The sequence below is a fragment of the Melospiza georgiana genome, chromosome 7 (genome assembly GCF_028018845.1).
Source record: "Melospiza georgiana isolate bMelGeo1 chromosome 7, bMelGeo1.pri, whole genome shotgun sequence".
Classification (NCBI taxonomy): domain Eukaryota; kingdom Metazoa; phylum Chordata; class Aves; order Passeriformes; family Passerellidae; genus Melospiza; species Melospiza georgiana.
Window position 1 is genome coordinate 15,580,564 of NC_080436.1, and position 121,896 is coordinate 15,702,459.

The 121,896-nt window shown below is 48.6% G+C and overlaps 1 protein-coding gene across 4 annotated transcripts; it reads right to left on the reverse strand.

The window, feature by feature from the left end:
- Positions 1–21,818: 21,818 nt before the first annotated feature.
- NRP2 (neuropilin 2) lies at positions 21,819–110,415 on the reverse strand. Of its 4 annotated transcripts, none has more exons than XM_058027654.1 (17): positions 110,210–110,415; positions 98,520–98,697; positions 81,873–82,054; positions 77,433–77,663; positions 76,744–76,899; positions 74,728–74,897; positions 73,539–73,694; positions 65,040–65,184; positions 64,397–64,746; positions 63,146–63,290; positions 59,367–59,483; positions 56,666–56,818; positions 46,946–47,208; positions 44,749–44,845; positions 42,309–42,329; positions 25,898–25,966; positions 21,819–25,206 (listed from the first exon to the last, which is right to left on the reverse strand). In XM_058027654.1, exons 1-17 carry the CDS (start codon positions 110,280–110,282, stop codon positions 24,953–24,955), a joined length of 2,760 nt encoding a protein of 919 aa, XP_057883637.1. In that variant the 5' UTR covers positions 110,283–110,415; the 3' UTR covers positions 21,819–24,952. The 4 variants fall into 4 exon arrangements, with proteins under 4 accessions (XP_057883637.1, XP_057883636.1, XP_057883639.1 ...); XM_058027653.1 differs by having other exon boundaries at positions 21,819–25,257; XM_058027656.1 differs by lacking the exons at positions 21,819–25,206; positions 25,898–25,966 and adding an exon at positions 33,387–36,280.
- Between the last annotated feature and the right edge of the window lie 11,481 nt (positions 110,416–121,896).

Here is a 121,896-nt window from a genome sequence, read left to right on the forward strand (position 1 = left end):
GGGCGGATCCACCTCTCTCTCATTTGGAGTATGAGCTTTGAACACCACCTGGACACTAGGTTTGGGCAGCAGCTTCTCTCACCCCATGCCCCATGTGCTCTCAGGACTCCACAGGAACACCAAATACTGCAACCTTTGGGCAAAAGTAAAGCTAGAAGTGACTATCTAACTGTCTTTCTTTGGTAGGAGGGATGTGTTAATTCCCTATGGAGAATGGGATGCAAAAGCTCAGACCTTGTGTCTTCTGGAGCACATCAGTGTCTGAAAATGTCACCTAGGCCTTGAATCTGTCTGCATCCCTTCTCTAAGTTTACAGAGAAAATAAAATCTAAAAAGTCTAGGGGACTATACATGAACAACCAGCAGATTATAAATAACTTACTCATAAAAGCAACCTGTGAACATTTCCGTGAGAGTTTTAGTGAGAAATCTTTGAGAGAAAGAGCCAGAGAGAAGAGCGATTTAGAAAGCCTGTAACTGGTATCAGTGCTGGCTTTATGTCACTCAAGCACTGGGGTTTAGAAAGAAGGAGAAGATGCAAACATTCCTCATCCCACTGAACTCCTTGGCTAAACTCTGACCCTGGGATGTGCTTGCCCTGCAGCAGGTACAGCAGCCATCGGGGGTGATGTTATCACACCTCGCAACAGCAGCCCCGGTGCCAGCTCTGCCCGAAGGCCCAGGGGATGCAGTGTTGCATCATGTGCGTGTGCCTGGGGTGATGTTTGTGGATAGTCCTTTAGGAGCCATTCCTTCTGGGGCCGCCTGTGCGGGGACAGCCCCTTGCCACCGCAAAGCACTCTGCGCAGCCAGCTCCCTGCTCATTCGGCACTATGGGCTCTCTTCTCCTGTCATTACGGGCTCATCTTAGAGAGTAACCCCCCGAAACATCTGCTGGCGCTGGTCTCCTCTGCACGGACACGGGCCCTGCGGGCAGCCGAGCGGCGGCGGGGGCTCTGGGCAAGGGCTGGCAGCTCCCGGGGGCAGCGGCGTCCCCGGCAGCGCGGGCTCTACAGACGGGCCCGGCCCGGCCCTGCCGGCCCCGCTAGATGGAGCTCGGGGCTCACGCACCGAACGGGCTCCGCGCTGGGCCCGCCGTGCCAGCCCCAGAGCCCTCGGGGCCCCGCCGGTGGCAGCCCCAGAGCCCGAGGGGCCCGGCTGTGCCAGCCCCAGAGCCCGCCGTGCCCCGCCGATGCCGGCCCCAGAGCCCGAGGGGCCCGGCCGTGCCAGCCCCAGAGCCCGAGGGGCCCCGCCGGTGGCAGCCCCAGAGCCCGAGGGGCCCGGCCGTGCCAGCCCCAGAGCCCGAGGGGCCCCGCCGGTGGCAGCCCCAGAGCCCGAGGGGCCCCGCCGGTGGCAGCCCCAGAGCCCGAGGGGCCCGGCCGATGCCGGCCCCAGAGGCCGCCGGGACCCCCAGCCCCGCGGCCCGGCCGGAGCCGGGGCTGCGCCCCGCGCTCTCCGGCTGAGGCCGGACAGTCCCTGCGCTGGCGAGCTGGAAATGCCAGTGTGGGGCTCGGGGGAGGCAGCCATGGAGGCGTGGGCAGAAGACGGGTGTTGGGACAGCAGGGGGAAGGATGCAGCGCTGAAGGTCAGCGTGACAAATGTCATGCTCGCTGTCAGGCACCGCCACGCGCCTTTGAAGCGCTGTGGCAGTGATGGCTTTAAGCAGAGATGCGTCGGCGCAGGGAAAGGTGGCCTGGCAGGCACTGAGCTCCTGATGTGCAGATGTAGGAGAGAAGAAAAAAGCTTTGCTGAAATGCTTGCTTTTTGAATGGATAATTTAGTCAGTGACACTAGGTTCTTCCAATTATTTCTTTCCATGGGTACTTCCTATTTATTAATTTACTTCATATAAATCCATCAAGCAGTTGCCACACAGCAAGTAAAAAAAAGCACCCCAGAGTTTTGCTGGGAAGGCATAAAAGTAATCGAAGAGGTTAATTACCACCGTTAATTAATTGCTTAACAGATTTGGCTGTGCACAGCATCTCGCGGTGCCCTCGGGAAGCCAGGGCCATGTGGCTGGGGTGATGGCAGCAGCAGGGGCACCAGGCAGGGTGCCATCGGCAGGGCACTCGTGGAGGGATGGTGGTCGGTAGCAGCGTATCCCGTCTGGGACAAGGAGGCTTTGTGGAAGCCTCAGGACACCAAGGGTGTGTCCATCAGCATATTTTCTTACCTTCCAGAGTGATTTGCTTAATCAGCTTTGGCTTCCTGCTCAATTAAGCAGCTCCTTTGGTGGGGCAATGGGAATTGGAGCGGTTGCCAGGGGTTGCCTTAGGAGAGAAGAAGGTTCAGAGGTTGGAAATCTCTTTCTGAAGGGAGCTATGAAGGAAGTTTAAAGTAATTTAGCATAACAAAGGAAAGGTTAAGAGGTGACTGGATCATCATCTCTAAGTACTTATTTAGAAATAAGCCTTCTGGGAGCAGAGTGCCTTTAATTTGGAGGACAAAAGCATAACAATATACAATGCCTGAAAGATGAAGACAGATGAAAACGGGGTGTCTCACTTGTTAATGCTTAAGATTCCCTACTAATGTATTTGGAAGGATGGAAGAATTTCCATCTTCCAGTATCTTCAAATCCAGACTGAAGATCTCTCCAAGAGACAAGCCTGGGGTCAGACAGAAATTATGGGCTTGTGTTTCTGTGGCCTGTGTCTTGCAGGAGTTCACATGAAATGATTTTATCTGATCCTTAGCCTTCAGATCTATACATCTCCCTGCAATAACTAACACTGCCACAATGTCCTAATTCCATCTGGTTGTTTGCAGATGACCATAACGTGGCACATTTTGTGTCTGCCTTTCCCCAGTGTGGTTCTGATGGACATCCAGGCCCTCTGTGCCACTGCAGACTGCAAAGCCCCCTGTGAGCCCCCTTTCCCTGAAATGAATTTCAGTGATGCAGCATTTTGCTGTGCTGGTTTTCTGTCCAGGGATGGCTGAAAACTTGTTGCTGCACAGTCTGGTTAAAACATGTTTTGTTGTCCAGGCTCTGCTGTCTTCTGAGGACTACTGAGGTATGCAGTATCCCATCATCTGCAGAGGCTGTATGACTTTATTTCTGCTGAGCTCTGGCTACTCTGAAAAGTGACTGTCACTGAAATAGTGGGAACAAATACCTGCTTTTACAGAAAATGTTACAGTTGGGGAGGAGGAGCCCTCTTCCCCTGGAAAAGTTCAGGTTTCTGCTGCTTAAGTCTGAATTTGCCTGATGAGGACATGAAAAAGCTCTTGGCTTCCAAATCCACCTGATTTAAGACAGCTGGCTGCATGGTTTGAATTTCTTCTCCTCGGAGTCCTTGAGTTGCTCAGCTGAGCGTTGTGTTAATGCTGGGCTTTGCATTTGCTATTGCTCCCTGAGCAGCTATGCTCTGCTGCCCAACCGTGCGGTAGTTCCTCGGCTGATGTAAATCAGTTTAGCTCCACTGCCTTTGCACTCTGCCACACAGCCCAGCCTACAGCGTCTCCCACAGCCTGGCACCCAAGGCAGCCACCGCAGCAACCTCACTTGCCTTGCCCCCTGGGGCCGTGCAAAGCAAGGTGAGGTTTAGCTGGAGCTCCAGTTAAAGCCCAGTTGGCTGAGGCAGAATTTCAGTGAAGCGGTGCTGTTGTAATCTTGGTCCCACTCTTTGGAATGAGGGGGTGCAGTGCTGCTCTCTGTGAGCCCCCCACCCAGTGCTGTGAGCAATACAAAGGAAGGCAGCGTCCCTGCACTAGGACCTTGACTTCAGCAGGCTTCCTGGTGGATTCAAACTTCCAGCATGACTCAGGGTATTGCAGTGAATCTTTAAGATAACATCTTTTGCTTGCCAACATGTAGGCTGGCTGCCAAAGGTGGGGGAGGAGATCTGTTATGAGTCTTTTGTATGTGCTCATAGTAAATAGATACATGCCAAATTGATTACACTTGCCTTTCTATTTCTCCACTAGGAATTGGAGGAAAGGAAGAAGTAGTCCCCTGTGGTCTGCCCCAAACCGCTGCCTCACACACTTGCTTTCTCAGGTGCCTGTAGCTGCCCACTGCTGCTGCTGCAGCCAGCACACACCCCAGAAACAATGACACTGGGATCCAGATTTTGCAGCATGGGCTGAGATCCCTGACCTGCTGGGCAGGATGCTCTCCCACTCCATGTTGGGATGCTCTCCCACTCCCCAGCGTGCTGCCAGGTAAGAGTGTGCTGGTGTCCCTGGTGACAGGTGAGGGGAACCAGGACTCAGCAAGGCCAAGTGACACAGGGTGCTGCCGGCTGGGGTCCGAGCTGCCCTTGGCAGGGACACCCTACCTGGCTCAGCCCCCATTCTGCAGAGCTGAGCAGCATGCTGGGCCAGCTCAGCCTCACCTCGTGCCCTTGGTCCTTGCCTACTTGCAAAACCCCAGGACAGCATCAGTTTTTGATCTAGCCTCTCACTGCCAAACCATTAATTTTTCTAGTTTAAATGCTTAATACAATGGCCCTGTTTTGAAGTCTGCCAGCTGAGCTGCCTCTGAGCTGCTTAGGACTATCATTTCCAACTGTTCCCTGGCAAGATGATTTCTCAAATGATTTAAAAAAAATAATCAAAGTTCTAAGCAAATCTGTGGCTGCCTATATCTCTGGGAGCAGGGAAGATTAGCTCAGAGGCCATCAGGTGCTCTCTGAAATGGAAGTCTTCTCCTGCAGATGACACAGCTCCTGGCGGTGGAAAGACCAGCCACTAATGTGGCTCTTGCTGAGATTTCTGGCACCAGTGTTTTGTGGCTGAGTGAAAAGAGCAGCCTAAAACCACCTGATTTGGGCTGCTATCCTAAATCAGCTGTGGGTTCTCTTCACACATACCATCCAGCTGTGCTGATGCATTGGCAGGCTGACCTGGTGAGGAGAGATCTATAGTGTGAGTGGTTTTACTTAAATGCTTCTCTATTCCTATTAGCTCTTCCTAGACTTCAATATTAGTCCTTCACCCTTCCCTAGCACAGCTGGCAGAGGAGGCAGCAACACAAACTTTTGCTTCCATGGCAGAGACCAGCTAAGACAGAGAGCACATTTGGAGACTTCTCTGTGGCATACCAGTGAGGTTCTACTTGTGTACTGCAGCTGAAGCTCTGTTTCCATCATCTCTAGGAAAAGTTGATTAGGTCCAGTGGATTGCTGACTTCTTTTATGAAGAAGCTGTAAAAAGTTTTTTTCTTCTGCTAGTGCTGTTCTCCAGGGAGTTGTTGGCAGAGAGAGAGAGGCGAGTGTCTCAGCAATAATACATTTCAAAGTTATTATGCCAGCAGAAAAGAAACACAAGGGTTTGAACTTGGTAATATATATTTTTTTATGACAGGACAGAACTCTGAAGGGGCCCTCCTGCTGTGCAGACCTCCCTGGGTTTGCAGGGCTCCTGGCTGGCTGCGCTGCAGGGTGACAGCGGCTGCAACTGGAATCCCATTTCAGGCCGAATCCTGGGGGAGGTTTCTGCCACTGAGCTGGCTCACACGCTGGCTGGGGAAGATGGGGATTTGGATGGAACTTGTCTGTCCCTTGGGCATGTCCCTTCTTCTGGCTGTGGACAGACAGGAGCCCTCCTACCTACACCCACCAGTCATGGTGGCACATTCAGGTAGTGTGCAGTGCCACCGAGCCCAAACCTTTGTGCTGCTGTGCTAATGGTAGTGCTTTCACATAGGAAATGAGTGTTTTGTCATCTGAGACCTCTTCTTCTTGTAATGATTAACCTTTTGCTAATGATTTGATATAATATTGGGCGGCATTGAGTGCTGCGATATTGATGTTTAATGTGTTCCAAAGCAAGGGCTCAGGAAGCAATAAAGATTTACTGCAGCTAATGTGTGAGGGCTGGGTTCTCCCTGGGCCCTGCGCTCACTGATGGCCTGATATGTTTGCCGTGGTGTGGCAGCATCGTCTAACAGAAGCTGAATTTCTGGCTAATAATTTAATGAAGGCTTTGCTGTATTTCCAATTACTGGAAAAAGCCATGATTCTATTCTGATATGTGTTATAAAATCAGCCCTTTGTACTGGAAGGAGCCAGGGGAGAGCACCTCATTTCTCCCTTTTGGCTCTGATCAGTCCTACAACAAAGCCTGCCTGCCCCATAACAACATATTGGGCCATACAGAGGTGCTGCCCATGAGTCTGGGAGGCAGCTCCTAAATGGAGGAGAGTAGCAGAGGCAGAGCACCTAACTGGGGCACCCACCCAGCCCCAGGACCCTCCATGCCCCACACATGGCTGAGATAGATGGAGCTGGCACAGGCTGACACCACAAATAAGATGGCGTGGGAGGAAAACTTGGAAGGACAAATTACTGTGAGTATTGATTCCCCTGACTGCTTGCAGAGGGATTTCATTTAGCAACACTGCCAATGACATTATGTGCAGCATCTTGTCCATGGCTGGTTCAGTGGCATTAAGAGAATTACTTTGGCCTAATGAATAGGAATAGAAATATTTCAACCTTCTCCCTGGAAAGTAATGGTGGATCATCAAGTGTGCAGCCAAGTTCAGGTCTAGTCACTTGCCAAGTGAATGCAAATGACAGGTTGTTTTACTTAATGGATGCCATGGTGTGTTGGCCAAAACTGTTGTCTCTTTTCTTTGTAGATTGGTTTTCCCCCTTCTCTTCTAAATCAGACTTTGTCTCTGCTCCTGATTGGCTTTTTCTTTTTTCCAAGCAGAAGACATTTTTGCTGACTCTTGCACTGAAATCTGTCTGTAGATTGCACCAAAACTCCTCTATCAGCTGTATTTTATGCTGTGCTAAGGGAAGAGGCAGAAGCTGGTGTGCTGGTAGTGGTCACTGCCAGCCTACAGTGGGCCACAACTCCCCGTCTCCTTTCAGCTCAGAACCAGTAAGATGCTCCAATGTCACTGCTGCTGTCCCATCACTGGGACCACGGGGACATTGTGGAGTCCCACACTGTGGCATTGGGCCATTTGCTGGCATGGTGGCCTGGGAGCAGCTGGGCTGGGGGGCTGTTGGGTTTGTGCTGAGCACTTGCTCGTGCAGTGCTCCAGCACCTCTGCTGCCGGCTGCCATTCAGCCACTGCCCCACAGCCACTCCCTTCCAAGGCCTTCCTCCTCTGGCATGGCTCGTGGAAATGCTCCTGGCCTCAGCTGCTGTTGTTGGCAAGAGGTTTGCAGGGGTTAAAGTAGCTGTGAACGGCCAGCCTCTCATCTGCTGCAGGCTCACTCAGCCCAAGAGCGAGGTGGTTGCTCTGGGCTGCAGGGTCTGGGTGGTGCTAAAGCACAGCTGCATTCCCAGCACAGAGTCCAACCAAGGCCAGGGATCTGCAGATGGGGAGTCCCATTCCATCAGGGCCTGGATTTAGTCCTACACATACAGTGACTTTTTGAATAGGATGTGCCTCACCACAGCTCAGAAATTAGATCAGCATGAGACAAAATATCATCACAAACTAATATTTTCAGATGGGACGTAGTGTTTTGCTTCACACAACAGTGAGGATTTGCAATGGCCAAGGTGTACCTACCGTGTAGGCACACAGTTTGTGGTGATTGGGAGTGGGGCTGTGCCCTCATCCCCAATGTGCTACAGCTGTGAGCAGCAGGTGAACAGCATTGAAGGTAATGAGCCATGGAGTGCCCAGGTGCACTGACCAATCACCAAAGGGAACAGAGGGCACACACAATGCATCAATATGAGGGTATAAAAGATTGGGCTAAAGAACAAGAAGGGCAAACACTTGCAGCCTTCTGAAGTGGTATGATATTGCTCTCTATGGGAAGATGCCTGAAGCCTTCTGATGGGGTATGGTGTTACTCTGTATGGGCAAATGCTTAAAGCCTTCTGAAATTGTATGGTGATACTCAGTGTATTGTGGCAGTCTCAATTGTGACATATGCTGTGACAGGTGGGCTTTTCACCTCTTCTTTTGTAAAAAAAAAAACCAAAACAACAAAAAACCAGAAAGGTGTTTGTGAAGTAAACGCTGACATTTCAGCTACAGACTAGTCACCTTTCAAGCGAAATGGCTGTTACTGCTCACTGGCAGTTAATCCTTGCATGGATATTTTTGTTTAAAGAGCTGGAGGGAGGTGGGGTTTTTACTTATTTGTTCAGAATCAGGGTTCTATCCTAATTAATTTTTTAGTTGACAGGTTTCTGCTTTGTTTCTCCAAGTGTTTTGATGTATGAGCAGAGATGTCGCACGGGATGTGTGTTTGCAAAAGAGGCTGATGGGAAAGATCAAAACTGATTTGTTTTGTTTGCAGAGAAAGAGGCTCCAGGTCTGTGAAACAGAGCAGGGAGTGTCTGAAGGCCTTAGACACCAGCATTTTCAAGCTGAAAACGTGGCTGTAAGCTGGTGACCAAAGCCCTGCTGACCTTGCAGAAGCCACAATTTTGTGTCAGATGTCTGCCACATCCTGCTGCCCCCTCCCAACCTGCTCTGGACAAAGTAACTCAGCACAGACTTGGGGATGAGCCCAAGGGCTTCTCCATCTCCAAGACTGAGCACAGCAGGGGCTGCTGAGCAATTTAGGAATGATCTGGGCTGGGAGAAATGCTAAACAGGTCTCTGACCGTTTGCAAATAAGCTGCAAAATCGTGCTCACAATAGGGCTGCAGAGCTGCCTTTTGGCTGGAACCATGCCTGGAAAATGTATTTCCCAAGTGGGGACTTCAGCCATTACAAATCCCTGACTGATGTGGTCGAGGAACATGGCAAACACATGACCCATTACCATGATCCGCCAGGCTGCATCCTGCTAATGCGCTTGTTTAACCCTCTGCAGCACTACCCAGGAGCTTCTGCCTCTGAGTGTCTCCAGTGTCAGCCCTTCCTGGTGCAGACCCCCATCCCCACAGGCACAGATGGGAGCTCCCTGGAGGAGAGCTGGCCTGGCTGCTGGGAAAGCAGAGTGGAGAGCATGGGAACAGGCAGGGAGCTGGCTGCACTGCTCCCACGGAGCCTGGGAGTGAGCGCTTGCTGTGAGGGCTCATCAGGGCAGTGGTTTCAATGCTGGGTAGGGTGGGATGGGGATTGTCACCTCTTTCCTGGTGCCTGACTTCTGAAAACTCAGTCTCCCTGGTGCTCTTTCTTCTTCCTGGTTTGCTTGCAGCCTTTGTCCTTCATGGCAAGCTGTTGCCAGGGTGGATGGCTGCACTGTGGGGTCTATGATGGGATGGATGGAGGTAGGATGGTTGTCCTATTTGGGCTCCATAGCCAAACCATAAAGCATAGCTTTATGGGCATGGTGTCATGCATTTGGGGATCCGTAAGGGCATGGGCACTATGTGAGGAGCTCCCTGTCCCACCCTGAGTTTTGCTAAGCATGTTCACCTACACAGGCAGACAGTGAGCTGCCATTGTCCTTCACAAGCCGTTCTAACTTGTCTCTAGCAGGGCTCCAGGAGCACAGTTTGCCTGGAATGATTGTCATCCACAGCAGCATTGTGGCTGGGCCTGAAGTTGGAGCCAGCTGAGGTGCTTGGCTAAGATGCACAGATGTGGAGCTGAGTGCTGTCACCTTTCCAAGGAGCTGTGGCACTGTGTCCTGATGTTGGCATAGGCGGGCATTATGCTTGGTGAATTCAGAGGATGTTTTTATACAGTGGTGGTTGGGAAGGACTGAAGAGGGTTTCTTCATCTTTTTAAACAATAGGTAATGGCAAAATCCATCCCCTGCCTCTTAAAGACAACTCCTTTTCCTGATGGGTAGATAGATATAATGAGATTCTCAAACTCGTAAATCTGCTCTGACTTTATTGCCTGCATCTCTTGGAGATGATGTGAAGAGAACTTCATACAGAGAGGACTCTTTAAAGGTTACAAAGGGAACCAGCAGTCTTCAGAAAATCTTCATCTAGAGAAAACAGCCAAGAAAATCAATGTAGAAGAAAGCACTTGAGCTGGATGACTAGGTGTCAGGGATGAATGCAAGTGACACTGGCAATGGGGCACCTTGTTGTGAAAGCAATCGGAAGCTAGTCCCCCATACGGGGCAGCTCTGGTACAGGAGCCAGCCTGTGGCTGCTGTGCCCAGCCCCCAGCCCAGCAAGCGGCTGGCCAGCACCCTACCCTCACACCTGACACCCCTGTGCTGACAAGGGGGGCACGAGTGGGGCTGAGTGGAAATGTGTTGTGGCTTTGTTATTTGTGCTCTGGTGAACGTTGCCCCCATTTCAGCCTCTGCTCTGAGGCACTGATGAGAGGCGTCCCTGTCACTTAGACCCTTCTCCAGGCTGCTGGGTCTGCCACAGTGGACAGCCCCATGGGTGGGGTGATGGCACACCATGGCCTCACACATCCCAATGCTGCTCCACCTTCCCTCTGGGCTCTCACAGGGTCACCCATGGGGCCAGGGATGTGGGAAGGGGAAGGGAAAGGCATGCAGGAAATGGCCATAGATATTAACTGCATGGTTAAATTGCTTGGTAGATCAGTGGGCATCTGATCAGCACCCAGGAGAGCTGGGGGCAGCTCTGTGTTTTTGAGGAGCCCTGGTTGAAGGACTGGCAAAACCCTGGAAAGATTCCAGTAGCTCCTATGCAGGTTGGCTATTTCTCAGCTGGGACAGCTTGCTCAGCGTGGCCATGGCCAAGAGAGTGGAAGGAAAATGGGATGTCCCAGCCTGTGCCTTGCCCCAGGACCAGCAGTCAGGGAGGTGTGATTGCCAGGCAGGGCACTGCAAATAGTGAGAATGGGCTGGAGATGGTACCAGATGGTGCAGCCTGCTCCCAGAGCACAAGCTGTCTTGCAAGGTCATGTCTGTAGTGTGGTGCAATGATGTCCTCATGATGTCGTAATGCAAGCTGGCAGCTACTTTAGTGGTAGAGAGTTAGACTTAAACCTTCCTCCTCCCCTTGCAAGGGGCAAATTGTGTTTGCTGGTTTTCCTGCTCCAGGTAGCCTCTGCTCCTGCACCCTTGCTGAGACAGGAAAGCAATCCCAAAAGCAGAGCTGCAAGTGGGGAGAGAGCAGATGACATCTTTAAGCTGCGATCATTGAAGAATATTAACGGCTCTTGGGCTTTCTGACTGCCAAAAAGTGATGCTTGAGCAATGTGGCGCCAGGAATCCTGAAGTCACTTTTGTAGCCTTGGAAAATGCAGCTGCTTTGGGATTTCAGCCCAAGACGGCTGTTATTATCCACTGTGCAGAATGAAGCTTCTGTTGGGAGCTTTTACAAAGGCCATCAGTCTTCCCAAATAGTGGTTGTTTTTATCACCTGGCAGTAATGACACTCTCTAGTCCCTTTAATATCTGAGTGTGCTCCCAAAGTGAGACCAGGAAGCTCATTTAGGGCTCGCCCCCTCCAAGGGAAACAGCTTACAATTTTCTGCCAGGTAGCCCTGCCCGTGAGAACGGGCACGACTCACCTAATAAAAACCTTGCTGACAGACACGACCTCCTGGAGGTTTATCTGAGTCGTTTGTTGGGGAGCACAGCAACATATATCAGGGCTGAAATAGGTGCCAAGCAGCAATCCTAATGCACGCCGTGGCTGCTGTAATTGATTCGCAGGCAGGACAAATACCCGGTGGAGAGCGCGAGGGGCCCTGCCTGCTCTCCCAGCTAAAATGTTATAACGCTGTGTGAAATCGTATTGCTGAAGCCTGTGGCTAAAATCCATCTTGTGGGCTGGCTGGCTGGCTGTAAAGCTGCATCATCCAAAATATCCCCATCCCTGCATGCACTGGCTGGGGCACTTGGGCTCCAGTTCAGAAGGAAACATATTAAAAAATGGATCAAAAGTTATGACTGTTGCCAATAATGTGTGTGCAGCATTGCGTGTGCGTTGGCTTCCATTTTTTGCCTATGCTGTTTTATTGTTCCTTCAGGTAAATGTTGAATGAGAAAAGGCTTAAAACTTGAGGAAGCCACTTGAAACCATGGAGAGTTGTGAATTTCAGCCATGGCTAATGTTGATGGGGAAGGCTTGGTGTGGTAGTGGCTCTAGGAACATCACAAATTCCTCACACTAGGAAACAGCCTTAAATTTTGTTGGTTGTCTGGCATCTACTATGTACATGTGGGGCCAGCTGTGGTACTGCCTTCCCATTGCTCAGCTGGGGAACTTGGTGGGAGGTGTCCCCGGAGGGGTGTGAAATGTCACTGGACACCCCTAGGCAGTCTCCCCATAAATATAGGCTGGCTGGGGGAGCAGGCAGCAGAGACAAGCTGCCATCTCCTGCAAGCTGCCTAATTTCATCAGCTGCACTGGGCTGCCTCACCACACATCCCCCCAGCATGGGATCAGGAAGAATTAGAGATTTGATCCTTAGGAAGGGCTGGGGGAATGTCTTACAGTGCGAAACTGGAGGAGCTCAGCTTGTTTAGCTTATTAAAAAGAAGATTAAGAGGTGACTTAATTGTGCTGTGTGAGGTACCTTCATGGGGAGAGAAAGGCAGGTATTAAAAGGCTGTTTAATCTAGAGGAGAAAGGCATCACACAAGCCCACACCTGGAAGCTGAAGACAGACAAATTCAAATTGTGAATCAAACAGACCTTTTAAAAAGGGAATGTTAATAAAGATTAAACTACCCAGGAAAGCTGTGCATTCCTTTGCCTTTGATATATTTGGATGCAGACAGGACACGTTTCTGCCCCACACACTCGAGCCAAGCAGGAGTTACCAGGCTTGGTAAGGAGTAATTGAATGCCAGACCCAGCCCTGCATCAGGGAAGGTCAGGTGAGATGATCTAATGGTCCCTGCTGGCCATCAGTGCTCCCATGCCTGCAGGCTGTGATTTGTGTGCTTGTGTCCAGGCAGCTGGCAGGGACACGGCTCTACCAAGAAAAATCAGTGGAGAAACACGAGGAACGTGGCACTGTGTCAGAAGGGACAAGAAGACAAGTGAAGACTGATGTGTATGTGCAGAGTTAGAATACTAGAAAGGAAAGGCTTTTAGCCAGAAAAAGGCTTTTCATGAAAAAAAACCACCATATTATTTCTGGACAGTAGCAGGCATGTAAATTTTTTGTGCTTAGCTACCCCTAATTTTCCTCACAATTCATTCAAAATAAAACCACCCCTCAAGCTTTATGTTGACCAAGAAATCAAGGATTTGATATGAAAGCCTCATTTGGGGCAAGACAAAGACAAGTCATATTCCAATTTTATGTAAGTACACGAAATGATGTACAGTGAAACAATACCTGAAAATCTCAGAGAGGCCCAGGGGTGGCTCAGGAACCACTGCTCGCTTGGCAGTGCTGGAATATGTTGTGAATTAATTTTTGTCTTTATTTTTATGAGCCTCAGGGCTGGCAGTTGAGTATGGATGCAGAAAGGAGCTGCTGTGGACTATCCCTCATAATTTTTAATAATATTGGGATTCAGAAGAATCCTGCTTATCTCCTGCTCTGTGCCCTGAGTCCCTGTGCTGGCCCTGGGGATGGCCTGCCCAGAAAGGATTCTGAGATGCAGCACAGAAGTGTGGAAGGATGCACTGAGTCTCAGCTGCTCCCAGGCTGAGTGATGGGCTCCTGCAGCAAAGGATGGAGCCCAAGAGAGGATCTTGCTGAGAAGTTGTTGTTCAAGGTGCTTTTCATAATATTTAAAAAATGTGTTTGCTTCCTCTTGCAAATGTTCAAACATCTTTAAAGTGTCTGTGGTGCCAAGCTGCTTCTCGCCCTGTTTGAAGAGAAATAAGCTTTCTTTAAAGAAAGGGAGCCACAAAAAGCGCAGCGAGCCCAAAGTTAACAGTGAGCAGACCGAAACTAAATTAACACCAGCAAGATTTCAGCTGCCCCTCCGAAATATTGTGTCTCACGGCAAAGGGCCTGCGAAAAGATGGGAGAACAGATTGCTTTAGCGCATCTTCTTGGTGTCTCTGCGGCACAGATGAAGCTCAGGCTGGGTCCCCTTCCCCTTGCCAAGCCTGCAGTGGGGACTCACAGCCCCCAAAAGTGGACATTGGGAGGCGCAGGCTCCGCAGTGCCATGAACACCCATGGGTCCAGCACCACGAGGGGATGTGACTCGGGACACTGCAGTCAGAGAGTTCAGAGAAGCATCACCTGCAAAACCAGAGTGTGAGCCCAAAAAAGAAGCAGTGGAGAGAAGGCAAGGGACAGGGAAGGAGAGCCTGGCCCTTCTCCACCGCCATAAATTGGAGGAGAGAGAATGGGAGCATTGGTTGTTGGCCATAGTGTCACAGCTCCGTGTGGATTACATTGGCCAGCTTCAGTGATGAAAATAGGCAGCCAGCAGTGAGTTCCTCTTTGTAACAGAAAATAGTCAAAACAGCTTGAAAACTATTCATAATGAGAGCTCTGAGAACAGCCAATGCTACACACACAGAGTGAATACTGTCATTAAGCACTCTTTGGATGACAGTCCCAGCAGTTCATTATCCCCCATCACTGCTTGGGGAGGGTGGTGGAGGAGAGAGAGGGGTGAGCTTTTTTTTAAATGATCCTTTTTTTTCTTTTTTCTAAATTAATCTCCACTGTAAAGCAGAGCACCAAAGGAGCAGTACAAAGGCAGCATCCTGCCTTGCCAGTGACCTCTGAGGCTGGAGCGTGGGGCTCTTGCAAAAGCCAGTGCTACTGAAACACAATCCCAGCCTTGATTTTATTTAATTTGCTAATGGATTGTATTTATCTTTCTTTTTCTTTCTTTTTTTTCTTTTTTTCCTTTTTTTCTTTCTTTTTTTTTTTTTTTTAAGATACAATTTCTGGTAGTATCTTCTTCCTCTGAAAGTGCAAACAAAAGTTTACTCTTAAGAGCCTAGCTAACATTTCTGACTCAGATATTAGGCAGTGTGTCCAGGAGATGTGAGCTCCAGCCTCACCACCCATTCACCATGAATGATGCAGCAGCTGCTGGAAGCCTCCTTCCCCATGTGAGGATATTCACCTGCAGGCTGTGACTTCTTTGTGTGGATGCAGGTGGGTGTCCTGGGCTGTGTCTGTGGAGCCCCTCCACGTGGGGACTGTGGGGCAGGGGGGCAGCCAGGAGGAACAGGTCTCCCTGCCCTTGTCCTGCAGTGGGCCACATCCTGTGGTTCCCTGTGTTTAGGGAAGAGGTGCAGGATGCCAGGCTGGGTACAGGCAAAGGACTGGCAGTGCCGTCCATGTTTGCAGGCCAAGCCAAAGTGTGTCCCCCTGGGATAAATGGGGATGCCAGCTGGAGGTGGTTTATAATTAGTTTATAATTGGCAGCTTGTTTGAATAAGAAGTGTTTGTTTCTGTCACGATAGTGTCATAATGCACATTGGGTCTCCTAACCAGAGGTTTTTAGGATGTGAATATCCCTGTATGCCCAGAGGAGAACTCTGTGCCCTTGCCTGGTCAGAAGAGCCCAGTACCCTATTACTGCCATCCAAATTCATCAGGGCATCCTTTGGCATCAGGAGGAACGCTTGTTAAAACTTGTGCTAATATTTCCCCAAACTGCAAAGTCACCTGGGAAGCTGTGATGAGTCACTGTGGCTGTGTGTGGCTCCCTGCACTTCATCAGCATTATCTTTCCTTCATCTCCAGTATCTGAGGAAAGCATCAAATCTTATTCCCAAGTCAGAATCTCTTCAATTCCAGCAACATTGCTGTGCTCACAACCTTGTCATCATCCTGAGGCTGATAACCTCAGGCAGAGGTGTTAATTTTTTAAGTCATTGAGCAATGTCCTGTTTGTGATACTGGATATCCAGAAATGCAAGATACAGCAGCCCTTCCCATCCTCCCAATCACCCACCAAACCCTCCACCATTCCAGCCAGCTTCACTGTCCTCCTTAGCCCTTGAAATAGATCCTGATTTAGAGCTGCTCAGCTGCAGGTCCCATTACAGCCCCCTGCTCATGTGCTGAGGTCTGGCATCATTGCATGGCAGGGACTGCAGATCACTCTTGGAATTGTTTTATCCCACTGCTGTTCCCAGGCGTGGCACTGTTCTGTTTTAATGAGCTTTGGCCATGGCACTGTCAGCAGAGCCCTGGCTGTTTGAAGATGGCCCCTGGGGATAATTAATCCAGTGTGTGCCCAGAGCCCCGTGCCTGCCTGTGGCCCCGGCTGGGGCAATGCCAGCAGCGTGGATGGGCTGTGGCTGACATGTGAAACTGCCTTAAAGGGGCCTCTTACCCATCTCTTCCTCTGAAATTGAGGCTAACATTGTTTCTAAGCTCAGGGTCTAACTTCTTCCTTTGGAAAAAAGAAAAAAAAAATATTTTTGAAAAACAATTCCAAGTGAGACTCTGTGACTCACTCCTTAATGCTACTAGGCCCAGATTAGGATTCTCATTGCTGATACCTGTATCTACACCTGGCCTCCACAGAGCTGATGAGGACAAGGGTGGGGCTCCTCATCCCAGGGAAGTGGGCTAATGTGCTTTGCACCATCCCCTTCCCTGAATCCCCAAGGCACACAGCTCCATGGAGAAGGGTTAACTGTGCAGCTGCCTTTGCCTTTGGCCACTTCAGCATGTTTCCTCCATGTTTGTCCATCCCTTTGGAGTGTGCTGCTGCTGCAGCTGGAAGGAACTGCTTGAATGGCACTGAGTACTTGTGTATTTGAAGTAGAGCAAAGCAAGAGTTACTGAGATGGCTTTCGCTTTCCAGGAAGAAAGCCAGAACTGGAACTGGCTTTTTCTTCCCCCTTCTTTCCTCTAAACCACAACAAACAGAAGTTTTTAACTGCTTCAGCAGGTAATCACTGCCTGTGCGGGTGCAGGGAGGGACGTGGGGAGCACAGGGATGGGTGCCACATCTCCTTGGCTGGAACTGTGTGTGTCACCCATAGGGAGGGAGTGCCAGGCCTGGTTTTCTATGTGTTTGCAGAATGTCTCCTCATCCAACAAAATAAATAAATGGATAAATAAGAATTGCCGGGCGAGATGTGGTGGCAGGGTGCCAGTCCCAGCACAGCCAATTCATTTTCAGTTCTCATTAATTTGGACTGACCTTTGCTCACATTTCCACCATGAGCACGTTCAAAACAAGGCAGACATTTAACTCTGTTTTGGGCAACGCTACTCTAATGTGGCTTTTTTTTGCATAGCTCTCTCTTTTATGGTAAGCAAATGTACTGCCAACTTTTCTCTTGCTATGTACACCAGCGAAGGGAACCAGATGCTTTGTGTTTTCCTCCGAAATGTATCTGAATGTTGTTTTTTGTTTAGTGTTTCGGAGGGAGGGCTGGCTTACAGACAGCATTGCATAAATCCAGTCCTCAGTGCACACTGTTTCCCAACTTACAGCGGGTCCTGGCTGCGGCTCCTGGCTGGGTTTGCGGTCTCTCCTCACACAGTGTGGCAGCAGCCCCTGAGGCGCTGAGGGGCTGATTCCCAGCTGTGCCACTCTCAGTGGGGCACGGCTGCCTCGGGGGGAGACCCCCGGGAGGGGTCCCCAGTGAGGTGTGGTGAAGGGTGTGGGGCCGGGCAGGCTCATCCCGCTGCCTGGCTTCTTGCACAATAGACCTTCCACAGCCTGGCCCGTGCAATGGCCGTGGCTCTTGAGATCAGCCTGGAGGCACATGCCAGGGGAAAACATCTCCAGTTCAGGAATGGGATTTGCTGCTTGTGGGGGGCAGGATGTGGGGATTGGCCTGGTGAGTGCTGCTCTGCCTCTGGAAATGGAGGGGTTTCACTCCCGGAGACGCTGGGGCCGCATGGGGCTGCCTGTGCCCACCCCTCTTTGCCGGGGGGCTCAGAGCTGCTGGTCTGGTGGTGGGGCTGCTCCTCCTCCTCCTGTCCGAGCAGACCTGAGCTGTTGAAGCCATCCCAAGAAATTCTTGCTGTGCAAGAAAATCATGCAGTATTGGGCAAGATTGTCAAAAATACCTATGCCACCAGGGCACTTCTGACCATTTTAAATAATTTCTCTCCTCTACCTCCCTCAGTACTTCTGCTGCTATTTTTATAATCACTCTTCTGCTTTCAACTCCTTATCTTCTTTAGCTTTCCTTCTCCTTTTCACACTTTTTGCCCTAAAATCTTTTCATCACCTTTTTTTTTTTTTTTTTTTTTGGGTCTGATTGGGCTTTATTTCTTCTCCTCCACCAGATTTATGTGACTTGTCAAGTCCAGCAGCCGTTTGTCTCTGCCTGATGACAGACTTGTGTCCCACCCCCCTCCGAAATCAGATTCATGGCTGTTCTTTAAGGCCCTTTAATATTTTAATGCTTTGACTATAAATTCCATTTTCTCTAAGCTTCAATCCTGGTGCGGGCCTTCCCGCGGAGGCTGGGGCGCCCCCCCGCTCCCGCCGTGATTTGCGGTGTGTCACAGGCGGCGTTTGCCGGGGCTTTGCGCCGCGCACGGCAGAGGGGGCCAGGGGAGGCGAGCGGAGCAGGAATTCGCTTTTCCTTAAGCTCAAACGATTCTTCAAACCTTGACAGGAATTGACTTTTTTTTTTTTTCTTTCAAGACATGATTTGTTGTGGGCTTGTTGTGCTTTTTATTAAAATGCTCTCGTGGAGTGCTTAGAAAGGTTGGCTTTGCACAGCCTCAGCTTCCTTCTTTAATAAATGCAGCCTCGGCTTAGAGTTTTTCCCTCTGATGTGTCAGCTGGGGGACTCACTCTCCATCTCAAATGCACCCAGACTGCTTAAATCATCCTTATTTCTCTCAGAGGGAAGAGAGACTTTTGCTCTCCAAAACTTTTCACACTCTAAGTTAATGAAACTTCTCTGCTGAAAGGGATGGATGTGACACTGTGCTGAGGATTTCATGGCCGAGTGCTGGATTATTGCTGTGGTGTGAAAGGCTCCCCAGCCTTGGTAAGCACATTGAATGTCTTCTTAAAATATGAGGTTGAAATGCATTTGGCAACAGCTGTGTTGCTCAACACAGCCCATCACCGAGGTGTCCTGCGCCTCTGCTGAAGGCACTCTGCTTCCAGGGCTGCACAGAGAGCTGGGCTGGGAGCCAGGACCCAGCTACTCTGTATAAACCCCAGAGACCAGGAGGGCAAAAACAGCGCTAGAAATTTGGGCAGTTTTTGTAGAGAAATCAAGTCTGTTATTAAGCATGAGATTGGCAGCTGATCCAAAGGGTGACAAAGCAGCCCTGCACTGCGCCAGGAGGGATCTGATAGGAAATTATCAGCAACATCTGGGACAGCTATTTCCTCCAGGTTTGTAAACATTTAACCAAGGAAATGTTAGCGGAATCTATTGCAGCAAACAGTCGTGAGCCACCAGCATGGGCTGGCTCACCCTGCAGCCCTCCAGCCACTGCTGCAGCACAGGGAAGCAGAGCTGTATTTCTTCCCTTGATTTTTGGCACCCGGGCCGAGGCGGGGGCAGAGCTGCTGAGTGTTTAATGCAGTGCTTTCCATTTTGGATATTAGTAGTGCAGCTGAGTTATGACACAGGAGCGGGGAGAGGAGTCATTCCCTCTCAACACATTCAGGATTAGTTATTTTCCCATTAAACTGCTTTAGACACGGTGAGTTTGTTGCCTCAAATGGGTCACTGCATGTAACAGGAGTTGATAGGAAAGCCTAGTCCTACCTGATCAGTGTGAGCAACAACACAGACCTATTGAATTCAATGCAAATTTTGCTACAGATGCATACAGAACAAAACTCAGTGTCACCCTCTGTATTTACACCACAGGGCTCTGCTGAGCAGCCACAGTAAGGCTGAAAGGACACAGCAGGGACACAGCAGGGACGCAGCAGGGACGCAGCAGTGGTGGCACTTGGTGCAGTCAGGTTCCCAGTGCTCAGCTCACCAGGAGTCAGCACCTGGGGGTTTACCAATACTTCTCATGGCCAGGTGGGTTTGTTCATTTGGGGTGTAAAGGGGGAAGAAGTGAACTATTATTTCAGTGCAGCTATTGAACAGAGCCATCCAGCTTTCATGGGAAGAGGCCATTGGGAGCTTCCCAATAGAGAGAATGTGCCTTTATGGGTGTTTGTCATCAGGGTTCAGGGGGCCTGGAAATTATGGAGGCAATGGACAGGCTCCCTGTGGTCCCTTCAGGAAGGAGGTGAAGCTCCAGTCAGCCTGCCAAAGTCATTGTCCACAGCAAAGCTGGCACCAGGTTTTGCTCAGTCCTGTTGGATGGCTGGTGATAGACAGAGGCATTCTTCAGTGAGACAGAAGAGAGTGAGGCAACGGGAGGCTCTACTTGCACCTGCCTGCAATTAATTAATTACGAATCCACTCATTAGCTCAGCCCCATGGCTCCCCTTACTGCCAAGCCCCCAGCTGTCCAGAGAGCAAGTCATTATTTGAAAAGATTTCCCATTAAATCCAAAAGAAAAGGAATATTTGAAAGAAGAAGGGGCAAGAGAAACAGCAAGGGTGCACACACGATTGCAATCAGCTGTAGAGGATGTGCAGGAGTGCCTGGATCCCCATCTTGGAGCAGCCCAAGAATGATGAAATAGATTTCATTAGCCTGAATCAGCCCCTGATTACTCTTGTGCCATGTGAAACACCCCCCATGGCACCCCACAGTCTGGCCTCTGCTTGCAGTGGGTACCTTTGTGTGCATGGCAAATGCACCAGGGCACTCCAGGTCCCACCCCATCCTGCCAGCTCCACAGCAGCCCCATCCACGTGCAATACCAGCTTGTGCGGAAAAAAAAAACGCCAGAAGATTTAAATTTCCTGAAGTGGGTACCTGGCTCCCTTGGTGCCCAGGCAGCAGCTTCAGCCCAGCTCACAGGCATTTAACCCCAGCCAGAGCACACATCTGCTTTGTGGGCCGTGTTTCTATTACCTGCTCTCTGCTGCCTGCGTTAGCTCCCCCTCACTGCAGTGATTTACAGGCGGTGTTACGGCAGGACAGCTCTGACACTGATTGAGTCGCTTATCTGCCGTCTCCGTCCTGCTCCCTGACAGCCTCTCCCCCAGGTATCAATCTGCACATCAGTTCTTTATTCCTAGGTGAGAGGAGAGCTGTCAAGGTTACAGCTACACTGTCATCTTCATCTAAGCTGCCAGCCACCCTTCATCGCTTAAAGACCCTCTTTAACACAAACGCTTTGGGAGGGGGTCACCGTCTTTGAGATGGCAGCAAAATTTCATTTGCTCTCAAGGTGCTCAGAGCTTGATGGATTGGCTCTCATTTGTCAGGGTGCCCATAAATAAACAAGAGTTTCCAAGCTGTAGGTACAGCCCCACAGCTTCTCCTTTCTGCAGCCCTGCAGTGGCTCCTGGCTGCCTGCTACAGGGTACCAGGACCCCTGTGAGACAAGATGAGACACGAGGTTCCCCTGGCCTGGGCTGCCACCAGGGCAGTGTGACAGAGCAGAGGGAGGGTGGAGAAGACAAGTATGTGGAGCCAGGCTTGGCACTGGGGTTTGCCAGGAGTTCCCACTGTCTTTGTGATGAACAGGGCTGAACTGCAGAACACCACCCCATCCCAGTCACTGCCCACTTTGGCAGGTTCATAGAATCAGGACAGGGACACGCTGGGATACCAGCACCTGTACCCTGAGATGGACAAACTGTGACAGGCTGGCCCCTACCAGTGCACTTTAGTTCTAAATAATTTTTCTAAATGAATTTTAGCCTAAAACTGCACTGGTGAGAGTGATCCTCTCTGGGATCACTGGCAGCATTAGGCCATGGTACAGGGTGACAGGAAAGGACCTGCATCCACTTTGGGGTTTTCTCTCAGATGCTGCTTTTGGTCCAGAGCAGCTTCCAGCCATCCCCAGCTCTGATAGGAGATGCTCTGTGTGTGCCCTGGATCTATGTTAAAACTGCATGTCACCTTGGTGTGCCACTCAGCCTGGGGTAATCCAAAGGGACAAGCTGTGCACAGCAAAGGAGAGCAGTGGGCATGGCCCTGCGTGCCTCAAGTTGCACCTCATTCTGCTGGGGCTTCTGCTACCCACAGCCCTCTTCAGTTTGGTTTCCTTGTTGCTGCTCTTTCATGAATAAAAAAGCCACTGAAACATAATCTCTACCATAATGTTTATTAAATAGTAATTTTAAAAGGTTTTTATACAAATCATATAAACACAGTTTTATTTTTTGTTTTGTTTTGTTTGTTTGTTACACCGAAGAATCACAGTAAAAGCTCTTTAAGTCCGTAAGTCCTGGCTCAGCCAGTAAATGGTCAAATACCTTGAACTGCAAACCTTGGAGAATTTCCATTTCTGCATATAATTTCTTAATGGTTTAATTCCCATGCTCACCTCCAGCACCTTCCCACAAAATGAAGTCACCCAGAACTACAGCCCGCCCATTAGCAACATGTCCTGCCATGGGAAGCGCGTGGAGGCAACAGCCCATTTAAGCAAAGGCATTAATGCCGATTTTCTTTTCCTTTTCTGAAGTTCACAGAGGGAATCGCAATCAGCAAACCTAATCTATTTGCAGAGGAGGATGCAATGAATTGAATGCACCAATGACCTTTCCCCCCCTCCCTGTTGAAGTTACAATCAAACACAGTTTTCCATAGAACAGTAAAGCACCCGGCAGAGGTAAGTGAGGTATTGGCTGTGCAGCATGATCGGCCTTCTCTCGCCTGGCGAGCTCACACGTGGGCCCTGCCCCAGCTGCCAGGGGCCAGCGGGACACACGGGCTGGGCCCGTGCCACCTTAGTGCCAAGGTCAGCAGTACTCCCCTGCCCCAGATCAAGAGATACATTAACACGAGTCAGTCCCACGGAATAAGTCACATACACGATACATACAGAGAATTCACGTGCGTGTGCAAACACACTATTTCTGAATATATCTATATATGAACTCTTCTCTCTGTACGCCTACTAGACACCATAACATCACCTTTTTAATTATATATTTTCACCTATTGTTTGCCTAAGTTGGCTTTTCTACTGTATGGTCCTTTTCCATTCATCCTTCCCCTCTCTGGTGATTTGAAGGGAATGAAATCATTGAGCAGCAGCAATCCAGCTTTTAAATGGTCTGGTACATTTCCTCTCACTGCCTCTGTTTCTTTTGTACAGTAAAATAACACCCCTGTGGAATTTGTCTGTGAAAAAGGCCAAAGGGAATAAGGTGATTCGAAAGGAGAATCAGAGACACATTTACTGCTGTTTTTGTCGGGTGCTCAGTGTGAATTAGAGAAATGGAGGCTTTGTGTGCACATCTCTGCGTGCGTACACCGACCGCGGAGGTGCTGGTGACGCAGCTGCTCTCTCTGCTCCCCCAGCACATGTGCACCTTTCTCACAGCAGAGAAGGGGTTTTTTCCCTAAAATCTTATTGTCTGAGGGAGCTCTTCATGAAACAGCAGTCAAATGTTCCTATTCCCACAGTGCCAAGGAGCAGCTGTGGCACTGCCCATGTGTCCATGCTCATCTCCTCTCCAGATGTTGCTCGTGTCCCCAAACACCTGGGCTCCTGCACGATGTGTTTGTGAGCCTGGGCAAACTGAGCTTCACAGCACATCACATCTTTGTCAATAGCAGTTGGCGAGGAAAATGATGCCATCCCCACCCCAAACTACTTGACAGGTAAAATGTAAAAACCAGGACATGCCAGGTATTACCAAAGAGCCCCTGGAAAAGCATACCCAGTATGACAGAAAGGTTTCTAATTTATCTATGTGCAAGCTGATAGAGGTGATCCACCTATACTGAACTGGAAATGAAGGCATTGCTTTGGGGTTCAGCATTTCAACTCTTTTTTTTTTTCCATTCAGTTATTTTCATAACACTCCTGTCCCACAGCAGAGTGGTAAGTGGAGAGGTACCAGCTGCCACACAATGTAGCCAGACCATTTGAAAGTAGAAGGACCAGATTTCTGCTGGGCTCTAACCAGCAGAGAGTGGTGAAGAAGAGCATTCTGTGGGGAAGGATGAAGGCCTCACTTGCTATTTGCTACAGCACTGATCATCAGCTGGAGGAAAAATACTTCTAAGGCACTTGTTCAAAGTAAAAAAAACAAACAGCTCACAGATAGAACTTGGGGGTTTTGCTACTGATCAGGAGCAGCACAGCTTTGCTCCAAAGGGGATGTGGTGGCAGCTGTTTGGTCCAGCAGTGCTGGTGGCACCAGCTCACACCGCCCAGCTCCAGGGACAAGGGGAGCATCAGGAGGGTGAGGGGGTGCCAGTGGGCACCATGGCCAGGCTCCCCAGGGCTGTGGGCATGGCTCCAGCCTCCTTCCCTGTTCATTTTCCCTTCCTGGCACTTTGGAGAGGCCTCAGGACTGTACCTTAAGTCAAACCCCAAGTGAAGCCCCCTTCCCAAAGCCATTGCCTAAGCGCCACCAACCCGACAGGCTCTATCTTTCCTTTGCTGCAATTTTCTCATTATAGCAAAAATTAAATGGCAGGCTCAAGAGGGGTGGGAGATTCAAATAAAGGCCTTCCTGATGAAGGCCTCTGCTGTTGCAATCAAAGATATGGATTTAATAAATGGCTCTTATTCACAAATCACTTTAAGGCTCTTCAGCTTTTCTCAAAGAGGTGCTTCTACACATAGGGTTTCCCTTCTATTTTCTTTCTTAATGATTTCAGAAAGTGCTGTTGTTACTGTTGACAGTAAAGCCAGTATCCCACCTTTCCCCTGCTACCAGGAGAAGGAAAGTTGAAGGTAACAACACGCTTCCATTTTCAGGACCGCAAACTGCAGCTTCCTGTTCTTAGTGTGAAGTGCACAAATCCCTACAATGATATCTGGACGGAGACTAAAATGGACAGGGGCTCCGTGTGTGTGTGTGTGTGTGTGTTATTTCTAAAGAAATCCCTCAGCCTTCTCAGCAACTTACCAGAGAAAGGAGGTGGGAAATAACAATCAACATTTAGTTTCTCACATCCAAAAGGTAAACCAGGCTCCCTTACCACATCCCAGCCATTCACATCAGCAGAAAATGAAGATGAACCAACAAACAAGGGGCTCAGTCCCTCTCGCCTGGCACAGTCTGGTTTGCAGGAAAGCCACTCGGTCCTGGTGGAGTGTGACCCGGCAGCAAGAGCTGGTGGCAGGAGCAGTGCCCCTCCTCACTCCTGCTCCCCTCATTCCCTGTTATGGCATTCAGTTCCCATAGAAAACAGCAAAAAAGTACCCCCCTGCCAGCCCACCTCACCAGGCACAATGCCAAGGGTGATCCCCAGGCACCCATCAGGCCTCCGAGCAGCACTTCTGGTGGTTCATCTTCACCTTGTGCTTGATGCCGTCGTACAGTTCGAAGTTGTAGTTCTCCAGCGTGGTGGAGCTCCGCGAGGACAGCCCGGCGTACGAGCACGTGCAGTAGAGCAGCAGACCCGCGCAGATGGCCCCAAGGAGGACACCCAGGGAGCTCATGGCTATGATGGTCACCAGGATGGGATCCAGGGTGTATAGCCAGCTTTTCTCTTTGTCCAGCTTCCCGGTTCCTGGAGAGTTAGTAGAGAACAGTGTGTCGTTCCTATCCGATCCAAAGTAATCTGCAGTGGAACGGGCACTTATTATCCAGGGATCACTTTTTACTCCCCCCTCACCTTTTCACATTTCTTACTTGGAGTTGTGACGGCTTTACAAGAGTTAAAGTATATATAGGGGACTATCTCAGCAGGATTCACTAACCCAGGTCTAGAAATCATGTGAAACACCAAACTGCCAAGAAAGTTAGGCACCCTGATTCACTTTTAGACATCAGACTATTGACATAGTGTGCAAGCATTCTAACCCACCGAAACTCTGGCCCTTCCAGTGCCACTAGGTTCAAAACTATGGAATCAATCTGTCACAGGTCTCAGACTTAATTTTCTTCATTTACAAGTCAAAATGCCATGCAAGCAGCAATTAATGCTTAAAAGATCAGTTTCACTTGTCCTAACACAAAAACAATACATTGACTTCGCAAGGTTGCTGGCTGTTGGAAAACAGGAAAAGAAAACCAATGCCTTTGAATGCTAAGCCATCACTTCAATGTTTGTTCTCAAGTGTGTTTTCTAGCTCCTAACAGCACTAAAGTTGAGATTTGTGAGTAATCTGAGCATCTGATACTGAAATACAAGCTGTCACAGCTGAATTGTCCACGTGTGTATGGACAATGTCCATGTCCATGTCCATTTGCATACCAACCTAGATCGTCGTTGTCTTCAAAGTCTTGCTCAGAGCTTGGGAAGTCATCCTCCATTCTCGGGAAATTCACTAGAACAACAAAATGGGAAGCACTGTCTGTTAAAAGAGGCCTTCTGGCAGCATCATTGTCACTGGTTGCTGGACTGTGAGACCAGCCAGAAGAAAGTAATTGTTAAACTACTACAAGGCTCTTCCTTGTGAAAGGAAGAGGAACTCATTATCTTCCCTTGGCCAAAGTCAATGAAGACTCTTGCACACTTGAGAGAAGAGGATCTTCACACTATGTCACATTTCATAACCACCAGATCACCAGCTTTTAAGAAGAAAAGAGAGTGAGCAAAAAGCAAAGAAATCAGACACCTTGAATAGCACTAAAATATTGTCATTGGTGCCGCCAATGGTGAATAATGGCCATAATTCACTATTAACATGCTCATGGGTATTACCCTTACACCTTTGAGTAGGATCTTAGTGCCTGTCATTACTTGCCACTAATGCTGGATCCATTTAGCACACACTCTACTTTTCATATTTTCCCATATGTCTGACTGGATATAGACCTTCAATGACCCAGTTCCTCTTTGGGTTTCAGTTAAAGTCACAGTAATTTGAGGAATTTATGTGTCTTCATCATATGTTTTAATACAAAAGCTGATTGAAATGGAGAGAGAGGCAAATGACCATATCTAGGCCCTTATGTTAACATTTCCCTGATCCAAATTCCTTTTAGTGGTGACATCTCTTTCTATTGTTCAGCACAGACCAGGGACTAGAAACCAAATGCACATATTATAATCTGAGCAGAAGTAAGTTATTTTCCTGTGCAGTCTTCCTATCATTTTCTCTGCGTACAGTTACCATGGCTCTTTTCCACTTTTCCAAAAGAAAATGTCTTTTCATTTCAATCTGTGAAGAGTTTTCAAAGCTGACTGTAACTTGGGGTACTCAACTGAGAAGGTGTCTTGAAGTGATCAGGAATGCAAAAAATCAGGGACTAGAAAGCGATAGAAGTCACACCTTGGAAGTAGTTGTGATTGGAACCAAGATTACTTTATGCCTTGTGCCAAAATGGCAAGAAGAGTTTAAAGAGGTTACTTACAAACAACCAAAACTAAAGACTGTAACTTGTACCTAAAAAGCCACATGCAAAGAAATTATTCAAAACCTTATAAAAGAACATTTCTGCATATTTGCATGGATGTTTAGGACTTGAAAAGGCCTCCTGAATTGTCAAATACACTTTTTTGCTATCCCAGACAACTGTGTCAGGCAATGCATGCCAGGGACATTTCAAGGTTCGCTTCTAGAGTGGGTCTCTGCTGAAATCCACGCTGCCCCAACACCAGCTGACCTCTGCTGGAATAATGACACCTTCTCATTCCTCAGGCAGAATTGTATCTGCACCCAGAGGATGAAGGGATTTCTTTGAATTTGCAAGTGAACCTGGCAACAGGAAGGCTCAGAGCCCAACGCCTGCCCCTCCTGCCGACGAGCTCTGCATCGAGTGAGTCAGTTAAGCTGACTCAAGGCTGCTGGTACCTTGTCGGAGAAACACAGGTGCACACTGCCTTCTGTAAATCCTCACTTTAGCGGTGAGGTCACATGATTTCTCAACAGTTCTCGAACTGACAGGCCCAGATGGCAACATCTTAGGGCTGGGAGAACTGCCTGAGGGCCTCTTGCAAACATTTAGATCCAAACATGTGGAAAAATAACTTGCAAAGCATTTCACACGTGGAGATGTCTGAGCTGCTAGTCACCCATTGGAAGACAAGCAGTGAGATTTGCCATCCATGTCACCCACACAACCCTACAGAAACTGAATGTTGCTCAAAACTGTATGAGCAGAGGTCAAAATTAGATGACAGTCTGCCCGAGGAGTCCATGTGTGGAGAAAGGCTCTTGGAAGTCATTTGACATTCCATATTGTAGCTGCTCTAAATTTTGTGTGAGAACAAGCTAGCAATTTGATCCTTTTGTAATTTCCCAGGGTAGTCTTGAGGGAAAAGCCAGAAATAAAAAAGTATTGGTTAATCAACACTTTCAAAAGAACACCAGTTCTTCCAGCCTGAAAGGAAGGAGCACTGGGAAAACTTGAAAAGAGAGAACATTTATACAAAAAGCCCAGCCTAGAATCTGTTTACTCTTCTAGTGATTTGCTCAATTCCCCATGCTAATACAACTCTTAAGTCCTGCTTAAATGATATCTTCCTACTTGCCTATTTTCCTTCCTCCTCAGGCCCTCACTTTTCTGTTCCCCACATGCCATTTCATTGCTATTTGATTGTATGTTATCATGCAGGGCTCTACACCCTCCGGAAAGCTTTGGAAAAATGTAATTCAACGTTTCTTTTTCCATACTGGGGCTTCTCGAGTCATTAACTGAATCAGCTCAGGCTGTGTAGGTGTCTGTGGGAATTGAAGCTGGTGGTCTCAGTTCAGTTCCTAGTGCAGATGAGTTAGAATCTAGCCTGTCACAGAATCTAGCCTGCTGTTTGTCATCAGTTAGGCTCCTCTGGGACAAGTCCCAGCAATACATTCACAAGTGGAGCAGGCCACAGAAGGCAACTCCCTTAGAAAGTCGTCCCCAGAAAAGCCCTGCAAGCTGGTGGGCAGAATGGGAGAAACATACATCACTCTGTGTTGTGGAAAGCTGCTTCCTTAAAGGGCAGATTTCAGACACAGCTTACCTTGCATTTTAAAAGGCAAAAAGTATTCTGGAGAAAGGTAGACAAGAAAGTTAAGGGGAAACTGTAATTAAATATGAGGAATGATTTCTCCTGAGTGAAAGGCCATTTTTAAAGCCCGTGTGCCAAATGATAGCTGTGAGCACCTAGCCAATCCTGGCCAAAAGATGATATTAGCAATGATTTTGGAAACAGCCAGATGCCAAGAAAGGCTGTTATCTGTTGGATCTGAGAGCACTGCCAGCTAAAAGGCTAATTTATGGGAGCTGGAAAGAGAAAGATAAAATTCTAATCAGACAAGGGCTGATTTAATACCATGTTTGTATGAACTCACATGGAGGGAGAGCAGGAGAGAATTTGTATTTCCAGAGATTAAAGAGTTTCAGTGTACATCTGTTTTAAAATAGTAGCAGAGGTGGGAGGGATTGTGCCAGGGAGGATGAGAGGGGCAGGAGAGCAGACAAGGCTCTCTGGTGTCCCACACAGACACACTCATGCCCCTTGCAGGAAAGCTCTCCAAACCTGCCCAAGGCAGCTCACCTCTCCAGAGCTGAGCTCAGCTGTCTCATGGCCTGGCACGTGCTTCCCACCACCACGGTGCTCAATGCCAGCCTTCCTGCATGGCCTTACCAGCAGCACCCCCACCTCTGGCACAGACCCCCACACCAAGCCAAGAACTATTGCTTTGGAGAGAACACCCAGCCCTGATTGCTGGAACCTGGACACATTCTTCCAAGGCAAATGACAACTGTCAAGAAAAAAATTGCTGTTTCTTTCCAGCCTGACTTTGTCTGGTTTATGTCCAGGCACCAGGTGCTGCCTCCTGCCAGGTCTCTGAGGGGAGCTCAATCACCCTGGGCAGAGCTCTATCACCTGGCATCTCTCTCTACACACAGGCATTTGCAGATTATCTGTGGTGTCTCTTGGAGTCTTTCTGGCTGAAAAATGAGCCTCTCGGCAGGAGTGCCTTTCCCAAACAATATATCAAACTTGCAGTAATTTCCAGCTCTTTTTATTGCCGGCCTACAGCCACTCTGGCACAGGATAGCCTGACCCGGAGAGCACCCAGGATGCATTCCCACCATCCCTGTGCTCCTGCTCCCCACTTCCTGCAGGGGTCCACAAGCTCTGGGGCTGAAAGCCGTGCACCAGGCGATGGGTGCTTTATGTGCTCTGCTCCTTACAGTCTTTCATTCCCAGTAATATCTGTGGCCGTGCCTGCTGGGACAGAAAAAGCAGAGTGTGTAGGAGGAAGAAAAACGAATTGCTGGTTTTGGGGAAATAGGCAGCACATGGTTGTTTCCCCACTGTGGAAAGGACTCGAGGGCAGCCAGCTACATGCTCACCCCTCTCTCGGGCTGCTACAACATCCCTCTTGGCCAGTGCTGTCCTGCCCAGTGAAGGGAGCGTAGGAGGTACACTGCTGCTCTGCTGCCAAACAAGTGCCCGTGAGGGTCTGAAACATGAATTACAGCCAAAGCTAGGAAAACGGGGTCAGAAATTGACATTTCCCAGTCTTGGCATAACGAGACAGAGCCTCGGCTCTGCTCTCATCCTTGCTTTTCTCTCTTTGCTCATTCCCAGTCCTTTTCTCTCCACAGCAGTAGTGTGACTCCAACACACATCACTTTGTTTTGACACGGCGGAGCAGCCGCCGTGGCCTCGCCTTGACACCGCTCTGCTTGGCGCGGCGCTGCTCCTCTGGCTGGGAGCCCCGGGCTGGGGGTGGCACCTCCCACCCGCGGCACATGGAGGGGCACTGCTCACAGCAGCAGCAGCAGCAGCACGGGCTTCAAGAAGAAACACTCCCTCTGAATCCCCCACTGCTCTATTTCCAGCTGAAAATCCACCTCACTTCTCTCTTTCCCACTCCTCCAGAAACACAGGACCACTTTAGTTTACAGAAGGGATAAATCCCTGCCAAATTTCAAATTAAAACAGTGCTTTGGCTACAGTTGAGCATTAAAGAAAGCAAACAAGCTGCCACTCCCTGGCCTGGCCTCCCTCTGCAGTGCAGGAACTGCTGGACCTTATTCTCAGATTGCCTTGGGGCTGCTCTGGTGATGGCCAACTGTGCACACCTCAGACCACCACAAAATCATAGTCAAACTAGGGGGCATGGATGACCTCTTGCAATCCTTGAGCTTCCCATATGAAGATAAGGTGGGAAAGTATGGCTGGGCAGCTGAAGACCCCCCACCAAAAGCACTTGGAGACATGGAGCCAGGTTGGGTGTTTGGTGTGGAGGTGGCCCATGAGCAGGCAGCTATTTCCAGCCCTGGTGCTGCCCCTCCGTTTGTGGCACCTGGCCCTGCTGCACGCACCCAAAATGAGTTCCCTGCCAACCCTCCCTGCAGCAGACACATCCCCCGTTGCAGCCTGACCCCTTCTCCAGCCCTGCTTTTGCACCTCCCCTCAGCAGCGGCATGGGGCCAAGGAAACAGTGGTGGTGGCGTGTGTGTATGGTGTGACTGTGGCATTACACAGTGTAATCCTCTCCCTCTCCCCCTCTCAGCTCTGGAGAGCCCAAGTAAGGAGCTGCCATGCAGGTTCTGCGCTCTGCGCTACCCCAAACCAAGCATCTCCTCGGCGAAGGGCGGCACTGGGCCCTGCTGCCAGGGAGCTGGGGGAGAAGCTGGCAGCCCTGTGGCATCCTGGTATGTTTATCACCCTGCCCGTTGTTGCTGTTTGTTTTTACAGTGCAGTGGCTAACAACACGATGCCTCAAACTGGCAGTCACGCCTGCAGTCTCTGCTGAGAGCCGCCAAAGCCTCTGATGGAGGAGCTGTGGCGGAAAGCCAAGCGGCTGTCCAAGCTCGCCTCGGGGCCTCGCCTGCTGTCTGCACGCCCCACTCTGCCCCTGACACGGGCTAAGTGGGGGCTGGCCCTGGTAAAGTCAGCAGGTTTTCACAGGGTTTCTAGAGGGACAAAAATCCAAACACAGCCCCATGTACAGCCTGGTTTCTACCTTGTTCCCTTGCACGTGGCAGCAGAGGCGTTTCCACCAGGCCAGGAAAAGCCAACCTCGCCCCCACAGCCTGGGGACAAGCAGCTCTGGGGACCCTGTGCCACGTGCCATCCTGCAGGTGCCTGCCCTGGCAGGAGGCTGACCCGACTGTGTGGCTGGTGACTGAGCTCTGCAGCCTGCTCCTGCCCGATCAGCCGTCTCAGGCACGCTGACATTGCCAAGGCACAGCACCGCCTTTCCCACGGCACCCTTTGCTTTGCCAGGTCAGTGCTCCCTCTCTCACATCCCCCTTAGGCACTGGCTGTGCCCCAGTGCTTACAGAGAGCGCTCATGCACCCCCTTCTGCTCCTTCAGTACAACACCAACTGCAGAGATAAGATATAAAGATTGACGCCATCACAGCACATACCACCAGGGAGCCATGCCCAAAGCCTCCTGTGACATACAGGACACAATGCTGTCCCCTGAAAAACAGAGCCCCCACTGCTCCCCCAAAAAGTTTTCCTTTTTTTTTAAGTAGACACTTAAATGCCTGAAGTTACTGGCAGAAGAGTTTGCATCAAAATCACACTAAACTGTATTTATTTCCTTAAACAAAGCATGCTAATTTTAGCTGCTTTCTTCCCTAGGATGTGCTGCAGCCTGAGCAGCACCCAACTCTCCGGCCAATCTGTCTGTGGCGCACGTACGGAATAATTAATCCTGAACGATTTCTCCCTTTTCGTCTGTTTACTTAACAGAATTTTTTTCTTCCTTGTTGGGAAGCCATCAGTCAGTCTCTCCCTCCCTGTTTTTCACATGTGCATATTTGTTTTGAATTTTGCTTGAACAGTCGCTGAAGTGTACAAAATGCAAATTACAAGTGTAATTTGCTTTGCTGTACAATTACAGGGAAAAAAAGCCCTCTCCCAAAAAAGCAGCATGGGTACTCAGCTTTGCTTGTGTTTGAATAGCCAGTGTGAGGGATCACATATGAATTATTTTTTTGTTGATGGCCTGAATTCCTAGTAAAGTCAGGAAGTTTCGTTGCAAAGCTGAGCTTTATGCCAGGGTAAAGAATATGAGAGAAGGAAAATAAAGAGGGAAGCAAAAAACCTCTCAAACTTGCAGCAAAATATATTTCACATGAAATATGATGCTGCTGACTCTGCTGAAGGGGTAAAGGGTGCACATAGGGAAGATGGGAAGCAGAACTGCTGCAGCAGAGGTCCCTGTAACAAGTTGGGAGGACTCAGGTGGAGGGAAAGCAGGGACCTACACCTGTCCAAACACTCGTGTACAGGTCCCCTGCACAGTCTGACACGTAGAAACAGGGACTGCACAGAAGAGGAAAGGAAAGCATTGCTGCTTTCATTATTAATTTTGCTAATGGCTTGCCCATTTTTTGCTGAGCTCAGGGAGAGAGCATGTGGCTCAGCTGAGCTGGCAGCCAGGCCAGCCCCAGGGGCCCTGCAAAGTCGGATGTCCTGTCTCCAGGGGCCCCAGCTGGAGAAATTCTGTATAATCACACTGAGCAATTTAGCACTTAGGCAACGCTGGTGAAATCCCCAAACAATCCCAAGAGTCAGTCCAGCCTCCCGAAACTCCCATAAGGCCTGGTACAAATGTAATGGATCTAAAAGCTGCTATTAATGGCCCGATCCTGAGTGCAGCGAGGCAGGGAGCCCATAGCATCTGGGCTGCTGGGAGCTGGGTCTGCACGCAGCAGCAACTGGAGCTCCACTCGGCTAAAAGGAATAGCCCTGATGCTCCAAAGAGTTTTGGAACTCTGCTTTGCTTCAACCCACAGCATTCTCATTAGCAAAGAAAGAAGAAGAAAGAAAAACCCCAGATATTTGTATAAAAATATCATCATTTTATTACATTCCACACAATACATCTTCAAAGAATTTCAAATTTCCACAAGATATTTTTCACACACAGGCAACTGGGCAATGCTGGGGATGTCAGGGCTCAAGGAGCAGGGGAGAACTGGAAGTAAAAATCTCGAAGTGACCTTCTGTTTTGTCTTTGGTGATTTTGGTTTAAAAGACAGGGCGCCACATTCTCCTCTCTGACACACCAATGTACACTTGCTAAGTCTGTGGGGGTGAACCTGGTCAAAGTGAAATCATCTGAACTAGGGAGACTGAGCTGACTTTGGAAACGGGACAATATCATCTGCTGACATGGCTTGGGCTGACCTGAAAGTAAGCACATGCCAGTATTTCACATCTGTTTTAATTTGCAGCTGACCAAGGGGGATAGGAATCCACATCCCAAACCAGATGCACTGTGACACCAGTGCTGTGTGATGAGGAGGCTCACGCTGAAAGCACCCTTACCCTGGAGCCCCTCTCCAGGGACCTTTCAATGGCACTGCCTTCCAGGTGGCAGGAGCTCCCTGGGTCTGTTCTGGCCCTGTGGGACAGGCATGTCCCTGCTGCTCTCCAAAACCTTGTGGGAGCCAGGCCCAGGTGCCATGAGCACCCACCATGCCTAAAGTGCTCACCATGGCACATCACCCTGGGCTTTTCTGCATTCCTTGCTTCAGCCACTTGCTGCTGCAGCTGAGAGGATCCCACTGAAATCTGCTGTGAAACCAGCACGGGGAACTGAAACTGGCTGCACAAAATTAAGGCAAGGATGGGGATAGAGTGACATCCCCATTGACAGAGATCCCCTTGGGATAGGGCTGTGCTGCAACAGGGGCCAATACCACTTCAGCACAGTTTGTATTTTTACTTTTTTTCCCAGACCAAAAGGCAGCTCAAGACTGCAGGGAAGTTAACAGAGCTGCTCATCTTGATTCATTTTATGCAATATTAATAGGAAAAGGAGGGATGGGCACTAGCAAGTTTAGAAGGGGGGAGGGAATCTGATCAGTCATCACAGATGGACACAAACAAGATGGAGAACCTTGCTCACTGGAGGTACTTTTTTTTTGCCTGCAAACAGATTAGGGTTAAAAATTCAAACCACTTTTGCATGTCATCATTCAGTAATTTATATAAGGCATTTCCACTACAATACACTGGGCCATTCAACAGTCAGAGGCGTGTGGAGGCTCCTCCTTGCCTCCCCAGTTAAAGCAGCAGCAATAGCTGGGCCCCCCAGGTGCACTGGCTGGGCTTGGCTTGCTAGATGTTACTGGTGCTCTAAGAAGCAGAACATTAGCAAACGCAAAACTGACATTCTAGAAAGTCAACGGGCAATTTTTATGATTCAGCAGCTACGGATTGGGCAGAAGGAAAAAAACCAAACCCAGAAAAGGGAACTGTACTTCTCCCTTGAACATTTCTAGAAGAAAGACAAGGAGGAGCCTTCTCCCCCTTCCCTGTGTAAAAGCAAAACCATCAGCACCCAAAGTGAGGATACTTATTAAATAAATAAACCTTCAGTTCTCAAGAAACTACAGTATTTAGCATCCACTAAGACCTGCTGAAGTCTACGTGTTACCCTAAGGCTGGCTTTAACAGATACAAACAAAACATTCATTATGAGCTTCTCTGATATAAGGCAACTTTAAATAGATTCACTTGCAGGTGGGGGAAGAGGAGGGCTTCCCCTCCCGCTTCCAAACAATGGCTGTGTTTTCATGTTGGCTGCAGAAAGAATAAAATGGAGAGATCTCTTGCTTTTTGAATGTCTATGGACCTCTCTGGATTCTTCTAGCCACCTGAGGCGGACATTCCTACTGTCCAGCCTGGCCTTTCCTCAATTTGCACCCAAGACATTAACACTATCAAACAAGAAACCCAGCCAAAGCTAGATAAGGCAACAAAAAAGCATTGCTCTCTTCCCCAGGTAAACAAATCAGGGCATTCACCATAAACACGTCCCAGACCTTCCAGAGAGGAGGTGGGAAGGAGGGAAAATTAACAACAACAAAAACAAAAATAAAAGCATTCCCTGTGCAAGTAGAAGCAACAACAAGCAAATTAAAAAGGGGCTGTTTCTAAATATACATTCAGTCAGTCAGACACACACAGTCCCATGCACACTCACACACGCAGGTTTAGCACATGCACACGAGCCTCACACACAAGCTCCCAGGCTCACCATCAGGTTCCCTTGCAGGTTGCCTACGGGGAGGAGAAAAAAATCCCAGAACCCAAAGAAGCTGACCAACAACAAAAAGAACAACTCCCCAAACAAACACAACAAAACAAAACAAACCCCCACCTGACACCCCAAGTATCTTTGAAAAGTAACAGAAAGGGAACGTTCACTTTTGAAGTGAAGGGGCGGTGTGTCTCTTCTGGCGATCCAAGATGCAGCATTAGTTTAGAGTTTGTAAAAGATCTGGGGAGGGTTGGGGGACGGAGAAGGGATGGAGATATCTAAGAGTTCACACGTATGCTAGGTAAGGAAAAAAGTGCAAAACTGAGGCAACGTATTTGAAGTCTTAGTTTCTGTCTGTCTGTCTGTTTTATGTTTTGTTTGCTTTCTCGTTCCTGTTCGGCTCTCAGCAGCGCAAGTTGGGGTCTTGCTCTAGTTTTATGGTTAGGGTGGGCTCCACGGCCACAGGGGCCCCGTTGGCATAGTGGGAGGTTTTGTAGGTGATGGAGTGATCACTCTTCTTGGCCGCATAGCGGAACCGGTGGTAGTGGAGCACAAGGGCCAGCGCGACGGAGACCAGCACCACAACAGCACCTCCGGCGGCAATAACGTAATACCAGTAGGCTGGGATGGGCTGCACTGACACCGTGTCCACTGTGGGCTCGGTCCCTGGCAGGAGGGTTGCCCCTGGGGAGGAGACACAGAACAGGGTTGCTAGGTGGGAGGCATGCAGACGCACAAAAAGAAACACACATGCTTTCAAGAGTACAGCACGGAGCAACACGAGGTCCCACAGCCGCCTCCAGATACAGGGCGTGCTCCTAGGGGAGGGCACAGCCTGGCATTTGCTGAGCCCACATTTCCAAGGGCCTTTCCCTTCCCTTTTAATTAATCAGGCTGCCTGGAACGCAATACAAATTCCATATGGACTATTATTACTGTTAATTTTGGCATCAATGAATGTTTTTTTCCCCTTCTTTATTTTGGCCATCTCCAGATCAGCCACCTGGTTTTGTCTCCACATGGCAGATGTTGTCAAGCAGTGACAAAACACATCATGTTCGTAATTGGAAGTAAAGCATAATCTCAGATGGCCAAGGAAGTTACCACAGGAGATTGGGAAAGAGATTACAAGGAGAAGGATTTGTCATTCTTACTGCAAAGACAGAGAAGAAGTTCTCTGTCTGAAAGTGCTCTGCACACAGGTCTAGTCTCACTAGGTACCCCATTCACAGACCTAAACAGATTACCTTACTATTTCTTGAAGCAGGAAGGGATGGTAATAATTATTGACAGGGCATGGGCTGCAAAATTCAACCCAATATTCAGACAAGAAACTCATGCTCTCTGCAGCTTCAGCAAGCCAGGACTATGGATTCATGCTGATACAGCACCACACCTCGGGAGGGCTGGAGAAGCATCTGGCTCCCCTGAACTCACGGGCAGGCAGTGCCCACACTCAGCCCAGCCACGGCCAGCCCTTCCTGCTCTTGCCGCTGTGGCGTGTTGCAGGGCAGGGCTGCCGGGCTGCTGTCCCTGGCTGGGTCACTCGGGGACATCCTGCCCTCATCTGTGGCTCAGGGGCCCACACAGCCCCACGGCAGCGCCCACGGCAGGACCGCTCCGCGCTGCTGCTGACGCTGCTGGCGGGGGCAGGAGCAGCAGTGCAGAGCTCTGCACCTCCCCGGCAGCGCTCCTGGGTGGGGGAGAGCTGCAAATAACTGGGGAGGGATGTATTTTTGCACCTCGTTTGTTTACTGGTTACTTCAAGGGGGCTGCAGTCCCCAGGGAAACTCTCAGGAGGGTTTGCTCTGCTGCTGGACACATTGAGCCCCCCTTCCCGTGCTCACCCTCTGCTCCTGCCCCTGGCTGGCTAGTGGGGGGCAGCCCCCTGGCTCGGTGCTGGCCTGCAGAACTTTGGGGGCTCCTGGGTTTGGGGTCAGCACATTGTTGAGCTCTGTGCTAACCAAACTCCAGCTTGGTTTCCTGAGCAGGCTTGGAGGACGCCAAGGGGAAAATACAAAACAGTGCAGGATGCGCTCAACTTTGCCAGCAGCAAGGGCATCTTGCAGCACAGCCTCTGCCCTCCCCTGCAAACACTACCTAACAGCAGAGTCACTGGCTGGAAATTTGGGGTGGTGACGGCTTTGCTGCTAGTGGCACAAGAGATGAGGCAAAATGATGGTTCCTCTGCCACGCACAAGGCTTTTCTCCTGTCCCCATTCCTCAAAAACTGGACACAGGGACTAAAATCAAGAATGGATAGTGCAGCCAGATGAATAGCTACAACAACAACAACAACAAAAAAAACCCACCTCAAAAGCTAGAAAAAACCACACAAGCAAGACAAATCCTGCTTTTATAGAGCAGGAGGCTGGGAACCACCCACATATTTGTCATTGTAGGCAAGGAACTCGGATGTCTCAGGAGAAGCCTCACTGCAGATATGCTGCTCTCAACCTGTCTCACCCCAGCTGCCCCTCACCATCAGGAGTGGGGGTGGCCCTGTCCCTCCTGCCCCCCAATAGTGCCTGCAGAAGGGGCATACAGGCTGGGCTGTGTGTTGAGGATGGCAAAGGTAGGGAGCAGACAGCCCTCTGACCTCCTTCCCTAACTCCATTGGCCATACTGGTTTGGGGAATGAAAGCAGCACATCCCTGTGCCTCTCCAGCAGCTGCTGCCCCTCACCTGTCTGCATGGGGGTGGCAGTGTGGGACATCCCATTGGGGCTGCTGCCAGCTCCCTGGGAGGCTGAGCACGTTCAGTGCTGCCTTGAGCCTCACTGATAACCCCCATTGTCTCTCTCCACAGATCCAGCTGGCTGAGCTGGCCCAGACCTGAACGTGACCCAGCACCATCCCCAATGGATCAGCAACACCTCTCCTGTGCCTGACAGCATGGGGGTGCTGGGCTGACCCCCAGGGAAACCCCCAGGGGCTGCTTGCTGCATAGAGGCCACTTGTGTTTACACTTGGTGACAGTCTCTGCTTACATAGCACCTTGTTTCAGTGAGAGATTTACAAACAAACAGCCTCTCACAGCACTGATATGCACCAGGTCCCATGGTGGGAGCTGGGATGGGGAGAGGGGCAGGTGTCAGGGGTGACAACAGCCCCTGAGTCTCAAGAGAGCGGGAGGAAGGCTTCCTCCTGATGGCTGTGCATTGCCCAGTGGAAGGCTGAGTGTGCAAAGGGTGGGTCTGGCCAGAGAGGAGCACGTGCCACAGTGCCCAGCCTGCAGCCCTTGCCCCTTCCCTCTGCATCTCTGCCTGCCTGGGGATGGAGGGAAGCAGTATGACGTACTGCAGATGGTCCTGCTTGTGGGAAAGATCCCTTGGGGAACTCAAGCTGGCTGCAGCTTCAGGACAGCCCCTGCTTGGCCCTGACCCACTCCAGATGTCCCAGCCAGGGCTTCAAGCATGAGGGTGGTGCAGAGCCCTTCCTCAACCCCCGTTTCCGCACCGCGTGGTCCTGCTGAGGAGATAGCAGAAGTCTGGAGAGTTCATTTAGCAACTGAAGTCATTAAGGAATCACACTCAGTTGTCTCTAAGCCCTAATGAAGCCAATTCCCAACATTAATGATTGTTCTTCCTTACATTGCCAGACACTAAATATAGCTGCCCATCCACTCAACACACAGAGCTGATGTTATCTGCTCTGTTTTTACTGGCTCTCCTGCTCTCTGGAAGTTTTCTGTTATATTAGTGGAAAAGTTCACTGCTCAGGGAGATGGAAAAAAAATCCATCTTCTTAACTTAATAATTTTTCCACTCCCCTTTGCCTTCTGCCACACACACACTTGCCCTTCCTCATTTATTCACTAGTGCTCTCATCTTAATAAAGAACTGCCTCCTGCTGTTGCTATCAAGTTTGTGGCTGTTGTGTTTATGGCACAGCTTGGAACACCAGTCAGTGGAAACCTGATTTAATCCCTAGAGGGTGGATATTTTATGTGGTTGTGCTGCTGGTCCTCACACCTCCAACCTGGCCAGGTACTGCCCCATTCTCTTTCCATTAGGGAACACTCTATAGGGACTAGTTTTGGAGTTTTGCACTGAGAATCAAAACCCAAAGAAGGAAAAGCAATAGTCATCTGGGAAAGAAAAGGGAGCAAATCCTTTCCAGAAAGCTGCCTGGAGGGCTGCCTGCCTTGCTCTGCCACTGCCGTGTCACAGCTCATATTCCTTCCTGAAGTCACTGACATTAACTGCTGTGGACAAGCAACACAGCTGGACTCTTCGTAGATGACACAGATGAAAGCAAGTATTACACTCATCTAATGTGAATGCCACAAAACCAGTGTCAGTCTCAACCCCATAACTGCTACCTGTCATTGCTCCAGGGAGATATCTCTATCTTGACTTTAGGATACCGGCAGGGAGAGAATCCACCAGTCCCAAAGGCAAATTCTCCCCGTGGTTTTTCTCCATGGTTTTTCTCCATGCATTATTTGGAATATATCTCTTATTTTTCACCTGGTATTTATCTAATTCCTTGCTTCCAGACACTTGTTTACCCTTTCTTTGAGGGTGGAACGCATCAATGCTCAAATGCAGTACAGTTGAAGCACACTTTCCTGGTCCTGTAAGATCCCAACCTAATGGGTGAAACATCTTCCACCTACACAAATTCTCTTATTATTTACTTTGTGATCCTGGAGCCTGTAAGGTGCATATTTTCAGCTTTGCTCCCAGGCCAGGAGAGGAAGGATTTGCTATTATTTTTAATGGCATCTAACTTTTTCAGCTCATCATGTAATTGCAGGAGTGGGGGCTATAGAACATCTCAGTAATTTTTCTCTCCAGCTCCATTTTCTTCTCCAGACAGGGACTTCTTTCCCTCATTTTACCCTCCCCTTCTGTTGGGCATGTCTGTCTCTCCCTCATTTTAATTATCATGTAATTGTCTCCAGTCTCCACTTCCCCATCTTTTCCCTCTGCACTTCACTTTTTCCCAGGTCAGTCCATCCCTCTGTGCCATCTATTCCTGCCTGTCATCCAGGGGAATATTTTCAACCTTTTGCTGCAATTGCTGCCCTGTTATGACCAATGCTAGGATGTCCTTGAGGGAGCCAGGAATGGGCAGAAGCTGTTGGAACAAGCTGGCAAGTTCCAGGGGGAAGGGGAGGTGTGTCTGTAACAGCATCTGCCTGTAGTGCTCAGGGACCTCACTGTTTCTCCCCAGCCAGTGTGCCCTGGGCAATACGATGGGGAAGCAGAGGCACTCAGGCAGCAGGGCAGGGGCAAAGGGGAAGACAAGCAATACGAATTAGCAGGACTTTAGGATAGATTTTAGAATAGAATGTGAGGACCCAGAGAGGGGTTCACACTCTAACAAGTCTCAAAAGACAAGGATGGTGTTTGCAAAATAGGTACCAGACCAGGCCTAGGAGAATACAGAGCAATGGTGGAAGTCATGAATGGTTGTGAGGCTTTAACTGCCACCTGAGAATATCACAGCAGCTTTTTAATAACACCACAAGCCTGAATATCAGATAAACAAGCCTATGAACAAGCAGAACTGAATTCCTAGTTGTTACAGTATGGGTGTGACTGTAAAACATGGTGTTAGACCCTGCACTTGTCCCTCACATTGGTGACACTCCACAGCCTGAATCCCCGGGGACAGACTCATGCATGTCCCTTCAGTCTCAGCGCCTACTTTGCCATCTCTCCCAATGCACACACCCAGGAGAGACAGCTCTGCCCACATGGAAATGCAGCTGCTTCTAGGATACAGTCCAGCCACATCTTCCAGTTCACCAGCACAGTACAGACATCATGTCCCAGTGAAAGCAAAGGGAACGTTGATTCAATTGACAAAACAACTCTCAAAATTAAGGGGAGCTCCAAGTTTGCTCTTCATCACAACACAACCCCCAGACATATTCCTGAAGAGGTAGGCAGGAAAACAAAATCCAAATTTAAAAAACATGTAAACCCCTCAGACTAAACTGATGACTGCAAAAGTAGATAGTTTTTCCCACCCCAGAGCAAGACAAACAGCACCCCCCCGAAAAGAGAGAGGCAGTTCCTCGGAGTTCCTCACCTTTTCTCCTACCCTGCAGGTTTGATCAGAGAAGTGTTGGTTTCTGTTCTCCAGGCTAGTATTAAGCTGTTAAATGTACCATTTTCACCTTGTTTTCCTTTTATTCACTGTCACCTTCAGAGCTTCTGACAGCAGTTTGCTCTCTCACTTATACCTCCCAACTCCCTTCCCCTTCCAAGCAGACTCACCCCACCCTCCTTTGCCAGCACTGAACATGCCACTGCCAGAGCATCTGTGAACTAGAGAACCACCTTCCCTCACAACAATGTGAATTACTGCCACCAGATTTCACTTTTAACTGGCTACTCTTTTTTTTTTTTTTCCATTTAAGTCAGTTGAAAACTACTCATTACTCTTCAGCCTTCCCAGGCTTAGCTGCTCTTCAGGAGCTAAGTGCTTCTCATGATGGCAGGTTTCCTAAAGCTACTCAGTCCCAAGACGGGGGACTTGCCTGCTTGCCTGTTTTCTGTCACCTAGCAGAAGTCAGAGGATGCCATCTCCTGCTGCTGTGGTGGGGGAGGTTTAGTACACACTTGCCATTTCAGTGCTCAGAACATTTGCTGTTTGTACAAGCACACACATTGCTTTCCTTCGATGTAAAAGCCCATGCCAGCAGAACAAAACCACCGAGAGGAGTGCAGTTTTACCTGGAAAGTAGGAGTTCTCACCTGGGAAAGCTGTGATGGGTTCTGCAGAGGAAAAACAAAAGCTCGTGTTAGAGAGGGGAGTATTACACACCAAGCCCCCAGTTCACATCCCCATTGATTTGCAGTGGCTGAGTGAAGCAGGCTCCCACAGGAGCCACTCGCTGGGAACAGCACAGGGAGCCAGCCAACCTCAGCCAGCACCATGAGAAACCTGGCCCCAGCTGGGGACCAAACAGACACAAAAAGCTTTGACTCAAACACACTTGAGAGGAAAATATGTCTGAGATTGAGGGTCATTTGTATTCAGTCTGGCTGGCCTGAGTCATCCAATGACAAAGCCTCACCTGGCCCAGTGACGAAACCCTGAAACCCCCTAAATTTCCAAAAGTGGTTTTGGTTTCTGGCTCAGCTCTGGCACTGTTTCTCACACGGGAGCTGTGTGAATTCTGGGCAGTGATGCCCTGCTCCTCTCTATCTCACAGTCACAAGAAACAAAGGCAAGTGATAGTTTTCCTTCTTTCAAGATACTTTGAAGATGTAATCTATTACAAATTACTGGATCTGAAAAGCAATAATCGGTACTTACTACTGATTACTTTCTTGCAGAAGTAATAGACTTCTGATTATTTTTAGATTACTTCTGCATTATGCCTGTGAGTCACAGAAGCAGACTCTGGCTCTACTGAGTGCTATGAAATCATCATTTGGGTTCAAAATGCGAATGACACATTTGTCAAAGGAAAAAATTATTGTGACTTATTAGCATTCTTTCATGCTAAAAAGGGATCAGATTACTTCCAAGGATTATATCTGCAAAAACAGTAGCCTGTGCTGGAGTCAGCTATTCTCATGGCTCTGAAAGAAAGAGAGCAGCATGGTATTGCTACCATTTCATAATTATTTTGGTGAAACTGGAAATGACCCCTGAGTTGTGTTAAAGTTTGCAGTGGGAACCCTTTGCTGGAAATGATCTGAAACAATCCTTATGGGTCTTAAGATCCACATTCAACTTCCTAGACAGGGTAAAAATAATTATGTGTAGCAGTTAGGTGTGTTTTTTGGGCTGAAAATGCTTGAAGCGTCATAATTTATTAATGATTTTGTTTTTGAAATATTAAGCTTTAGGTTCATGAGGCCCAAGATACAATAAGACTGGAGCTAGGTGAATTGCTGAGTTCCAAAGAAGTTAAATAGGAAATACTATTAGTGTTAATCATGGGTCTTGCTTCTCTTTAATGCCATAGAAGGCAAGAGATTAAAACACCACTGTCAAGCCTTAAATACCGGGAATTTGATATCTGAAGTATTAGCTCCTTTCACAGATGGGAGACCAGCAGAGTTCAAAGCATCAAAGAAACGGGGACTGACGGTGCTTAAGAGCCTCTCTGGGGCACTCCTAGTCCTCTGTTTTATTATCAGTGCTGGTTTCTGCACCATCTTTACCCTCACCTGCCCGCATAGGGGGGCAAGCAATGTAAGCAGCTCTTCCCAAGCATGGTTTGTCTGGTGCTTCCTCCCCTGAGAAACACCCCTTGGGACAGAGTGTTTGTCCTGTTTGGGTTAGGAGGCACTAGGATCATCCCTTGGTGGGCTGAGGAGAGCAGCTTCACTGAATGGGGCCTTTCAAAGTCCAAAAGGGAGACAGGCTCTTCCCTGCTTTTTCCATTGCTTCAGGATGGGTCAGAGTTCCTAGCGAAACATGCTTCTCCCAGGACATGCACAAGAGCTGCTCTGGGCAGCTCTCAGCACAGATCCCACTATTTAGATATTGCTGGTCCCATGCTCAGCTGGGATACCTCTAAATACACACCCAAGCAGGATGTGGTGTGTACAGCCAGAGCCATCAGTGTGACTGCATGGATATGCCAGCTAGAGGAAAAGTGCAGGCAATGGCTCCACCTGCAAACTGCTGAAACACACTTTTTTGCTCCTTTTTTTCTCCCCCAAGTCCTTTCTGTTTTTACCTGGCTTTTGGCCTGGTTTGGGAAATGGTGAATTCTAGGGCAAAAATTCCTTTTGTTATTCTGCTAACATTGCTGTAAAACCTCTCTGCAGTTTTTTTTTTTTTTCTTATTAGAGAAGACTCCTTTTGAACTCGTTGGCCCCTCTAAGTGTGTAATACTGACTGACAGCAGGCTTCTTTTGTTCAGCACTTTCCTTTTAAATTTGGTGTATGTCCTTATCACACAGAATAGTCCTCAGTAACCCTCAGCTGCTCTTTCAGCTTTGCGTGGCAGAGACATGTGCTTCCTTCTCCTCACACCAACGCAGGCAGAGCCCTGTCCCCCAGAGGCCGAGTCGCCCTCCTTTCTTTCATGGGCAATCAAAGTCCCAGCGGAGATCCAGAAGCTGCTGCTAACTCGGCCAGGGGAGGTGTGTCCCGCTGACAGCGTGCAAGCCAAGGCTCTGCAGCCTGAGCTGCCCCCTCCCTGCCTGCCCCCGGGCGGGATGCAGCACGTACCCATGCAGTTCTCCAGCGGGATGTCGGTGCCCAGCCGGATGTCATCCAGGGCCAGCTCTCCCGAGTGGCCGTTGCGGATGAATCCCTCAAACACGATCTGTGGGAAATCACAACAGAAATGTCACTGCTAAGTTGGGCGCTTCCCAGCTTAGAGCCACCTACGGAGAGTGGCTGCCGCTCCCAGAGGAAAGGGTGGGAAATTGCTCCAGGCTTTCCCCACAGACCTGTGGATCACCTGACACTAGTCCTGCTTTCTTCCCCTGCCTCTGCCAGCCCTTTCCCAGGGAAAGCTGCTGTGCCTGGACAGGTTCAACAGAGACATCTTTGCCTGGCCTGGCAGCTCTTGGCTTGCAATTTGAATTTTCAGTTAAATGCCTCTCATAAGGAATAAAGACTCAGTGAACCCCCCTAGCCCTTGCACAGTGGCATAACTCTGAGTTACTGCAGCAGCAGCTTTGGCCCATGGTATTAACTGAGCTATGATCACAAAAAGGAAGGGAAGGACACAAAATGCACAGCTACATTAACTGTAAAGTGCTGTTCCCATCAACATTACATAAGAAGTATTGAAATGTCAGAGGAGAAGGGTCAGCTTATTCCTACTTAATCACAGGCAAAATATATTTACAAAAATAAGTAGAGTCGTTAGCTCTAAGAACTGCTGAGTGGAGACACTTGCAATATTTACATAATGACGCCATTATACACATGCTGGTATATTCACGTTTAGCACAAAAAGTAGTCAGCCAGTGCCCATCATTCTTATCTGTAGGCATATTGTGTTTTCTGGTATTTTATTAAAAAGCCAAACCCATACAAACAAACTAGTCAGACAGCTCCAGTGCAAAGCTTTAGCTTTATATCCCCCTGCCTACTCTGAAGGCATTGGAATAGGCTGCCAAGTGAAGTGCTGGAATCACCATCCCTGGAAGTGTTCAGAAGGCATGTGGATGTGGCACTTGTGGATATAGTTTAGTGCTGCACATGATGATGCTGGGTTTAATGATTGGACTTGATGATCCTGGTGGCCTTTTCCAACCCTAGTGATACTAGGATTCCAAGGGTCCAAATGATTTCCTAGGGCTACGTACTTCACAAACCTCCTCTCCGAATATTAGGTGACCTCTTTCATCTAAGGTGCCTGGGATCCATGCCTGCCTTCAAGGACACCTCCCTGAAGGGCTGGGTATCTGACTGCACAGGCGATGGAATGTCTGGGCTGTGGGTCCCAAGCTCGGGCCATCAACCCATGCGGGAGGCAGCAGTTTGGAGGGGTCAGTGGCCAGACAGCAGCAGCTCCCTGGGTCAGGCTCAGGGCTGGGAGCTGGCTGGAGCAAGGCTCCCCACCAGGGTGGTCTCTAAATTGCTGCCTCAAGCCTGGGAGTCCGTATTTCCTCTGCCTTGGAGGGTGCTGGACGCTGTGCTGATGCTCATTAACAAGTGACAAGAGTAGCACTGTCTCCCTGGCAAATGGCACGCTGCCCGGAAGGGACAACCGTGCCAAAGACACTCCTGGAAGCAGCAGCCTCTCCATGGAAGGCTGGTACAGCTGTGCCAGAGGGGCTCAGGTGGCCGTGGCAAAGCAGCACAGCTCCCTTCCTCCCTCCAGCTCATCCCTTCTCTTCCACTGATCTCTGAGAGTGGGACAGGGCCATGATCTTACAGCCCAGCACTGAGCCCTCTCTTCTAGGCTAAAGCATCAGAGAAGAGGATTTGCAAATGAGCCTGCATTCCCTCTTCCTTCTCCTATGTCAACACTTGCAGCTGAGGCTGGAGAATGGCTGTTTGCTGCCCACCCTTAAGAGCTGACTGTGTTCCCTCCCAGCTTCCCACTTCTCCTGGCTGCTGCATTTGCTCCCTGGAGCTGCACATCTGCCTCTGGTCAGACTATCTGATGACCTTCACTTGGAGGGGGAAGAAATGCACAAAACAAAATAAAGAAAAAAAAGAAAAAGGGAGAATATTTGGGAGATCTGAGGAATATGAAAGGCAACAGGCTGAACAAAGGCCCAAGTCTGTGCAGAAGACAGGCACTCTCAGAATAACAAACAGTGTAGCTTAGTTACTATGGTAACTTGAGAAACACAATGAAAACAGCCACATTTCCCAGTGATGAATGGGCCTGGGCTCTGAAACACTGAGATCAAGATGCTGGAGAAGTCTACCTAGTTCAGCACACCTTCTGCAAACATCTTACCCGGTACTCCATGTCGTAGCTTGGCAAAATGATGCGGCCTTCCCTCCACTCCTCCCCTTGGTCCTCCGTGATGACCCACAGTGCCTTGTGCTCCTGGCTGGCTTCCCGCCAGACCCGCAGCATCACCCCATTGCTGCCCCAAGCCTGGTACTGGAAAACCATGCAGACAGCACTCTGGGGCAAATAGATGGTGGGGCTGATGAGCCGGGCTCGCTGGCCTTCCCGCCTTCCGCTGCTTTGCAGTTGCAGGTAATTCTTGACATCTGTTCAGAGAGAAAAACACCATTCTATTGTTTTCTGCAGCCACTGGCAACGAGTGTCTCACCTACTGCCAAGTGGCTTTGGCAGTGCTGCACGGCAGTGCAGCCCCATGCCTGCAAAAGTGGGGTCTCACCCAGCACCTTTTGTGTGCTCATGCAGCTGAGCCACTGCTGTACCCTGTGCAGCCCAGGCAGGGCATCGAGTTGCACACTCCCTCACCAGGCACCACCCTCTCCCTGGGTAGGAGACCAACAACAGAAAGTGTTTAAGAAAACGACTGACATAATTAGAAGAAGTTAAAAAGCTGGAGCAAGTTATTGTCCATGATAATTGCATTGGCAGGGGGTATGTGTGTTTATTCTACTGGGAGCTTCCTCAGTGAACAAGCCTGAGGTGGGTTTTTCTAAATGCCAGTGCTGGAAACTCGTTTTGAGGATAAGCACAACAAAATGAAACTCTGGCTCTCAGTTTTTCTGTAATGCAGCAAAACAGCCTCTAAAGCACAGCACAGAGGAAGGACATGGACCCAATGCGTGAAGTGTGCATAGGTGACAACTGGGTGGTTGCAAACTTGAAGGTAGCTGAAATACATACAACAGAGGATTCACTTGCTCTGATATTACATTTAAAGTGTGCCACATTTTTTGTCAGTCCTCAGGGAGGAGAGATTTGATACACTTGATATCCCAGGAGAAGTTCAAGGCTGAGGCTGGAACTGGAGATATTTGATCTGAATACCAATAGCAGCAAAAGCACATGGATACAAATCCCGAGGCACATCTGACTTTAGCTGGAATCAGTGGTTTCCAGCCCTCTCTGATGAAAAGCCTCCTCAAGGAGTTTCCCATTTGCAGCTTGGATGTCTGAAGTCCCTTAGCACAGACTGAAAGCCCGGTGTGTAGCTGAAGTGATCTTTACCTGTCTCTCCATCATGACCAATGTCAGGATGGAATCCCTTGGGTCGCTCCAGCTGCAGAGCAAGGTGAGGTGACCCAGACATCTATTGCTAGATTTTGCATTTTGCTCAAAAGAGGGACGTGCACACTTTCTTTTGCTACACAGTGGGCAAGTGCCACTGGTGCTTCATGCCAGCGTATGCCAGCCCAGGCACAAGATGATTATCTCTGCCCCAGAACTATACTGAAGGGTTTGTTAGCTCCTTCCCCCACATCTTAGCCTGCTGTGCCTGATGGGCCAAGCTCTGAGCAGCAGCTTGGCCCTGCCTCCCCTGCTCCCCGTGTGGCTTCAGTGCCCACAGCAGTGGCAAGAGCAGTGTCTGTACTCAGAATGTTTGCAGGGTGTGCTCAAAACACCTCCAAAACTTTAACCAGAGAGACCTGAACTTGGAATCCATGGAAAGATAGGTCCCAACAGAAAACAGCAGCTGACATCACTGCTGCTCAGCAGTCAGGTGACATCACAGCCCAAGGGAGATCTATCAACAGTGCTGGCCCTGCTGCAAGACTGTCAGTGCCAGAGAGCAGAAACCAACCACTGTGAGCTAGGCAGCCTTCTAAAATAAATTTAGGACAAGATAACAGGAATATTTGCCATCATTCTTCTCCTACCATGTGTGATCAAAGTACTTCAAAAGCATATCCACTCCTATGAACTTTCACTGATTTTGCTGTATGAAGGACAAATCTGTTCCCAACTGGCCACATAAAGAAACAGCAACATTTTAGCAAAATTTTTCAGCACCTGTGAAATGTCCCTGTGCCACTTGGCACTTTATGCCAACAAACAGTAGCAGAAAAAAAGGATGAAAGAGTGTTTGCCCACTCCTGCTTGAGTGAATCACTTGAAAAAGTACCATGCCGTTTTCTAATGGAGGAGTGTTCTTGTGATTTACCTCAGAGTGCTAGTAGTGGAGGAGGAGATGTGGGAGATAAACAAGTGGAGGAATTAAAAAAAAAGAACAAGCTGTACTCCATGCCTAAGGAGTGATAAGGCATAATAAGTCATCAAGGTCTCCTGAATTAAAAACCTCTTTTTGTAATTCACTACAAGCCTCTTCAAATAAAAAAAGCAGCAACAAGAAAAGAACAGCAGCAACAAACAAGGGAGCAAATCAGACTGCAGTCATACACTTATCTCACAGCTGAAATGGTCTCACAGGCAAATCTTAAATAAAAGCACTAGCCAGGTTCAAGAATGATCAAATCCATATCCTCAAAGTTCAGGACCAACCTTTGGTGCCAGTACCTAAGCAGCCTGACTGAGTGCAGGGTTTTGAGTCATCCTTGGATCTGCCCATAGCCCACAGCTGACTAGAGGGGACTGACTATTCTAATTGTGCAGCTGGACACCTCCCATTATCCTCACCCCAAAAGCCAGTGGTATCCAGTGTGGCTACCTTGCCACTTCAGCAGAAGAGCCTGTGTGCCTGAGTCACATCCCTCCTGCCAGGACTGACACTGACCTTCTGTTTGCTCCCATTCCTATCAAACTCTCAAACTGCAGCCAAAACTAATGCTCCCTTCAGCAACACAGGATCTTTCAGAGACTCGGGAACCCTCCATCTCCTGTGCTCCCTGCCCAACTCTTGCTGGGGCCCAGAGATCTCTCCAGGACCTACTGTCAGTCTCAAGGAGGCTCAGTCCTTGGGTGGTGATTCCAGTTGCTCCCCTGCAAATAGCAGTGCGTTTGGGCACCGTGCACTCTTTCTCCTGGTACCAGTACCAGTTTCTGGGTGGAAAGCCAAGTGCAGGCAGGCATGACTTTCTATGTCATTTGAAGATGAAATGGCTGGATCACTCTAATGGCTAGTTGGACCTTTGGAAAAGCCCTACAAATTTGCTGAGACTGACTGAATAAGGGCATTGTGGAGGTAATTGTTGGAAGAGCAAGTGGAAGCCTGGTGGTTCCAGTAGTCACTCTGTTTGATACAGTAAATGGAAGCCTTTGGCACAGAAAGCATCTGAAAGGCTGATTGCCCCTGTTAAAACACTTGAAGGGAGCTTTGCAATGATGAGCTGATCAATTCTTCCAGGATCAGAAATAATGCATTTTAATCTCTTTCCCAGAACTTTGCTTTGCAGTCTCTGTTCCTAACATGATAGCTACATCCTCCACAGAACTGGCACTGCTAGTTCAAAGCACCAGCTCAAAAAAGGCAGGAAAACCCACTCAGGCATTTTACCTGTTTTGCAACTGATGCTATGGAATAAATCTCATGGACAATTTATGGGATCATCTGGATGTAAGGGAGCCAGTAATGTGAACATGAAACCACCCCAGCCAGATGATGGCAGAGCCCCTCCTGTGTGCATGGCAGTGAGTCCTGGATAAATCACCAGCTGGGCTCTGCAAACCAACCATCTGGGCAATGTGGTTTTCTCTTGGCACACCTGCCCCCTCCTGCTAGGAAGCCATCTGAGAGGACATTAGGGGCAATGGGGGATGAAGCCTCACAGTTTGGGTCAGACTGCAAGCACAAGCCACAGCAGCACCCCCTCTGCAAGGTCAGGCTGCCTTGTGCTTGGGTCTTGCACATCTCACACCCTCTCTCAAGGAAAGCACCTTCCCTCACGGATCTCAGCAGCACATCTGGAGGTGTTCCAGCAAAACATGTCGGGCAGCATGTACACAAGCAATTATTGAGATTTCAGACTCCCTCTGCATTTGCCTCTCACTGGATATTGTTGAGTTACAGCTGCTGCTCCTGTGGAGGAACCACATGAAGTGCCCTCACTCACATCCCTCCAAAGGTCGCTGCACTCTCCTTTGCTGCACGGTGTGCTTTAGCTCGCCCAGCTGCAGCTACCTCTTGTCTGTCAAATCCCAGAGGTGACCACACTGCTGTGGGCACTGTCTGCACAGCCCCAAACGCCACCCCAACCACACTGTGTCATGGCCAAGTGGACATCCCAGTGAGGCATGATCCTGCTGTTCTTCTGGGGCATGTGAGGTGGAAGCTGCATCAGCTCTTGCCACTCCTGGGGAGCAGATCAGCTCAGATGCTCTCATGACTGCAGGGTGGTCTGGTAGCAAGGGAATGGCAGCTGCATGAATATGCAGATTGAAATTGGATAGTTATCACATTTTAAAAATTTTTGGCAAATCATGCAAATTCACCTCAAAAGGCTGCCACTATAATTTCATGACAGGCCTCTCCTCAATGACAGACTTTCATTTAGGATGGGAAGTCAATCCTCCATAAAACTAATATTTATATTAACTAGATCACTGCATCTACTGGAAAATCCCCTCAATTTTGATTATGTGTTAATTAGCCTGCCAAGTCCTTGCCATTTCAGTCTCTAAATCAGCCCATCAAAAGGCATAAAATCCCACAGTTACCCAGAACCAGGCTCTCAGCCTGCTCTCCGGAGCCCTTCTAATGGACCCCCCATTACATCCTCAATTAAGCCTCCTGCCCTCAACAGCACAGTGCAACTGTGAGCCCTGTCACCTTCCCCAGGGAGTGCAGGGAGGGCACGGTGTCCCTGACAAATCAAATCCCAATTAGAGCCTGACATTTATGCTACGTGAGCTGCCAGCCACCAAAACTTGTCCTTTGGCAGCGTGGTGGGCACCCTGCCTGCCCCTGCATGAAAGGTGTGCACAGCCCCACCAGCACAGCATCTGTGCCTGCACAGCTGCAGAGCTGAGCAGGCTGGGGCTGCACAAGTGCAGAGCTGAGCAGGCTGGGGCTGCACTGCACGGGCTGCACACACTCTTGCTTTCCCCAGCCCTGCTCTGTGACCCACTGCTGCGAAGCCATGGGGTGGTGCACAGCTAAGGTTTGAGAGATGGTGTCTTGCTTTGCAGAGAGCATTCCAGCCTGCTTTTTTAAGCAGGAATGTCACGGGTGTTTGGGTCCAAAAAGTGACAGAGGCAAGCAGTGAGCCCCAGAGAAATGGTTTCTTTTCCTCTGCCTCCAGCCCAGCCCAAGCAAGCAGGAGCTTTGCTGGAACAGACCATGGCCATACCTCCTTCTATCATGCATGACAGTATGGGCACATGGACAGCCAGAGCCTGGCCCTAGCCTGCAGCCAGGGAACTCACACAGAGCAGCTGATGCTCAGCAAACCTCTTGTGACTGGGGTGCTGGGGTGTCCCAGCTCTACTGTGCTGTGGGCAGCCAGGGCATGAAGGCTTTCTAACATTTGCTGTCCTCACTGTGCAAATGAGAGTCAGGAGAGACATGTACAGCTTTGCTGAGAGGCAATCTGCACCACACATGAGGGGAGCAAAGAGAGACAGAGATGGATATATGGTCTCCTTCCCACAGTGTGCAGCTGCTCACTCATTGCATAGAAATGCTTGACTTTCATACCACCCCACATGTAAAACTCCTTCCTACTTCAAAGGACACAGGATTGACCCTTGAGGTCAAACTGTGTCCCCAAGGCACAAGCCCTGAGACTCGCATGAGAGTAAGTGCAGACCCACTTCAGTTCAGCCCTGCCCTGTTAACACCATGAAAACCTTTCTGCTGCTTTGGACACAGTAGAATCAAGGCCTTCCGACAGCAGTTCTCATGGATTGCAAGAAAAATATGAAACTTTCCCTTTTAAAGATCCCATGGGAAAAACACAGGAATGGTAAGGGGTCACCATCAGCTTAAAAACAGCTTAACATTTGTTTCTCTTAAAAAATAAGCTCTTACGAAACTTCAGAGCACTATAAACACTCCTCTGCTGAAAACACTTTGAAACAAATAAACCTTTCCCTGCAGTGCCTGCAACCCAAGTGAGCAGCATTCCTGACCCTCCAAGCCAGCAAGGCCATGGCCCACAAGAGAAGCTCTCAGTGGGTTTTTGCAGCCCAGCCCAAGAGCTGTGTGGTCAGGAGTGATGCAAGGTTAAAAAGTGCTTCCTTTTCTGTGCACACGTACAGCTGCCAGCATCCGAACAACATGAGGTTCACGATGACCCTGACGCTGTGCTCACCCAAAGGAGAAGCCATACATGGTAAAGCTGCAGATCCCACAGTTCTCTTCTAGAACCACAAGGTATTTGCTTAAGCACTGCAAGAAAAGGTAAGGGGGAAAAAATGGGCAAAACACGGAGATTTCATCTCTTCAGTACTGGCTTATTAGTGTAGCATCACTGAGAGCAATACAATCACATCGACCGGCTAAGGATACAACCCAGGATCTTTAGACCCTTCAGGATCAAGACCCCAGTGAAATTCAAAGATGGTGAAAAGTTGAGGTGCCCAAGTTATTAACCCAGATTTATTTTCAGGTCTTAAGACCTTTATCTTGACACCAATGGCATGCTGCCATTGCGTGCAGCAGGAGGAGGGATGAAATCTCATTGAAACCTGAACTTGTTGCTCCGTGAAGCTTGCTAGGTGCAGCTAAGGGGAGTCTTTCTACAGATGGGAAGCATCTGAAAGTCCATAGAGGGAAAAATCCTGACAATCTCTTATGGGGGCATGGAAAAGGGAGCCAATGGTATTTTCTAGGCTTGCGAAGGGCAGGTAGCAGTTGGAATCATGCTGGGCTTTTGCTGAGCTGGGCACTTTGGGTCCACTTTCACCAATGAGGTCCCCAGATGTGTAATGGGAGCCTGCAGGAGAGGACGTGGAGTTAATCCATGGTGCGAAGAGCCCAAGGAACACAGGGCTAAAAAAAGAAACGCAGAGCTGCCTGAAAGAGTATCTTGGAAATAAAAATAGTGGAATGAGAGCAGTGGGTGTCTTGTCAGTCTTGAGAAGTTCTCCGTGCCAAAGACAAGGAGGAATTGCATGCAGTGCATAAAATGAAATTGGGAGATATCTGAGGAATTCAGGCCTGTCTCTCAGCAGACTTTTCTAATCAAGTGCCTCACAGAGGATATTTCACCATGGTCATTTCCTTTCCTCTCTCTTATGCAGACTGAGCCAGGGCTCTTCCCTTCATTATTATTTTTTCCTTTTTAATTTTAATTTTTGTTTTGCCATTTTCAAAAGAAGTTAAACCACATTCCACATAGCTCTTAAAGGCACAGCACACTTTCTTGCTACTGTGGAGCAGCCATGGCCTCTAGCCTGGGCCAGCACCTTTAAATCAGAGCAAATTGGGCTCCAGAAGCCTTGAATTCTCCTTAACTTTTGCCCTGCCTCTAACCAAGCACAGCTGCTCTCCTTCACCCAACTGCTCACCCCAGGGTGGGGAATTCACAAGCAAAGACCACCCTGAACAACAGCTTTTCATTCCCTGCTCCCTGGAGTCTGAGTGTGAATTTTCTAACTAGAAACAAAGTGCTGGAGGGAGCATGAGGGAAGGGCAGGGGAAGAATAGGGGAGTGTGAACCAAACAATGCTTTGATTCTGTCCCCACCAAGGAGCTGGCATTGCCTCTTTTTCATGTTTCTCCAGTTGCCCTTAAAAGCTCCTTGGGGAGAAAAAAAGCAAATAGTTGCTTCTTTTTGTGTCATGTCTTCTTAATTCCTAAGAGCAGGACCAAAGTGAGGCACAGCAGTGATGCCTTTGAATTCCAGCTCCTCTGCAGCCCTGTGGGGGCAAGGCAGAGATGCCCACAGATGCCAGGATGGCACACCCTTGCCTGAACCAGACAGGAGGCCAGTGCCAGTGCTGACCCCTCAGCCTGTGCTGGTGTTTGCTGCTGGCTTCCCCTGCTGCTATGGGTAAGTCACTCCAGCCCCCTGGAGCCACCCCCTCCTCCCCGTCCCCTGCCCACACAGCCCATGAGTTGCAGGGCAGTGCTGGAGCCCTGCCTGCTCCCCCTCAGTGCTTCAGTGCCTGACTGCACAGCACCCTAAGGGAGAGCTCTCCACACTGGCACAAAAACAGACCACTGAACTCAGCAGGACAACATTCCCCAGCCCCAACTGTGAAACTGTGCAGCTCATAACTGAGAAAAAGGAGAAAGAGGAGAAGAGGGGAAAAGCAAGGACTGCATGCTGCTGTCTAAGGCAGTACCAGCCTCTCCTGGGCTACAACAGGATCTTCTAAGAAACTATGGCCAACTAATTGTACAGAGACTCAGGGGAGAGGAAATGAAATGAAAAATTGAGTCTGAGTTATAAAAATAAGTAATTTTTATCCTACTTGCAGGAGACTTATATTAATTAAACATTATTACAGTGAATGAGATGGGGAGGGTTATTAAGTCTGGGGCTGGCTGTAAGTGTTCTCTCCTGTTGCCTGAGGCTCCACTGAGCTCCAGATATTAATCTTCTGAAGCACTCAAATGCTGAAGAGATAAACACTTGAAATATGAAAATATTTTTCTCCCTAGCAGACACTGTATCCCTATGTCACGCCAAAGAATTTTTCAGATGTCCATATGGGCTGCACTTACAGCATTACCGTGTCTCTTAGAAAAAAGCTAAGCACCTCAGGAGCTGAAGAGAGAAATGATGTGTGCATTTGTGTGGGGGTGATTTGTGTGTGGAGATGTAGCAGATTCTCCTCTTCCCATATGTTTCTGGAATACATATTTTCCTCTTTAGCACTGCCTACCAGGTGTTGGCTGCACGGCTTTCCAACTGGCTGGCGGCACTGCCAATCTGGCCAGCGACTCTGCCAGGTGGCTAACAGGTTCGCCTGCATGTTTGCATTCTGAGACTCAACCTTACCCAGGGGAGGGCGAGGAGGGACTCACAGACATTCACGGGGATGGGACTCACAGACACTGGAATCACCAGGCATCAGGGCAGAGCCCAGGACAGGTAAGATCAGCCAGCTTTCCTGCAGGAGCCTTGACTTTCACAAGCAATGACTGAGAGCGAAGCGGTGCTACAGTGACACAGCCTACTGTTATAAGGAAATTGGCAAATGTTCTTCGTGCCAGCCATGCCACAAAGTCAATGAGGGATAAGGAAAGCACACTAGTCCTGGCGTGAGTTCCAAGATGTGAAGCTGAAGAACTTGATCTATCAATCACATTGCCAGAGGCAGGCTCCATTGCAAGCCATGCCAGCACATCTCAGTGAGGTCCTCCATAAATTAGGCTCTGTCACACTCATGCAAATCTTCTGCTTCCAAAGCACGAAGAGAAAAAGAGCAAAAGTCAAACAGCAAGAAGCTGGCATTTCCAGCACTCTTAGGGCTTAGCTCATCCTTCACTTGGAGGAGACTGAAATCCAGCCTCTGCAAGCCCAGAGTGCAGAGTAGCTGAAGAGTATAGGCAATCTGAGTAACATATGGGAGAGGAAGAAATGCACTCTGGGGAAAAAGCACTGGATCCTACAGAGGACATTTGGATCAGGATGTGGAACAAAGCCTGGGCTAGCCTTCACAGTCCCACAGGATTCAAAGCTCAGTGTCTGATTCAAGTCCATCTCAAGAGGACAGTAAGTATAATTCAGTGCCAGTGGTCACAGTCCTATAAATAAGTCATGAACCATACAGTAAAGCATCTGAAAGTTTCCATAAAAGAAGTTCAGCTCTGCATAGCCCCTGCAACTCATGATAGCTGTGCAATCATCATTCATACTGTTCGCATGGACAAAGACCCATCAGCACTCTCTTCCCTGCTTTGGTTGGTATTAATCATCTTACCAGGCACAGTGTCAGAGCTTTGTTCAGAGTTGCCAATCCAGGTGCCTGAAGGCTGAAAAGACCACGTATAGCCAGTTGCCAAGTCGTGTGACCAACCACAAAGGTCTTCAGGAAGATCAAAGTTGCAGTTGAAGTTCGCAGGGAGTTGGAAATCTTACAAAAAGAAATAGAAGCAAAATAAAGTCAGATTAAAAAATGACTTACCCATGAAGGGTTGCTATTAAAAAACAACCCAAAACTAAAATAGCTGGCAAGCCATCAAAACTGAAGAAAGCATGAAATCTCACTCACACTGATGCTTTTAACCTATCTCACATTTCCTCAGCTCCAAGGATCAGCCTTAAGTTCTGCATCATCAAAATGTTCACACCACGTCCTGTGGCTAATCCACCAAACTAAGCAAATATAAAAGCACGAACCAAATGTGTCCAGACTCTAATCAGCACCTTCTCTTCCTCCCCTAGAGTGGTAAAAATTAAATGCCTTTTTAAATGTCAGTGAAGAGTCCTTCCTGAATGCCCCATGCTCAGAAGTTCCTGCCTGGCTCCAAAAGGAGAATCTCAAGTGCTCCAGAAACCCAGCTCCTGAGTGGCAGACCCAGCCACTTGCACCAGACGGGAGCTGTCTGTCATCCTGGAGAGCTGTCACTCACTGCTTCCTACCTTCTCATGGAAATGTTACCAGGGAAAATGTGGGGCCACCATGAGCTCAAGCTTTTGGATTCTGAGTGAAAGAAGCCAGCCTCTATTTCTAGCTCTGCTATGGACTCACCACATGGTCGTTGGGCGAGTCCTTTAACTTTCCATCTTGAAACAGGAGCAGAGTTAATTCCCCTGTGACAAGAGCTTTGAAAGCTCTGGAGAGCTTTTCTGCAGGCTGTGGGCAGGCGGGCACATGCCAGGGGCTGCATGTGGCACTGAGGCAGCTGCTGGCTCCTTCGGCAGAGGGAATCAGTCACGTGCAGGGAGGCTGCAGAAATGGGCTGAGTCCCTGCCAGGCACTCAGTGGACAGGCATGTCTGAGCCTAATTATAGGCCAGGATTTTCCTGAGCAAAGAGGAAGTTTTAAATCACAGTGCCCACAAAGTGAGCCATAGCCAGAAGGAGGTGAGTGACTCAAGTGATAGGCATCAGCAGAACTTCACTGCAAGGGGCAGTGGGCTTTTTTTACATGCTTCCACTCCAAAACAAAACAATGTAGATCATGGATCCTTTTATTCCAATCTAATCTCATACCCTGGAGAGCAGCATTGTTTCTGTTTGGCTGTCATAAATCTGATTGTCCAGAGAAACACACTCATTGTTTTATGGAGTATGAGAATGAAAATTGTTGCTAAATCTGAGGGAAGCTGACAGGGAGGCTGGTTCCACGCTCCACAGCATACTCTGCTTGCTCTCTTGCCCTGGATTGCACCCGGGAATTGTGTTCTTGCAGAGACTGTTACTGGCCTAAATTTCCCTCCATCACTTTCCCAAGTGCCTCAATGGTTGCAGGGTTGCACAGGCTTACCACTAAGGCAAAGCAATGAGAATCAGGCCCTTTGAGCTACTTCTGCGACTTACATTTCTAGAACTAAAGTACAGCAGAATCCCCATGGGAGGTGTGAAAAAGCCAATTAATATTCTTTTATAAATTTATTTATTTTAAAACCCATTAATTTTTTTTTATCTGGGACTGAAAGCTGAAGTGACAGAAGTCCTAGGAGATATCTCAGAGGATAGTTTTTCCTTGTGAGATTCTTGTTGAAGTCCTCGTGTACATTGTCCAGTGCTGAGGCCCAGGCTCTGCTGTTGCACCCAGGGGAATGCATTTCCTGAACATTGCACTGTACAACTAACCTTGCACAGCTCTGTCAAGCCCTCTCCTCTTCATCTGGACATTTCACAACCTTTAGATGCTCACATCCCCCTTGCAAGAAGCAGAAGAATTTGATGTCTGCTTTTACAGATAGGGATTTGAGGCAGAGAAGATTAGCCCTCCCCCAGCACTGAACCTTAAAAAGCACAGCATGGAGTCTAAGCTAACATTCAGCTTCTTCCATCCTCAGAAGAAATAGGCAAGTGCTACAGTTACCAAACCATTTCACGTATGTCTGACAGCCATCTAAGACTGGGTAGATGAAATTCTGCATTGAGTTAGTGTTCCCCTCTCTCTAGTGCCCACACAAGGAGCCCAGACTGTCCTCCTAAATTTTAAGCTGCTGATATTAGGGAAGATGATCCTTAAGCAGATAAGTGTTCAGGACATCAGCCTTCAATACATGTTGTGATTTACTTCCACAGTTGTGACTTCTGCAAAAGGAGCCCTGCATACCAGGCAGTCTGAATCACCTTCTGAGTTTATGATTTACAGCCAAGAGGTGATCTGGAATGGAGATGGTTCCAAACAGGGCACTAAATGAGTTTCTTCAGGTCATGTAAGGAAGCTGGGAGACCAGCTCTTCATCTCTTGTACGCCAGGGACTGAATTAGCTGCTATCTCTTGCTCTTCCATCCTTCCTTGATAGAACTTATCAGATTTTGGCAGATTTGTTTATGGGTTGGTTTCTTTTTTTTTTTAATCCTGGCCCATCACTAATAATATTACTCTAAGCTTTCCAGGAATCAGCCCCATGTATTGGCGCTAATGGGAAGATAAGAGTATTTTCCTAGCTCTTAACCCATCAGTTATTGAGATAGAGATGTGCTGCTCTGATACATACCCTCGTCTTCTCCACAGCTGTCACCACAGTCTGTTGCTTCTGCATCAGTTGGGTAGGGAGTGGTGGTCTCTTCACTCTTCAAAGTGGGCACCAGTGTCTCTGCAGTGGGCCTGACATCTGAAAAAAATGGAGTAGAGAAGCTGTTTGCAACAGACAGAACAAGAAGCCCAGGTAGTAGAAACAAGGCAAAAATATTTTTCTTCATGTTCTTATAATGGCAGGAAGAGATAGAACAAGTATGCCATGAGATTTCCACATGCTACAAATGTCAGCATGGTTTGAACTTCAAGTGAACTGTCTTTCCATATGGGAGTTCTATGGATTTGGAGTTCCCACTGAATGAGCCTCTTCTCTAGACATGCACACTACTTTTTCTCTTAATTTTTTAATCTACAATCTACATGGGTAGTTGGAAATCCACTTAGCTGTCATTACTGGATAAGTGAGATCACAGGCAGAACATCTTTTTCTTTCATAAAGCCATATGACACATTGAAAAAACACACACAACATTCCCACCAATTGTGCCAATTTATAAAACAAGTCACTCAAACCCACAAATGATGTAACCGCAAACGGACCCAGAGGATCCCCTAGTGAGCTCTGGCTCACTGCAGAAAGCATCTGGTTTCACACTCCAGGCTCCTGACTACGCTTTCAAAGGGTCTCTGTCCAATTTCCCTTTCTCTAACGTGGCCCATGTGTAACAACCTCCAAGCAGGTGTCAGGGGAAATTTAAGCAAGAAAGTGAAGGATATTAAGATCAACAGTAAATGACATTAGGTTCCAGCAAACTCTCCTTTTATGGGTGCATTAAGTGGAGTACAGCAGACTTGATTCTTTCCACTTTTAGAAAGAGGCAGCTTTGCTCAGTTATGTGTGATTGCGTTTCTTTGTCGGCACCCTTCAGGATATCATTTAATAAAGCCAGAAGCAGGAGGAAATGGCTAAATACATTGAATATTTTCCATAGGCTCCTTTATGCCCTTTTATTTTCCTGTTATTAAACATGTTGTACATAAACTCTCTGGGTTTTTTTTGGTTTGTTTTTTTTTTTTCCAGTGGCTGTCTTTTGTTCAAGATAAAATACCAAATAGCCTCAAAGTCTTTTAATTTGTAAGTTCAAATTTGTTACAACCCCATAAAATTCCAAATGCAACCAAGAAGCAAATTGCAAGCAGCCAGCCACAGAAAAATGTCATAAAAAAGAAAAAAAAAAGCAGCAGGTGAAAGCAACATATTGAAAGCTGGAACTTATTTAGAGTGGGTACATTTTTTTAGGTTGTTGTTCCTGTATATCAAGATTTATAGCTGAAATGTGACAGTGTGGAAGGACCTTGAAAGCAAGTCCCATATGGGACACAGATGCTGAGCGGATGTAAATCAACAGTGTTGCATTGCCCTGGACTAGCCGCAGAAATATATCTTGAAAAATCAGTTACCATGGTAGAGCTGCAACACGATGGTTACAAGAGATAATGAAAATAACAGGCAGGACAGCGTCATGTGTGAAATGGAAAGTGAAAAAGAGAGGTCTTGCTTGCTCGCTTTCTCACTCCTCCCTGGCCCTGCAAGTGTCTGTTCAACTGGTGGTAACTGCTAATCAAAATGCAAAGTCACTGAGCAATTGAAACCAGATGTTTGGAACTTCAAAGGATAGAAACCCAGCTGCTAGTGAACATTCATCATTCTCCACTCTTCAGAGGAAAAATTTTGGCAGGTCTTTGAAAGAAGCCAATTGCTGACTGCCTGCTTCCCAATTTTTGAGTTAGTAGCCAGCTAGTTTGTGAGCCCAGTTGAGGCTGTTACGTGTTTAACTCAGTAATTAAGATGCTTGCTGCTGATAAGAAATAGAAACACCTGGGCAGGATGAACATGGGCTTAGACCCTCTCTTGAAAATATTTTTAATCATCTTGTTTTAATCCATTTCTTAATCTTGTTCCCAAGCAAGTGCAATACCTGCGTTTTCGCAGCCACTTTTGTAACATGCCTGGGTCCTCCCAGCAAAGGAGGGCCCTTTCTGGGGATTGTCAAGCCTGCTGCATGTAGCCAGCCTGGATTATGCATGCAGATAATGCCATGGGCTATCTCTGCTCCGCAGGTTGCATCAGGGATATAAATGCTCTTTATAACATGGTGAATCCACAAGATTACAAGCCCTGCTCTGATTACAAAGCTGAATGCCTGTAGATTAATAAAGCTAGGGATATTTATGACCTGGCAGTTGAGTTTTAAACATTACAATGTGCAAATTATTACCCAGGCTGGGAAATGACCATAAAGCACCTTGCCTGGAGAAAACATGTGCTGTTGCTACTGATATTGAAAATGAGCATGGACACACATGTAAAAGAAAATTTGGGCCAAAAATAGCACAAGGCAATAAAGACGACAAACCCCTCATTCTCTAAGCTGGAGGAGTGCGTGGAAGGGCTGGCATGCACATGGCTGGAGGTCCTGACTCCCCTTATGGCAGCGATGCAGTGCTGTGATGCACCATCCAGCAACAGTCTGCAGAGATCTGGCAGCTGGAAACTCCTGGGAGCTGCAGGAAGCAGCAAGGTGGGAGCTGCCTGACCATGTCTGCACAAATCCTCAGCTCCTGCTTCTTGCACCTGCTTCTCCCACAATATCCTAAGATGTCGTAAAATTTAAATTAAGATCGAATCTGATTTAAAGTTTAGATAATTTACAATGGATTGCCAGTCCAGGGGGATATTTACTATTGACTTCAAATGTGAAAAATTATCATTATTAATAGTGTGTACATGTTGTGTGATTTGCTGTTAAGTGTTTGCCATGCATCTTGCAGCACGTCACAGGAGGAAATGGTACTAAAGACTGCACAAGAGGGTAAAAAAAGATCTGTGTCTTTCAAGCTTTCTAGAATGGGAATTCTTACAAAAAATGCTTTCTACAGATGTGTTTATAAAATGGAAATCATACCTCTTTATCACTGACATCTGGACTCCAGATTCATATGTAAGCAGATTATTAAAAATAAAAGATTAAAAAAGAGGATAACTAGCCGCTGGCACTGCAAAGTTAGCATCAGACCAAATGACCCTTTGGGTACATTTTTTGCTTTTGGGGCTGAAACTGTGGAGAAATCAATCACCACTAAACCTCAGAGGGTCAGAGGCACAACCTCTACTGATCCCAGTAAGTGTGTGAAGTTAGTTTTCATCTCTGTATTAAAAATGGTGGCTGAAAGGCATACTACGTGTGAAAAACAGGTGGGTAAAAGTGACCAAGTTTCCTGGGTCCTAGGGATGTAGAGTTAACTTCCCAGCCCTGTCTGCAAAAAGGTTTCCACGTTGGGTTCAGTGAGAGAGGGACTGTTGTTTTACAGCAAAGCCTTGTTGTGGCAGCTCAGTATACGAAGTATTGGTCACTGCAACTCTGCTCCTTCTCCTACTTTTTGTCTTATTATTTGCACTAAAAAGCCCAAATGTCCTCTAACGTAAGAGGCTGTGAAAGACTGCACAATGTCCAGGTAAAAGATCTGAAAGGAGTTGAGGACAAATTCTGCATGGGGCCCTGTGTGAAAGCTTGGAGTCCAAACATTGCTGTTATATCCTGCATCAAGGCCAGTTTTTTTCAAGGTGGAAATAAAAAGTGAGGCCAAGCCACCATACAGGCACTGCCTTCATGGCTGCAGCCTCCCTGCCACAGCATGGCCAAGGCAGGACAGCAGGAAATAACCTGAAGTTTGCTCCTTGCTGGTGTAGTGCCTGGCCCCAGAGCAGGCAGTGGGCAGAGGTGTAGGGGTTCCTACCTGTCCAGTCACAGCCCAGCACCTCCAGGCGCATTCCTATTCCCGCTGGGGACCACCTCTCCGGGTGCACTCGGACATACTGGGCAGGAACAGGGTCAAACCTCCGGACTTCGGGGATGTCGTAGTGAATGTTGCCTTCAAAAAGCTACAGAGAGAAAGAGAGAGAGAGAAAAGGCAAGGGATGTGTGCATTGTGAGCATTTCACATGCTCTCAACTAGACTTGATATTTTGGGTCTGGCAGAATGTGGCCACAGTCTGAGTGACCCCAGGCCATTGAGCCCAGCTGAGCATAAATTGGGCGGTTCCTTCTCGGTTTCAAGGGGACCAGGCAGGCTATTTCTGAGAAACTTGCACAATCTCTCCTGGCCTCTGCTCAGAATCCAGGGTTAGATTCTGATCCAAGCCATGCAGGGGAAGCCTAGGGAATATCCACTAAATTGACATGAGATCAGATTTATCCTTGGTAAATAAAGCTACTGCATGTTCTAGGATGGTGTAAATGGTTGGTTTTCCTCACAGTCCAAGTACTGCTGTTTTTCAGCTTACATGAACAAACTGAAGTCTGTGGGGAATAAACAGAGGGCTATAGATAGCATCAGCCCTCATCTGAAGGATCAGGAAAAATTAAAACTTACCCAAATTTTAGGCAGAGGAGTATGCATAAAAACAGAACAGGCAGTAGCAGAGAATTTATTTGTTCCTCAAGCCCCCTGCCATCCCATAGCACTAAGCAGAAAGATTATGGGGAACTCCAGTGATAAAGAAAAAATATGGGGAATTTCAGGGTCACACCAGTGTGACAAAGGGACTTTAGATATAGAAAATTTCCAAAAGAGAATTTGTGATTCATCTTCCTCTTTCAGAGGTGCACACGACAACAGCCACAACTTTCCCCTTAAAATATGTAATTAGTTCATGTAAAACATAATTGTTTTACACAAAACAAAATAAAACACACCATCTTTTGGACTCTGACCTGCAGGAGCTGGGAGAAGCAGCAGGTGATGTCCATGCCTGATCCACAATAGAAAATGGAAAGAAATTGCTATCCCTGGGGAAAGGTGGAACTAATGGCCACCAGTACAGGTTTGGAGAAGCATCCAGAGACACAACCTGGGATTTCATGGTGACAACCCCAAGCTCCCAAGGTCTCTGTGGGAGTGGACAGCCAACTTCCCAAGACCCCATCAGGCAGACTGAAGCTAGTCAGAAAAATATCCTGTTTTGCAGCTGCTCCAGGCAGTGCCTACCTTGGCTTGCATTGTTTTGGGGTCCTGGATGAAGTCCCAGTCCTTTCCATTCATGCTGTAGGCCACCTTAAACTTCTTCACAAAGGATCGGGACTCAGTGGTGGTCACGCTGTCCCCTCCACGAGCCCCCTGGATAATGACGCCTCTGATGTTCTTGGGGACACCAAGGTCCACCTGCAGCCACTCCTCCCCAGGCTGGGCCTGGGGCACGCGGGGAAACCAGCCCGAGCGGCTGCTCACCAGGCGGGCCATGCTGGGAGACCAGTCATAGCCTCTGATGGAAGAGGCAGAGATCTGCGAGTCAGGAATGAGGCCAGAAAGCATTCCCAGCAGGTTGGAGCAGGGTGAATCTGCAGGGAAGGAAAGGCCATTAACAGTCAGGGTCATTGAAGGGAAGTGCTCCTGGTTCTCCTCACAGCATTAAGCTCTGGACACTAAACCAACACCAAAGGGCGTTTCCCCCTCCCTGCAGGAGCTGCAGTCCTGCCCCTCCAAGCGCATCCCTTGCGATGAATGCCTCCATGCTAGTCAGTGTCACCATTGCCACCACAAGCAGCCATGAAGTGGCAAGGGTCAGCCCCCTGGGACAGGCTGTTGGGGGGACAGAGGAGCACTGAAGCCAGGGAGAGGAGAGGACCCTCACCTGTGATGCGGCAGCCATACAGCTCCAGCCTCAGGGCGATGCCGTTGTGCCAGGTCTGGGGACGGATGCGCACGAAGCGTGTGAGCACTGGGCTGTGGATCTTGTTGAGAACCACCTCTGTGGCATCCTCATTGGCCTGAAATGTCTGCAAGGGAAGGGAGGCACAAATGTACATTTGCACACACTGTTACATCCTCACCAGATAAGCAGTCAAAATTATCTCAGCAGGAAAAACCAAGGAAAGGCTTTCTGGTCAGGGCCGGCCTCCAAGCACCAGAGGCCAGGAGGGACATGTGAGCTGCTCATGTATCACAGGACAGCATGGTGGATGGACTCACCTACCAGGCAGGAGGGCCAGGAGCTTTCTGCCTGACTGCCTCTCACAGCACTTCGAGAACCATGAGCACCTCAGACTATCCGGCCCCAGCTGCTTCAAGCTTGCCTCCAGACCTAGATCTGCTCCAGCACAAGTGACAAGATGCCCCCAAACAGGCTGACCCCCTGATGCATCCTTACACTGAGCTCCACCTGGGAACATCACGTGCAAGCAGTGGTGTGAGCAGGAAGGGTGCACCTCTGCCTGAGGTGACAAGCTCTGCCTCACTCAGCCCCTTGCCTTTGCCTCTCCTGTGCACATGCAGCCTGCCACATGGAGACAGCTTTTCAGGAGTTTATGATCCCACATGGTATGAAAAGGCTGCTGCCTTACCAGATGGCCATAATCAATAACTACCAGATGGATGTTAGATCCACCTCTTCTGCCCATTTTTTTAATAGGCCGGACAAGGACTGGATACATGTGTTTCTATTTTAGGCTGCAAAGCCATAGTGGGAAAGAAAAGGGAGGGAAAGAGGAAATACCCAAGGGGAGGATAATTTTCAACCCTTTCTCTGCCCCAGCATAAAGCACCAGAGATCACTGACCAAGGCTGCAGGCATTGCCTGCTTTCACTCCAAGCACTTCAAGACAGGGCTAGACTATCCTCCCACCTCAGCTAGGAACCACATCTGCACTGAGATGCTGGCTGGGTTCTTCTGCAAGCTCCCACCATGTGTATGTGTACTAAGCACAAGAGTTCCCAGTAAGTTTATCTCAGGAAAGCAGGAAAGTGTAATCTCTGGCATCAGCCTCCTGTGGGAGGCAAGAGTCAAACAACTGAGGACAGAAGAAGGGGTGAGGCAGTATCCTGGCCCCTTGCCTTGAATAGCAGCTAGGAAGCATTTTGTGAGCCTCCTGTGGCTCTAGGCTTGCAGATGGCACATGTTACTTCCCGTCTCCCAGGATCCAGCACGGCAGGGTGTGCAGAGGGTGTTTACAGGGCTGTTCATGGCACCCCAGCTAGCTCTGGGCTGCCCCATCACCATCCACTCCTTCAGCAGTGGATGGAGCAGCCACTGCACAGAGGGAATCACTTGCAAATCTGGCTGGTAATTGGGATGAGGGGTTGATGTGAACTTGAGCAGAAATGCAAATCTAGAAAATATATATCATGCTGCTACCGTTTAACAACACAGCATGGTTTATGTGTTTTTAATATCCTATTTTATCCTGTCTGACCTCACTTCCCATCTTTTTCCTTGCTCAGCAGACACCAAATACCCTTTTTTTCCAGCAGGAGGGCTATAAGAAGAGTGGTTACTGTGAAACACTCTCCAGGCATATGTGCGTGTGTGCCTTGTAAACCCGCGGGCACAGACACACAGACACACACACAAACAAATTTAAAGGATATATTTCCACACCACAGCAGAGCCTTCAGCTTTATGCCAACACAGAAGCTGACACACAACACCTTATTTCTGAACCTAACACCGGAGGACAGGAAATGTTTATCTGAGCCAGTGCAACTATTTTAGCATAAGGGGCAGCGTGTCAGGTCAGACCAAAGGTCTCTCTGTCCCAGAGGATGGCGCCTAATGCTGGCCCCAGCAGATGTCCAAGGGCACCAAGTCCAGTCTTCTCCTGGCAACCTCTATTTGCTTCCCACCGTCAGCAGTGTGAAGACTCCAGGAGCCAAAGGTTGCATATGGACCAGCATGTTTAACAGTCACTGACGAGGTTTGCTGCTCTTTTTGATTTAACATGTTTCAAGTTTTGTTCTTTTTTAGCTCACTTCACACATACAAGCATCAGGGGCCAGAATCCAAATTTACACCAGCATAATTTGTTGCTGACTTCTGCACAGTCAAGCTTGACAGAAAGCAGAAGCAGGACTGAGCCCAAAAACTTTATCACTGCTATAGGCATCACTGAAAACATCTCTTAGACGACCTTGGTCTCAATTACTTGCTTCCAAGAAGAGCAATTTCAATTCTGCTTTAGATTAAGAAATCAGCAACTTACTCAAGCTAGATCACATTCAACAAGCTATGTACTCTGAATCTGGGCCATGACACTCCAGACTGCCAGCTTGTGAGGGCAGAATTGGCACCTGACTTCCAGCTGTGCTATCAGCTGCACTGGTAGGATCATCTGTTCCATTGAACCTCGCTTCCAAACAGCCCAACTGATCATGGCAAGTCATTGCTTTGCACCCTGTTCAGCATAACACAGAGGGGCCACTTCCAGAGGGCATGTGCTTGCTGCTGCTAGAGACCTGAGGTACTCCCACATGCCTGCTCTTTCAGCCTCTTTCCCAAGGGGAAATGCATTGTGAGCCTGCAGGTCCTGATGCTGCTGACCAGGGCCTGACCCTGACCGTCTGGTTTCCCTGTACTGAAAATCCTGACCCCAGAGCCCCAGCACACTGTGGAGAGAGGTCCATTGACTTCAACAGGCTCCACATCCTGCCTCAAATTAGCACTCACAGCATAGGAAGAACTAGCAAGAAAATGTGTGAAATTGGGAGTGCCAAGAAAGCAAAGATTTCTTCCCTCTCTACCAAAATAGAACATTGCTATTCCTCCCGTCCTATCTGCTTTCCATCCCACTCAGCACATATTTTGAGCCAAGTCTTCGAATGGTGTAAATCAACATATCACCATCGAAGTATAAGAAGTCACAGTAATTTACACCAGCAGGAAAAAAAAATACCTGGCTGTGATCTAGGGAGATAGATAGATAAATAGATATACACTCAGTGGAGAGCACACATGCCTATGCACATGAACACACACTGAAGGGTGGTGGAGCCAGAAGACGAATGGGAAAACCATTAACAAATTAAAAGCACCTTCCAAGAAACAGTCAAGGGAACTCCCTTTCACTGCTGCATCAAAGAGCTGCCCATTTCTCCTCATACACTGTATGTTTGCCTCCATTTTAGTCCAGACAGCAGGTCTGCATGTGAAATTAAATTGATAATCAATGAGAGCTGACCTGCTTAATTAATTTGCTGCAGAAACCAAGTGGTTAGGGAGAGGCTGTAAAAGTAGGGGACATGCTGTCTAGGCTAGAGGAGAACTGCAAAAGTTTTCTGTGTGCATACACATGCAAGATCCATAGCAGCATTTACAAGTTGCATTTCTGACATGTTGGAACCATCATAGGGTGATGGGGGGGATTGCTGAAGCTACATTAGTTCCAGTGGATATGGGAATTGTGCCATTGGCAGCTTGGAGTGAAGGAGATGAAGGACAGGGAGACAAAAAGTGCCATGAAGTTGAAGAGGCAGCGAGTCAGGGAGGGGGTAAGAGGTAACCTCTCTCCTGCTTTATTTATTATGCTGCTTGGCCACTATGTAATTTCTTGGGGTGCTGAAGAAAGTGGCTGAGGGAGGAAGAGGAGAAGGCCAAGGACAGCAGCAGCCCTGCCTTCATCCATACGTTTGTGTCTCTTTGGACCCACTAGATTTACTGCAGGATTATGTTACTCCTGTGGAGACAGAGCTCTGGAACAGAGCATGCTAACAGGATTAGGGCTTCAGGATTTAGACAGAGAAGCATGAAGGAGAAAAGTAGGGGAGATTATTTTCCTTGTCAGATAGGGAAGGCATAAAATGGGGCATGTTTGATGGTGGGAGGATTCTGGCTCAAGTGGAGGGTGGATAGTTCTGGATTTATTAAATCCAGGAACAAGGAGTTAAAAGAAAAATGATACTTGGCAACACTTAACAAAGCACTGTGTCTGGGCAAGGCACACTGTGCTGGGCTGGGCTTGCCAGCTCTGTGTCTTTGAGAGGCTCCACTCAGATTTGGGAGTCATCAGGGACACGAGGAGTGGTGCTATGCTAGCCTGCAAAGGAGATAGCGGGCCCAGAAATACAAAGCTGCAGCCTTGCTAGGAAATCCAGGGCTGTAATTCTCCCCAGGTACTGCACCAAGGGTGAATGCACAAGTCTGCCTTTGGCAAAGTCTGATGTCTTTGTCCTGCCTGCGAAAGCAGCAGAAGCAGGCTGGGACCTGGATGTTTCTGGGCAAATCCTCTGCACCATGATGTCTCTGCGCAGAAACACTTGTGGCCCTCTGGCTCATTGTGCCAGCTTTTCCTTAGTTTTCCAGATAAAAAAGCCACAGGACTAAAAGCTTTTCTCTCCTTCCTCAGGTGAGTAAATACTGGAGACCTAAGAACTGAAAAGACAGAGGAACATTCCTAAGGGAAGGCACAAAGAGTCATCCTCAATATTCACTGCCAGCACCAAAAACCTCTGATGTTCCCAGCTGCAGTGTACAGCTGAGACACTGCTCCTTGCAGCAATTCAATCTTTGTGCAGCTACCACCTGAAATGCCACTCAGGAAAGTTAACTAATAACAAGCACAAAGCCATCTAAATAAGGAAGAAATGAAAAATACACATCAGCTGGATCTTGCTGCCATTTCTCATCCATTGAGTTCTACAGATTCTGAAAATTTTACACACAGAGCAATGGAGCAGCACTCATCATGGCCCAAACCCACTCCAAATCTTGAAATCCACCCCATCCCCAGTCCCTTGCCACAGTAGATGATTCCTATGAGCTCATCTCCACAGTTACTAAGATGGAGCGGCTCACACCACATGGGAGCTGGAACCCAAGATGCTACAAAGAAGGAAGAGGATCAAAATGGATGAGACCTTGGTTTTCTGATAAAATCCTCATAGTTGAGCCTGTCCAAAGAAAATGGCCAAAAACAAAAGGTCAAATCCTGCCAGGTGCTCTTTTCCTTCCTAGGGTTCAAGAAGAGTTGTTGTTTTCTAAAGACATTTGCAAACCATTAGATAAGATCTCAGCACGCACACCAGGGCTGATGCCTGGAAGATAACCTCAAATCTCAGAGGCCATCAGCCAGGTCTCAGGTCACAGGAGGTGGAGGGAAACAGAGTGGGCAAGAGCCAGAACAGCTTTTCTGCAGCAGGGTTGGTTTGGCCCTGTCCCCTGGTAGGGGCATGCTGGTGAGGATGGCACATTGTGGTGGCCACTCTCCTCCCTGTCTCCCCTCTCAGGGACACACAAGAAGACAGCACAGAACCTCTGGCCAGGTTGCTGGGTTAGCCTCCCACCCTGGCCCCATGCCTGAGAGAAAGATGGAGCACCAGCCCCTGGACAGGGGGATGTCTGGGCCTGGCTTTGTGGGGACTGGGCTGCCAGGAAGGAGGAAAACCTAGCAGGGATGGGTTGGGAAGGGGAGGGAATGTGTGGAGCTCCACTCCTGCCGGCTGCCCTCCCACTGCCTCCCCATCCCAGAAACACAGCAGTGCTCGGCACGGAAACAGCCCAGCCAGCCCTGTCTGCTGTGAGCACATATTAATCACATTTTCCGCTGCTCCATCCTGCCTTTCCCGTTTCCCTTGCTGCTGAGTGCCAGCAGCTGGGGACTCAAAGGTGAGCCATCACATTTGCAGGGAAACACCCTGGCCCCACTGTCATCTGAAACACCGGAGGGAGGGGAAGTAGGGGGCAAAAGAGAGGCAGTGAGAGCTTCCCATCCTCTGCAGGGAGCATCACCCCCTCCCCACCCCCCTGCACTTGCTGGTTTTCTCTTGCATTAGCTCCCTGATGAAGATGTGAATGTTAGCTGACCCACCTACACGTGGCAGAGCACTGCTTTTGGCCCACAGAGCTGGCAGAAATTCCGAGCAGTGTTTGGTACACCCCATATGTCTATGTGTGCATGTGCATATATACGTGTGCATGTGCAGATATACATATGTGCATATATGTATGTGTCTATATATATATATATATATATATATATATATATATATATATATATATCTGCATGTATATAGAGAGTGCCTGTCAGGCCACACCTTCCCCTCCCTCCCTGCTCCTCATGGCACCAAATCAAGCTGCGGCAGACTTGATGAATCCCTTTGGCATGGTTTGCTCCAGCAGCCTGGGCTGCACCGAGCTCCGCACTGATGCAGGGAGGGAGCTGCACCCCGAGCACAGACATCACAGACATCTGGGAGCTTGCTTAGCACAGGAACAGCAGGATTAGTGTGGGCACGGAATGTGGGACCAGCGCCCCCCGGCACCAGGTCTGTGAGCAAGTGGCCTTGGCCTGGCCCTGCTGAAGCTCAGCAGCTGGCAGCCAGTTGTTTGGCAGGGCAGGAAAGCAGTCACCCGGATGCAAGGGGTAGGCGAGCCACCAAAAAGCAATTACTTATCCTCCAGCCTTGGGAGGTGTCTGCTACATGAAGGCCAGAATGTGGGAATGAATAGATACTGGAACAGAGGAGTAAAAAAGAAGATGTTTGATTTTTTCCACTTTTTTAATGAAAAGAGGAAACAGTAGAAAAAAGCTGACAGAAATCAAGGGCCAAGTCCTGAAATGGTGACAATTCAGATGGTTGTAAGATTGTTTTGGATTGACACCAGCCAGGCTTTAGGGTCTTGCTGGAGCAATGTAAATTGGCTGAGCAGCACTGAAACCGGACATGCTGTCCTGCTCCACCCTGGCTGAGGATGCAGCGTCCAACACCCAGGACTGCAAAAATGGGATATTTATTCTCCTCTGCAACTAAAACTACCCTCCAGGCCCGATTTCTGCTCCAGCTAAGACTTTAAAAGGCAAATTTATTGCCCATGGTTATTTGGAACACTGAGCTGTGTATATAGCTCATCTCTCTGTCCAGCATGATGAGTATGTCCTGCCTGACTCAGCTTACAGAAAAGGTCCCAATGAGACCCCAAACTCGCCTGGGGTGAGGAGAGATGGCCTCGGTTCACAGAAAGGTCTGGTGTGACCAGTGGGTCCTGGGAGAGCACAGAGGCTCCACACCACTGCATGGGCACCGTGTCAGGGCTGTACATGATCTCTGCCATGAGCTACTGTCCTGGAGCCAGCACACTCGGGGTCTGGGGGAGCCCAGCTGAGGACTCCCCTGTGTGAGGCCGGACTGCCCTGTGCCTCCATTTCCCTGCTTCTAAAATAGGAATAACACTCCCCCACTGGCACATGAGGAGCTTAAATACTCCAAATATTGCAGGTATGAGACCCTGATAGGTACCCCTTCACAGTGAGGACTCATTCTGGGAAGCAGAGGGAATTTGAACCTAAGACACACTTGTGGGGAAGGGGAAATCGCACAAGCCCGGAAGGGAAGGAAATGTCTGGATGAATCCTGGACAAGGCAGGCTACTGCATTTCGTGCCAGCAAAGGGAAGGGACAGCTAATTTAATAGAAGTGCTGAGCAATCAAAAATGACTGGGACATGTGTGTGGGGGGAGGTGTGTGGGACCCAGCCAGAGTTCACACAGACACACTATGGCACATCAGCAGGGAGCACCTGAACACAGCAGCAGTGCTGGAGGGTGCCACAGAAGAGCAGAGAAGCACTTTCTTGAGGCACCCTTAACCGAGGAACAACCACATGACCAAAGCAATAGACAGAAAAGCCAGCCTGGCACCATGGCTACCTTAACCCTCCTCTCCATATACTTCCCATGCAGACCACTCCAAGTTTATCTTTCCTGGCCACACACCAGCATCCATATGGTGTGAAACAGATGAACACTCATATTTACCCTCCTTCCTCCTTGCTCCCACCTCTGTGGGTGTCCCAGAAACACAGCAAGAGCATGCACAGCTCCCAGGGCTCAATGCACCCATTCTGACCATGCCTGCTTAGCGCAGATCTTACAGCTCTGGCAGCCTGAATTGTTTCTCATTATTTATTGCTCATTTTGTTCTCTGGGATGGTGCAATTGCCTCTTAGGATTTGTGCCCTTTCATTTCCAGGCCTCAGTAACTCCTGAACTACAGTTTCATGTGGTTTTGTGATTGTTAACCCAGCATGCAGACGGGTCTACGACCACAAAAGCTCAATGAATCTTATATGGCAAAACACAGGCTGTGAAAACATTTTCTCCTTCATTTGCAGTCAAAGAACATACTCTCACCACCACGAAATATGCAGCAGCAGCCAGGTTTTCCAAGGAATAGTGTTTCCTCATTGCTGTGCAGAGGAGAAAGGACTATTTCTGCTCAGAGCATCATCAGTCTTTTAGCCATCATCAGAAAAAGGGTCCCTCACAGATTAAACCCTCTGGGCCTGCAAAATCTCTGTTCTCTTCCCTCTTGTTGGCTGCAAGACTCACCAAGGTGCAGGAAGAAGAGACAAAAAGGACATTACCTTGTGATTTTTCCCGTGTCTGTACATCATCCAGTCCTCCCCATTGGTGCTGACCTCCAGCTTGTAGGTACGCACATAGTAGCCCTTCTGGGTTTCTCTTGAGATGGCACCCTGTGTGGCAATGGCTGTGAGCACAGTCAGGAATTGGAGGTCCACCTTGCCAGGGGGAAAAAGGGACAAGAAAGAGACTGGTGATCACCTGAGAGTCCAGAGTGGCTAATTAGTTCCTCTCTCTGTCTCTGAAAAATTAAAAGTGCAAATTCAGCCTGTCTCACTCTCTGTGGGTGCACAGTTCAACATCCACAACCCTTGCCAGGGCTGACTTCAGCAGGATAGAACCCTGGGACAAGAGTAGCTAAGGATCTTGATGTCTGTTTATATGGGACCATCACAAAGCCTTCTTCCTGCCTCAGACCAAGCAATAGGATCTGCACAGAAGCGCACATCCATTAAAGCAGGACAGAGACTGACTTTTTCCATGAAAATAAACGCATAATATCCAATTAGCAAGTGCTGCAGCTCTTGGTTTTGCCCTGCTGGTTTTTTTTCCTGTTTGTTTTACAACATGGGTTGAGAAAGGTCAGCAGAGCTGGCTTAGTAGCCCTGCCATGAATGAAGAATGAGACGTCTGCTAGAGGCAATGACATTCAGCACCTCCTGCTCGTAGTGCCCTTTAGCAAGCAGTGTCTCCTGGCGATGTGACACAGCCAGAAGCTGTGTGTGGACACACTGTGGCTCTAACCAGCTCCCAGGGAAAGCCTTTGCTCTGTCAGCCCCCCGCCTGACATCAGCCTGCTCACGCTCCCTGCATCGCTGATGAGATAAACATTATTCTAGTTGTTTTTCTATTCACCCCCTGGAGACTTTGGTCCTCAGGCCAGTGGTGGAGTCAGTGGCCCTTGTAAGTGGCAGGGGTCTCTCAGTCTCTGTCAGACTGATGGAAAGTCCATCAAGGTTTGGGCAGAAAGGAGGGGCTGGGAGAGAGACAGCGGATGGAGTCAGTCCTTGTGCAGGCAAGCTAATGGGAGAGCCAGCCTGCCGCATTTCACCAGGCACTGCAGCTCCCCTGCTGCTTGCTCCCCGTGAGCCAGAGGCAATAAAAAATTCAACAGCCCTTATGGTCACGGGTCAGTTTAGGAGCGTGACACTCCATTTGGTGGGGGAAGAGGCGAGGGGGCTGGAAAGGTACCTGGAGGTACTCTTTGTTGCTGTCTACATTGGGGGTCCAGCCGTTGTCATCACTGTTGAGCCGGCTCTGCTGAGGGGTCCATCGCCCATCCGAGTAGGTGGAGGAGGCACTGATCTGCATGTTGGAGATCCTGCCAGACTCCATCCCCAGAGGCACATTGCACTGAAAGTCTAGAGCAGACACACACATACACAAGAGATTGGTTTACACTCTCAGTACTTTATCCCCGAGTGAAAGGCAGCCCTGAACTAATCTCTCCAGCTAACCCTGAGCAAAGCTGCCTGTCTGGGAAGATGAACAGATCTGCACCATCTTGCAGGTTGTGTGTGTTCACAGATGGCACTGAAAAATTATAGATAGGGCAGCTTTGTGTTTGCATGGCCCTCTGAACACTAATACAGTCTGGATCTTTGTCCCTTTCTCCATCTTCTTCACCTTTGTTCAGTTTTGACACAATTATGTCCCTTGCCTCCCTCCATCTCCACCAAGATGTTCCAAGTACCCTTGCCACAAAGCTCCTATTTTGAAGGCTGTAGGTGAAATGTAAGCACTGACAAAGCAAGGAATACAGACAGACACATTAGGAGGGTGCTTACTGTTGCCAGCAGGAACATCAAGGATTGGAATGGGCATCTCTAAAGGTTTTGCGAGCATGTGAGAGCAGGGATGCAGGTGTGTTTGTGTCTGTGTCTATCTGCATGCACTGTATGTGGTATCAGGCCCATAGGGATTAACCAGACAAGATTATGAAAGACACTGCTATGCTTTTGTTTGGATCTCCTCACTTCTAAGGCTTTAGAAGTCAAAATTAGCTCATCTTTATGGCACAGCTCATCTATTTTATAGCAGCTGTCCTGTAAAAACAATACCAAAGAAAACAGTGATAGAAAATACTGCATGGGTCCAAGCATGCTTCTGCTGTAAACCAACAGGGCTCCACCAAACTGCCTGTGTTTTTTAATGTGGTCAAATCAGCCTTGGATGGAAATGATGGGCCAAGTTAGGATGTCAGTGCTATTACTAAACTTTCATTTTACACCACCATAAAGCGAAACAGGTCTGGCACTTTCACAAAGGCTCTGGTGCTTGATTTCTCAAGCTTTGTGTTCAATATTTTATTTACAAATCCAGATCAGAAAAGGGATTAAGGAACAGATCAACGGAGTGTGGCAATAGGTAATGGTGAAGAGCTCATGCTTATCTGTAACTCTCACAGCCTCAGCAGAACAATCCTTACTCAATCATAGAGTAAGAGATTGTAACCCTGCTGCCCTGGTGCTGCACAACCCCTACTCTACCCTGCTCTCTATCACAGGCTTTCAGCGGCAGTTCAGGGACTCCCTGTCTTTCTCTGGGACTGAGGGTTGTCCTGAAGGCTTCTTCTGTTGTATCAGAGGTTCACTGTGAACAGACGTCAAGAACAGTAGTTCTGAGACAAAAATATCATGGGAAAACAAATGGAATCTTTCCTTGCCTGCATTATCATAAAAAATCAAAATGCTCTTCATTCTCAAAACACACAACTTATTTCCTCACTCCATATCAATTTACCTCCCTTATTAAGGGTTATAAAGCAAAATTTGGCTTGAAATTCTTGGAGCTTTAAGCAATCTTTAATTAGACAGCCAAGAAATTCCAATTTGTGGTTTGGGACTGTGAATTTCTGGAAAACTAGAGAGAGAGAGAGAGAGCGCATATTTTTCCCCATGCTTTAATGAATCTGCTGCACCTGCTGGGCTGAAGTCTTTCCCTAAATCTTTTGGGCTCCGTACATACATGAAGGATGCTAACCCAAAAGGTATTAAGAAGACTTCACAAGCAAGTGAAAAGTCAAGAAAAGGTCAGAAAGTTAAATTCTTCCTTGAAATCTTACTTCTATCAAAATAGAGAAGAGACCTAAGTGAAACTGCTGTCTGCACTGCTGGTGGAGAGCCTGCTTTACTCTCACATATGCCAAATGAAAGATGGGAAACACAGGGGACACAACTAAGTCTTACACACACATTTCCAACTTACTTTCTGGGACTTCCTGGTGGATCAAGTAGTACTGAGCAGAGAAACCATCCTTGGCCACTGCCAGGTCCGTGTGGAAGGTGAGAGAGAGGACGCCGGTGGTCGAGCGGATGTCCGATGGCATATTAACGCCACAGTACCTGCCTATCAAGGGGCCAACTGCAAAAGAAAGAGCAGCAAAGGTAATGCCTGCTTTTCTGCTGGCCTCCTGGGTCACCAGCTCATTGCTGATCAGGATGAAAAAGATAGGCTTCAGAGATGGGCTATTTTTTATATCTATTGGCCTGGTGCCATGCAGTGCAGAAATATCCACTGCAGCAGGCATTGCTCTGCAATTGCTGGGAAATGCTCCAAAATGCTCTGTTTCTCGGTTTTGCTATAAGGTAGGGAAATCCTCCCATCATTGCATGAACCCACTGCCCTTCCCTGAGGGAGATCTGCTGGTGTTTGGAGTGTCCCATGGGGCTTTTCAGATCAGTGGTTACAACAGAGCAGTAGTTTGTGGTTTAATGAAGGCAGCCTTCAGCAGGCACACTGTCCCCAAGCTGGCCATGGTGTGCCCTAAAGGCAGGTTGCAGGCTGCAGCCATCTCTGAGGTTAGGCACCCTTGGTGTTCAGACATACTGCACAGTTTTGGAGCTTTGTGACACCAGGAAGGGCCAAGGAAAGCAGTGCAGCACCCCGTGGCTTACCCTGAGGGATGCCATCCCAGATGTCTAGCCAGTCATACTTGCAGTCTCCTTCCCCCGACTGCAGTGGGTCATGCTCGAGGTCAAAAAGCAGAAAGTGGAGGAGTATTTCTGTCTTTGGCTTGGCTATGATGGTGAAGATGCAGTCCAGGTTGTGTGGATACTTGTCAGGGAAACCTGGAGACTCAATAGTGCCGTTGGAGGCAGTGAAGTTTCTGGAGCAGTCCTCGGAGCCTGTAGCAGCAGGAAAAACCCAGAGCCTTAGCAACAACGAAGCTTAATGCCAACAACTTGGCACTGTGAAAACCCCATTCTGAGTTTAGGGTTGTGTATTCACTTCTGGAAATGTCCTGCAGCTCAAGAACTGTGGGAATTACTGCAAGAAGTGAGAAGGTGATTTTCAAAGCTTTCCACAGGTGGAAAGATAAGGTCCATGAGGTACTGTAGTGGACAACATGGTTCAAAATCCCTTAGCTTTGCAGACATAATCTGTAAACCACTGCTGATCCTCCTGAAAATTACCTCAAAACCAGGACTAGAAGAGTGATCCTATCCAAAGCCATTGCTGTGATTTGGCAGGCCAGCATCATGCCATGTCCCTCACACCCGGGGTGGTGGACAGGGAGGCCACACCAAGTTGGCCTGTCTTCCTCAGCTGGCACTTTCCACTGTAACCCACCCCCAAACTGACCTGGCAGACCTGTGTGCTGCTCCAGAGCCTGCAGAGAGGCTGGCTGGCACACAGGGAGCCTCCATCCACAGCAGTCATGACACAGCTGCTACTTGTAGCCATGCAGGCAAAGGTGCCACAGCGACCCCAGGCCTGGTGGAGGAGCCCCATTTGGGGAAGGAGCTGCCTGGGATAGGGCAGAGAGGAGTATTGGGATGTACTCATTTTGGAAAGGCTGTTCCCATGGGCCAGTCTCCTGCAAACTCCAGCCTTCCAGCACAGATATGTGTGCCTCAGTTTCCTCTTGGGAAAATCCGTAAGCACAAATATTTACACAGCGTGAGGGCCTGTGGGAGGGTGCCAATGTCTCCACTGTTTGCTGCAAACCCTTGGGAAGTGCACAGTTAGCCTGCAGCCCCCACTCCTGCCCCAAAGACCCACACAAGGGACAGGGGCCAGCTCCAGCATACGTCTCCACAACGTGGCCACATTAATAGTGGGGATAACAGAGGCCATGGCAGGGGGGTCTCTGCTGAGAGCAGGAACAGAGCCCTCTTTTTCACAGAATGAGCCATCCACACCAGAAATGCAAGTTATTTCTATCCTTAAGGAAGACCTTTGCGTGGTGGGGAGGACAGACAATGTTGCCTCTTATTTATTGCTGACCTCAGCACTGGCCTCGGCTGCAGCCGGGCCAGCTCGGTGCCCCCTCTCATACAGCCAAGGTGCCTCGGGCTGCTTGGGGAAGGGGGAATTTGTGTCATATTCATACCACGGTGACTTTGAAAGCCTTGCCAGGACAATAGGCAACAGAAATCTGCAGCCTGGAGCTATCAGAGGAGAAAGGGGGTGTCAGAGAGGCTGCTGGCCACTGCTGCAACCTGGCACTAGCATTCACAAAGGCCTCTGCTTCACTTTCACTGGGACACTCTCCTTCTCCTCTACAAACCCTCTTGCTCCAGCTCTCCCAGGCAGCACCAGTCTTCCCAGGACTAATGGCAGACTTGTTATTCAATTCAGCATTAACCTACAGAGTCAGGCCAGCAGCCTGCAGTAATAGCAGGATCTTGCACTGCATTATGCAGTGCCTGGCTGGAGAGCTACTCAGGAGAGGCTCTTAATTGACTACCTAATGAACCAGCCAGCTTTTCAGCTTTTCTGGTGTGAACCTGTGGGGTAAAATGCAGACACAAAAAAAAAAAAAAAAAAAAAAGCCAACACAAATCACAGCATAATGCCATGAGCAGGGATAGGGGTGTACTTCGTTCCAAACAACCAAACAACCTGAAAGACTAACAGATAAATAGTGAAAATAACACAAGCTCTGAGCTCACGGGAAAATGAAGGGCTAATCCCAGAGTCAGGGACTGTCCTCTAGCAACAGGCAAGACCACATTAGACAACAGTTTCCTCCCGTGGCGTTCTTATCACATTCGGCATCTTTGTCTACATTTTGGCTAATAGCAGCAAACACAATGATCAGCTTTTTATAAGGAAGCTGCAGATAATCAACGGGAGTCATGCTGACTTCTGCAGCACAGGCCAGCCTGAGAGGAGACAGCGCTGGAGAGCTCAGGCCGGCCCTGAGAAACTAACTCACAAAGGGAGCAGCAGGGAGGCTGGACCAGCCGGGGCGGGCAGCTCTTGTCAGCCCACAGACTGCTGGCTGATACCCATCAGGGCATTCAAAGACTGGTATGTGGTTGTTTGTATGCAGATTGCTTCCCTCTCACACTGTGATAAGGGAAATTTAGCACAAGGTGGGGAAAGAAATGCTCCATTGAAAAGAGTTGTTTTTTTAGGTCACCTTTAAGACAGAAGGAATCTGCAGCCACTGCTGCTTTTACTGATGTGGACAATGACGATCCGATGACCTTTAAAGCTGGTGACACCCTTGCTGGTTACCCTGACAGCTCAGATGGAAACTTGGCCCGTGCCTGCCTGCCTGCCAACAAAAGGCAGGGTTTGCTTGTACTGCAGGAGCGCTGCAGCCAGCACTGCCCACGGCCCTCTCTGGAGCCCTGGCAGGGTCTGGGGTCGGGCAGATGTGGGCTGGGAGTGCTCCCGGATCACGGGCTCACCCACACTCCTGTGCCAGAACCTGCCTTGCCAGGCTTGTTTTCGTGGGCTGTGGCTGTAAGAAAGTGTGGCTGTATCTGGAGAGGATGGCTGCCTGCAGGGGTGGGGGTGGCAAAATGAGCCAGCACCACTTCAGCTCCAGTCTCCATCCAATACCTGCTCTCCTCCAGATCAGCTCTTGATTCCTCTGCCTCCCAGTAACAACTTCTCCTGTCCTCACAGATTTGGTCCCTTACTGGCTCCCAGCCAGACCGACAGGGTTCCTGTCTGCCATCCCTTCCCACTGCATGGCCAGGCCACCTCAGCCAGCTGGATCAGCCCACAGTGCTTTGTGCTCTGAGTCAGGGCATGGATGGAGTGTGAGGTCAGGCACAACCCAGCAAGCCTGCTGGGCTCACAGGAGGTGTGAGCAGGGTGAGAGAGGCAGGGGGGCTGAGGTGGGTCTTCTCACCTGTATTCTTTGCCATCTTTATTGATGGCAACTGGCCTTAGCAAACCGCAATGTCTGGCTGAATCACTAAACTTTCAGGACTAATCTGCATCCTAACCATAAACTAACAGTGGTGGTGAGCTGGCTGCTCAGCATCTCAATGGCCAGTTATGCAGTCCAGGCAACCACCAGCAACAGCACTTTCCTCAGCCATCTGAACCTTCACACAAGTCCTGTCCTCATTGATTCACAATGAATTTAGGGAGTTTCATTCTCTTGCAGCAAAGTCTCAACATTCACATCTACCTCCAGCCAGGCTGTGGGCTGTCTGTGCAACTCTGCCTGCTGCACAGCTGGCCCAGGGTCCCTGGGCACTGCTGCCTGTGCTCCCCATCTTTTCTTTAGAGATGCTGGACCAGCTACCTTGTGCTCCTTTTTGGTTCTTCCCATGGCACAGACATCTTTTTTTTGGTGCTGGATGCAATGACTGAAAGCCACGTGTGTTGTCTTCTAACACATCACCAAAGGAATGTGGGCACATGGCAGGTGCCTGTGTGCCCACACAAAACACTCTCCTGATCCCTCAGCATGCAGGCACACCTCTCTCACATGCACACAGAGCAGAGGCTATTTTTTCAAGCCTTTCTTCCCAGGCACAAAATTCTGGCAAATATTTAGACAGAGAGACTACTAAAAGGGCTTTGAGCAGATTTTTCTTTCCTCTATAGTAATTTAAGTATTAAATAGAATTATGAACACTTTGTCTTATATCAGCCTGGAAGGATGCTGCCTCAGACTTTGACAGCATTGCTGACAGCAATCACTTGAAGACTAGAGCTCCCCAGTTACAAACCCCACATCCGTGGAGAGAAAACACAGCATCACTGATCAATCTTGAATCACAGCTCCACAGGAGGGGGAGCTCCATGCACTTCTAACAGAGGGACAATCCCCTTTTAGCCCTAACAAGCTCCACACATGCCAGAGAGTAAAGATATATGTTTCTAGTCCTTGAATATAAGAGAGTATTTAAGGAGGAACCCTGCTTTAATTGCACCCTGTGATCCAAAAATTCACTGTCATGTGCCACTAACATTACCTTCTTGGAAATGTGCTGCACAGACTTGCTTCACTTAAAAGAAAAAAGTCCTTTATCTCTGGAAAATATGCTAGAAATCACATTGAAAAGGTGGTCAAAGGCATCTCCAGACAAAGATAATTGTGTCAAACAGCTTGGGAGACAGGCACTGACTCAGACACTCACCTGTCTTGTAGATCTCATAGCGCAGAGAGAAGCCGGCACCTTGCCGTGCGTAGTCTGAAGTGAACTTGATATAGAGAGAGGGGCCAGAAGAGATGATGGTAGGAGGTGCAATGTTCCCACAGTGCTTGCCCAGCAGGTCTGCCGCCTCGCTGTCCCCATCGCGGATCTCGATGTAGTCGTACCTGCGGAGGCAGGTGAAATGGCAGGGAAACCATCTGTCAGGGACATGCTTCAGGATGCCAGGCACAAACAGAAACCACTCTCAGTATCTGCATATTTCACAGAACGTCTTCCAGACAGGTACCTGGGACTCTTATTCACAGCACACCACACCACAGACCCCAAAACACTTTTTCTCTTTTGTCTGACTACATTTAGGTCCTTTCCTCTGCTGTCATTCACGTCATTAATTTGTTGTACATACATCCGCTCACCTTCACAGCCAACATGCAAAATTTAGAACACGCATTACCTCCACTTCCACAAAACTCCTTTGACATGGGAGAAGCTCAGACACAACTCTCCTGAGGCTGCTCTCCTCCCTTGAGCTTTCTTCTGGAGTGCCATTGTGCTGTTTGGCAGAGCTTGCTTTATTCCAGTATCCATGTGGGATTTGGGCAAGTACGTACCAAGTGAGACTGTGAGTGTTCAATCCATGTGAGCAGGTAGCTCTTTTGTGCACTGATACCACATTGGTCCTTTAGGAAGCATGGCAAGTAAACTCACTTAGCGCTTGGACATTAATATTAATCCTCTTCTATTAAGTGCTAATGAAGATTTTCCATGGATAAGAAGTTTTGTGTAAGAGCTGGGTACCTATACTCATTATTGCTGATCCTGTACACCAACCTGCCTTTGCTAAACCCTACTTGAAGACGTTCCTACTGGCCTGGGTGTCTGACTGGTCTGGGGGAGGGATGCGTAGGGTTAGAAGAATTGCCTCCTGCTGCAGAGACAAAAGCTTGTTGCAAAGCTTGGCTGGAAGGTGAAACTGCCACAGATCCCTCCATATTTTCTAGGCCATGAGTAGGCAAGGTAGTAGTATCAGGCTCTGTGTGCTGTGAAGAAACAAACAGCTTTTACGTGTACATCTTGTTCTTCAGCTGCTTTCTAACACCCACGTTCTCTCCGCCCCTCTCCTGTGTGGCCAGCACGCTGCTATTTACAGAAACTGACCATCTCTCTAGGACTGTTTATTTGCTTTGTATCAACCTGTTTGAAAAACATACTACAGCTCTTCTTAAGGGGCCAGGGAGGAAAAAAGCATTTCCAGGCTGCCAGGAATCTGCCTTTCTTCTTTGTCACAAGATCTTCTGTTTGAGAATGGAGAGTTGAAAGGAGAAGTAGCTTGCTGGATACAGAATGATCCTCATGTGACTCACTCCCGTTCTGCAAAGCACATATCGGCGAGCAACAGCCTCAAAACAAACTTACAGGGACTTAGTGTGCTCCTCCACAAAGAAAGATGGCCCAGACAGCTTTGGTTTCACTCCTTTCAGGGATTAAATCAGGCTGAGAGCCAGAAGCAAAATGCCTGCAGATAAAATCCTGTCTACGCTGGACTGAGCACTCAACTAGCTGCAATTGCCCAGCCTTTAACTTCATTACAGACTCAATTGGCTTGGCCAAGGTGAAATCCAAGCGGTCTTGAGAAGTGGCACTGGAAGAGGAAGAGCATTTGGCTTAGCTGGTGTGTGGACACACAGCAATGCAAATGAAGATTGCTCCCCCTGCTCTCTCCTCAGCTCGGCCTAGCCCCTTATCGCCCCATGACCCCTTGTTACCCTGACACCAGTCAGCAGCACCCTGCGTGACCCCACTAATATCCATCATGTGGAGCTTCATCCTACCATCTCTCCAGGGAGGAGGAACATAGAAGGCAGTGTTAGTGCTTCTTTTAAGTAGAACTTTTTCCTCCTTGTTTGTCTATTTGTTTAAAGTAGTATTGAGCAAACAGCGGGGACATTTTGTTCTCTAAATAACTACTTGCTTTCAGCATGCTTGCAGCCCTTCCACATCTGAAGTGCACATCTGTGCTGCAGAACTACTGGCTACTAGTGAAATTTGAGTATGTGGCAAAAAATTAATTTGGCAAAAACGTGAATGTTGGCAAAACACAGTTAATGGAGTGGACTGTAGAAGCTGCCATTTTCATGCACAGGCAGAGGTTAGCTGCATCCCAGGGAACCACATCTGTTTGTGCCCTTGTGGGGTTGTACCTTGCCAACACAGTACATGGCTTCAGCTGCTTGACTGCAATGATCACAGCTTCTGCTGTGGCCAGCACAACAGATATCCTAGTGCTGTCCACATGGCTCCTCAAGCCACCCAGTTCTGTAGGAGCCTGGAATTTCAGAAGCAGGTTCTGGACCAAGAAATTTTTGCTTATTGAATGGGTGACAGACTTCCAGTAATACATACAATTAGGAAATATTGCAATCTGCTCATGGGCAATCTGCAAATGGAAAATTAAAAGAATGAATCAAGTAAGTAAATCATCAGGAAATATTTGCCTCTTTAAATTAAGCCCTATTTGGCTTCATTCAAGCATCTAACTTAGCTTTCTCACACTGGAGCTAATCCTGAATAAATCAAATGTTAAAAACAACTGAAAAAAGCCCTTTAAGAGAAGGTCAGGAAATAATTTTTTGCCAAATGTAAAATTAATAGAAATGTGTAAGAATTTTCTTCCCTAGTCAAAAAAATCTTGGCCCAAGTCCTCTGCTCTGCATGAGGCAAAACCTTTTCTTTGGGTCATATAAACAGAGTGTGAATTGGGGAAGTACTACACTTGGGAGAAAGCACCAGCCCAGATGAGCAGGAGCCCCTACTTCCTCTCCATCACAGCAATTAAGCTTTAGGCTTTCAAAATGAAACACTAAAGACAGCCAATCAAAACTGTTAAACTTCCAAACTTCAGCAAGAATGCCAGCTAATCCCCACCACAGATTGTTTTGGATCCATGAGCTTTAGGCATGTCCATGCCTTGGCCCTCCATCAAACAGATAAACTCCATTCTCCTCATTCTGGGTCAAGTTACAATCCAGTTTGGCCAAATCTTCGCTCCTGTTAAGCTTAAATATGGTTTCTAGACTTTCTTCTTCCCTTGTGAAAAACAAGAAGAAAAATTGGAAGAAAACCCAACCATGCTTTCTACTCTAACCATTTCATTTTCAGATAACTATGGCCTAGGGCACAGCTGAGTGGGACACATTTATGCTGCAGTGGTGTTCAAACTGTCTCATACAGTGCCCAGCAATTTGCATTTCACTCATATAACCAAATCTGTTGTTTCAGTCAACATGCACCAACATTCTTGTGGGCTGACCTCTCTGGCATTACCTCCACTGGGAAAGCTGCCACCTCCAGCACATTTCATGGCCACCTCTCCACACCTAGGCATTGCTCCAACGAGCCAGGCATAAACATGTGAGGGCAGGGTGCAACCTCTGTAACCCACGGTATAACGGATTGATTAACCAACTCTTCTTTTGCAGGGAAGGTGAGCACACTTGGCTGCTCCTCCAATGGCACAATGGCAAGATATTCTGAGCTGCCACTTGAGTGACAATGCCAGTGAGTTGGTTTGAAACCACCTCAAACTGCTTTTCACCAGGGACTTTTGAGGCTGGGAGGCAATGATGAAGTGCTTTTAACTGCCCAGACTATGGAGGCTGAGAAAAGGGAAACACAAGGCTTAGATGGTCTTCTTGAAGTTGTTTAACAGAATTAAATGAAAAATGTACAATGCTTACAAATATTGCTGCATTTTTATTACAGATTTTTTAGTAGAAAGTGCTTTGCTGATGTTAAGAGAGCTTTTATAAACTAATTGTAAAGCACTTCTACAGCCTGTATTATCCATGTTTGTTTGCTTGCTTTTTCCTCCAGTCAACCTCTCTGCTTCCCAGGCTTTCCTTTCTCTTTTTCCCATGTCACTTTGCTGCTGGCTTCCAAAATGAGGGGCAACAAAGGCAGCAAGCCCCAGCTGTAGCAATTATGAGAAGACCTCCAGCTTTTCAATCCTTTTCTGCTGCAAAATAGGCAATCTGCTCCCTGATCTTTGAGCTGTGCTCCATGATCCCCTAGGGCCAGGGCAGACCTCCCAGGTGCCCACTCAGGCACTGCTGAGCTCCAGAAATGCTCCATGTGGGGAGCAGCACCAGAAAGCCTGTGACATTCCTCTGGGTGCTCCTCTCCAGAGGGACACCCAGCACAAACAGTTTAGTGACCCATACTGCTGAACACAAAATCATCAACCCCACTGACCTTCATCCCCAGGTCCCAAGAGATGCTGAGTCCTTCCCCCTGAAACATGCTTCAAGGGCATTACAGGGACACCAGCTTAGCATAGGGAGAAACATAACAAATTATTCACATGTTCACAGCCATATCACCCGACCTCTGAATGCATAAACTTGTGCAAGCCTTGCTTCAAAGCTTAAGGAGGACTGGCCAAGCTCTGACCTAGCTGGCAGCTTTCTCTGTCTCTCTCCAGAGCTATGATTTGAAGTAGGTGAGGACTTGCACTCAGCAAAGCTCTGTTTCCAGTGCTTGCCAGGACTGGAGAGAGAGGCAAGGCTCTAACCTGAACCTCCCCAATGTTTAATTTGGAGCTATTATTTATAGGCGTTTCCATGGGGCTCATGACTGCAGCTAGCAAACAGTAATGATGGGATTCTCACGAGATCCTGGGAGGTGGGAAGGCAGAGAGGAGCCTTCTGCCCCAAGGTCACACAGGAAGTTTGCAGCAGGGCCAAGAATAGAAGCCAGTCTTGACTGGAGAGATTATATTCTATTGGAGAAATCTGGCCTAGATAGACAGGGAGACAAATAGGTACAGACTGCATGCCAACAACCCTAAATTTGGGAATGCCCAGGGCTGACTTGAGCCTTCAAGACCTCTGATCTGCTTGAACCATATGTCATTGTGTCTTGAATGCATTTGCTGAGGAGAGGAAGAGAAACTGCAATTCTAGTGAAATTCAGCAGGTGTTAATATTCTGCAGATAGCTGGGCAAGGCCTGTGCTTAGCCACAAAGGCAGCTAATAAATAGAATTGTTACCCCTTTGAAAAGGTGGTGGGAGGCTTATTTCTCAGAAATTCTTATAAAAAGCATGAGGCTTTTTGAACATTCTCTAAAAACAGACAGTTTCTTAGAAACTAAATAGCAGTAGTAGTATAGTGATAGTTAAGAAATGGTGAACCAGCATCTCTGTGCTTGTTGTGCAATCAAGAGGTGGCTAGAATTAATGTCCATTATGTGCTAGCTGGCTTAGTAGATTTTTCTGTGTCACCACTCATCTTCATGCTCTTTTGTACGCCACCTTCCAACCAAATCCTTATTTCATGGGTGGTTACATTGCGAAAGACAAAAAAAACTTCTCCGTGATGTTTACACAATCTTGAGCAACTGCAGGACATGCCCTTCAAAGGTTAAATTGTTCCAGAAGCTACTGAGGACTTCTAAATTATTTTTTTTTACAGCCATGATAGCAGAGGCAAGCGCCTCTGTTGTCTGATGAAACAAGAGCAATGGAGTTTGATCTTAGCTGCCAGCCCTTAATCAGAGTAATTAATTATAAATACAGCAGATTAATTGGATTCTCCTTTGACTTGAACTGGTTTTACACATGTGTAACTCATCATTTTAAGGGTAATCACTCCTAATTTATCCTGGTGTGAGAAGAGAATCAGTCCTCATAGACACAGGCTCTGATACGGATTTGTGCACAGAACTAAAAAGCCTGTACCACATCTAGGTTTAGCCAACGAAACGTCCTCTACTCTCAGTGGAAGCAGATTTCTCACATTCAGCTTGGATTGGGATTAATTGTTCTTCTGCACTGACAACAGAAGTACTTTAAATCACTCTTACTGACTAGACCTGGGCTTTGGGTGTCTGAGCAATGCAGAGATGAATCTGATCTCCGTCTGAACCTTTTGGGGCCATTTTTGCCTATGCTAAGTCAAAAGATGCTCACAGAGCTTGCCCTTGTTTTGCCCTTATGGAAATAACTGACTCTGGCAACAACAAAGAGAAATGGGCTATAATTGCTCTGAATCTGAAGGGATTTCACTGGATTTCAGTGACTAAAATGACAAAAATCCAAGCAGGGGGAGAGCTAGGCTGGTGTGGGGGGTGATGGCACAGGCAAAACTGCTTAGGATTTCTCAGAAGTTTGTTTTGAATTTGTTGTATCCAATTACGTCTTGTGTAATCACATTATTGTGGGGGTTTGTAATCATTCTACTGTGCTTTGGATTATTTTCTTATCTCCTCAAAAAATCTGACCAGAATTTCTGAGAAATGAAAAAAATCCAGTTGAAGGGAAAGAAAAAAAATTTAAAAAAGGAAAGAGGGAGAGAAAAAGAAAAATAGAGAAGGAGGGAAAATAACCCTATTCGATTGGAAAACTTCTTCAAAAATGCCTTGAAGACAAAAAATGGAAACTATGAAAAGGCTCTATTTTTTACCCTTTAGGTTGTTGTTTTCACCCCCTATAAGCACTATGGATGGGAAGAGCCTTTCAGCAGTTACTGCTAACTTATGCGGGGGGCCAGGGGGGAAGGCAGCCAAAACACTTGGTGCAAAGGGAGGAATAAACCCTAACTGCAAAGTGCTCCTGAGGCAAGCTCTGATTCAGGAGGGAATTTCAGCTCCTGGCATGCTGCTGCCCTCCCCTGAGACGGGAGAGCAAAGGCTCCCCGCGCTGTGCCGCTCATCCACGCCAGGCTGCTCCCGCAAACTGCGGAAAGGCGCCTGGGGGCGGAGAGCTGCTCTCCTCTGGGGCATCTCTGGAAAACCGACTGTTACATAAGAAAAGAGATGTGCTAATGTGCACTTAGGGGGTTTTCTGCAGGCTGTTGTTCAGGAGTTACACATGGCTGTTTAATTTTATTTCTGTCTCCAAAACCATCTCTATAAATTCCTCACTTTTCTATTTTTAGCTACAGGGGTCTTTTGTTGCAAGATGTCTTTGGTGTTCATTGGTGAGGGGAGAATCATGGTGAAATCAGGAATAAAATATATAAAGCATGCTCAGAATAAGCCTCCTTTCCATGGCATTCTGCCTTCTGTTGCTGCTCTAAGGGAACTGAAGCAACTCACAACCCTTTCATACCCCAAAACGCAGGACACTTGAGAAAATGCATTTGCACTTTTCTCCTTCTGCTACAATCCATCTGTGGAAAAAATTAGACTTTGGTTTCTATGTCATTTTACTGTCACCACTCACAGGCACTTGATCACTAACAGAAAGAAAAAAAATAAATATAATAAAAGATAACAACCACAAAAGGAAAATTTACTGCCAAAAAGCAGCAGAGCAGGCAGAATGCAAGGGTAAATGCTCACTTTGATCTCTTTGCAGTGGGGGTAGTGGGGGTACAGATTTCCCTTTTCTGATGGGATCCAGTGCCTGACAGCCCGAGCAATAGGTGGGGACTGTCCAATTAGGCCAGGCTGTCCAAGGTCTAGGGTGCTGATGAGGATTAGGGAACACTCACGGCCTGCTGTGCCAGCCCTAGTCCCAGAGGAGGGAGTAATGCCCCATCACACCTTGCTGGTGCAGTGTCATCATGGCCTTAGACACAACATGCAGTGAAAAGCAAAAGGAAAGAGTAAAAACTGGGATCAGATGAGGATCAGAACTTGGTAGCTGGACTTTCCACTATCACTCATTTGCACTGGCTTTTTTTCAGAACAAAAGTGAAATAAACACCTCGTTAAGCACCAATTGTATAAAGGAGGTTGTAAGAACAGAGCCCTGACCAGCCCACCCTCACCCTCCTGGCTGTCTACATCCCTCATTAATGATGGATGGTCACCCTGGACTGCCCCACCATAGCATGACTTTCTGACCCTGCATTTTCTCAGACACAGCCTGTTCACAGCCCAGATCCCGCCTTAGCTGCTGCACAAGTGAGTAAAGCTTTGCTGCCAAGACTGGCCTGCAGCCTCCACTATTTGGGCATTCCCACAATTCGGCTGTGCCAGCTTGTAGTAAGAGCTGTTTCTGAGGCAAACAGTGCACCAATCCTGCTTGATCCTTCCTTGCTTACTGCACAGCACAGCATCTCCTACTCCCTTCTCTCCTCACAATATGGGCATTGCAGCTCAATAGCCATCTGAACCAAACAGTGCCAAGTCTGAGCACATCAATGCCTGAATGAGGGCGAGTGCCGTGCCACACACGTGCCACACCTTGCTGTGCACTGGCAGCAGCAGTGGCCTCCCACACGGCTCTCTTTGACAGCAGTGACTATCTGGGGATGTGGGAGGAATTAGCTGCTGGCAGGGGCTGGTTGGTACCCCTAGGGTGAGATCAGCCCAGCCCAGGACAGCAGGTCAGAGAGGCAGCCACATCAAGATAGAAGAGGGAGACAGAGATGAGGGAATGGGATGCTGCGTGAGGCTGGTAGGTACCTTTTCTCATTAAGGTGCTCTGGGAGCAGGGGGATGGGGCTGTCCCTGTTTCTCCCACGAACAAGGACCCTGACACTGCTTTGTTCAGAAAGATTTTCTTTCAAGCAACCCTTGTGTCACCCTCCTGTTCAGCCGTGGCAGTGTGTCTGCTTTGTCCTGCCAGCTCAGCCATGGAGTGTTTACAAGCCTCCCTCACCCTTCCAGGCTCTGGTTCAGCTCCATTGACACTGAAGGCAACAGACTCCTCTCTTGGCGTGTGATGAATCAATTACTTCCTCTGACACTCTATTACTATAGCCCTTACATCTCCAGATTGCAGATGAAAAGACAGGCTGAGAAGGGGGACAGGGAAGGGGAGAGGTCTCCTGAGGTCTCCTTCAATTGAGTTGTTGGACATCTGAAGAAATCCCCATCTGCCGTATTTAAAGACAGAGAGATGTTTTGCTCTGGAATGGCAGAAAAATCAGAGGGTTTTCACAAAAGAAAACCTAAGAAATCAAATGGGTCAAAAAAAACTACAACAAGATGCAGTGAGCTTAGATCAATGGTGAGTCAGTCTCCTCTGGTGATGGAGATCCCAGACTGTATTCCCACCCACGATTAACAGCCAAATATTGGTATTACCAAAGAGGCTGTCATTACACCTTCCTTCTCAGTGCAAAATAACAATGTAAATGAAACCTCACACAACACTCACAGAAGAGGAAGGAAGCTGAGCACATGCCTCAAACTCTCGTGCTGCTGGTGGAGGGCGGGGGGGGGGGGGGCACTTCTCCTTGTTGGACATCCATCAACAATCCCAGCTCTGAGGTTTCCCTGGAGGTTTCTAACACGTGGAGCACTTCCCATGCAAACACCCTGCATGCAGCACGGCCTCAGCAGGAACGGGGCTGAGAACAGGCACTCTCCCATCACCAGTGGGTGAGTACTGCCTGTCTCAGGAAAGCACAACTCTGCCTCAAAAGATTCCTCACACAGTGTCTTCTGTACTGCTGCAAGAAGGTGGGGGCAGTCACATAACACGAGTAGCCGCCCTGCTAGTTTCCCTGCCATTTGTAACAGAATGAAGTCTTTGGCAGAGGATTTCTGCTGTCAGACCCCACTGCTTCATGCTCTGCTTCTAGGAATTCATTAAACAATAATATCTCCATGTCTGACCCAGTGTTACTTTAAAACTGCACCATACCACTGTACTGTGGTTGCTCACTAAGGCTTCATGTAGATCTCAAGAATTCCTTGGGATTAGCAGTGGGGTGGGGTGAGAAATCAACAGAAAATCCCTAGGTTATTCACTCTTTCTAATGACCTACTGATCTACTCACTAAGCCAGCATAAGGAAGGCTTTCTATGGTGTATTTGAACTAATATATCAAAGACAGTTGCTTAAAACGTCCTAGCTGTGATTAGTGGACCATGACTGCTATTAACTTATAAGGAATTCCAGGATCACCAGACTGTGGTTTGCAACATATTATTACCATGCCATTCAGTGGTGGTGTGCAGCTGCTTGATTTAAAGGAAACTGAGAACTTGCCTCAGACTAAAACCTAACCTCCCCCAATTCCTTCAAATATGTTCTATGCTGAGTTGTGGCCAAAAGCAACCACAAATTTCTTGTGTTTTTCAGTCTGCTCTTTGCAGTCTGTTCTTTTTATTTTGCATTCATATTTAATTGCAGAATTCACACCCAGCCAGAAAAGACTGAGAATAAAACTGGTCGTCTTCTGCTGCACTCTGACCTACTCCTGTGTGATGCTGCTGCTCAGCAGCCTTTGGAAGGGAGCGTGCTTTGCACTGCTGCTATCTAGACTGGGTTTTATGCCTGCAGATGCCCAGATCTTCTTTTCTTTATAACACAGGGAATTTTAAGTGATTCACCAAGGCAGGAAAAATAAATCAATAGCAGGAAAGGGGAAGAACCCAAATCTCACAACTCTCAGAACTGATATTTGCTGGGGAGTCTGCCAGTCCCTTGTTACAGCCTGACAACAGGGATTATATCCATTAAAAAGGCTGCAAGTAGCTAAATCAAACAGTTGCTCACTAAAAGGCTAAACTAGCTCCTATGTAAATCAAGGTAAAATCTCACATTTCCTTTACAGAGCTTTGCATCTAGTCCTTAACAAAAATATCAGTCTAGAACTCCCCCTTACATTCACTAAACCTTCAAACTCCTGCATCCAGACAACAAACCCATGATGTAGAAGAGCATTGCTAAGCCCTCTGTACCACACAAAAAAAGTGACCAAGACTCACAGTCCCACAGACATTTATTTAGGCTTCTGAGACCTGTTTGGGATGAGCCTCTGTGAAGGGTGTCACCTGGTGTCGCCTTGTGGGCTGGAGCACTGTTGCAAATATAGTCAAAGGCCTCAGGCTCTGCTGAAACAGCAGGAGCACCTCAACACTGTGGTTATCAGGCATTCCAGTGGGATTGCCCTGCTCCTATCCTTCTGCCTCTGCGCTGAGCAGGGTCTGCAAAGATGCAAAGGTTTCAGAGCTGGAGCTTTCTCAAAAAAGGCACATGTTTCTGACACTTTTAGCTGAATTCTGAACCCACTCAGGAGTCACCACAGCCAGCCCTGTGCTGGCTCCCTCTCCAGATGCTGTGAGGTCCTGTTCCTTCCCTTGCTGGACAGAGAGGCTGACTAAGAAGCGAGTACACTGCCACGACTACCAGTTCCTCCTCAACAGCAGGAAGGAGGGGGAGAGGTCTCTGTCTCTAATCCTATTGTTCCCAGTGTCACCAGCTGGCCCTCAATTTGTCATCATGCCAACAGGAAGCAAGGTGCAAAACAAGATTTGACTCCTATGCGCCGGATGTTAGTGAGCTGGCGGGTCATAGGAGACCCCATGAGAGTGTATTTGGGGTCACCACTTTCTGCAGAGCCTGGACCAGGCCTGTCCCTCCAGGAAAAGGCGCTGGGGCACAGAGGAGCACAGCCACAGAGAAAGCAGAGATGGGAAGCAGAGAAGAGGGATGTGAACAACCTTGAGCTGTTAACTCACATGGCTGGTCTCATCATCACAGCTAACCCATTCACTGATGTTCCATTCTGGAAAATGACCCGGGCTTGATGGGAATTATGAACCATACAGCGGATGCTGGATGGAGTTAAAAAACAGTAGAAGCCCATTTGAAGACAAGTTGAGCTGCAGTGTCATGTTACCCAGACTGAATAATTTCCTGTACGTTAGAAATGTTGCTTCTGGCTACCCATGCCACAGATGTATGAGCAAGCAAATGCCTTCCTTAACATCTCATCTTTGACTTCCCCTCACTGCAAAGTTAAAGCTCGACTCCCCCAGTACTTCAGGAGATGCAGTCACTTCCCCTTGCATCCCAGCAAAGAACCCCTCCAACCCCTGGCATTCTCTAGTGCTCCAAATGTACTTCTCTTTTCTAAGCATTTTGCTAATCACTAGATGAACTGCATTGTTTCTAAAATGTTTGCTAATAAGCTACTTATGCATACTTTTCAAAGCATTTACTAATTAGCTGTTCATGATTGCTGCCTTGTCTACTCTTAACCCTCACTGATGGAAGGATGGCTTCTCCCAATATTACACTCTTGTTTGAAGGAGATGGCAAGAGAGGCAGGCTGAAAGCGGCAGCCCCAGCTGCCTGCCTGGCTGTGGCTACTGGCTCTGGATGCAGCTCTGCCTGCCACATCAGCTCAAAGGAATTTGAGCCAGTGGCTCTGTGGCTCTCTAGGAAGAATGCAGAGCTGTTTTGTTCCAGTGCCCAGCTTTTTGGCTGCTCAGGACATGGCCATGCTGCCATAAGAGGCCTTCAGTGGCTGTCCAAGCTGCATGTGTCAGCCCAACATGCCCTTAGTGCTGTGGCATGTTGCTGCCGGTGTCCCCTGGCCAGCGGCGCTCTGTGACATGGGTGCTAGGAACGGTGCTGTCTCCCCAGCCAAACCTTGGCTCATTCTGGCCTTCAAGCTGGGAGCAGACGTGTCTCCTCCTGCCACGCCTGCCCTGTACCCTGCACACATCAGGATGATTCAACTCTCTTGGCACCATTAGGGCACTTAGGGAGTCACAGTGACCACTGCATAAATTTCCTCATGATAGTGGCCTCAATTCCTGTTTCTTGAAACTTTCTGGGCTTGACAGTGGGACCCAAAGTCAGGAGGAAGAGCCTGACTGCAGTTCAATTTCCAGTTTGCCATCTCCGGCCCATTTGGGAGTCCCAGCCCCTGTCTCCAGAACTTTAGCCAGCGTTTGGCATGTGCCACCAGAGGGGGCTGCGAGCCGCGGCTGCCGTCCCCCAACTCCTTCCCAGGCAGGGATCCACCGACTGCTACCCAGTTGCAGCATGCGCTGGAAATGGCCGCAGAAAAATCCACTGGCCGTGGTCTGACTACCAGTCGGGATTTTTTAAAACACTGTTCCTCTGGAGCAGATGTTATGACTCAGCTGGAAGGTCTTGTGCTGGCAGAGGAAGCACGAGCACGTCCACTGCATCCTGGAGGGAGCATCCACTGCAGCTTCTGCTGCGTGTGCATGGCCCAGCCCAACTCTCTGGTAGGGTCAGCTGAGTGTGGCTGGGGGTGGCAGAGAAAATAGCCAAACACAGGAGGGAGCTTTTGGTGCTCCAAGGAGAAGACCAGCAGTGGGAGGGTGGCACGAACAGAAAAGGTGGTTGGTCATAAACACAATGACTCATGCATAGCTGAGGTATTGGACTTGGACTTTCCAAGCAAGCAGAGCAGACAGAACAGCAGAATGGCAATTAAGGAGTGGACAGCTTAGCTACATGACTGATAAAGCTGTCCCTGTTGCCCATCTATTGCAAATGGTTCAGGTCGCTCCTGGGATCCCAAATAAACTCCAGCATGCACGAGAGTCCCCAGCAACCCCCATATCACACAGAAGCGGAAACATTTCACCACAGCAGCAGCCTGCTCTTTTCCACTGGATGCCACTTCCCTGTTCATTGAACAGATACCAGTGATGTGGGGTGCAGTACCTGAGCTCCAGCTGCACTCGCAGCACAGAGGGAAACAAACAGCCAGGCACCAGAATGATCATTTCTGAATAGCTCGGCAGATCTTTTATCAGAGCATCAAACTTCCCTTTTGGCTCTGGCATTACTGCTGTGGCCCCACAGCTGCAGGACAGCACAAACAATGGCCCTGGCCCCTACTCCGTGTCATAGCATGCCCACCCTCCCTGCCACAGGGATCCCTGCTGGTGCACAACAGCCACAACAGCAGGAGGAGGCCAATTTTCTTAACCTAGCACGCTCCTAAAGCAAGACACTTCCTCAGAGCACAGACACAGCACTCAGAGAGAGATGTTCTGGGGCTTCAATTACATCAAATTACTCCTTTCATGATGCAGGTGATAGAGTGCAGTTACTTAATGCAGCTGGACACAGCTGAAAAATAAAAGCCCAGGTGTGCCTCCAGAAAACAATAGCAACAGGCAGCACTGAGCAGCCACCTCTGTCTGCCACCTTGGGCATCCATCCCTGCCTGATGCTTCCACCCTCCAGGCTGCCAAAGCTGTTCTCTGAGGGCAGCTCTTGCTCTGGCATCCAGGCAGCACCACTTCCACAGGCCCCTTCCAGCCAGCTGCTGGCCGAGGGGAAATCACTGACCTTTCCTCAGAGGTCCCCAGGGTGTCAGGTACAGCACAAAACACAGGAGGAAGTGCCTCCTGTCCCAAAGGGAAATCCAGAGCAGATACAAGGAAGGCCAGAAGGGACACAGCAAAACTAAAGAGACTTCGGAGACATTTTTGTAGGCTTTCAAATGGGTTTTAGGAATGTAAATGTTATGCTTTATGAGGGAGAAACTTTAGCCTAATAAGGTAAAATGAAATGTTGAAAGAAGAGGCAACAGAGGAAGGGGTTATGGTGTTTACCTCTGGCAGCTGGAAGCACAGACTAGCCCCATTGTTGCTCCAATAGCTGCCAGGTGGCAACACCAGAGCAGGGGACCTTGTCTGCCCAGAGAGTGAGTGCCTCCATGGAGTCCATCTGCCTGGCACCTTGATGTGAATGTGCTCTATATTAATGATGAGATGTCAAAAGGAGGGCTCTGCCCTGAGACTGTGTCTTTGATGCTGATCTCCTGTTCCTGTTAAGGTTCACACCTGCAGCTGCAATCAGGTCCTTGCTTCTTAATAAAAAATCCTCTGACACTCAGATGAGATTTATCACTAGATGGTGACCTATTATTAATGTAATGTATTAATGCCCAAGCTTTACACAGTGTCCATATTTGCCTCCTCCTGGTTGGTCACTTAAAATAATCTCACTCCTATCCATTTCTTTCAGGCCATGTTTATCATGCACTGTTTAAATTGTTCTGTTACGCTTCCCATCAAGCACTGTCCATGAAGCTCTTTCAAACCCACTCCTCTTCAGTGCTGGCTTGAGAGAGCAGGCACCCTAAATCAGCTTGGCTCTCAGCTCACAGCTGTGGCCAGCAGAAGCTCAAGTACAAGTGGATAAATCCTATTTCCCTTTAAGAAAAGCTTCCTTGTGCACATACACGCAAAAAGGGAAATAGTGAGACCACACAGCAGCCACTCAGAAGATTGCCACAGTAAAGCAAAAAGCAGCAAAGGCATAACCAACACCCCCAAAACTGAGCAGCCCTGAGCACACTACTGAACACACCACCTGCAGCTTGGGACCATACAATGCTCCCTCACAGGCAGCAAAGCATGGCAAAAGTTGCACAAGATGATCAGAGCTAAAACTGGCACGTTCCTACAGGTGGAGGAAAAGCCTGGTGCCCATGGGGATTTCCAGCTCTCTAACCAACCTGTTTTTGCTTGCCTGAAGCCTTGAAGAGGCAGAAGCTGGAGTCCCTCTGGCCCAGTTTGATCCCTGCCCTGCATGCAACACTGTCCTGTTGCATATGGCACACTCTTCAGACGGCAAATATGGGCCTATACAGCTTTTATCACTGTGAATTTGGGGCAACTGCATTAGCTATGAGGAGGCTGTGCAGTTCAGCCTATGCAAGCAGCAATAAAATCTAATAGCATCTATCATTCTCACCTCCACTGCAAGGCCTTGTTGTGTTCATCTATGCCCACTTTAAGCCTTTCTGTACCTTCTCCCTTCTTTATACACAGGCCTGATCCTGCAAAGCACTACACACCTTGCACACACAGTGACTTCAGGGAGAGTTCATGGTGTTCAAAGCCTTATTAGCCCAGACTTTATCTGTAGGGGGTGACAAGATCCCCAATGACATCAATCAGCACACCTTCATTAGAGTTAGAGGAGCTATGCTGATTTATGATAGCTGAGGATCCAGCTCTGCACTTCATAACCTTCAGTACATCATCAAACCCATGCTGAATTCTTTGTTCTCCGCAGGACTGATTCTGCAGCCCCATAAATGCTTCCCCTGTTCCTTTGTCCTTTTTTACAAACAGAATTTCCCTCTCCATATGCAACCCCCTTTTAATCAACAGGACCAGTGTATTGAGCAGGACTGCTATGTCAGGCCTGTTTTAGGAGACCCCAAGCTCCTTCACACTCAGGCATCCCTGTAGCTGGCTGTGGATTCCAGATGAAACCCACAGGTTTCAATGTCTGCTGAGACCATGTTATTAACTCAGCCTTTTATGGCACCCTTTGATGCCTTTAATTATTCTTTACTAGTTGTTAATTGTTTTTCCCAGACATCTAGTTTCTGGGTCCTTTCTTAGAAGAAAAAGGAAATAAAAGGTAAAAAAAACCTCATCTCCCCAGTTTACCAAACATAGCAGCAGAAAAAGCACTATGGGAAGTCAGATGCTGCCCAAACAGCTCAGACCACCATGCCTCCAGCCTCGCATGGCCTAAATCTGGGTCTCCAGATGGCACTCTGCCATACCTCTGCCTAGTTACACAGCAGGAAATTGCTCTGCTCTCCCAGTATGGTTTAAAAGAGGAGTGAGGCTATTTCAATACAGAAAAAACAGTGGCCTTTTAACCTTTTAACCAGTTGGATCTTACTTTCAGGTGGTATCAGGCCAAGTTAAGAACTACAGGTTTATTGCAGAGTAGGCTCATCCTATGTGTCCAAAGCAGCATCTTACAACCTCACAGGCAACCCTTGCTCTGGAAAGGCAGAGATGCAGCACTGTGGGGGCTCAGAGTGATGCTTGATTTCAAGCAGAAGTACAAGACCCATACCCAAGACTAGGCAAAAGCAGGAAGAGGAGATAACTATGTACTAGAGAGGTAGAGGAAGGCTCTTACTTGCAGTCGTGTTTTTCAATTTCGAAGTGAGGGTTGAAGTTGAGGATAATCTTTTGGTTGGCTTCAGGGGTGTAGATGACCCATTCACAGTTCTGGTGGGAGGGGTAGTCATTGGGGTACCCTGGAGAGGTGATGTACCCGGCATCCTTGGAGTTCAGGCGGCCCCCACATGGCTGAGCTGCAGAGACACAGAAGAGAACAAGGCACTGAGAGATGTTCTGGGCATCAGGTGTGCACAGCAGGCCTCCCGGGGCCACTGAAAGGAGTGGTCTGATAAAGACCATTCTCCAGGCCATTGACATCCTTTTGGCACTCTAATAATGATATTAATCTCTGGGCAAGGAGAATTATTCTGCAGAACAAACACACTCCTTTCCCCTCCACCTCCTGCCACACTTACATACCGCATTTCACACAGACCAGAAAAGAGAAATGAATGCTCTTGCCAAGGCAATTACAGAGCCATAAAGTAAGAGACAGATTGATATCAGATCATCTGTAGCTGCCTCATTTTATCCCTTCTTTTGCCTCCTTTGCAAGCTGTTCTGTGTCAGTCTCCCACAGCTGCCTCAAGAGACACCAGAATTTAGACACTACAAATTCAATCCAGCTGCAGGAGGGCAGAAAGCTGTGCTGTTTCCAGGGAAGGAAACTGAGGCATGTCGGGGATGCTGGTGAGCCCAGACCCAGCCACACTGTGTGGCAGAGCTAAGGACAGTTCCTGTCCTTCCTGGCCCCAGCCTGCAACCCCATGAAAGCCCCTCTCCCTTTGCTGTGTCTCCCACCCAACCTGCCTGCCCCAGCAAACACGTCTCAGCAGACTTGCAAGCTAACCCATGCACTGGAGCTGCAGACACAGATAATCAGCAGTGGTGGTTTTGTGGGACTAGCCCACAAATGGCTGGCAATGGCTGCGTGGTAAGCAGAGGAAGCTCTCTCAGCTTTGGGCTAGAACAGGCCCTAGAGGGTGATTTTGTAATCAAAAAAACATTTAATCTCATGAATGCTGCAAATCAAATTTATTATAGCACAACTTGCTGGGAGGACAATCTGCATCACGGGGTCACTTGATAATGCACTACAAATCCCAAAGTCCCTTTCTCCATGGGCACCCACTGTGTGTCCTGCTTTCCCCACTCCCCTGCCACCCCCTTGTATCTGCACCCAGGCCCACAACCTGCAACAGCTGCCCCCAGAAGATAATATTGCCTCTTCATAACCGGAAAAACACACAAACCCCACCAAAATGGGCAAAATCCAACAAAGCCCCAGGTCCCTCCATAGGGCGGGCTGGCAGGCATATGGGATTGCCCCGGTCCCACATTGTGGAAAGTTCTCCTCCCTGACAATAAGCAGTGGGGTACAATGTGGGGTACAAACCCTTGTGGGATGTTCCCACTGTCAGGTTAGCCCCACAGCCCCAGAGGACCCTGGACATGCAGGAGGGTGCAACTGGGTTTTCCCAAGACCCACATTTGCACACCCTGAGATGGAGGCTGCAGCACAACCCACACCCCCAAGGGAGCCAAGGCACAGAGAAGGATCACCCTTGATATAGGAGGGTAACCACACATCCCAGCAGCTCCATGAGCGAAGGGTGTGTTCCACGGTGTTCCCCACTGCCATGGTCCTGAGGGATGTTCCTCTCCCTCCACAGCACCACTCACTGCAAAGCCCCAGGCCCACCCAGGAGAAGCAAAGCAGTGAAGATTGTGTGGCCTCAGCCCCTTGCTGTGGGTCTGGCTCTGTTCCTCTGCCACAGGGTTTGCCAGGTCCCAGGGGTGTCCCCTGCCAGGCTGTCACAAGTCCACCAGCTCTCGGTAGGGACATCCCAGCCTGCTCAAACTGCCCTCTTGCCAGCGCCAAGGCGAGCAGCAGGAGTCAGGCAGGACCCTCAGCAAAAATGCTTCCTGGAAAAAAAGCACTTTGAATAAACAACCTGCTGCCTGCACGCTGCCTACAGAAAATGCACGTGTCCTGTGCAAAAACACGGGCAACAGGAGGGCCCTTCATGGGCCAGCGAGGCTTCCTTTGCCGTGAAAAAACACTCAGTTTCCCCCATGTTTTTCATGCCCTCTAACACATTCATTCTTCAAAATAACTTTCTTCGCACACACCCAAAGGCAGATCTGCAGCCTTCCCTTTTTCTTAAAATAATCCTGTAAGTATCCTGAAAAATACGAGGGGAAAAAATGCAGCACTGCCATGAAGAGCTGAGAATACCAAAAAACATCTGGTTTTGTTCCACAGGAGAGATTGCTCAACACACAAACATTTACAAACCTACATTCTTGCACAAATATCTTCTCTCAGGAAGGCATATTTGCCCACACATGTGTTTATGTGGGTTTGGAGGGAGGGAGAGAAAGAGACATTCACGTGGAAAGAAGAAATTCATGGACTTGTTGACATCAATGTACAAATAGACGTGTAATTCACACTTCGCTCATGTACGCACTTTCACACCTTCTCATAAAAATTCACACCTCGTTTGCACACATGTCCACCCCCTCCAGCAAAGAAAAATATTCAAGCTGCAGATTATTTTTCTTGGAAAGGGCAAAGTCTCCAAACAATGAAAACACAGTCAATCCTTCCACACCTCGTGATTCCCTCCCGTCTCTCCAGCTTTCACACACATGCTACCCGCTAGGCTGATACCACCAACATCACCCACCACTCAGAAGCTGCTAGCCCCTTACTCGTGCCAGATACCGTGAGCACCCTGTGAGCCCTTGCAGCTCAACCCCTTGGAGGGGAACTGTCATGTGAACAGGGATGTCAGCTCTTCCCCAACTAATGAACTCAGGAGTGGAAACACAGTTCTACTCTGACCTTGAAACTTCTCCTTTGCCCTGCAACATCGCAGTTCAGTGGGACTGAGCTAAAGAAAATCCTAGTCTTGATCCTAACTTCAGGTCATCTTAGTGCCCAAATTAGACTGTGGGTGCCAGTGAGGACAGCCTGAGTGAGAGGGGCTGGAGCCCAGCTCTCTGCAGCTGAGACCTCTCCAGCAAAACAGGGCAAGCACGAGAACCTCCCAAGTCAACGAGCACCAGCCACATCCCTCAGGTGTTCAGATTTCAGCAGGAAAATGTCACCATCTTCCTGGAGCAGTGAAAGCCTGCAGGACCACCTGCAGGACAGCTTATCTACGTCTCTCAGAGAAACATTTTGTCCTCTCATTCATTCCTACCCAAGAAATCTGCAGAAATGAAGGGGGCTACTTCAGTATAGCACTGCCTTGCCCACATGGTGGGCAATAGCGTACCAGGAACTCAAGGCTTCTTAGAGTTATCTGAAGAGGCAAAATTACTTTAATATCTATGTAAATGTTCTGTTGGGCTTTTTCTCTTTTGAGTCACAGGTATCTAGCAGGTACCTGCTATGAGAACAAAAAAAATCTGTCACCATGCCCACTGATGGGCATAGGGTTTGACTCAGCAGTCGTGCCAACCACTGTCTTTCTGTATAAAATATGGCCTTGCTTTGTATACAGTAGAGGCTCAAACTTCTATGTAAATAGATTCTTACAAACTGATGCATGCAAAAGAAAAAAAAGAAAAGGTTAGGGGCATGGCTATTGCTCAGTCTGCACACATTGGAAGCAAGATGTGTTCCATTGCTAATGGGCTTCAGCAGCTTTTGCCAGCCCTGAATTCACTTAATAAAATTAAAATTAAATTCTGAAGTACAAGCCAAGTCTTCCAGGTGCATGGGACATCCCGTTGCTCAGTAAGCAAAATGCAGGCATTCAAAGCAAACTGCTGGGGCCCCTGCCAGTCCACATAGTAGAGGGGCCAGTGGAGTGCTGTGCCAACAACAAGGCCACAGGAGAGCAGCAGGGCTCCTCAAGGGAGGTTAGAGAGGTCAATACTCCTTGGCAGTGTTGGAGTAGACTATGGTAGGTTGGGAAATCTGCAGACCCCTCTTTTCATTTAAGGCTCACCATAACACAAATTATCCCTGCAACTTCCTCCACGCAGGGCCACCCCAACAGGGGAACTACACCTCTTTCTGTGCCCTGACCTGCTGGAGACACCCAGCCTGATGAAATCTCCTCCTGGCTCTCCCAGGCCACAACACGCAATCATCACTCAGAGGACCCAAAAATAACAGCCAGCCTCCAAGAACCTTCACCTACACTTGGGGTTTTTCAGCTCTGCAGCTCATCAGGCACATGCTGAAACCGTAGGCCGGGAGCAGAGCATTCTCCTACTTGAATTTCCTGCCGATTAAACCCCTCTGGATTTCCCTCACCCCAGGAGAGCAGGGCTCACTGTTATTGTTGGACCTTCCACACAGAAACTAAAGCCAACTCTGTCTGTAACAAAAATAATCATCACCAGAGAGGCCCGTTTCACAACAAACATACATACTACAGCCTCTCAGAGCTTGTAGTGTCCAGCACAACACCACCATGTGTTTTGACCTGCTGAGGTCAGTTTACTATTGGGATAGCTTTCAGGGCTGCACACAAAAATTAGGGTGTTCTGGATGCCTTACAAGCAGCAGCAGCACTGACTGTGCTGCTTGAAAAGAGCAGCCTTTGAGGACAGCAAAGGAACAAGGGAGAGAGATGTGGGCGTTCCACAGCAGGCAGATGCACTGCCTAGCCTTGTCATTTCTCTTCTTGGCATGAGGCCCTCCAGCCCAACTTCACACTCTCGTTCAACCACTGCAGAAGATTTCCATGTCCCAGGATTCAGCACTGATTCAGCACTGTCCCAGGATTCAGCACTGAGCAGAGGAGATTTGCCCTGTCAACCCCCTGACAGCACAGCAAAATACAGGTGCTGGCATACATGACCCACTTCTCTTAGAGTGCTGAACTTGGCTCGAGCCCTTGTGCAGGAAACCCATGTTTCAATTCTGTTCATCACACAGCTCTTCCGAGTTTTTCAAGGTCCATGCGTGTCCAAGCACTTTGCCAAACCCTGGTATGGAGGAGACAAACAGATCTCTTCTGCCAGGGACTCATTACCATTAACGCTCATCCTGCCTCCTTTCCTGAGCTCTGACCCTGGCTGGGCACGGCTAACGTGGCAGGGGATCTCACCCCAAACCACAGAGCACAACTTTCACAGGAGGCAGAAACACAACATATGAACTCTCAGACTTAAATCATGCAGTTTAACCATTGGCCAAGGAGAGAGACAAAGTGCAGAGGAAGCTAATAAGATTAGATGTTTTATCCCCAGTAGCATAGATCATTTTAGCAGAAGTGTGTTTGCTTTGGATTGCAAGATAAAGCTTCAAAGGCTTCCTGAACAAATTAATGGACAAACACACCCAAACAACACAAGGCTCTTACATGCACATTTCATTCCAGAGCACTACCCACATCCACATCTTCAGACTTCGCACAATCAGGGAGAGTCCCCAGAACATTTAATTTAAAAAAAGAAATGTTACCAGTTTAAGTAAAATTTCACTTAAAAGTAGAGACACAGCAAAGTAGAATTTAAAGACTGCTTTTGTGATTTGGGCTAGGATTGTGTTCAATTCAAAGTGTCTCAAGCCTGTCATGAGACAAGCTCATAAAACACTGTCTGGGCTTAAGCAAGAAAGGAACGCGCCAATCCATCAGTTGAGGAATGCAGCCATTTGACTGCTTCCTAAGGCAACTGGGAAGGGATGCAATATATTCATTTTATAGCACTGGACAGCAGTGAAAGGGGAACACTAGAAAGCTCAGCAAATGGAAGATTTTAGCTCCAAGCCTTTGCAAAAAAAGAGATAATTTCAAATTATTTTTAAATAAGAAGGGAATGTTGGAGGGAGGAAGAGAGAGAAGATTTGGAGACTTCTGATAATCACACTTCTTTCCCCCATGTTAATCCACAAAAGAATTAAATAGAAACCTTGAAATAGAGACCTACTCAAGCTTCACCATGGAAAATGAGAGGGCCAAATCCTGCATGCAGGTAATTTGCTTTGAAATCACTGGAGTTCAGCTGATTTCTACCCCTGGGGTTCTGGATAGCTGCCTTACAGGGGCTGACATCGCTCTGTACCACTTCAGCCAGTGACAACCCTGACCTTTAAATGTCCATCCTGTCCAACCCCTCTCTTATATCTCTGATGAGATTTTATATCCTGTTTATCCACCTTCACTAACTATTATTTTTCATCTTATATCAGAGGCAAATGCAATTCCAACAGGGTAACCAACTTAATAGCGATAGTCTCCCTATAGAGATGTGTACACACAATTCTCCCAGATTGCCTGCAAATATAATCTGTGGGTCTGGAATTACAACTCCTGGCTGCTCCAGTAATCATCCTGGGGAGCATGCCAGTGTGTGTGTGTACACATGCAAGGGAGGCAAATAACTGCATTTTGAACTTGGAGAAATCATGCCTGCCTCTCTGTTAGGCTCCCAGGGGCTTGAAATCTCATGGAAACACACTGCCATCTCCCAGGAATAGGTGGCAGCTTTAGGAGACCCTCAAGCTGCAGGTAAGGCAGTTTCTGAGTAAAACTCCCCAGTACTGCAGGCAGGGAAACAGAAGCTTGAACCTTCCTGCATGGCAGCCTGCCACCCTACCTGTAGGCTACATGAGGAAAAAATATGATGGTGAAAATTTGCTGAGCCACCCCCATTAATGCTGTCAATAACAAACTCGTTCAAGGGCCATGGAGACAAGAGACATTTCTAGTTGTACACATGGAAAAAAGATTCCCCTAGGATTCCTCTCTGAAGAGCTTCAGGCTTGATGAAAGGTGTTCAATGCCTCTGAAATACTAATTAGTATTATTATTACAAAAATTCCAACAAGAAAAAAAAAAGCTTATCTCATCTCTCATCTCCCCCACACCCTCCCAGCTTCCTCACACCTTTTGAACTCATCTGTCAGAGTCCATTCTGAAACTGAATCCTTTTTTCCCCATCAGGCAGTGGCAGTTTACCCCTGACTCTTTCCCACAGCAGCTGGCAGAGCCTCTCAATCTCACAACACCCCTGGCTTGGCCCTCCCTCCCAGAGGCCCTGCTGGAGCCTCAGAGCACAATGCAGAGCCTTGGCTGCAAAGAGCCCCATGGATGGGAGAGGAGGGGAGCAGCCCCTCCTGAGACACTCACAGAGCCCTGCCATGGGTTCCCCCATGCACGCTGCTGAGCAGCAGTGCTTCAGCCTTTGGTGCTGGTGGTGAGGCTCAGCAGCAGCTGGATTTGAGCATGCTGTCAAAGTTATTGCACATTCTGCTGAGCGTCTTAAACACATTGTTACCTGCTGAGCACATATTCAGCAGTCAAACAGAAAGGGAGGAAAGTTGCAGTGAGCTTGGGGTGTGCACGAGGGTGAAAGTTGTCAAGGGCCTCTGGGTTTGTGAGGGACGGCACAGAGAAGGGATGGATGCAGAAGTGTGCATGTGTGGCAGCAGCAGGGCTGGTGTGGCTCTGTGTGTAAGAGGAAAGGTAGAGATCTGTGTGCCTGTGAAGAGAGAGGAGGAATCAGGGAGATTATAAGTGTATGTGTCTACGTACAGAAGGGGTTTTCCTCCTTCCTCTTTCTGCATGCGTTGCTTTAAAAAAAGGGGGTTCAAAGAAGCCTTTCAATAAAACATAAGCAGAATAAAAGGAGAGCATCCTTTTGGCTTCACCATCTTCCTAGAAGGGACATAGAAAAGGACAAGCATTCAAGCCTTACACAGACAGCATTTCACAGCGACCGGGTGACCCCCCAGAACAGCTGGGCAGATGTCTTGCCTTTGTCTCAAGTGCACAAGGAGAAATGAGGGTAGGTTTCAAAGACACGGAGCCCAGTACTTTATCTCTGGAGCCCATTTTCTTTGATTCATCAAGTATGAAGACAGGGGAAGACACAGTCAGACAGAAAGTCCTTACAGCTATCCACCCCTGCAAGTTATACTTCAGGCTATTTTGCATGCCAACCTGTTGCTTATACCCCTTTTCCCAAACTGCTTGGGAAGAGGTCACCTCACCAAGGCTGTAGCTGGAGCCCAGCCTCCCAGCATTACTCTAGCTGTCCTCCCTGATTCACGGGCACCACTTGCACATAGAAAGGGTTACACATCCAAGTTGGGATTTCGAGTGTTTGGCCCTGTGCCTGATGACCTCGTGCTGACAAACCTCTCCTCCGTGTCTGAGTTTGTGTCTTTCCACTGCACAGGCATCAAGCCTGGCTCAGGATCCGGCCTTCTGAGCTTGCGCTTTGGCTCAGGCAGGGAGCAGGCTGACCCTTTGATTCTGAGTGTGATTAAACCCATGCTACTGTAGCGCTAAGCCGTGTGCAACACTGTTAGCAACAGCCCTGATTTATGTTGTTGCTAGTATTGCGGTTTCCACCAGGGTGTAGACAGGGATTTCGAAAATAGCCCAGCTACCTCTTTGTCTGTGTGTGTGTGTATTATAATTAGAAATGTGTCAAAGGGCTGTTACAGAGTGAGGATGGAGCTGGAAACGTTCACACCCCACTTCTGCCCCCACCCCTGTGCTGACACCATCGGCCCCAGTTTGGGTGTGTGCAGGCACATCAGCTCTCCGCACTTCCCGGATTAGACAACTGTATTCCCAAGGCTCCATGGGGGCACGGTGGTGGTGACTTCACTACAGAATGGAGAACAAGTTTAACAGCTTCCAGTTTGCTCTCAGGTTGCTGCAATCTGCCCCCACCACTGTGGCTAAATGACAACTTTTTTCTATTTTGATTTCAGATAGGATCGCGGGTCTCAGATGTAGACAATTTATTTTCCTAGCACAGCTGGTCTGTCAGAGGTCATATAATTTGGCAGCAATCCCAGTGCTTAAAAATTAATTTTTCCTTATTAATACAACTGGGGGTCCCACAGGATAGGATCCCAGCCTTATCTGAACCTGACAGCTTCCTAAACCCCATGAAGGATGCTTTCTCCTCTCAAGCTATCTGCAGTACAAGGCCACCATGTCCTGGTGCCTGGCAGCACTGGAGGTTTCTGCTAGGAAACCAACCACCCGCCTGCCAGGATGGGAAGTGCTGCCTGCTCCAGCCCAGCAAAGTGGGGGCTTTCTCTTTTTAACCTTCTAAAGCCACACACAAGGTACCAAACACAGAGAAGATACTGGGAAGGAGGATGGGGACAGGGGGGCAGAAAGAGCAAGGCAGGGATATGGGAAGCACCTCCATAGAGCCTTCTAGGACCAATATGCATGCCTGTCACTCCAGACACCACATACCATGATTTTCTGTAGCAGTAAAACTAGGAAAACAAAATGCAGCATCCTAACCGGGATCAGAGCCCCCCACGGAGCTTGTATCAGTGGTTTTCAGTGATGCTCCGACAAGAATCTGATTCCTAGTCTAAAAAAGCTTTTGTTTCCAGTATGAGCCGAGTTAACAGCACACAGGCATAAGGCACTACACTCAGTGTTGTGTGGGTGTGTGTGTGCATGTTTGTATGTGTGGCCGTGCGCTTGCTTGGCAGCAATTTGTTTTGGTCCCTCTCCCCACCTTGCTACATCTCCTAAGTCACTACTAAAAATAATAAGCTTTTAAGTAAACTATTTTGAAGGCTTCAGAGTGAGCTTTGCTCAGAGCTGCATAAACATCATCTGAACGGCTCAGTACTTGGGTCACTCAAATCTGTTACTTTCTTACTTCATTGCTTTTTACGGGAAGATGAAAAACACACAGCCATCCAACCTTCAGATTTATCTTCACGGGTCTCCCACCCACTCTCCTCCATGGTTATCTCAGGGTTCGCTTGGCTACATACAAATTGGCAGCTGCACTGTTTATCTCTTACTGTAGAAATATTGCATGAGGGTTTTTTTCCATGTGGATTATCATATTATTGTCTATTAAAAACGTCTCCCCTCTCTACTAACCTCCCTTAGGGAACCTAAAGAGGGACTTCCATAATGGGGGAAGGCTTTCAGATACACCAGACTGAAACATAAATCCATCTACCTCTGGCATGTTTCCCTTACTAGGCTGGCTAATTTACTGAAACTGAGTGTAGCCTGATCGAGGTTTGCATCCCATTACCCCGTACCTTTGCTCACTATGCTGGCAATAAAGTCATTTGACCGGACTTGCAGCCACACATCATCTCGGCAAACCACTGCTGGTGCTGGCCACAGAGAGACAACTTCCTTGCTGGTTCCAACACCATGTGATGCTCTGCTTAGCCGGGAAAACCCCGCATTCAAATAAACACCGCTTACAGCGCCTGAATGGCCTGAGAGACACGGTTTGCTCAAACCTCCTCCTAGCTAACAGTCCTGATGCCGAGCTCACTCCAGGATAGAAGGAGGTGAGCACATGGACACAGGCACACACTCGGGCTCAGCGGCCACAGGGATCACAAGCAGACTGGCCAGCGCACCCTTAGGAGCCAGCCTCAGGGTACAGCCCGATCTGCCACAGCACAAAACCTGCTCCAGGGGATCAGACACTGCTTCTGCAACGGGGTTCATCTGAAAAGACTCTTGCACTCAGCAAGGGCCTCCCAGGACACTGCCCTTTCTCTTCATCCCATCAAGTGCCTATTCGCTTTCCTGCTTGAACAAAAGATGGGATATTTTTTTTTCCTTTCCTTTATAACCCGTAAGGAAGGAGGTGATGCCAACCAGCAGCTGAATGTTTATCGGCAGTGTCTGTGCTTCGCGCTGCAAAAGAGAGGGATTTTCTCAGGGATCAGAGACTCTCTCACTTCCCCTTTTCAAGGGGAAGCTGGATGGCCACACCGCTCCGGGGCAGGAGAAGGGAGAATGCACTCTGCCATCATCTAACGCTGCTCGGGTCAGACCGCAGCTCAGGGCCCTGAGCCATGTCCCGAGGCCCCGACTAACGGGAAGGCAAAGCCACAGCGCAGCAGCTGCCGGCTTGGCACTACCGTTCTGCCAGGCAGTTCCTGAGCACAGAAGGAGCCCCGAGAGAGCACTGGACGGGAGATCCTTTTCCTTCAGAGACTATTCCAGATAGGGACCCTGTTGCCCCCACTATCGAGATTCAATCCCAGTGGCCGGGAAGCCTAGGGCCCAGCGTCAGCCTGCCCCACTCCTGTCTCCATGCCGAAGCACCGCAAAGACGGGTTTCACCCCGGCACCTCCTGACAGTCCAGCCTAGCCCGTCAGCGAGGAGCAGAAAAAGACACTCGCGTCCCGATACATGAACCCGCCTTGTCCCGGGACAGCCCAGCGTTTGCGAAGTGCGTACAGGTCCCGCACGTACCGCGGGCAGCCTTTCCTGAGGGTGCCGCCGCCACCGCAGCGCTTCGTCCGCTCCCAGCTCTGCACGGCCCCGGCTGCCTGCTCCCGCCAGACAATTTTAATTTCTCACCTAAAGTTTCCCGAGGCTGCAACGGCGCGGGGCCGCGGACAGTCGGATGCGGGTGTTCGACATGTGGCAGGCCCCTACCGCTTGCCCTCCCTTCCCCGCAGCTCCCCAAAAAACCAGCACGCAACTTTCCAGTGCGGCTCCATCCCCTCGCCCCTCCACGGCGGGCGCTGGGAGCCGCGCGGCTGCAAGCGCTGCGCTCCTTGCCGGGGGTGCGCCATCCCCGCCCCGACACACGCATGAGCCCCTCCAAAACCCGTGCTGCGAAAGCTGCGTGGCGCGGCCGATCGCTCATGCATTCCCTAAATTTATTCCCACGCAAAGCATCTATGCGTGAGACCGGGACCGCGCCCGGGAACCCGAAAGTTGGGCGGACGGGGACATCCCCTGCTCCTGAGGGCGCCTTACCTGTCTCCGCTGTGCCTCCGGAGCCGGGCAAGCACAGCCCTAGAAATCCCCAGGCGAGAAGAAACGTATCCATCCTCCGGAACAAATTATAAAAAAACCCGAAACCCACAACGCAAGACCCGAGGCTGCGGGGCCGGGCTTCGCCTCCCTACCCCGGGCGCGCCGCGCCCCGTGTGGGCGCCCCACTCGCGACCAGCTCCGGCGGGGCTCAGCGAGGGGCGGCGGCGTTCCCCGCACAGGGGCTGCGGGGCGGGCGGTGCCGGCGGAGCGCCTCTCCCTTAGGGCGACCCGCGGGGCCGGCGCCTCGGCATCCCCCGGGGCGCGGCGGCGGTGGTGCGGGCTGGGGCGCCGTCTGCGCCTCCTCTCCCTCCCCGCCGGCGCCTCGCAGCCTTTTCAGGCAGGGCGGCATGTGGCTGTCAGCGCCGAGCGCCGGCGCCGCCCCCCGCGCCCCCCCGCCCGCCCGCGCACCGCCCCGCGCACCGCCCCGCGCACCGCCCCGCGCACGGCACCGCGCCGCCCGCCGCCCCGCGTTCCGCCCCGCCCGTGGGCAGCGCGGGGGCCGGGGCTGCGCGGGGCCGGGGCAGCGCGGGCGCGGAGTGGCCCCGCGGAGCCGCCCCGCGGAGCCGGGCGCGCCCCAGCCGCGCTGCCGTGCCGCGGGTCCGGCCGGCCCCCGCCCGGGCGCTGACGGCCCCGCAGCGCGGGCAGGAACCAAACCCGATGGAAATAACGGCAAAAGAGTCGGCTGTGCGAAGGGAGACACCCAGAAATTGTCGGATGGGGGAGCATCAGGACAAGGATTGTCCCTGCTCGTGGGCTTCCGCCGCTGCCGGCCGAGACCCAGAAGCGCCGAGGCTCGACCAGAGCAGCCTGCGAGAGCGGAGCGAGGCAGCGGGAAGCGCACGCTGCCTCGCTCCTGGCACCCTCGGTGCGGTGCAGAGGTTTCTACAAGGGACAAATGCAAACCCCCTCCGGGACTGCACCGCAGTTGACTTCCACGCTCCAAACCCGTTTTCTCCGAGATGCTCTTTAAAAATACAAACTGACAGCAGCGTTCACAGTCATCCTAGCAGTGCTCCTAAAGTTTCGCCTTTGCCTTGTGAGGGTGGGGAGTCTCTGCCCAGGCTGGAACTGCTGGGACCATGCGTTTACTTGTTGCTTATATTCACAGACCACAACAGGCTTAAAAGCTGGTATCTGGCAAACTGGGGCTAACTCACACCTCCATCCTCTTTGAGAGATGAAATTTCAAAGCTAGTGAAAAGAGCCCTAAAACCCTGAACCAAAAAGCTATTTAAAAACAATTCCTTTATGTTGTTGATGAGTCCCTAGATTTTAGATTCCAACTTCCAAACAAACAGTATACAAAACTATTAAAGCTATATTATCTCATTTTTTTAAAGTTGGTAATTAGTGAAAAGATACTGGCATGTGGCAGAAGTGAGATACATCATTGTGTGGGTGAGAGGGAAAGTAAGAACATTTCACTGGTATTCATTTAGGGTGATGAGACTAATTATTTTGTACTCTGCTGTCTATCAGTTACGAGTAGCATTACCAGCTCACGTCAATGAAATCACGATGCCAACCTGTTTAAGCACATTCACACAACACAAACGCTTAGAGTTCCTCTGAGGCCAGTGGAAGTTCATTGACAGCAACAGATTTGGCCTGACAGATAGATCTGATATTTCAGCCGCTACCCTGAGGGCTGTAGCATCCTTCTTCCTTCTGTGTGTTTTGATACCTGATTTTGAATCTTCTGTGGCTCAAATATGCTCCAAAAGTCAATGCTGAAGTCAATGCAAAGGCAGTGGCAACAGAGTCTCCTGTATTTTTTATTGTATTTTGATGTGGAATTATGCAACTATTATTTACTACTCGCTTATAGTTAGACTACTATCAAGCTAGCGAAGTGTGATTTTTTGCGTGTATAAATAGCCCTTGCAAAACATAACACAGATATCAGAGTGTAATATAAACCCACAGCGTGAATCATTCCTTTCTTAAGACATGCATGGAAAAGGAAGAGGTTACCAAGCCCTTATCAGAGACAGCCCCATCTCATGTACCATATGGCACAGGGGCAATATTTCTTCCATTATGTTCCATTTCCACTGGTTAAGGTCAATAGAAGAGGGCAAACAAAACCTTGAACTGATAACAGCTCTGATCTGTTACTGAATGAAGAGAAGATAACCCCAGGAAAGAAAATGGTGATGGGAAATGAAGTTACCTGCTGCTCCGCAGAGGTTTCTCTCAGCTGCTTTTCAATTGCTCCCCACAAATCCAGCCCTGTGTTTAGTGTCGGATCTCGAGTCTCCTCTCCCCAACATGCCACTGTCACGAAAAAAAAAAAGGCACAACTAAAGAACCAGGCAGCACTACTGTAGTTTCTACCACTGCAAGTGTTCAGGACAGGATGATAATAGAGCTGGTGATACCTATTACTGCAGCTCAGGTAGAAAAATGTAAAAAATACTTATTTTGGGAGCATGTAATACTCTGACCCTCTCTCAGGTTTGAAGGCACTGAGCACAAGGTGATGCTATGTACCGTGAGCTTACCTCTGCCTGTTTCCAGGGCAGTTGCTGCTGCTGCTGCTGTGGGTATTGCTCTGTGCCCCAAGGGAAGCTGGACCTCATCAACTCTCCGTGATGGGAAGTCCTGATTCTGCCAAAGGGCTCAGGGCTCTGCTCAGTCCTCCTGTGGGTTTTTAAAACCCACAAGTAAGCACTCACCAAACCCATTGGGAACTGCAGCATTTTTCCATGTCTGCATGTCAGAAACATCCACAAAACCTCACTGAAAATGAGACAATATGTAATTTAATGGTACTGTAATATTTAACGTACCATCTGCATTAAATTTGGTTGAAGGAATTTTGCAGCCCAAGCATTAGTCAGAGCTGTGATGCAGTGAAATTTCCCCCATCTCTCCTCCCCTCCAGCAGAAAGCCTCCTCAGACACTGCCTAGTTCCCTGCTGCTGACCTGAGGGCCTGTGTACCTAGGGTTTTCCCTGGCACTCTGCAGATCTGCTCTTCTCCTCCCTCTAATTGCAGCTCCTTTTAAACATTGATCATGCAGCCTCATTTATTTTCAATCACAGCTTCCTCTTTCTAAATGAGTCCCCCTCTCCCCATGAACTGACCATCAGGAGGTGTCTGTAACGCAGGAAATCCCCAAGTTTTTCCTTAGAGCCTTTCTCAAGCCTGCTTTAAAAGAAAATAAAATTCAAACCAAGGCATCATGTATTCCTGTAACCTTCTCTGGGCTCCAGAGTAGTTGGACAAACAGGGTGTCTCCCCCAGTTTTATGTCAAAACATACTATTTCCAATGCAGATCTTGACAGCCTTCCAGAGAAAACAACACGGCAGGACTGAAAGAGGGTTAGGAATGAGAGAGGGGAAAAATGATACCCAGCCTAAATAAAACTGTAAGTATTGTCAGTCAGCAGGAGAGCAGGGACTCAAACATTTTTGGCAGGGTATCCAAGGAGCAGGAGTGCAGGCCATGGGGGCAGACGGTGTGGGTTGTCTCCCAGTTCCTCACAGAAATGCAGACTTCTTGTTGCACTTTCCCTCCTCCAGACAGTGCTTTGAGATCCTCAGCTAAAAAGCTCTAAGTGCATAATATAAAATGTTTTTATTAGTCTATCAGGTGCATGATTACGAGATCTCATTTTATAGCCACAAATAGCCGATAATTACCTTAGCATCCCATTAGCTGTAGCCTTCAACCAGACTGTTTGCTGGGGAATTTGTCCATACTCAAAAAAGCAGGCCACGACCACAACTTGGACAAAGCAGTTTGGCACATTGCATTCAAGTCCATAAACTTTCAGTCTAGAGGTGGCTTAATTAGCAAGCTGGCCTGTTAATTTTTCATGGGGAGTACCATGTCTGCTAATCTGCTGAGCAGCGGCTGCAGAGCAAGCCCAGAGGCTGCCCCTTCAGCTCTGGGGGGCTGTAGCAGGCAAGTCCTTGCTCATCCCATTACTGCCCTCCCACCCCACTCCTGCCCTGATATTGCCCACTCACCCTGTAGTTGCTCACTTCCTTCTAACATGTCCCCCCCATTTTTGCAGCTGCCAGCCTATCTTCCTGGCGGCAGAGAGCTGCTTTCTCCCCCTGCCTCTCCTGCACCCAGATATTTGTCACAGGGGGAGCACTGCTGGCGTGCAGCTCTCCCTCTGCCCGGCTGTGGTGTGGCCTGAAGCTCAGGAGCCCCACGGGTCCTGGGCCAGCACTGCCCTGCTGCAGTGCCAGGAGCTCTGGGCAGAGTACGGGAGCAGCACTGACTGCTGCAGGGGAAATGAGGGGAGTGCCGAGGCAGCCTGGAAAGGAGAAATGAGATGAAGGAGGGAAAAAAGCAGAGGTAAAAGAAGAGTGGAGAAGGGGAGAGGTGAAAGAAACAAAGATACAGAACAAGGGGATGGGGGGGAAAATGCATAAACAGGAAACAGGGAGGAAGAAAAACAGTGGAGTTAAAATCCATCATGGGATTAGCAGAGAGAGGGAGGGCGATTCCTGCCGGCTCAGGAGGTGCTGAGCCACGGGAGGGGTGCAGAGGTGCTGTGGGGGCCTGCTCCGTGCAGCAGGCTGTGCAGGGGGGCAGTGGCACTGACACGGGGGAGGAAAGACCCTGCATCTTCAGAGTTAATAAAGAAAGCTTTCAGACCTCAGCAAGCTGACTAAATTAGGCAGAATATAAAGGTGCTGTATTATTTCTCAATACAGCAGTGGTATGAAAGGAGGCAGTGGGTTCTTTTGAAGCAGCTGCGGTGTAATCCTGGGCTTTCAGGTATACTTCAACCAAATGCTCTCCTGGTTTTCGCAGGTTAACTTCATTAAAGGCTCCATCTACCACTTTAATGTTCACTGAAATCCCACTGGGTGGGTATATTAGGCAGAAATAACCCCCACAAGATGATTGCATGCTGTTGTTTGGCACAGTGAATGGACCTGGAAGAGAAAATGGAGAAGGGAGGGGGGCACACAGTGACCCAGGCTGGAAGGACAGATCCTGAATTGCTGTAGTGTAGCAGCAGGCATGTGGCTTTGCTAAGGGCATCAGAAGCCACTGCAGCAAAACCCCAAGCCTGAAGGGAGCCATCCCTCCTGACCCCATCTCCACACATAACTTACTTGGTTCCTCTCTGCTTTGGCATGCTCCTTCTCCAAACACCCACTGGTCCCCCAGCTTCTGAGGAGGCTGATGATTTCCACAGCTTCTCCTCAGTTGCAAAGAGACCATGGAGCTGTAAAGGCCATCTGTTCCTCCAACAGACCCTGGAAATTCTGTGGGCTTTGCTACTGTGAGCTTTGACTGGGGCTTAAGTATCTTACCCCACTGTAACTGCTGGGTGCAATTAAGACTCTTGAAAAATCAAAAAGTTTCTAGTGTGAGGTGACTCTATATGATGACCTGCTAAAAGCACCCAAAATGGCCCACTGACTGTGGTTCCTACCCACAGAGCAGCACATGGGCATTCTGGAGAAGCTCCACTTGGACTGCACTCCAGTTAGGGTCAACAGCAAATTTTCCATAGACAGCATTAGAGGGGCAGATTTGTGGACCTCTACCCACAAACCAAGGGCCTCATTTAAAGTCTGCTGAAGCTGGTGCGAGTTCATCCATCACCTTCCCTGATGTCTGGATGTGACCCAAGTGGCTGAGCCCTGCAAAGCCAGCATGATGTCTTTTACTGTAAGTGCTGCCGTTGCCTTTGCTGGGCTGGCTTCCATGATTTGTCACGGTCTGTAGTAAGCACTCACAGGGCTGTGTGCTCAGTGTTAGAAAGGGCCACCCCACCAGTCTTACTAAAACACCTCCTCAAAAATACACAAATTCTTAAACCAGCAAGTCACTTATACACTCTCCTCCCCCCTTTTCCTGAAACTTGGCAAAAAAAAAAAAATTTCTTAGCACAGAAGCTATTTCTCTTCTCATATAAACAAAATGCCATTACCATGCTTTGGCTGTTGGCTTGATAGATTCTGGCAAGAAAACACATGTGTGTATTTTAAAGGGATTTCTCTTTTTCTTATCATGGTTTAGCTTTTGACCTCACCCTTCTTCCTCCTCCCTCCCTCCCCATCCCAGGCACATTCCAGCGTGACTTCCGTGGTGGTACGTCACACAGCCCTCCCAGCAACTGGGGTTAGCAGTTAGCTCCCTCCAGCAGATAGCACATTCTTCTGGAGCACTGTCATGGGGGAAAGCCTTGAGCTGTGAAAGGTTTTCTTTCCCTTTTAATCTTTTATTTTCTTTGATGTTCATTTTAAAATAAATTATTGTGCCTTGTATTTATTATAGTACCTGGCTGTGCAAGGACCAGGACCTCTCTTCTGTCCAAACACAGACTCAGAGACAGTTCTTGCCTCAAACAGTTTACAATCTGAAGAGACAAAGCAGACAAAAACCAAGAGCCAGATACAACATGGATGACAAGCCGGTGGATTACTTTAGCATTTAGTTAAGTTGTAAACTGTTGAGGGAGAGATTGCCATTTGACTATGCCTGTGCAATATCAGAAGTAGGAACTTCTGATGCTGCTGAATTGTTGTTTGGAGATGGTTTTTAACACTGAACACTTAGGTGAGTATGTCAAGGGAACCATTGCTTTTCACTTGACTTCACCTAGCATATGTCAGTGACCTCAAAAAGCAATCTCATAACAGAAAAAGCCATGCATAATCTGCTAATAAAAGACAGATCAGAACAGATCTAGAGGATCCCAGCTGATAGCTGTAAGCCATGCTGAGCTATGTTTTCACCACAGCCAAACACTCCTGTGCTTTGAGAGCATTTCAAAACATGTCTGGCACAGAACTTATGTACATGCTTCCCCTCCTCCAAAGTTCTTAGTGGCACTATGGTCTTGCTGGAGACAGCTCTGCTGGATGTATCAGGCTGAAGATCATCTTCATAATCTTCCCTTTGACATAAGTGCACATCTCAAGTCAGACCTCGCATTTATGCCACTTCCTAGAAAAGAAATCCATAATCTTGGGGGAGCCCTACTCTGCTTCCCTTCCCTTTCTGTGAATGTTTGGTGTCACAGTCATCACCCTTTCCTTCTAGGGATGGGGCTGCTTCCTTATCATTGGAGAGTAGATATTTTTTCCCAAGAGGGTCACTCCTCTCTCCTCAGGATCCTTCACACAGACCCTAATGATTTTTTAGTGCAGCTTCTTCTGGAAATCAATGGTGCTAAGGCTGCTTCACAGTCAATAGGGTGGCCATGAAGTCCATGCCTCAAATAACTGCACCAAAGCATCCTCCAGGGAATTGGGACTGCAGAACAACAGTCAGGAAGCAGACAATTTTCTGGCCATTTTCTACAGCAGGGCAGTTAAAACACTCCTGTGCTCAGCTGCCTTCACAGGACATTAGGAGCACATGACTCCTCTGCAAATTCAGGGTGTGCTTCTCAGAAGTTCAAACCTAGGGCCTAGCAGCAAGAATCTGCTGAAGAGAAAAGGTGCACTAGAATAACTGTTATCAGGAACCTGGAAATGAGAGGTGGTTTTGTGGCCACGCAGCTTCAAATTTGGAGAGGCAGTGGGGTCTTTTGGTCATTCTGAGCCAGACAAGTGACCCAAGAGCTACCCAGTGTAATCCTGTGGGTAGTACCAGACCTTTACCATACTTTGTTTCCTTTCCATGTAAGAAAAATGGGACAGCTGATACCTTTTCCCTCCCACCCCTTTTCTGACTTCTTTGCTTGATGTTGCACTCCTGTCTGGTCTCTCCCTATGCACAGCACAGAGGATCCAGTGGTTACTGTAACAGACAATCCTCAGGTGCAGGTTTTTCTTTTGCCTCCTCAGTGTGCAGCATTTATCAGCATCAACCATGAGCCCAGCACAGTCAGGCTTCCCCTTGCTCTCAGCACCTGAGAGCATTTGGGTTCACAAACCTTGCTATTAATAATATATTGTGCAAAGTTGGTACAGAGCTCAAAGTTTTCCATGTGTGTGCTGCAGTTTGATTTTAACTGTGGGTATCATTATCATCAAAGAGACTGAGGAATGGCAGCTTTTAGTTAAACAAATGGAAAACTGTATTTAGTTTCTTTTGCCACATTGTGATAGGAAAGAATAAAGGCTTTTAAATATATTTTACAGCTGCTGTTTCTTAAGTTTTTCTGTCTCACTATAATCTCTGTGGTTCTGACTGGGAAGCTGTTGCAAAAGCTTTTTGTTTTTAAGGCTCCTATTGAAATAATACATATTTATTGTCTCATTCCTGAGTTTTTTGTTGTGATGGGAATTTCAGAGTGGGGGTGGTGGAGGGACAAGCTGTAAAGCATCAGTAGTTGAGAGAGGATGTTGTGGGTGACTAATGAGAGAGGGGGTCTAGATATCCCACTGCTAGCAAAGTGTGAAGGAGAAGAGGTGTCTCCCTGGAAAGTGAGAAGACAGCTGGCAGAGGAGCCCATGACTCTTTGTAGGGAGTAGGGCAGAGGCAGAGCTTGGAAGGAGGAGCTGAAAGTGCCCAGCAAGGAAGCCAAGTGAGAGTAGAGACAATGCTAGAAAAGAGCAGTATGAAACTGTAGTCTTTGATGAGAAGAGCTGGACTCCTCCTACTGTGGCCACCAGAAATGAAAATTGATGAAGCAATTAGTTGTGTGAGCAATGGAACAAATGAATGCTGTTTTCCTAGAGGTGCTTAGCATGTGGCTGGATTCATGGATGTATAATAAAGGTCGAGCTCAGGTCTTTCTGCCATGGTGGCACTGACGTGGTCCCTTTATCTCCCCAGGTGTTTTTGGAAATCTTGCCAGAGATTTATATTTCTGATGAAATGGTTCAAAAGTTGCTGGGGCAGCAGCAGAGAAACACATGGTGTTATACCATATATAAGCCTCTTCCTTACACACTTAACTAAGTGTATATAGGTATATCCTAGCACTTGCAACACAGTGCTATCCCTAAGGGCTACAGGTAGTTTGGGAAAGCCATAGTGATCGCAATTACCCCCATTGTGCATGACACAACACAGAAATACCCATTGCAGGCAGAGCAGAGTTTCCCCATGCTCCTCACCACCACTCACCTCAGTCTTAGATGCTCTAAGAAATATTTTGACCTTCCACCTGCTGAAAACATTAAAGCAGTGGCTTTGTCTTCCAAGTGCTCTTACATGTTTGAATCAAAGGTGCCCAGAGATGTCCATGTGAGATCCCTCCTTCTCTTGGCTCAGTCCCCCAGCACAGCCACAGGTGGTTCTCACCTAGCGGAGACTGGTTACACTGCTGGTACCAAACAGAAGGTGAGCAGCAGAGAAGCCCCATCTGTTAAACACATGAAAGGTGAATTGACGTGAGTTCAAGCCAAGTAGTGAAATGTAGCTGTGAATCTGAAAACTTTGTTCCAAAGAAACAAAGCCTCGCTTTAAAATAAGTCCAAAAAAATCCCATCCTGCTTCTATTGAAGTCAATGGCAAAATTCCCACTGCTTTAACCAGGAACAGAATCAGGCCACTTCCAGACAGATTTACAGCCAACACATGCTGTAACGCTTGCATACTGCATGTGCTTACTTCTATTTCCAGCCATGTTAAAAAATTATAGCAAATGCCTATGGATTTGTGTGTATGAGTTATTGTGCTGCTAATGAGAGGAAGAATTACCCGAACATCGTTTAGATGGTCATCCGTTGCCAGCACAGATGAAATTGCTGGGTCACCCACTGGCCTCATATTGCTGTTCATCCCATTAGCATTTCCATTAGAATTATTGCAAAATGTAACTTTTTTTTCCCTTTCCTTTTTTTTTTTTTTTTTTTTTTTTTTTTTGCGGATGTGGGGAGTGACACAGACTGTGTTTGCAATTAGTGCTGCTAAGAATTAGAGCTGGAGCCAAAGGCAGAGTCCTGTGCCACACTGTAGCCACTAACATGACACTGCTCTGACAGGAGCGTTTCTGCTTAACTGGGGCAGTAGGAGAGGCTCTAAGTATAGAAACAGACATAAAATTACTCCTTCCAGCTGAAGGCCTCTACACATAATGCATACATGCTTGTGCACTAGAAAGCTTTGCCTAATTCATTCCCACATGCTCCATGCTTTGAATCCATCTGAATCCATTCCTCATAAATGTTAAGAAGTTTGGAAAAAAAAGATCTGTGTGAGCTTTAGACTGCTAAGTGCTGCCTGCAACCAGTGGGTTTCTCAGAAGCTGCCGTTTGCCAGTCTCTTTGGTAACTAGACCCCATATTCTTTGAAGCTATCATTACCAAAAAAAAGAATAAAATCATCTCATGGCTGAAGCCTCCCTCCCCTCACTCCTCCCACTTGGACAAAAACACCATCTATTGTTTTCCTGTAATTGATCAAGCATAAACATTCAGCTCTACAGTTTTACGACTAATCACTCTACTTCTAAGACACGTGTTTGCAGCTATGCAAGGCACCAGCTGCTGTCATTCCAATGGATATTAATTTATATTGTCTCCCACTCCCGTCCTCCCTGTGAGGATGCACAAAGGGAGTGGGGTGGTGGTGGGGGCTTTAGATGAAGACATCTGCTTGAAAGGCAGACAGTAGCCGTGCTGCCGAGATTGCACCTGGACTTTCACTGCAAAATCAGACACACTAGTTGCTTCCTAGCACTGCAGGCTTCGGTACTCACACAGGGCTTTGACTACGGTTATTTACTTATTTACCTGTCTCCAAGGGAAATGAAATGTCTGGACAGAGGGAGTGAGGCAGATTTCAGAAGCAAAACAAAGCTGATTGAAATAAAATATTACAGACGTGTGGTGCAGCAGCAGGGGGGGAAGGTGGGTGAGGAGGGGGAAGAGGAAAGCTGGAGCCTCTAATTTTGTCCCCTAAAAAGATCCTTTCATGATGGTTGGCTATCCTGAGTTCCACTCTAGAGAGGCTAGCAAGTGTCCGTGCTCTTGTGCCAGACGAACTCACGATCTGCAGCCTCGGGAGGAGGAGGTGAAGGAGAAGAATATTTGTTGGTTGTCCTCCTGTTAGACCCCACAGAGAGAGATGGAGCTCAACACTGGTGGCTTGGGCTGGTGACCCTGAAGCAGCACACAAATTTTGTGTTCCCCTTAACTGCCAGTCACCTTCCAATAACCAAACTAAAAAGCCTGGCACACAAATTCACAAGCTCTCCCTCTCTGCAGTGTGATGGTCTCAGCCCTGCACACAGTGGGCACTTGGAAGGCTCCCAAGCCACCAGTCTGGCACAGATCTCCTAGGGACTGCTGCAGGCTGCTTCTCCTTCATCCAGCCCCCCTGGAGAAAGTCCTGTGCACAGGGACACACGGGGGACAATGTGCCCTAGTAGAACAGCCTATTCTGCTGAAGCATTCAGATGCCATCTCCCTGATAAAACAAAGCTGAGGGCTTGATTGTAGGGGATATGAAAGATTTCTTTCTCCTAAGAGCAGGGCTGTTTCCCAGTCGTGTTTGCTAATCAAATACCAATGTGACTGGGGTCACATTACACTATGGCTGTCAGCTCTAAGTGCATTCTGTATTTTTCATGTCCCATCCTGGTCTGCTGTGTTGTGTTGCTGTTTCACCCCAAGAGGCAGCACTAGAAGACTTTTCCTTGCCAATTGCTTTGTGATTTTGCTTGGACACCCTGATTGAGGCTCAGATCTGGTGCTGTCACATCCCATGCAAATGACTAAGGAAATGTTTATTAAGCAAAGTCGTTGG

What these genes read in the sequence shown, in the direction of transcription:
- NRP2 (XM_058027653.1), bottom strand. Translation starts at nt 110,282, where the DNA reads ATGGATACGTTTCTTCTCGCCTGGGGATTTCTAGGGCTGTGCTTGCCC. An exon ending in GTATGGCTGCCGCATCACAG is followed by an intron (nt 64,747 to 65,039) that starts GTGAGGGTCCTC and finishes CCTTCCCTGCAG; the next exon opens with ATTCACCCTGCTCCAACCTG. An exon ending in ACCCATCACAGCTTTCCCAG is followed by an intron (nt 25,967 to 42,308) that starts GTGAGAACTCCT and finishes TTGTTGTTCTAG; the next exon opens with TGAATTTCCCGAGAATGGAG.